General features: G+C 42.2%; 1 protein-coding gene across 3 annotated transcripts; it reads left to right on the forward strand.

The window, feature by feature from the left end:
- Positions 1 to 864: 864 nt before the first annotated feature.
- Positions 865 to 104,499, forward strand: ydjc (YdjC chitooligosaccharide deacetylase homolog). Of its 3 annotated transcripts, XM_084552152.1 has the most exons (9): positions 880 to 993; positions 28,780 to 28,829; positions 29,126 to 29,301; positions 41,740 to 41,899; positions 56,686 to 56,785; positions 84,058 to 84,235; positions 98,969 to 102,116; positions 103,066 to 103,273; positions 103,383 to 104,499. In XM_084552152.1, exons 3-7 carry the CDS (start codon positions 29,138 to 29,140, stop codon positions 99,291 to 99,293), a joined length of 927 nt encoding a protein of 308 aa, XP_084408278.1. In that variant the 5' UTR covers positions 880 to 993; positions 28,780 to 28,829; positions 29,126 to 29,137; the 3' UTR covers positions 99,294 to 102,116; positions 103,066 to 103,273; positions 103,383 to 104,499. The 3 variants fall into 3 exon arrangements, with proteins under 3 accessions (XP_084408277.1, XP_084408278.1, XP_084408276.1); XM_084552150.1 differs by having other exon boundaries at positions 98,969 to 103,273; XM_084552151.1 differs by lacking the exon at positions 28,780 to 28,829 and having other exon boundaries at positions 865 to 993; positions 98,969 to 103,273.
- The last annotated feature ends 39,680 nt before the right edge of the window (positions 104,500 to 144,179 follow it).

Here is a 144,179-nt window from a genome sequence, read left to right on the forward strand (position 1 = left end):
AGGCTATTGGTGGCAGCTCCGGCTCTGGCTCCGTGCTTCAGCTCCAGGCAGCAGAATTTATAAGTGTGTCAGGGTGCAGTCATGCTCGTGCTGGGACGTAAACATTAGCTAAGGTCAGTCCAGACGGTGTGTGTGTAATGTCAGTTAAGGTTTGTTTGTTACAGTTTGTAGACACAACATTCAAACTGAGCGAGCGCTTCTTCTCGGGCTCAGTACATGCCCGCTGCTCCAGACAGGTCATAACTGACCCAGTAGAGAAAGGGAAATACAGTCCGAGTGAAGTGCTGGAGCAGCGGGCCAGTCCACGTGGTAAGCTCGGAAGTTGAGCGCTGCCGTCGTGCTTTTCTAAAATATCATGTTATCATAGCCGCCACAACCGTACATTACACTCAAAAATGTTTACAATTATTTATAACGACAGTATTTTGATAAATGCTTATGACTGGCACAGATTAGTGACTTAACCCAGTTTGGTTTATTTCATGCAGGTGGTATGAGACCCTAAATACTAAAACCAACACAGCAGAAAGGAGACAGGTGGGTACTGCTTTCATTTAGACATTAAAATGCAGGTCAGATTAATTAGTGATGCTTATCCTTAAGTAATACATTTTGTCTGAATAGGGAGTTTTTCATAGACACTGCTGTCTGTTTTAATACACTAATCTGTAAACAGTATTAATCAGTTCATCATTTAGTCTTGCTTAGATATGAAGGACATGAGAATGTGGTAACACATGACTGTTAAAATTGTACTGATTTAACACATTTTTTTTATGTTTATTTTTTTCCATATAGCCTACCTTAGGTGGTGTCTGTGAAAGTGAAGTTGGTGGCAGTTAGAAAAGAGGTACCCTCGGTCACCAAGACTGTATTGACCAACCGACAGTTATCTGGTACCGCAGCTTTTCGTCCCACTACACCTCCTCCCTCACTGCTGCTTCGTTGATAAGAAGCTTTCTCAGTAGACTGGACCAAAATCCTTCTGAGACGGTATTGTCACTCTTAGTAAATTTTATTTCATGTTTATTTTTCTGTCTTAGTTTGATTCACCATTAAAAACCTTTGTAAAGAAAATGATGATAAATGTGACAAATGTATTTTGGTATTGTCTTATAGAATATAGACAACTGTTTGGTGTTTCCAAAACAGATTCAGACTGTACAAAAAGATTTAAAGACAATATAGGTGACTAAACAGTCTTAATATAATACATTTTACACTTGTTTGTATTTCTATCACTGGATTTAAATATAAAATATGACGAATAATAACAATGATAAATAATTAGTAACATCTCAATGGGCAGGTTGCTAATCCCAAATACTTCAACATTAGACATTACAATAGGTGGTCACTGTCTCTTTTAGTCTAATTTATGGTTCTCCTGTATTTTTTTAAATGTCTACTGGAAGAGGGATGCAGTGGACGTGTAAGTTCTGCACTTTTGTCTCGAGGCCAGCTATTAAAGCATCATAGATTCGTGGCTTCAAAAGAACCTCCCCAATACCATGTCTTCATCAGCAGTGTATTTGCACATTCAAATTTGGTAAACCCCATTTAAAAACTAAGTATATGTGGTGCTAAAGAGATATTCTGACCTTTTATTTATCTACAAAAAAAAAAACAACAATAACAAATGGCAATTGTGGCAATTGTTCAACCAAACTCGACCTTTGATGTTCTCTTTCTAGACAAGTTTTCGAATGAACAGCATGTTGATTATTATTGTTGTTGTTTACAGATACTGACATAAAAAAACATGTTTGTAATGCCATTTTGGGAATTCTTATTTTTAACTTAGCTAAACTAAGGTATGTTAAGTGCATTTATTTAAAATTAAATACTGCTCACTTACTTTGGAACAGTATATTAAGTTAATGTGACTTATCTTTATTGAGTTTCGGTCAAGTTGAGTTTACTCAAAGAAATTTAGGAAACCGATTACCTTTGGAAAAGTAAGTAAACAAAATTGTGTGAAGTAGTGAGAAATTATTATATTTAAGTGAGCTGTACTTGTTTTTGAAGTTGTAAGAACTTAATGTACCTCAGTACAGTTAAATTCAAATCAAGTTTTTGCAACTCAAATACTTGGTGCCACATCAGCCAGGAAGTTGAAGCTTGGGCGCAAATGGATCTTCCAAATGGACAGTGACCCTAAGCATACTGCCAAAGTAGTTACAAAGTGGCTTAAAGACAACAAAATCAATGTTTTGGAGTGGCCATCACAAAGCCCCGATTTCAATCCCATTGAAAAAAAGCAGACTATTGCGGGAAGCTTGTGGAAGGATACCCAAAACCCAAGTCAACAACAACTCTTCTGAGCTCATCAGAAAGCTCCTTTGTCCATGCCGTCATACACTTTCACAAACATGCATTGTGTCGCTCAGACTCTGACAAATAGCTGTTTATTTATTTGTTAAACAAATTTGGTCAACGTATGACTCCCATGAACAAGTCTCATACATTGTTTTAGAGCCGGCTCTATCCCTTTTGGTGTTCTAGGTGAGATTATAGTTTATACTTGATGTTGACTTGCGCAGCTGGTTTGAAGTTTGCCTGTAGTGTTGTTTTCAACAGCCCCACTGAGTTACTGATGAAAGCTCTGTCAGCCCTGTTGATGTTGTACAGCTTCGAGTCATAGGCTTTCTTGTAGTCAGTCCAGGCAGTGCACAGGTTGGTTTATCTGCTTTACGTACCATTTGTTCCTTGTACATAAATAACTGCTGAATTTTGTATTTTATACTGTGAATGTAATTTGATTATGTACATAAAATTCAACTGATTGCATGGGAGTTTGTAGGAATGTGCATGTATGGCTGCTGCTCAAACAGCTAAACAACTGCTATACCCTGTCGTCACCTCAGCCTATCTAGTAGCTTCCTTTAGTTATTTGTTACTTGTTTTTAAATCAGATTTGCTTTAAATCATTCATTCATTCATCTTCTGCTTGTCCTGTGAAGGGTCGCAGTAAACTTCGCAGTTATAATTATTATTATTAGGGATTCAACGATACCACTTTTTTTGAAACCGATACGATACCGATACTTGGATCTGAGTACTTGCCGATACCGAATACCGATGCCTATACTTCTACCACAAAAAATATGCAATGAATTGGAAGACAGGTTTTATTTTATTCTCTGCTTGTTACAACAAATGATGATGAATTAGATCAAAAATAAAATATTAATAAAAATGACTATAAAACTAAAATTTCAAGTGAAAAATAAACATTTTCTGTGAAATTATTGCAGAGTTTCCACATTTTAATCAAACAAAATATCAATGAACTATTTGGCACTGTCTCCACCTTTCAGATTGACAAAACATTAATGAACCTATTGCAGAGTGTCCACATTTGAATCAAACAAAATATCAAACTTCAGTCAGCATTCAATGGTGTGGTCTCTTTCCTTGAAGCGGCTCTAAGCTTTTTTTGGGAAAGTGAGCGGCAGGTTCTTTTTGATGAAAAGAATCATCTCTGCATGATCAGCTGCGAGCCTGTTTCTTCTTTCACTCACAATGTGTGACACTGAGCTGAACAGCCTTTCACTGTCAACACTAGTGCAAGGTGCTGAAAGGTATCTGCCCGCCAGTTTAGCCAGAGTTGGGAACCGCACTTTATTAACCATCCAGTATTGTAGTGGTTTGTCTTCTCGTGAAATTGCGGCTTCTCCAAGATATGTCTCTAACTGTACACTAGAACCTACTGCAGCTCTGCCCACTGATGCTGATGCAATTTCATCAAATATGCTGTCTAGACTACTAGTGGGCTGGTCACTGCGTGGTTTTCTTAAAGGTGGTTCATTCAGGTCATCATTCTCCTGCTTGTCCGCTTCTCCAGGCAACCTTAGCAGCTCAAGTTTCAGCATCTCTTTGGCATTTGCAGCAGTGGTGGTGCTGGAGAAAAAAAAAAGATTTTTATACCCAAAACAGAGAAAGAAAAAATGTAGCTGACAATAGGCATGCTTGCCATTTTAACACAGTCACACACAATCACACACACAGTCAGTCACACACAGTTACAGTCACACATAGCCACACAGTTACAGTCACACACAGTCACACAGTTACAGTCACACAGTTACAGTCACACAGTTACAGTCACACACAGCCACACAGTTACAGTCACACACTCACCTGGGATCGAGTAGTGTGGCGATGCTGTAGAGTGGGTTTTCCTCCACATCAGTGAATCGCTTCCTGACAGCTGCAGCCAAGGTTCCCTTCATTGCTTTGATCCCATGGTCCTCATCAGTCTCCCTTGTTAGAAATCTGTGCAGCACAGTGAACTGGAATGACGTCTGCGGCCATGGCATCTGAAGAGCTAACTTTTCGAGTTAACTCCTCGAACGGACCCAAAACAGATAGCACCTTCTCCAGCAGTATCCACTGGTGAGGCGTGAGAGTATCAGCGAGTCCATATTTAGACACGAATATTCCCAGAGGCCGTTTCTGCTCAATCAATGACTGTATCATATAAAAGGTGCTATTCCAGCGGGTCTGTATGTCTTGCTGAAGCCGCTTCGCAGGCTGGTTGATCTCTAATTGAATGTCCTCGAGGCGGGAGTTGGCCAGAGCAGAATGTTTAAAATGCCCAACTATTTTGCGGTTGACTGCCACCACATCCGCAACACTCCTCTGTGACAGAAGGCCCTCGTGAACCACCAGCTGGAGAGAGTGAGCAGTACAAGGTAGGCTGGGCAGCTCAGCATCACTCATGGCCTTTATCATATTTCTTGCGTTGTCTCGGAGCACTACGTGGACGGACGTCTTCGGTATGTTCCAGGTCTGGAGCATGCTATTGAAAGCACCTGCGATGGTTTGGCTGGTGTGCGAGCCCCGGAACGACTTTGCATGTAGTGTGACTTGATGACGAACGAACTCCTCATCAGTCCACTGCGCCGTTAAACTGAGCAGTGACATCGGGCACACACTGCTTGTCCAAATGTCCGTAGTGAAACTTAAGGCTGAAACCTCATTCACCAGGTTTCGCACGTGTTTTTCTACCTCGTCAAAAAGTTCTGGCACCATAACGTCCGTGATGTAGGGGCGGCTGGGAATCTCATATCGCGGCTCGAGTGTGCTGAGAAGATGGCGAAATCCTACATTTTCCACAACCAACAGTGGCTGGTCATCCAGAGCAATAAAATGAGTCAGAGCCTCTGTTATTTTAACTGCCCGTGGATTTTCTCTTGACATTTTTTCTCGCTTTTCCAAAACCTGAGTTAAAGTTGGCTGTTGTGGTTTTGCATTAGCCTTAGTGAACTCGGTGTACTCAGGGTTATGATGTGTCCTCAGGCGTTTTATCAAATTGCTCGTATTGAACGACGTACTCTCCTTCCCTCCCCTGGACACCTTACCAGTACAGAGTTTGCACTCTGCCTTGCTTCTGTCATCGTCGCATATTTTGAAGTGAGTCCACACTGCTGACATGCTGTTTAGCCTACTGCAGCCGCCAGATGTTTTTTTTTTTTTTTTTTTGGAACCGCCAGTCTCACTCGCACTGTTCCTGATTAGCTCGACATCTCCCCTAGCCACCAATCTAAGAAAATACAACAAAAATGACAAGCCACCCTCTGATCGCGGTCTTCATGCAAAGCAATTGCATGCAATAAATTCATTCATGGTATTCGGTTCATGGTATCGATTAACTTTAATGAGTACGAGTATATTAGAACAGTATCGGCCCGACACCCGATACCAGTATCGGTATCGGTGCATCCCTAATTATTATTATTATTAGTAGTATTGCGATTTTTGTTATTCTTCTTCTCCCAAAAAGTGTCTGCCCAGGACAAACTCAGGGCTTAAAGTAAAAAAAAAATCTTGAGCCTGAAATTTTTTCCGGAGGGCGGGGGCGCAGTGGGTCTGACACATACACTAGGCAATTTTGCAGACAACTTTTTGGTATTGTGCTAAACAATACAAGATATGATTTTTAGAAATTGAAGGTCTGTGTAAATGGAGAGAAGAGCTTTAACCAGCTTACACAGGGTGGGATACCTCACACCTCTCTCTGGATTTTTCAGAGATGCAACATGGCTCCACCAGTGATCTTAATGATTTTTAGAGAGCATGTGAAACTCATCATCATCTTCTATACCTGTTTAGTCCTGTTAAGGCTTATCCCAGCTGTCATTGGGCGAGAGGCAGGGGTACACCCTGGACAGGTCGCCAGTCCACCGCAGGGCTAACACACAGAGACAGACAACCATTCACACTCACGCACACCTTTGGCCAATTTAGAGTCACCAATTAACGTAATGAGCATGTCTTTGGATGGTGGGAGGAAGCCGGAGTACCTGGAGAGAACCCACGTAGACACAGGGAGAACATGCAAACTCCACACAGAAAGGCCAGCCGGCCCATGGATTCGAACCGGTGACCTTCTTGCTGTGAGGCATCAGTGCTAACCACCTCGCCGCTGTGCCGCCCCCATGTGAAACTCTGTCAGGCTAATTAATCTGAGGAATTAATCAAGTAGCAACCATGTAAATCAGTAAAGGACAATTTATATAAAAACAATTTATAATCAGTTACAACAGTGAACTGTAGATAATATTGTAATTCTAAATTGCAACATTTCCATCAGTTTTTTGTTCAAAACAAATAATGACCTCTGACTGCACAATTGTCCAGTAGAATACTGGTTACTCACGACCATAACACTGCAGGACATCTTTGAGTTCCAGCATAAGTGCTGAAGCATTGCTGATATTAACTTTCCTGCTTGCAAGATGTTGTTATCACTCTGGCCACATCATCATCAAAAAAGATGTCATTAAGAAAACATACACTTCTTGAGCTTCTCAGACAGACGTTTCTTACTCTAGTCTAGTAATATACTATAAGTGTTCATTTAACTGGCATGCTGATTTGAAACGGACAGTTTTGTCAATGCATTTTTACACAGATCTACAAGCGGTTGAGCGATCGTCAATGATCAATCGTGTTCTGCAAGGAACAAGCACACAGCATTTTCAAGTCACAAACACGATCAGTCATTGAAGCCAGTATGTCAGCTGTGGATGTTGCTCCCGGCAAACGACTTGGGTGTTGGAGAGCGCAAACAGCTGTTCTGTGACCAGGGTCTCCTTCGTGACGCCGTACAACTTTTTGCCGCTAGTAGCGTAAATTAGCTTCTTCGAGCACATCACACAGAAACAAGCACTTTGCTCTCTTAATTTTTGACACCAGCTACCAAAAGGTTTGCTGTCTCTGCCCCTTTCTTCTATCCACGCCTATTCACAGGTTAACTGTGAGGAGAAAAAATAAGTTTGAGATACTGTCACTATTTGCTGAACACTAAAAACATATGCAGCAGCAATTTATTCTTATTTTGGATGAAGACGGATGCGTGTAATTTCCGACCTGTAATTTCTGAGTTTGACGCTGTTCAATTCATTTTTCACAACTCAGAGCTCGTTTTATCCCCAAGTCATGAACGCAGCATCAACTGCTGCTGGATCTCAATTAAGATTTTACTGGACCCGCCCGCACCCTACTTATGATTGCCTAGTAATATTAGTTTGGCTAGGAGCGAAAGCTGGTTTTCTCTCATTCCCTTGGTCAGTGAACTCAGTTGACTCGAACCTGACAATAATCCACATCCACAAGTTGTTTTTTTTTTGTTTGTTTGTTTTAAATTGCAGTCAAACGTCTCAGGCCGGAGATCTGGCTCAATGCTGGAATACTTTAAGCCCTGCAAATTGCAAGGGCGAAAGGCATCAAACCTGGTAACTTGGTAGAGGTCCTAGCATTTCACTTTGACAAGGTGTCAATACACATGCCTACAGCTAGGTGGTGCTGTAATAAGCCAAATTAGGTTTTGGCTGAAATTTGACAATAATAATCTGTGGATGACTCCTCACATGCCCTCCAAGATTCATGCAATACAGTCTATAGGGGGCGCTACAGGTGACTTATGCCTCTGTGTCCCGCTCGGGGATGACTTCACCACGGCATGGACCCCTTTACGATCACTTGCAATCATCTAGTTTTTATTGTTTTTAACTCTTAAACGCAGTGTATTTTGTATCCATGGTTGCAGAACTTTAATGGATAACAATGTTGGTAGTAGCACGTACGAGGGAGCAGCTGTTGGCACTACGAACAAACACGAGCACCAGCCACCTACCTTACATACCTGAGGTAAGGCGGTCGTATCGCAGCTGCACAGCTGGCGCCAAGCTGAAGGCTATGCGTTTAGCAAAGAGATGAAGATGCAAGCTCTGTGTTCCATCAGTGATTATGGGGAATGTGAACTCACTGGCCAACAAGACGGACAAACTGGCTGGACTAGTGATGAACAGTAGAATCTACAGGGATCCCCGATGCTAACGTGGATTTACTGGGCTTCATCACAGTCACAGCGAACAGAGACACCAAGGCAAGTGGGAAAAGGAAAGGGGGGGGGGGGGGGTCTATGGTGGCCGAGATTTTACAAAATGTGAAATGTACAAAAACACTTTTACAAAGCTTGAGACAGATTTACATTTTAGAAAACATTTTTACATATCATTAAACAAAATTACATTGCTATAACACATTTACAAGTCCCGAAACAAATTTACATTTCAGCAAACAAATTAACAAGACACGAAACACTTTTACAAACGCCGAAACAAATTTACAAGTGGCGGAACACTTTTACAAGTGGCAAAGCACTTTTACAAATGATGAAACACTTTCACAGCTGGCAAAACACCTTTACAAGTACTGAAACAAATTTATATTTCAGAAAGCAAATTAACAAGACACGAAACACTTTTACAAACGCTAAAACAAACAAACAAACAAAAAAAACAGTCCTGGCTCATGGCTCAGCTTTAAACACTGGGAACACCTCTCACCCTGAGTGCGACTTCCATATAAGGGAAATTACGTCACACAACAAGTGATGGCAACTCCCCTCACCGAAGCTACCAATAGACTCAACAAATGGTGACCCAAGATGGACAGCGATCGAGTGATGTTTTGGCCATTTTATGGCAAACAAATGAGCCGCGTAACACGGAATTTTTTAGAGTTTGGACTCTAAGAATGTTGTTTGTTCTTTTGTTGCTTTTTTTGCTGTTGTCATTGGTGCACCTAAATATGCAGTTGGTTTTGTTTAAGAGGTTTCTATAATTTTAAAGTATGTGAACATCTGTTTTCTCAGTTATTTTAGATCCACGATTCTCAAACTGGTCTGTTTATGAATCATGAAAAAAACAAACATTTCAAGAGGTTTTGTACTCTATAATACAAAAATGTAATAAATACTCATTACTTGCTTTATTTTTTATTCATATATTTCCCAATTTGAATTAATGAAGCTGTGGGTGACAAATTCAGCGTAGGGTGGTACATTCCCTTTCCGGTTGATGGTTGAGATTTGTAAATTTGTTTCAGCGTTTGTAAGTGTTTTGTGTCTTGTTAATTTGTTTTCTGAAATGTAAATTTGTTTCAGAACTTATAAATGTGTTATGGCAATGTAATTTTGTTTTATGATATGTAAAATGTTTTCTAAAATATAAATTTGTCTCAAGCTTTGTAAAAGTGTTTCACACCTCTCGGCCACCGTAGTGATCAGACTGTTTATTAACATTCAGTGGTGTAACCCTGGGCATGTAACGGTGAAGATGACCATCTGCTGCCATGATATTGAACTTTTAGCCTTGTGTCTCCGGCCATACTACATACCCAGGGAGTTCTCACACGCCATCGCTGTGTGTGTTTACATCCCCCACGAGCGGATGCCAATGTTGCCTGAGACGTCATCCACTCAACCAACAAGCCCTCCAACTTATACGACCATATAGGTCGTTTGCATATGCTCTCGAATACGACCCATGGGAGCGTTTCTTGCAATAGCGCTCCTACCGGTAACAGGAGAGTATTGCGGATTGCAGGGATTAATCCGCGACATCGGTATGTCATAGTTGGACGAATTAAGGTAAGTACAGCAAATGTGTTTAATTGACTTTTAAGAACAATATAACATGCTGTCAGCTCGTTTTAATGTACCCGGAGGGAACCCACGCAGAAACAGGGAGAACATGCAAACTCCACACAGAAAGGCCAGCCGGCCCATGGATTCGAACCGGTGACCGGTGCTAACCACCTCGCCACTGTGCCGCCCAAGTAGTTAAGTAATATATTAATTTATAACTGCCCTATGCCTGAAATCAGGCATAGGGCAGTTGAGAACTTGAGGCCCTCTTGACAGGTCAGAATGATCATTAGATCATTTAAAAGTGTGTCATCAGTAATTTTATTATCACTATATGAATACCTGTCAAACTGTTTCAGTGAGAACAGTCTCATTCTAGCCTTCTCTTAACCCATAGCCTGCATCATTGTTTGATTGGCCATGATTTCTACAAAGGAACATAACATGCATATAATAGTAAGCTATTGACTGGAAAATAAGGGGTAAACATGAAGTTAAACAGACAGGTAGCTCCTTGATTAGACAGTTTTGCTGATGTCATCCAGCATCAAAAGGACTTGTCAAATCTACTTTTATTTATATAGCCGAAATCAAATCAATTAAATTTGTCCCAGGGGGTTTACAATCTATATAGTATGTGACATCCTCTGTCCTTAGACCCTCAATTTCGCTTAGGAACAACTACTATGATTTGTGTTGAGAAACCAAATACTGCCATAAGTTTCTGCAGTACATTATATTTCTGATGTTAGAAGCATTATGAGTAATGTTATACTGCAAATTGAAAACATGACATGTTTGTACCTTGTAGGTGCCTGACTACATAGTATGTACGTTGTGTACTATATGCATACTGTGTTACATAATGCACTTTTTTATCTAACTTGGCTACACTAATTTATCACGTCATCTTCAAATATAGGCTGTTGCATACATATACAGAATGTGGATCATTTTACCAGGTATTACAAAAGGCCTGAATAACTGAGGAATCAATGTGTCATTGGAAATTGTACATTTTCCAATAATTTTCAAACAATTTAACAGTAATACTTAATGCTGTCTATCTATCTGTCTTGCAGTGGGACACAGTGGAAAAACTCCTTGGAGCCAAAAGACAACATTCAAAGCTAACATCCTGAAATAGCCAATAAATTGTTTGTTACTGTGTCATATTAATTTTGTTATTGTTGCTGTGTTGTATTACAGTTATGGAGACAGACAGGGGATTATGCCATATTGTAGAAATCAAAAATGTTCAAATATAGACATGTTTCTTTTTTAATAATTATTTTTTATTGTTTGATTCAGACTGGTATTTCATTGATGACAAGAGTGAAAATCAGTTATTATATATTCTTTGATATAACTGCTTTATGATCTGTTTTGCTTGATCTTTGAGGAGGCAGGCTACATGAATGATAAATATTAATGTCTGGTAATGTTTTGAAATAAAATACCTGCCACCTGTCTCTGTCTGTGTTCATTTCCATTCAGTTCAGTTTCATGATTGTTTACGGTTAAATTAACAGCCTGAATAGGTTTGTCTTCACTAAAAAAGGGTAAGGGGTTAACAGACAACTTCATCCAGTCACACCCATTACAGTAGCTTAGCCTGCATAAAAGACAAGCCCATGTCATCGAGAAGTACATTCTTACCCATCAGCTGAATTTTTGTGCTTATGTTGCTTGTTAATCACCCAGAATTGATTTAATTTTGATTAACATTTATTGTTAAAGGCATAAGCCGTGAATCGTAAGTTAGACTATAGGTGAGATTAGAAGTCACAATATTCTGAAATCAAGGAATGCCCCTGTCGCATATCCTCATTAGTGTTTTGTTGAGATGCTGTTTTTTCATTGAAATACACAAATGAACCACAGATGTCAGAAATTACCTGTTGGACATCATAACAACGGTATGTGTAACTGATTTACTCAAAGTCCCTTGACAAATAGCTGTTGTGATGTTAGTTTTCACACAGGTTCAAGATGTCTGGTGGAATGAATTAATTGGCAAAAACAAATGAGTAGATACAATATAAATTACTAATTCAGTTGTAAATCTGTCAGATATGTTTACCTTGCAGGCAGCACAGTGTCGAGATGGTTAACACTGATGCCTCACAGCAAGAAGGTCACCGGTTCGAATCCATGGGGCAGCTGGCCTTTCTGTGTGGAGTCAGCTGGGATAGGCTCCAGCAGACCCCCACGACCCTTAACAGGGTATAGAAAATGGGGTATAGAAAATGAATGAATGAATGAATGATTACCTTGCATGATTTTTCTCATTGTTATTTAAAAAAAAAAAAAAAAAATCCTTATTTCATGGGCTGAGCCCGCAAAAGGCTCTCTGAATCTAAGCCTGCGCACAGCTGTGTCCATGAAATGTGAAAATCCATACTTTGTTGTAGGACTATAATAAAGATATCATTGGAAAGGTCTCAACCTGGGGAATAACATATGTCAGTTAGGGGATTGTAAATGGCTCCCTCTTTGAACTATTGACCTTTGAACCCTGACTTCTAAGAAGTTCTGAAGGGCTGTAATTCTGAATCAAAAGGGGCTATAGACATAGGACAAAGAGAAATCCCTTGAGCTGTGACATGTAGCTTGATACAAAGTCACATGATATTTGTAGTTTTTCGGTTTTCAAACACATATGTTAAAATAGGGTTGTAAAAAGATATATATACTGATTACATCAAATATCTAGTATTGCCGAACTAGCGATGACATTGCTTTAAGTTGATATATGTTAAGAAAAAGTAAAAATAGCTTAAGATGTGTTTACAACCGCCCAATATAGATTTACGCCAAAAAGCAATGCATTTATTTGCAAAAGCAATAGTTTATTTGAAAATATTATGAAGCTTTGCTGTAGCTTGGTTGAGCGGCACAAGCCGAACACAGCCAATCCACGGCGGACAGCTATAGACAGGAATCGAATGCGTCCAACTATGTCACTAGGCTTTCTGCCGATCTCATAAGCCTTATTTTAATAATACAGTTCAAAATGCACATGTGTACCAGGTTTAACGAATGCATTGAGTAACACGGCATTAGTAGCATTCACTTTCAGGGTGTGGGTGGTATTTTCACACTAATCGACTTGTTTTCTACCCCGGGATGACGACGGAGGTTGAACGGCCGATCACCTCAGGAGGCCAGCTGCTCACCTCTGAGATGACACGCTGCTCCCGGTCGGCTGGTTCCACAGGTGGTGCTTCACTTTTCCGAAAACGTTCGATAAACTTCCAAACAGGCGTTATTTGAATAAACTGATCACATATTCGGGATCTACACGGTTACTTTCTAGCATGAAAAAATATTAAAACTTAAGTAAGTGACGTATTAACAGCTCTAGAGGGGGAATTAAAACAGCTTTTAGCCCGCTTATTACGATGCCGCTAGAGATCACTAGCGCGGCTAGTCACCCTCAAACGCAACACTGAGTCGTAATTTGGGTGCATGCAAAACGACAACTGTGACCGGAGTGTCGATATTTACTCGACTGCTAGAAGTCACTTAACTTTGAAACGTAACATGAGGTCGTAATACGCCGCTTGTACATACGACTCATGTGGTTGTTTTTTCGAGGAGGACAACTGTCACACAACTGTCGCCAGATGTCAGACGCAGCACCCCTATGCCTTCATGCTGATTTCTGGAGACTTCAACCACTTGTCATTGGACTCACAATATCTGCTTTCGCCCAGTGTGTGGATTGTCCTACCAGGGCAAATAGGACTATTGATCTTCTGTATGCAAACGTGAATTATGCATACATGTACCTTTACCACTGCTAGGGAAATCAGACCACAATCTATTCCTGCTCCAACCTCATTGCAGGCCACTGGTTTCAAGGCAACCCACCACCAAATGCTCCTTCAGGAAATGGTCGCCTGAGACAGAGGAAGCTCTGAAAAACTGCTTTCAGTCCACAGACAAGGGAAGGCCGGCAGACTATCTCGCTGGGAGACCTCAGTATGTTAGATTGGGGAATTGCACGTCCAGGACTAACATCAGCAGCACTGGAGCACCACAGAGGACTGTGCTCTCCCCTGTCCTATTCACTCTGTACACCTCAGACTAAGTACAACACAGAGTTATGTCATATGCAGAAGTTCTCAGATGATACTGCAATTGTGGAGTGTATCAGGGATGGACAAGAACAGGAGTACAAGAATCTAGTGAACAACTTTGTCTCATGGTGCGAAGCGAACCACGTTCGGCTCAATACAGTTAAAACCAAAGAGATGGTTATTCTGTCCTGGCCGCCAGATAGCGAACAAAATGAGAAACCCAGTAGATTTGACTGAGGTTGCTTTACTGACTTTACTGACTGTTATTTTTTGTAAAACTGTAATACAGATGAATTACACAACATGTTACAGTACAACAGAAATGTGTTTAACACTCATTACACTGCAGTAAACACACACCATTATAACATTGTTGGGCCTGGTACTAAGGCACTCAGTATTGGGGTTTGGCTATCATGAATAATTAATAATTATCAAAAATAATTATTTATTATTAAATAATTGGATCTGAATTACTAGATCACCTCGGGGCACCACCCTTCTAGGAAGGGAAAAGATAGCCAATTAATCAAAACAGTCTCATAAATTATACTAAATTGTCAATTTGGAGTTCGGATTAATAATTAACTTAATAACTATAACCAAAATTACCACGTTAACAAGTAGTTACAGTTGAAGGAATTTGGAGTTCTTGGCAGTGTAGAGGTTGGCAATATTCACTCTTGTGCAACATTAAACAGACAGGTATGTTTAAAAGACATTTATTAACAAGAATAAAAGTAAACATACAAGCTAACTACAGTGTACTCAATACAGGTGTGTGTGTGTGTGTGTGTGAGCCAAAATGGCCGCTGGTTGTGTGTGAGCCAAAATGGCCGCCGGTTGTGGGCGTGCCAAGATGGCCGCCGGTTGTGGGTGTGTCAAGATGGCCGCTGGGCCTTGAGGTCTTGAACACAAAGGAAACAATGGCTGCTGAGTGGGGACACTCAGACCATGTGCTGGCCAGTAGATATGTGGAATGTGATAAGGGTTTTATGAGGTGCCAGGTTAGAGGAAGAGAGGTTAGTTAAGCATGCAAGACCCTGAGTCTATGTGTTGCACATTTTAAACTAACATCAAACCACTATACTATAAACAACTCAAACACAAATATCACATTCAATCAAAGTTCTATGCGTAGCTTAGCTTAGCTTGACTAGGCCCAGGTCATACTACCAGTTGGTGGAAAGTCCATTTCTGGTGTGTTGCTCCTTAAGCTGGCTGATGGAAGGGCCGAGCTGGGAAAAGTTGAAGTCCTTGCTGTGTTTTCCTGATAGCAAACGTTGGAGGGAAACCGGCCGCTCCTTGAAGTCCTTTGAAGTGGTTGGTTAGCAGCTCGGTGCTAACTAGCCGTGTGGCTCCTGTCCTTTGAGAGTTTAGCCTGCAAAACCTTTGGTTTGTTGGCTAAAGAGCTGGTGTAGATTCCTCAGCAGGAACTCGCTTCGCTGCTGTATGGAGAACAGGCCTGCAAGTAGTTGCTCTTTGTTAGCAGACTACCTGGCGCCCAGCTGCAGCTTAGCAGCTGGGGGTCTCCACCGGGGAGGTGTGGAGTGGTAGAGGGTAGGAGGATAAGAGAATAAGAGAGACAGAAGACAGGCCAAACAGCGCATTTTATATGACCTGATGACCTCAGAGGTCACATGCCACTGTCAGCCAGTGAACTGCTGAGTCTGTTTTCACACCTAGAGGATTGTGGGATACTGGGGTTTTTCCAGGGCTCCTTTGTTCCCAAGACAAAAGCAGCCATGTGGTTACCTGATTATGCACCACCAGGTTCAGATCCCAACAACATAAATGCACCCATATGAAAGCAATCATAATACAGAAGGCAGCGATAAAGATGCAAATTAACCCATGCAAAACAAATGAAGCTCAACAATGAATTAAATTAGCCATAGCAGCCTAAGTAGCCTCTTGCTAATGGTTAGCTTTGTGATTAACATTAGCATATTTAGAATGGTTTTCGTAATTTAAAATAAATGCCTCAGACACCACATTGAAGATCACAGTGCCGTCAAATAAATAAACCAAGTGCATTCATACTCACTGTTGGTTCCACTTCAAGGCTCAGACAGCTAACTCTGTGGTGGAGCACTTAACCGATGCTTCGACAATGGAAGAGTCTGGTACTTAAAACTGCAGAAACTCAAAACCACCACCAGGGGGAAACTTGTGGAACAATTGTGGATTTCCAAAGCTCACCTGCAGCCTGTAACCATCAACAGGGAGTGTGTAGAGGTGGTTCAGATCTGTTAGTACCTGTTGTAATATTTCTATCTTGCCCACTGGCTAAACCGAATAATAAACTGTAATGGACACTGGCATCTGCTCGTATTGTTTATTCCGCCATCTTGATATACACACTTCAATCTCGCGGGAGTCCATCACGTTGCAGGAGACTATGGTGCCCCTTAGAGGACCCTTCAAAATGTTACATCTCTCTTCTTAATAAAAAACAGAATGATATTCATTTACTGAACACGACACTTGTGCTTACACTTGGTCACATCAACAAACTTCATATTATTATGCCTTGACAAAACGAATCAAGGGTCATGAGTGAACTTTGGTCTCTCATAAAGACATGAATCACACATTAGGGGTAAGTTAACAGATACGTGGAATGTAAGAGGTAAGAGCAATTATCAATACACTAGCATTTTCAAGGGTAACAGGTGAGTATACTTCTTATATTTTCTTTAACATTTCCTAACAGGTATGCAACAAGTATGTAAAGTTAAGTCTGACTTACAACAGTAAGTAAGTTGACCCCGCCTACCCAGGACACTCTTTTCACCAGCCTTCCCTCTGTCAGACTCAGAGTCATGCAAGCCCGCACAAACAGACTTAAACACAGCTTCTTCCCCATGGCTGTGAAAAGACTGCTGCAGGAACCATGACCCACCCACCCCAACCAACCAACCAACCAACCAACCAAACACACATGCACTACCTCCCACACCAAATAAACAGACTTCTGCGTTTTACAGCTGTTCTTTGCACAAGTTTAATACAGACGATATATAATATTTTTACTGCACCTTAACATTTATTACTTACACTGCCTGGCCAAAAAAAAAGTCTACCTGGATTTAACGAAGCAATCAGGTACGAGCCTCCTATTGGATAATTACTGCATGGGTGATTATCGTTCACCTGTCAACAAGTTATTTAACCCCAACTGATGCAATGAGTAGCTTCTCATTTCTTAAACAACCATGTCGAAAGACACATCCTGTGGTCGTGGAAAAGATCTAAGGAGATTGCAGAAACTGCTAAAATTGGGTTAAGAACTGTCCAATGCATTATTCAAAACTGGAAGGATAGTGGGGAACCACCGGCTTCGAGAAAGAAATGTGGTCAGAAAAAAAATCCTGATTGTGATCGGTGATTACTTAAACGTTTGATGAAATCATTCATTCATTCATTCATTCATCTTCTGTAACTGCTTATTCCTGTGAAGGGTCGTGGGGTCTGCTGGAGGCTATCCCAGCTGTCATTGGGCAAGTACACCCTGGATAGGTCTATCGCAGGGCTAACTCAGAGAGACAGACAACCATTCACATTCACATGCAGCCAATTTAGAATCACCAATTAACCTAATGAGCATGTCTTTGGACAGTGGGAGGAACCCGGAGTTCCCGGAGAGAACCCACGCAGACACAGGGAGAACATGCAAACTCCACACAGAACCCGGGACCTTCTCGCTGTGAGGCATCAGTGCTAACCACCTCGCCACTGTGCCGGCCTGATGAAATGAAATCGAAGAAAAACAACAGTACAACTCAGGGCTATATTTAATTTAATAGTGAAAGTAAGAGCATTTCCACATGTACAATCCGAATGAAACTCAAGGGACTGGGACTGAACACATGTGAAGCCTTAAGAAACCACTGATCACTGAGGCTAACTGGAAAAAAGGCTTCGATTTGCTAGGTAGCATAAAGATTGGACTCTAGAGCAATGGAAGAAGTTCCTGTGGTTTGATGAATCCAGATTTCCCCTTTTCCAAAATGATGGGTGCATCAGGGTAAGAAGAGAGACAGATGAAGTGATGCACCCATCATGCCTGGTGCCTACTGTACAAGCTTGTGGGGGCAGTGCTATGATCTGGGGTTGCTGCAGTTGCTCAGGTCTAGGCTCAGCAACATTATGTGCCCAAAGAATGAGGTCAGCTGACTACCTGAATATACTGAATGACCAGGTGTATATTATTCCTATGTAATATAGGCATATTCCAAGGTGACAATGCAAGGATTCATCAGGCTCAAATTGTGAAAGAGTGGTTCAGGGAACATGAGACATCATTTCACACATGGATTGGCCACCACCAGACCAGACCTTAACCCACTGAGAATCTTTTGGATGTGCTGGAGAAGGCTTTGCACAGTGGTCAGACTCTCCAATCATCAATACAAGATCTTGGTGGAAAATTAATGCAGCACTGGATGGAAATAAATCTTGTGACATTGCAAAAGCTTATCGATACAATGCTACAGAGAATGTGTGCTGTAATCAAAGCTAAAGGCGGTCCAATGAGTGGCAACTTTTTTTTTTGGAGTGTATATTACTTTTATTGTTTCTATGCATTGTGACATGTAGCTGCTACAAGACGAGATGCTGCCAAACGGAATTTCATTGTATTCTTGTTCAATGTCAATAAAGCTTCTTCTTCTTCTGCAAATGGTAAGTGAAGTTATAAAAAAAAACAAAGAAACAAACAAACGTCCCTCTCATCCTCTTGGGGTGGTATCTGTGTTAACCCCCATCTTGGGTCATCCTCAAGCTCGGGTCCTCTACCAGGGATCTGTTCTGTGCAGTATCTTAGCTGTTCTTAGGACTGCGCTCTTCTGAACTGAGGCTTCTGATGTTGTTCCTGGGATCTGTTGGAGCCACTCCCCCAGTTTGAGGGTCACTATGAGTGCTCCTACTACCACGGGGACCACGCTCACTTTGACCTTCCACATCTGTTCCAGCTGTTCTTTCAACCCTTGGTACTTTTCAACCTTTTCGTGTTCCTTCTTTCTGATGTTGGCGTCTGCTGGTATCGCCACATCTATCACCACCGCCTTCTTCTGCTCTTTGTCTTCTGCTCTTTGTCTTCTACTACTCTGTCTGGTTGGTTAGCCAGGACGTGTTTATCAGTGTGGAAACTGAAGTCCCACAGCACCTTGGCCCTGTTGTTCTCACTTCTATTCCATACTGGGTACAGATGTTCCTGTACACTATTCCAGCCACTTGGTTGTGTCTCTCCATGTACGCTGACCCGGCTAGCATCTTACACCTTGCTACTATTTGCTGGACCGTCTCAGGGGCATCTTTGCATAGTCTGCATTTTGGGTCTGATCTACTCTTGTAGATCTTGGCCTATATGGCTCTTGTACCTAGGGCCTGTTCTTGTGCTGCCATGATCAGTGCCTCTGTGCTGTCTCTGAGTCCAGCCTTTTCCAGCCATTGGTAGGTCTTCTCGATATCAGCCACTTCTTCAATGTGGCGGTGGTACATGCCATGTAGGGGCTTGTCCCTCCAGGTGTCTGCTCCTCTTCCTCTGCACTCTTATCAGGTTTCTGTTGCCTGAGACATTCACTTAGCAGTTCATCCTTTGTGGCCATTTTTCTGATGTACTCTTGGATTTTTGATGTTTCATCCTAGATATTGGCCTTGATGCTCACTAGTCCTCGGCCTCCCTATTTCCACTTTGTGTACAGATCTTATGAAGGTACAAGTCAGCTTTGGTATTCACGGGGGGTTCCACGTTTCTAGTTGTGTACAGTTCCTTTTCAATCTGCACTTAGTTTTCTTCAGTGCTGTTGAGTGACTTGGATGCATATGCAATTGGCCATCCATCCTGAAGCATGACACCAAGTGGATTTCAAAGCATCCACTTGGAATCTCAGCTCTTTCTGCACTTTACAGTTACAGACGCATCTACCCATTCGCTCACACAAGCACACACACATTCATGCACCCAGTTTCTCCTAGTGTCATGCACTGTGCTTCCATGCTTTCTTTCAGGCTGCTGTCCTGGTGCTTGATGGACTTGCAGGGCAGGGTGTCAACCACTGGTATGTCTTTCCCCGGGCGGTGGATGATGTGAATGTTGTACTTTTGGAGCTGCAGAATCATCCTCTGGAACCAATCCACAGAAAAACTGGTTACAAAGGTTTGTGATCAGATTCTACAGTAACTATGCGCAAATACATGTACTCATGAAACTCTTGCACCCGAAAAGTACTGTGTACAGTTCCTTTTCATTTTATTTTTGTTAGGAGTCAACAATGTTATATACAAAAATCCTCATCACATTGTTACTTATTTTGACCCTGTGCTCCAAATAACTTTTAACATAGTATTTTCAGACAAAACACGTGTACAGTTCCTTTTCAATCTGCACGCAGTGCCGTTGAGTGACTTGGTTCGTGGGCAACCCGCTCTACCTACTGAGCCACAGCCACCCCCGGATTTGGGTGGCTGCATTTCCTGGATTGCCTTAACCTTTTGTGGGTCTGGTTTGACGCCTTCACCTGAGAGCGTGTGTCCAAAGTAGCTGACCTCTGACACACGTGTTTGGCATTTGTCAGGATTTAACGTCACCCTTCTGGTGCTTCTCAGCATGGTCTTTCGGTCCCGCGCTTTGATCTCCCGAAGACCAGGACGTCATCGACTATGGCAGCTAGGTCACTGAGGCCTTCATATGTCTCGTCAATCCGCCTCTGGAACACATCCTGGGCTGGATTGATTTCAAAAGGCAGCCTTAGGAACCTATATCTGCCAAAAGGGGTGTTAATCATTGTTAACAGGGATGACTCAGTGTTCAATTTTATGGCCCAATAGCCAGACCTGGCATCGAGTACCCTGAAGTAGCGTGCTCCAGCCAGCTTGGTGGTGACGTCTTCTAAGGTGGGTAAGGGGTAGTGTGATCTTTGGATTGCCTTTTTGAGGTCTCTGGAGTCCAGGCAGACTCTCAGCTTTCCTGTCTGGGGCTTTTCCATGGCTACAAGAGCATTGACCCATTTTGTGGGCTAAGTCACTCTACAGATGATCAGAATCAGAATCAGGACTTAAGGACTTTATTGCCAAGCATGTTTGTACATACAAGGAATTTGCTTTGGCTCCAGGTTGTAGCGGCTGCACCAAGTCATCAGGCGGTCAGTCTCTAGTCCAGGGGTCGGCAACCTATGGCTAGCGAGCCAGATGTGGCTCTTTTGATGACTGCATCTGGCTTGCAGATAAATCTTAGCTGACATTTCTTAACATGATATGTAATAAATAATTCCGTTGACAGTGTAAAACTGCGGTCAAGTGAGCCGTCGTTCGCAGAAAGCAAGTCAAGCTGGGTTTTTATTGCGTGTCTATTTGTTTACTTACCGTGTCGGGACAGGCCAAAGTGTGAAATGCAAAATGCGAAATGCGAAATGCAAAATGCAACAAAAAAAAATCTTTATATTAATCTTTATTCAGTGGTTTTTGATTCAAACAATAAAACTTCGGTTTTCGTCCCTCTTTATTATTGTACAACATTTCAAGTGATTTTACTGTGAAGAAAAATAGTGACAAACACGAAAATCCGACTGCGGCTGGCTTGACTCGCTTTCTGTGAATGATGGCTCACTTGACCGCAGTATTTTAAAGTAAAAAAATAAAAATAAATCAGTGTTAAAAAGGTTCAAAATATTAAACATTCTCATACATTTTAATCCATCCATTTATTTTATTTCTGGTAGCCTACACGGGTCGTTGTGAGGTCAAGAAGTAAACTTCCCTTCTTTTAATTAAATAGTCAGCTAGCTAATTTATACAGAGCAAACCATTTTGACAAAGAAGATGGCGAAAAGAAAAAAAGCTGAGGAGTACCGTACATTTCAGCACGAATGGACAGAAGAATTCGCCTTTGTGGAGAGAGTAGGTTCAGCGGTGTGTCTAATATGCAATGATAAAATTTAATCGATGAAACGGTCAAATATAAAGCGGCACTTCGACACACGCCATGCTACACCTGCATCGAAATATCCAGCGGAGGACAGCAGGAAGAAGGCATGCCAAGAGCTACTGTGCAGAGTGCAAGCTAGTCAGCAGCAACTCCGTGTATGGACCAGACAAGGTGACTGAAATTCGGCTAGCTTTGCTGGTTCCTCAGCAATAGTGAGGAATGGAAAGCCATTCACAGATGGCGAGTATGCCAAAACATTCATGCTTGATGTGGCCAATGAACTTTTTGACGACTTTTCGGACAAAGACAAGATAATCAAATGAACAAAAGACATGCCTCTGTCAGCAAAAACTGTTCACAATCGTACCATAATGATGGCAAATCAAATGGAGGAGACACAAGTGAAGGACATAAATGCAGCGCCATACTTTTCCCTCGCTTTGGATGAGTCAACAGACGTAAGCCATTTATCCCACTTCAGTGTGATTGCAAGGTATGCTGCCGGTGACACACTGCGTGAGGAAAGTCTTGCTGTTTTGCCAATGAAAGGGTCAACAATAGGGGAGGATTTATTCAAGTCTTTCATTGAGTTCACTAAAGAAAAAAATCTACCAATGGATAAGCTTATTTCGGTGTGTACTGATTGTGCTCCGTGTATGGTGGGGAAAAACATAGGATTTGTAGCGCTTCTTCATCAACATGAAAATAGACCCATGCTAAGTTTTCATTGCATTCTACATCAGGAAGCGCTTTGTGTTTGAATGTGTGGCAAGCAGCTTGGTAAGGTGATGTCGCTGGTCATTCAGGTGGTCAACTTCATTGTTGCCTGAGCTTTAAATGATCGCCAAATGACACTGTTGGATGACGTTGGGAATAATTATTCTGGTCAGGTTTTGCTGAGCAATGTGCGTTGGTTGTCAAGAGGGAAGGTTCTCAGCCCTTTTGTGGCTTGCCTGAGCGAAATCTGGACTTTTCTTGAAATGAAAGAGCATCCTGAGCTAGCTAACACTGAGTGGCTCCTGAAGTTTTACAATCTCGTGGACATGACTGAACATCTGAACCAGCTCAATGTGAAAATGCAAGGCACTGGAAATACAGTCGTATCCCTTCAACAAGCAGTGTTTGCATTGAAAACAAGTTGGAACTCTTTATCGTGGATATTGAAACAGGTCGCTTACTACACTTTGAAAAACAGAGAATTTAAAGATGCGTGCACAGCAAGTGGAGAGCTGGTGAGCAAACACAGGTGGACAGAAATGAAAAAACTTCAACACGCAGACTAGCTGATTGTCAAAACTTGGAACAAGCTTCCTGTCACATACCACACACTGCAGTGTGTGAGTATTGCTGTATTGACCATGTTTGGCTCTATGTATGCATGTGAGCAGTCGTTCTCACATCTAAAAAACATCAAGACCAACCTATAATCAGATGGAAGAATCGGCGCCTGCATGAAGCTTAACCTCACCACGTATCAACCAGACTACAAAGCCCTCAGCAAAACCAAGCAGCACCAGAAGTCGCATTAATGGTAATAGGTATTTTATTATCGATAAGCTTCAGTATAACGTTTTTAAAAAGAAAGAGACTTATTATACTCTAAAATTGTTGGTCAAAAAATACACGCATTTAGTTGTATTCAGTGCTCTCTCAGCCAAAAAGCTTGCTGACCCCTGCTCTAGTCTGTAGGCACTCTCGTCTCCATCTCAGATGAGCCCGATGAGGGTGGTGTAATCTGCAAATTTCGGGAGCTTGACAGACTCGTGACTGGAGGTGCAGCTGTTTGTGTACAGGAAGAAGAGCAGAGGTGAAAGGACACAGCCTTGAGGGAAAACCGTGCTGATGGTATGGGAGTCTGAGATGTGTTTTTCCTCACATGCTGCCTCCTGTCAGACAGGAAGTCTGTGATCCACCTGCAGATGGAGTCAGGCACGGTCAGCTGGAAGAGTTTGTCCTGTAGTAGAGACAGAACAACCGTGTTGAAGGCCGAGCTGAAATCCACAAACAGGACCCTGGCATATGATCTGGGGGAGTCCAGGTGCTGGAGGATGAGGTGGAGGGACAGGTTGACGGCGTCATCCACAGATCTGTTTGATCTGTAGGGGAACTGCAGGGGGTCCAGGAATGAGTCTGTTAAATCCTTAAAGTGTGAAAGCACAAGGCGCTCAAAAGACTTCATCACAACCGATGTCAGGGCAACAGGGCAGTAGTCATGGAGTCCAGTGGTCCTTGGCTTTTTGGGGACTGGGATGATGGTGGAGGCCTTGAAGCAAGCAGGCACGTGACATGACTTCAGTGAGATGTTAAAGATATCCGTGAACACTGAAGAGAGCTGTTCAGCACAGTGCTTCAAGGTGGATGGAGTCACAGCATCTGGTCAATTAAATTTTATTTATATAGCGTCAATAACAATACAAATCGTCTCCAGACGCTTTACAAAACCCGGCCTGAAACCCCCAGGGCAAGCCTGAAGGCGACGGTGGCAAGTAAAAACTCCCTTTTAACAGGAAGAAACCTTGAGCAGAACCTAGCTCATATGGAGGGACCCATCTGCCTAAGGCCAGCCGGGTACAGACAGTAAAGAGATAGAAGAGAGCAGCAGGAGAAACGAGATAAACATATATCTGTCATAGATACATACATCTAACTAAAGCGGACATGTGGAATCTTATGATACAAACTTATGATGTTACATGACAGTTTGAAAATGTAAGAGGAATCATAGACAGGTTGGAAAATTGTTCATTCAGGTAGGAGTGGATAACTGCAGGAGGCCATGAAGACTTGGAAAGCTGATGAGACCACGACAACAGATGTAGTATGGAGCTCCACAGGAAACACACAACTCCAGTCCAGCAGCCTTGCGAGGGTTCTGCCTCGCAAATAGCCTCTTCACGTCCTTCTCCAGGATGGTGAGAGGTGAGATGGAGGAGGAAGGCTCTGAGTTCAACGGCTGTGAGGAAGCCTTGGCCATTGTTGTTGTCGGGGAGGAGGGGGCACTGGTGTGAGGGCCTGTGAGGTTTCACATCACCAGTGCTGGTGGGAGGGGTGGTGGTCGTTACACTGTCCCATTGTCTTTCAAAACGGGGGGGGGGGGCTTGTAGTTTGTGATGTTCTTGAAGCCCCTCCAGACAGAGCTCGAGTCGTTAGCTGCAAACTGTCGTTTAGCTTCCCTCACTGCTTTGTTAAACTTGTACTTTGACACTTTGAATTTCTCTCTGTCTCCACTCCTGAATGCCTTCTCCTTCTCCAATCTGAGGTGCCTGAGTTTGGCTGTGAACCACAGTTTGTCATTGTTATAACTCACCCTGGTGTGTGTTGGAATAAAGCAGTCCTCACAGAAGCTGATGTATGATGTCACTGCTTCTGTGTACTCATCCAAACAGTTTGTTGCCGCCTTGAAAGTGTCCCAGTCAGTACAGTCCAAACATGTCCTTAAGCCAGATCTCGGTGAAGCAGAGGACTGAAGATGTAGAAAGGTCTGTTTTTCCCCATCTGTAGCTGTAGTTCTTCTAGCTTGTTGCACAGTGAGCGCACATTAGAGAGGAAAAGTGCGATGTCTGCACTGACAGAGGCGCACTAGTGCACCAGCACGTTTTCCTCTCCTGCGTCATCACCTGTGTATTGCGTTGGCAAAGGTGAGCGCACCTTTGACCAGTATGTCCAAAATATCACCAGATGGAGCAATTAAATCAGGGAATTTAATTGCATGTGTTCCTCACACAACAAAAAACAGGATTAACAAACAAAAAAACAAAACAAAGTAGAGCGCACCAAAACACAGTGGCTACTATCTTCGGCGCCATCTAGTTTATGATGTTGCTTGCCTCCATCCTGTCGAGTTCCCGTTTCAGTATGTCTCATAGTGCAATGGGAACTCTGTGTGGTGGATATTGGTGTGGTGCTTGGGTCGACATGGAGGTTGCACTCCCTTGGGAACTCTCCTATGCCCTGGAAAACATCAGCGTATTCCTTAAGAAGGCTCCCAGACTGGGGTCTCATTCCTAAAATGCTTTGGTGTCAACTATGTGGAATTTGAGCATCATGGAATAATCTATGTGTTTACATAACAGGCTGCAGGTGCCCTTGATTTCAGCAGTTCCCTTCTATAGGCAGTGAGCCACTGGATGGCTGGTTTCTCTGTGACATCTTTCAACAGTCTTTTGAACATGAATTCTGGGATGGCATTAATCTGTGTGCCAGTGTCTATTTTGAATTTCATAGTCCATGTTCCAATTCCAGTTTCAGCATACTCTTGTTCATTGCTTTCTCCTGTGTATTCGGTTGTGAGCCCATCAATAAACACTTCTGCCTGCTTATCTGTGGCATCTTCATCCAGCGTGTGTATAGCTTTTGTGTTTTTGTGTGTGTGAGTCTTTGTGTGCATGTATTGTGTTGGGCTTGTGTACTAAGGGCACTAAATATTGGGGTTTGGCTATCATAAATAATTAATAATTATCCAAAGTAGTTATTTATTATTAAATAATTAGATCTAAAGACATTAGATCACCTCGGGGCACCACCCTTCTGAGAAGGGAAAAGATAGCAAATTCATCAATTCAGTCTCATAATATTTACTAAATTGTCACTTTGGTACTCTAATGAATAATTAATAACTATAACCAAAATTAACAACTAGTTAAGGTTTTTAGGAATTTGGAGTTCTTGACAGTGTAGAGGTTGGCAAAATTGATTCTTGTGCTTAAACAGACAACAGGTATGTGTAAAAGATATTTATTACAAGAATAAAAGTAAAAACAGACAATCAACTACAGAGCACTTTATACATTGGTGTGTGTGTGTGTGTGTGTCAAAATGGCTGCTGAGGCTTTGAGGCCTTGAACAAAGATGGCTATCCAAGTAGGAACACTCAGACCACGTGCTTGCTGAGTGTATGTGTGGAATGTGACAAGAATGTTTTATGAGGTGCCAGGTTAGAGGAAGAATGGTTTAGCTTAGCATACAATAGACCCTGAGTCTGTGTGTTGCATAACCTAAACTAACATCATCTCCAGAGAAGAGGTGCCATGCTTCTGGCAGTTTCGAAGAATCCCAGTCAATGCTGGGTGCTGGAACGCCGTAAGTATCCATTTTATGATCGGAAGGTGATTATTTGAGCCTCTACTCTGACATCATGTAATATTTCTATCTTGCCCACTGGCTAAACTAAACTTTTAATAATCTGTAATGGACACTGGCATGTGCTTGTATTGTTTATTCGGTCATCTTGATATACACACTCCAATCTCGCGGGAGTCCATGATGTTGCATGAGACTGCGATGTCCCTTAGGGCAGTGGCCCCCAACCTTTTTTGCGCCACGGACCGGTTTAATGTCAGACAATATTTTCACGGACCGGAAGGTGTAGCAGATAAAAACAAAATAAAATGATAAGGCCGGCATAAAAACTGTAGTATTTTCTCTATAAAATAATAATAATAATAAACGTAAATCCACTGTGTATTCATGTGCAACTTTATTAGCAGCGTCCTAATAACGTCACACCAACAACCGAACATGACATGAGTAACATCGTCTCTGCCCCAACGCTCTCTGGTCGCTATGGTAATGTTAAAACATGCCTTCAAAATAAGACACACCACAAAAACAAAAAGTGCATGAAAATACTAGCTACTCACAATGGCACTGAATCAGTGGGAGCCCTGCGCTTGTTTTGATGCAACACGATGGTCCCATCTTGGGGTAATGGGAAACAATGAAACCCGAAGTGTGTTACTTATGTCCAGTCTGCTTCGTAATTTTGTTTTGGTTGCTGTCACTGCAGAAAACCCTGCTTCACACAGACAAGATGTCGAAAATGGCAACAGCGTTTTCAATGCTGTTGTGGCGATCTCGGGGTATTCTGCCATGACTTTAATCCAGAACACCGGCAGAGTTGTTGTCTCGAACGGACGTTTAAGGCCCCCGGTACCGGTACCGGTACCGGTCCGCGGCCCGGGGTTGGGGATCACTGCCTTAGGGACCCTTCAATATGTTACACCTGGGTCTACAGCTAGATTACAAACTGGACTGTCAACTAACATAGACTCAGTATACAAAGAAGGTCAGAGCCGTCTCTTGGCAGAGCCAAGGACCTTGAACAAATCATAAATAATTAATAATTATCCATCATGAACAATGTCCACCACCCTCTACACCACACCATAGTCAGGCAGAGAAGCTCGTTCAGTGACAGGCTGCTGTCTCTGTCCTGCACCACGGACAGGTTGAGGAGGTCGTTTGTCCCTAAGGCCTTAACACTATACAATGCCACCCTAGGGGTGTGGGTTTGGTACAATGAGAAAAAAGCAACAAAAAATTTGTATAAACACGTATAAAACTAGCTTTTGTCATTTATTTTGAACAGACACCAATAGACTGTTATAAAAGTAAAAATAACAAACCATTCATTCATTTTGTTCATACAGAGGAAAAGAAAAAGCAGAATTTCTTGTAGGGATAAACTGAGGTAGTCAGGTAGCAACTAGGCTAACTTCATTATAAGAAACTAACCAAACAAACTTGTTACACACACGTTTTTTTTTTTCCTTGCACCTGTGACAGACGTACCGGGGTACGTCTTATGTGAGTTAGTATGTTTGATGTGTTTACAGCAACTTACCGCACCTCCGCAAAACATCGTTGGCAGACAGTCTTTGTCCGGTCCACCACTCACTTTGGTTTCACTTGCACCGGGAAACCAAAGTGTTCCTACACTGATGATTTAAATGAAGCTGGCAGCTCTTCTAATGGCACACTTCTCTTAGTACATCCATGCTCCACACTCTCAATTACTTTTCTTCTTTGTTTTAATTCTTCTGTAGGCTAATGACAGCTGCCAGCTTTCAGGCTCATTACCGCCACCTGGATTGAAGTGAGGACTCGACTTTTTTTTTTTTTTAAATAGGCTACTCACTCAGTTGTATTCGCCGTATGACTGCGTGCACCGAACCGTGATACCGCGGGACAAATACAAATACTGTTACACCCCTAATATATACACACACACACACACACACATATATATTATATAGTTTTATTATTTAGTTTAGTTTAATTATTATTCCAGATCTGTTTTATGTGATGAAGCTACTGGACGCTGAATTTCCATCTATCTATTCCTGAATTTCTGCCTAATGAGTGTTAATTTCTCCTCTGTATCCACCACAGACAACAGCAATAATGCCACCACCCAGAATGATGCTAGTTGTGACGGGAGATGATTTTGGCTACTGCCCTAGGAGGAACCAGGGTATTGTGGATTGCTTCCAGGCTGGAGGCATTTCAAATGTGTCACTACTGGTTAATGCCTCTGCTGCCAAACAGGCAGCACATCTGGCCAAAAGGTAGGGTAGTGTAAAATTGTTGTTTTAAGTAGATTTAAGATCTACTTAAAACAAAAAAGCAAGTGATAATATACTGTAGATTTGCTTGTTTGGTGGTATATTTATATTACTTCATCACATAACTACTAACATCTATTGCATAATGTGACACTGAGACAACTCCTGGGTAGCTGTTGGGGCTCTCGGTGCAGGTGAAACAGACCATACTTTAGGAGCCAAAACAATTCTGTCATTAGAAAGAAAAAGTAAGAGCAGCCGAATAAACAGTTCCATTACACCCCAAGGAAAAAAAAGTTTGTTTAGCAGTATAGACCAACATAGATGACCACAGGAAACAAGATCATCGCAGGATCCTTTCCATGGTAAAGAAAAACTCCTTTACCATGTCCAGTCAATTGAAGACAACTCTCCGTGAGGTAGACATTATCCAAACTTTCCATAAAATAAAGACTACACCTCCATACACCACATCTTTGGATGGATGAAATTAAGATCAACCTAATACACACAAGAAAAATATAAGCAAAATGTATAAAGCCCTGGAAAGGCTCATGATCTGAAGCTCATAATAACTGACAATGTCAATTTCCCTGCGGGAACCTCCCAAAGGATCAATAAAGTTGTGTATCTATATCATCTATTTTGACTGACAGGGTCATAAAAATCCTGTCATAATCTATTTTTACCTGTCACTTTAATTTTTTAAAATGATAATAATGACTTATTCAATAACATTTAAATTTCAATAACTTTAAGTTCTTTTTCAGAACAGTATTGACTTTAAATGGTTAAAAAAAAAAAGAAGTTTGGGCTGCCGACACATCTTGTCCGTACTCGGACCTGGACTGCTAGGCTAACAGCTCTTAGATGACACCGTAGGGTTGAAGTGCTTCGGTGGTATGCAAACTTTTTTCTTTTGCACAATTTGTACAAACGCCCGCTTTTATCAAGGCTTCCATCAGGTAATTTTTTTAAATAAAATTTGCTTTCCATCAGTCCTAGCAACGTGCTTTCATCCGATTTCTCGATTCTGGTAGCCGTAGGCGCATAAATATAAATATGTACATATATATTGTATATATGTCTATGGTTAGCCGCACAGACATATATACATAGACGCCTCATTGAGCGGGTTGGCCCGTTGTTGCGTTACGTCAACGTCGCCGCCATATTGGAGGAGGCAGCTCTGTTCCGTGGACCAATAATTCAATTCAATTCAATTCAATTTTATTTATATAGCGTCAAAAACAATACAAATCGTCTCAAGACGCTTTACAAAAACCCGGCCTGAAACCCCCAGAGCAAGCCTGAAGGCGACGGTGTCAAGGAAAAACTCCCTTTTAACAGGAAGAAACCTCGAGCAGAACCCAGCTCATATGGAGGGACCCATCTGCCTAAGGCCAGCCGGGTACAGACAGAAGAAAGAGAGAAGAGAACAGCAAAGAGAGAAGAGAACAGCAAGATAAACATACATCTGTCATAGATACACATATCTGACTAAAGTGTACATGTGGAATCTTATGATACAAACTGATGATGTTACATGACAGTTTGAAAATGTAAGAGGAATCATAGGCAGGTTGGAGAATTGTTCATTCAGGTAGGAGTGGATAACTGCAGGATTCCATGAAGACTGGGCAGGCTGATGAGACCGCGACAACAGATGTAGTATAGAGCTCCACAGGAAACACACCACTCCAGGCCAGAGATACTCACAAGAAGAGGGGGGAAGGGGGGGGAAGGGGGGGGGGGGAAGGGGGGTGGGACACACACAGCAGTAAACATTCTACATAGTAATAGCACAGAATTGTATGACTAGTAGTAGATAGGAAATTAGAGGGCAAGAGCTCTGTGCCAGAGAAAAGAAAGTGGAGGATGCGAGAGAGGAGAGAGAAGAAAGAAGGAGGACATGTGTTTGGTGCATCGTCCCCCAGCAGCCTAGGCCTATAGCAGCATAACTAAGGGATGGTTTAGTCCAGCCCTAACTATAAGACTGATCAAAAAGGAAAGTCTTAAGCCTGACCTTAAAAATAGAGAGGGAGCTGGTTCCACAGGAGAGGAGCCTGATAGCTGAAAGCTCTACCTCCCATTCTACTTTTTGAAATTCTAGGAACCACAAGTAGGCCTGCACTTTCAGACCGAAGTGATCTGCTGGGATGATATGGTACAATAAGGTCTTTAAGATACGATGGAGCTAGGCCTTTAAGGGCCAATGGAGTGAACTTTATTATGCGTTTTCTACAAAGTGCTGTAAACTAATGCCTCTCATTTACGCATTCACACACGAATGTATATATTCAGGAAACCGATAGGAACCAAAAACAATGTCTGTAATATTCTGAGTAGTTAATGTCACAGACGCTCTTTTTGGTTCCTATCAGTTCCCTGAATTTATACGTTTGTGTGTGAATGTGTAAATGCTTATAGTACTTTATAGAAGATGCTTAATAAAGTCCATTCCATTGACTCGTATTGGTTTGCGGGACAGAGCTGCCTCCTCCAATATGGCGGCGACATTGGCGGTCGGTCCAGTGCTCAGTGAGGCGTCTATGTATATATGTATATGGTTAGCCGAACTCTGACGTGTGCGTCAGTGTAATCGGTGTACCAGGAAATCGTGCATTGACAAAAGTTCTGCGATGTTTGGAACAAAAACTGCGATTAGAGACAAGAGCCAATTAATAACCTCACTCGCCACCAAGTGGTCAGGGGTGTGAATTGCAATCTGTCAAAATGACGGATGGCCTTCAGATTTTTCCGTCACAGTTTAAAAAAAAAACAGTCAATGACGGAAAATATTCGGTTAACGTGACCCCTGATTGGTAGATAACAAACTACCCCAATCTACTTTTAAGTTGTATGCTGCAGCTGGCTAAGCCCCCTTTGTAAGAAATCATTTGGCAATTAAGTTGGATTCTCAACATGTTTCTAAAAATAGCAGTTCTCATGCCCTTATCTGAGCGACTAACCTATGCATGTTGTCCCGCCATCTTGTCTTACAATCAGGGAAGACAAGAGTACAGTGCATCCGGAAAGTGTGACAAAGTGGGTGAGAACACACCATTTGTCCCTTTACATTTTATTTTCATTTGAGTTAGCATGCTTGTGTAGCATTTGTTTGATCCAGTATTCCATCTGGCTTCTGTAATATGCAGGCACATTCTATCCCGGGTTTGTTTGAGTTTGCATTTTACAAGTTTATAGATTATTTACATCAATTTTGCTGGATAAAATCATACACAGACAAGTATTGTTAAAGTTAAATTTAGTATTAGTTCAAGTCAACTTCATACTGACCTTGTGGTCAAGTGGCAAAAGGAGGAAGTGCTGTACTACCTGCTTTTATAACCTTGATGACCTCATCAGTGATGTCAGAAGGTAATACCATTTACAGGGAGAGTATTGGTATTATGGAGTGGGAAATGTTTAAGTGTTAAGATTGTCTTGAGTATCTGATATCAAAGATGTGTGTGAAAAGGATGAGTTCATTGCCTAATGTTTGATGAGTGAAAATGATTAATGTGAATTCTTACCTTTTCCCAGAGGAAAGGGGGATCTTCCCTGCTGTTTGGTTGAATCCAGGTGGATTCGGTCTTCTTCTCCCAGTTGGCAAGGAGAAGCTCAGTTCAGTTTAGGTGGCAGAGAGAGAAGATGCTACAAGTGCAGGAGAGGGCACATTGTGTTCTTTTACTTTGTTGAGTTTATTTTTTTTTTCAGTTAAGATGAGTTAACTGTTTCCTTTGATACTCTTGTAAATACCTTCTTTTTGGTTCGATGCACATTTTGGTGACACTCTTTTGTAAAAATAAAAGCACTATTTTGATACCGAGACCTTGCGTTTTGAGTCTGCCTCCTAAAACTCTGTCACTCTGGCCAGACTCCCCACAGAAAGTAATCACAGCTTTCCTCTCAAAAAAACTTTTTTAACTTTGTCATTGTGGGGTGTTGTGTGTAGAACAATGAGGAAAAAATTAATTGAATCCATTTTGGAATAATGCTGTAACATAACAAAATGTGGAAAAAGTGAAGCCCTGTGAATACTTTCTGGGTGCACTGTTTGACTATTTTGGCAGTAGACCAGTAAGTAGGAGCAATTCTTGTCAGAGATGAGGGCTCTGCAAGTCTACTGCAAGACCTAAAGGCTCCCACTAACAACAATCTGTTGCAAGACACAACAGGACACCCTCGGAAGGTCCATGTCCATTCTCTGATGAGTCAGAACTGTTTTGGAGGCACAAGGCAGACCTACAATATTAGGCAATTATGCCTGATCGGTGTATTTGGTGGTTATTTAGGGCTCAAGCAGGCCACATATGGGCAGTAATATAGTGGTTCGTCAGTGGTTTTGTTTTTTCCAGCTGTTGTTGGCAATTTATTACCTTTGTCTTGTGACCACTGGTAGGATCTCACCTCTCTGTCTAATAGTCACTGAGAAAGCTGGTCATGGTAATTCACTTTGTTTGGCATCTTCATTATCAGCCAATTCCTTGTTTTACTGGATGGTGAAGCTGGATGTCTGTGCTGAGTTGTTCCGCCTTTGTATCTGCCAAAGTTTTCTTCGTGTGGGCTATGTTGTGTCATCTTTTTAACAGCTTTTATATAAAACTTTCTTTTTATTAAGTTACCGGTTCTTTTTCCAACAGTAAAGAACAGAAAAAGGACAAAAAATGGACAGAATATAAGCGACCAGACAGGTTGACAGCATTGACACAGGCCATTTGTTTGCGTAAATTGGAGTGATCAATCACATAGGCAACGAGTTACACATCCAAAAAAGGTTCAAAAAAGGCAACTGGACTTGTAGAGTTTTTTGAGAAGACGTTTCACCACTGGTTTCTGGTTGTTAACATAACAGGCAAGTTTCAGGAGGAGTTCCTATTTAAACCTCAGACTTCCCACCAGTCCCCTAGAACTGAAGAAGCCATTCGGATGAGCGGTGAAACGTCTTCTCAAAAAACTCTACAAGTCAAGTTGCCTTTTTTGAATCTTTTTTGGATATACCATGACCTGGATGACTGAGAACCTTCACAGACATAACGAGTTACACATCAACAAATATGAAGTCCACTTTTCCGGGTATTTTGTATACTGTTCCGCCCTTAGTCAGTTTTTTCATGCATTGCATTTCATTAACAATGGTGATCCAGTCCTTCCTTGAAGGTAGATTTGTCTGCAGCCATTTCCGTGTGATGGCCTTCTTGCTCGCTACCAAGAGTATTTAATAAAGATAATTGTCCTGGTCCATAAGTCCAACTGGGATTTTACCCAAATACAGTGTAAGAAAGGAAAAATCAATTTGTGATATTAAATGCTTACTGTCTTTAGCCTTATATGCAACTGTAAATATACTAATCAGATTGGAATCCCTGTTGTCTGTTTGTTTGATTTCCTTGCTGAATAGTCTCTCACCTGAAAGTACCTGAACATATCCTCTCTTCCCAGTCTGTGTGATTTAGAGATTTGGGTAAAGGGTTGTAGGCCATCATTGTCCGTTATAGTGCAGTAGGCTGTCATACCATTGCGTGTCCGTTGCCTGAATCGCTTATCTAAAACTGATGGTACAAACTCTGAGTCATATGCCATCCATTTCAATATTTTTCAATAAGTTTAAGTTTTTTACAGGTGCTAGACCACACCCCAAGGGAAACCCTGGTCCAGCGGTTTATTTGATCCAGATGAGGATTGTGGTGTTGGCAGTTACCTAATAAAGACTGTAATGGTGCTTCAGATTGCATTAACTCCAAATCTTTCCATTTGGCGAGGTAACTTGGATTACACCAGCAAACTAGGGGTCTTAGTTGGGCAGCAATATAATAGTCCTCCACACATGGTAGAGAGAGTCCGCCCTCATCCTTGGGTAGCTGCAGGATCTTATATTTAATTCGGGGCCTCTTACTGTTCCAGGCAAATCTTGATATCATTCTGTTCCATTCCCTAAAATCCTTTGGTGGGACCTCTGCAGGAAGTGACTGGAATAAGTACAGAAGCTGGGGAAGGATTTTTATCGTTTCAATTCTATTAGACATGCCTAGGGGCAGTGTTGTCCAACTATCTAGATCTGCTTTGAAAGTCTTCATAACTGGATCGTAATTCGTCTTATATATTTTGGAGACGTCTTTAGGGATCCAAATTCCCAGATATTTAATAGCGGGGGTGTCCCATTTAAAGTCAAATCTGCCTTTCAAGTCAGCATTTGGCGTAAAGTTATAAGAGAGTATCTGGGTCTTATGTGTATTAAATTTATACCCAGAATATGAACCAAACTGTATCAGAAGAGACATCAGTTTAGGTGCACTTCTCTGTAAGTCAGTCAAAGTGAGCAATATGTCATCGGCAAACAGGCTAATCTTGTATTCATTATCTCCAATTGAAATCCCCTTAATCTCTGGGTCCTCCCTTATTGCCTGAGCTAAGGGCTCTATAAAGAGCGCAAAGAGGGCGGGGCTCAGCGGGCAGCCCTGGCGGCATCCTCTCTCTAGCCTGATGGACTGTGTTAGGTGACCATTGATTCTTATTCTAGCAGTGGGGTTTGAATAAAGTGATCTAATACACTGAACAGGTTTTTCGTTAAAACCAAAACGTTGCAGTACTTGGTAAAGATAGCTCCATCCAACCGAATCAAACGCTTTCTCCACATCTAAACTGATCAGCGTTGCACTAACATTTTCCTTGATCTGTCTGTGAAGGTTCTCAGTCATCCAGGTCATGGTATATCCAACAAAGGTTCAAAAAAAGGCAACTGGACTGTGAGAGTTTTTTGAAAAGACGTTTCAAACCCTGTTTGGTCTAGGTCTGTCATTTCCGAGACAACATGCTCTATCCTTTTGGCCATAATTGAGGCAAATAATTTATAGTCTGTATTCAAAATGGATATTTGCCTATATGAACTACATTCTCCCTTGTCCTTACCTTCCTTAGGAATTATTGATATTACTGGCTTGCTCCAAGACTGGGACATCTGGCCTGCCTCAAGGGTGTGATTAAAGCATCTGAGAAGAAGTGGCATCAACTCTGGCTTAAATGTTTTATACCGTTCACTAACAAATCCATCTGACCCAGGTGTTCTGTTGGTCTTTAGTCAAGAAACAGCGCTACCCAATTCAGCGGCTGTTATTTCAGCAGTCAGTACGATATTCTGTTGTTCTCTTATTGAGGGAAGATCCAGATGTTTTAAGAACTAAACAATTACAGAGTCATCAGCTTTGTCAGGTTGGGTATATAAATCCTTATAGTAGACTTCAAATGCTTCCTGAATTTCTCCTAGCTTATGGCAGACTTTGTTGTTTTTGGGGTTTCTTATTTTATGAACAGTTCTTACTGCTTGTTGCTTATGTAGTCTCCAAGACAGAAGCTTCATAGCCTTTGGGCCAGTTTCATAATATTTTTGTTTAGTAAACCTCATTTTTTTCTCATTGTCTTCATCATAGATCTGATTTAATTCTTGTTTTATACATTTTAGTTGGGCATATTTGTGGGTCTCTTTGAGTCGAATGTTGAGTTTCCAGGTTCTTCACTTTTTAACTGCAGTTCTTAAGTGTTTATGTTTCCCCTTTTTCCTATGAGCTGCAAAGGCTATGAGTTTACGCCTAAGTACCGCCTTCCAGGCATCCCACAGGACATTTGGTGATACTGTTCCATTATCATTATTTAGCAAGTATTCTTTTGGCACTTCTTTTATATATTCTTTACAAACTCTATTGTTCAGTAAGCTAGTATTGAGCCTCCATAGAGTATTCTTCCTTTTATTATCTAGATGCAGTGAGAGGTATACTCCTGAGTGGTCTGAGACATCTCTAACACCTATCTTGCATTCACTTACTCTGTGTATATCTGCAGCTGAGATAAAAAAAAAAAAAAAAAATCCAGTCTGGAATATTCTCTGTGGCAAGGGGAACAGTAAGTAAATTGCTTGTTTGTGGGGTGTAGCTCCCTCGATAGATCTATCCTACCAAATTCCTTTAGCATTTTTCGCATGAATATTGAATTTTGATTTCTCCTCTTGTGTAGATTTGTTGAGTCAAGTCTAGGTTGTAATTGGATATTCAAGTCACCCCCACAGATTAAAGTTCCTGATGACTCAAGGGCTAATAAATCAAATATTTTTTTAATAAATAATCGGTCATGCCCTGGTGGCATATATACATTTAACAGGGTAACCTCTTTGTGGTCAATCTTGCCTTTGACTAAGATATAGCGACCCTCCTTATCCTTAATTTGATCAGTTAATTAGGGCCCGAGCAACGAAGTGCAGGGGCCCAACGGGGCCATGCAACGGAGTTGCAAGGACCCTATTGTTTTCGTACTTTCTGCGGCTTTCCTCCAATGAAATCATGCCTGAACATGCACGAAAAGTCCTGAAAATTTGCAGATGCCTTTGTTCGGCCGAAAATTTTAATGTATAAGGACCTTGAGCACGGGGCGTGGCAAAATGGCTCTGTAGCGCCATCTTCAGACCACCTCCTGAAGCCCGTTGCATCTAAAAATCTGGAAATATGTCACATATATGTAACATCCCAGGACGCACAAAAAAGTCAGTTGGAGCCATATTCTAAACCCAACAGGAAGTCTGTTATTTTGATAAAACTGTGAAAGTTGGACAAAACTTTGGTTGTGTCTTGGTTGCCCTCAGGCTTTATCAGATTGACTTCAAAATTTGGAAATAGGTTGTCGAAAGATAGGCGAAGGAACCTGACATAAGTTTTTGACTTTTCGTCGAAGTGGCGTGGGTGTTCTGGCCCCTCAAAGTTTCATGACTCGTCATGAAACAGGAAGTTGCATTAAACGTGCTGTAATTCAGTCCAAACTGCATTAAACTTTACAGTATTGTTAATGGTCCCTAACTGCACACATCCATATGTCAATATTCATACAACTATTGTAGCGCCACCTATTATGAACAGGAAATGTCTGATTTTGGAGCATATTTGTAGGGTGACCTGCTGTTACTGTCAGGGTGATTGGATTCTCTTCAAATTTTATCAGGACAGACTAATGGCCATCGTGATGACTTACTGTGAAAATTGTGAGTTTTCATTAAACTTTGGGCCTGTTCTGGTTGTCAAAGTGAAGTGAACTGTCTTACCAATTCCATCATCATTTCAAGTAGTGTGCTACTTTGTCCAGCAGATGGAGCCATAGCATTTTCCCACTGGTGGCTATGTGTAAGTAACCTGTAATAGTAGGTGAAGCTGTTTTAACATACTTTGATGCCACAGACAGAATAATTATACAATTATTGTAGTGCCACCTATTGAGAACAGGAAATGTCTTATTTTGTAAGTGTGACCTGCTGTTACTGTCAGGGTGATGGGATTCACTTCAAATGTTGACAGTCAAGCAGATAGAGCCATTACATTTCTCTCTGGTGGGTTGTCTCTCTGTGAGTGTGTGTGTGTGTGTGTGTGTGTGTGTGTGTGTGTGAAGCTGTTTTAACATACTTTGATGTCACAGAGAGAATACATTCAAAACAGCCAAGACTTACAGCTGTCACAGATGATTTGCTCTGAAAAATATCGAATTGCACAGACTGTGCATCGTGCCACGGTGCATTGTTATTTCAGTGTATCCCCTGAGAACTGCAGTGACCCCGTCCTTGCCGGTCCCCGACGGACGTGGGGTGCGAGGGCCCGTTCAACGCTGCTTGCAGCTTTAATTGGAACTGTAACTTGTTTGAGAGTAGAATTGCCACTCCCCTCTTACGCACAGATTTGTGTGAGGAATAAAATGTGTTCTTAAACCCCATCTTTTTTAATTTTGAGATGTGTCTCTTGCCAAAAAGCCACTTGAATATTTCCCCTGTTAATTTCACCGAATTGGGTAACCCATTCACGTTAAGTGTTATTATCTTATATTCCTGGTAGTCCATTTGCTTTGTTTCTTCGTGTCAATGATGGCCTGTTGCAACCTGTAACACATTACCCCTGAACTTGGGTGTAAAAAACTGTGTACAAATGAACAATACAAAACACCATGAGCATACAAGAAATTGACTTCCGCAACTAAAGAACTTACATGCTCTTTAAAACTGAGGGGAAAGCCTGGTTTAACAAGAGGGCCCCTGTTTGAAGTTGCAAAAGTTACTTCAATTGACATTGTGCTCTAACATGGCAGTCTTTCGACCGGTCCACTCTCCCAGTATTAACAAACCCGTTTTTGTCAAGCTAAAAGTCAGTGGTTAAATCAGAGTAAAATGAGAGAAGGGAGGGGATAACAGTTGTTATGTGTGATTTGCTAATTAGCAGTTCACCTGACGGAGCTGGGGAGGATCAGACACATTCAGACCCTGGCGTTGGGGTCGGGGCTCCTGGATTGTGGCGAAAAGCGCGCATCTTCTTTCGTACCTGCTCCGGGAGTGATGCTCGTTGACGGCACTTGTCTCCCATGCTGTGGTGTGAGGTCCTGGAGCTGGGTCGGGATCATTTTGGTCGATGGGGAATCCCCTTTTCCGCAGGTCTTCCACACATTCTCTTGCGTTGTTGTGAATCCTGAGACCACCGTCCAAAAACACTTTAAGCTTGGCGGGCGGGGGGGTCTGGAACCTCACACCTTTCTCCTGAAGCACTCTCCTTATTCCTGCATACTCTCTTCTTTCCTTTACTATCTCTGTCGGGTAGTCATGGTCAAAATAAACTCTCATATCTTTATAAAAGACCTCCTTCTTCTTCCAAGCAGACGACAGGATCAACTCATTAGTTTTATACTCCTTAAAGTTAATTACTATGGATCTTGGTGGAACTTCCTGTGGTGGTCGCGGAGCCAAAGCTCTGTGGCAGCGCTGTATTTTCAGATTGAGCTTGCTGGGGGTAGCCAGCTCCGACTTCAGTAATTTGACCACAAAGTCCATCATATTGTTATCTTCCGCACCTTCAGGTATTCCATAAATACAGATATTATTCCGCCGTGACTGAACCTCCAAATCTGCAATTTTTGTTTGCATGGATTCCTGCTTCTGTTGCATTTGTCGGAGCAAGTCCTCGAGATCGAGGTTGCGCTCCTCCAGCTCGGCCACCCGCTGTTCAGCTTCCTCCACTCACGTTGTTGTGTTTTTCAGGTACCCTCTGATATCTCCCAGGGCCTGATTAATCTCATCTCGGAATTCAGTCAGCTCCTTTTTCACGTCCTCTCTCAACACTGACCGGAATGAGCGCAACTCACTCTTTACATTGGAGCGCATTGCCATAATCTCTGTGTGAATACTAGCTAGCTTCAGCGGTGTCAAGTCTGGCCGGGCTAGGTGAGCTATCATTAGCATCGTCGTCATTCTCTGCGGTTACTTTATCGTATTTTCCAGATCTTGTGTTCATTTTACTTTTAGCTTTGCTGGTTTTGTCCCCTTCCATCATGTAACAGCTATATTACCGATTTAAGACACTTGAATCTGGTGAAATAATCCATGTACAGGGGAGAGCGTTCAGTCAGCCTGCCATCTTGTGTGCCAACCGGAAGTCTCCTTTGCAACAGCTTTTAGAGTACGTAGCCTATACAAAATAGATAAGTGGGTACATACTATTGCTGTAGCCCCCTAAACTTAAAGTTACTTAAAGAAAACCAATACTGAACCAATAATACAGATTATTCCTTCTCTAATTATTATTATTATTCTCTTATTATGTTGTCCTGTGAAGGGTCGCGGGGGCTCTGGGGGCCCAGCTGTCATTGGGTGAGAGACGGGGTACACAGAAGACAGGTAGCCAGTCTATTACAAGGCTAGCACAGAGAGACAGACCAACCATTCACACTCACATGCACACCTACGGCCAAATTAGAAACACCAATTAACCTAACGAGCATGTCTTTGGACTGTGGGAGGAAGCTGGAGTACCCGGAGAGAACTTGACACAGACACAGGGAGAACATGCAAATTCCACACAGAAAGGCCCCAGTCGGCCCATGGATTCGAACCCGGAGCCTTCTTGCTGTGAGGCATCAGTGCTAACCACCACTCCACTGTTCCGCCCTAATCATTATTCATTTACATTTATTTCTGAACACATTGTTACTCAACAATACTAACCAGCAATGTCATTATTTTGGTTTGATGTTAACAGGTTAAAGGAAAGGGGATTCAAAGAGCATACACATTAAGTATATTCTGCTTTGAGTTAAACATTGAAGAGAATGGATTTAGATAATGCTTCTAGCAGCAATCCACCACAAAATTGTAGTCTGACTAAATATAAATGCACCAAAAATGATAAGAATTGTATAACAATGAATCATTTTAAACTAATACTGATTTAATATGATATATTTTTTCCCCTACCAAAAAGTTTGCTGTTTATTTTGCATTCATCTATATCCTAATGCCAAGGTATCTATAAATATCAGCAAATTAATTTAATAACTCAGTTATTTAACAGGCAAAACAACTCAAGTAAGGAGCTTTAAACATTGCAGCCAGCATCACATAATGTGACAGGTATTTCTCTTTCTTGTTAGACACAACATCCCCATTGGCCTCCATGCAAACCTGTCAGAGGGCATTCCAGTGTGTCAGAGCCTACAGCAGGATTCAACACTTATAAACCAGCATGGTTTCTTCCTTGGGAAGATGGGCTTTCGTCATGCTTTGGAGAGAGGTCAACTCAGCATGAAACAGGTATATTCGATTCACTTCCATTCAGTTGTATTTATATAACAGCAATGACAATCCAGATTGTGTCGAGATGCTTTACAGAGCCTGAAATCCCCAGAGGGGACCTATCTGCTTGGAACTGGCTGAGTGGAGACAGATAAAGAGAAGGGAGAGAAGGGAGTAGGGGAAGAGAAGAGAGTAGCTTGAAGAACTACATAAATTTATACAGACAGTACTAGTCAACTGTCACAACTTGTCGTGTTTTTCCTTTTTTTCTGTTATTTTCTGCATTGTAGATAATCCCGAAGACACCAAACTAAGGAATCAAGGAACACATATGAAATTATGTGGTAAACAAATAAGTGTCTAGTCTTTTATATTTTAGATTTAGATGCAGCTTTTGGTTAGACATCACCTATTCACACTCTTGGCATTCAGTACCTTGTTTAAATTGAATTTTTTAAGTTTCTTGCTTTCTTTATGTGTTCGACACTATCAGCTGTGCTATGCAGATGTAGGCTTTGCCCAGACTGTTATTTTACAATACAGAAAATTGAAAACCACCTTCTTACATTTGACTGGTACTGTATATATGAATAAAGCATACATGCAGCAAACTTAATACAAACTAGATGATCGCAAGCAATCATAAAGTCACCAGTACCGCCTCCTGTAGACCATATTGCATGACACTTGGTGGGATTGTAAGGAGTCATCCACAGATTATTATTGTCAAATGTCAAGCAGTTTACTGTGGTGGTTTGTGAGATATAAACATGTAGTTGTTGTAGCGCCCCCTACAACCCGAATGTCACGAAACTTGCCATGATTGTGCGCAAGCATATTATAATGACGGTTTCTAAGTTTCATAAGGATTGGGTGAATACTTCAAAGGTTATAGGCCTTAAAGTCATATGAAATGTTTCCGTGTCACCTGTAGTGCCCCCTGTTGATGTAATGTCACGCAACCTGATGGGCATCTACGCAATATTTTACAGATTGTGTATGCCAAATGAAGTTAGCTATTGCATTGTCCATTACAACTGGGGCTATGTCAGGAATCAGAAGGAGAATGAATTTTGTTTCAAGGACACACGGTTCTCGAGATATGAGCCAAAACGTAAATTGGATTATTATAGCCCCACCTAGATGCACACATGTGTATTTACACCTTGGCAAAGTGACATGCTGGGACTTCTACCAAGTTACCAACTTTGATGCCTTTGGCCTTTGCAGTTTGCCCTGAGCAGACACTTTTAGGGAAAAAGAAAAAAAAACGAAGGCGAAGAAGAAGAATAAAATTCGCAACAAAATCAAATGGGATCCTGCAACTTCGTTTGCATGGACCCCTAACAAGAGTACATGGACCTAGGTGATGCATGTTATATGGGAGATAATTGGGAGCTTTTTCCATAGGACAAGCTGAAAGCTCTGCTTCCTTTTCTACTCTCTGCATTTTTTTCAATTATTTATTTTTATTTATTTTTAACATTTCAACATTCATTAATACACAGGATTAAATGTTACAATCCCTTGTGGCAAGATCCCAGGCAAAACACATTTAGAGGCCCTGTCCAACTGAGAAACCCTAACAAACCTACGGTCATGTGATATGACGATTAACCTACAATCTAGAATAGAATAGAATAGGAAGCCTTTATTGTCATTATACACAGTACAATGAGATTTAAGCAGCTCCTTAAAAGTGCACCTAAATGAACTAAGTAAATGCTGCTGGCTTGTAGGCCCACAGAACAGCAGAGGATAATTCAAACCTTGTGAAATACAAGCTAACCAGATGCCTCTGGCTTGTATGGTCCATACAAGCCAGAGGCATCTGGTTAGCATCTGGTTAGCTCAGCAGCTAACCAAACAAAGAAATATTGCTACCAACCAACATGAAGACATCAGATACCTGGCCTAGTCAACATTTATTTCAATAATTTAGCGTAGTCCTTTTATGAATCACGACCCAAACAAACAAATCTATCGTGGTTCGCCCCGTTGATTCGGACTGAACCACAAACCAAACAAACAAATCTACCGTGGTTCGCCCTGTCGATGCAGACTGAACCACGAACCAATCGACCAAATCTATCATGATTTGCAAACACACGCAACCATCCTTACCTTTAGCAAGCTCCCCAGTTAGCATGCTTCCTTGGTGCCCAAAGCCACTCGCCCACTCGGGACATGTTGCATACCGCAGTCCTCTGGCTTTTTCCCCGTATGCCCAGCTCGCTCAGAAGAGCAATCGCCGATTTTGCCACGAGACCACGGCAGCCCACTTCTACCGGGCGGACATGAGCCCTCCAGCCATTCTGCTCTGCGTCTGCTGCTAACTCTGCATACTTAGCTCTCTTACGCTCGTTAGCCTCCTCAACTCTATCTTCCCACGGGACAGTAAGTTCTATGAAACAGACTACTTTCTCTGGCTCAGACCACAACAGCAGATCTGGCTGTAGTCGGGTGCTAGCTATCTCGGTTGTACTAACCAGCTGCTCATTTAAGTCTGCCCTCATCTCCCAGGCTCCTCCTACTCTTAGCTGTCCTGTGTTGTGCCTGATGCTTGCTAGTCTAGCCTTTTCTCACTCCCATACAAACTTGATGAGTCTATTCTCGCGGTTAACGGCCATGGAATTTACATTCACCCGTTTTTCCTCAATTGCAGCTGCTAAACATTTCAGTACCTGGTTGTGACACTAGGTGTAACGTCCTTGGGAAAGACTAATCTTACAACCTTTTGGGTTCCACTTCCTCCCTGTCTTAACCGTGGGCGCTGCACTCCTAACCACTGGATAACTCGACTGAGTGAGAGTCATTTCCAGTCTAACTTTAGCACACTTCCACTCCTCTGTTAGGCTGGTAAATGGGAGCTCCAATATGGCTTTCCCATACAAGGCTGTGCTGCTTAAGCAGCGTGGGAGACCGAGCCATTTTCTGATAGATGAATTAATCATCCTTTCTAACTTTTCTACATTTGAAAGGGCAACCTCATACACAGTCAGTGGCCACATTAGCCGGGGCAGTAAAACAAATTGCAGGCATCATATTATAATAACAATATCATAACTTCCGGGTTGCTGCTCGTGCGGCCGACCGGTGGTCTACTGAGCAGATTTTTCTCTTGTTTTTATTGTTCTTTTTTTGTCCATACGGGTCTTTCACCCTCCCTGTCTTGGACAAGTGCATGTCTGCCTGCCTTAACCTTTCCAGTGCTAACTTACCACGGAGTAGCGACTTTTATCCTGTTTCCCAATACGCACCTGGGGCGCACTCGACCCTTAGCCCTTAGCCTAGTGTACTTAGCAGTTAGCTTTTTGTTGTACCGCACGGCAACAACTGGACCTCCTACACTTTCTTCTTTTCTTTCTCTGGATTATTCTCTGCATGGATATCCGCGGACTTATCTGGATGGCGATATGCTTGCAGTGGCTGCTTTTCTGCGAGTTTGCCGCAAACAACGTATACACCAGAGACTTCCTTATAGAGCTCGGACTACAGTCACAGCACACCATCATTACGGATAACTTTCCAGAGGAAATACTCACAAACTCATCCAACCTACGTGACTCCACCAACAACAGAAAGGTAACCAAAAGGGGAAGAAAGAAGGGTGGTGTTAAAGCCAGGCTCAAACGGGAGACATGTAAACAACGAGCGCTCCCGTCCATCATTTTAGCCAATGTGCACTCCCTCCGCAACAAGATCGACGAGCTGCAGGCCAGCGTCAACCACCTGCATGAATACAGAACTGCTTCTATTCTTGCACTATCTGAAACGACACTGATGACACGCTGCACATCGATGGCTTTGCCCCACCACTCCGGCTGGATCGGGACAGCAAACGCACCGGGAAACAACATGGCGGCGGTGTGTGTCTGTATGTAAACAACAGCTGGTGCTCCATGTTTGTGGAGAGAGAGAGACTGTGCACCGCAGACATCGAGCTCCTGGCTGTTTCCCTGAGACCGTTCTACCTGCCCAGAGAATTCCCACAACTTTTTTTCATTCTGATTTACATCCACCCCAGAGCCAATCCAGCTACAGCGACTGAGCATATCACCAGCACGCTCAATAAAATAGAACAGATATCACTGGACTCCCCTAAGTTCATCCTGGGAGACTTCAACCACTGATCTCCAGACAAGTCTCTCAAAGGTTTTCAGCAATACATAACATGCACCACGCATCAGGGGAAGACTTTGGACAAATGTTATGGCTCTGTGCCAGACGCAAACAGCGCTCTCCCCCTCCCCCCTCTCGGGTCTGTTGATCACCACACAATCCTGCTTGCTCCAGCATATACACCAGTCATCAGGAGGTCGAAGAAGATTGTCAAGAACATCAAACAGTGGACAGTGGAAAGCATTCAAACTCTACAAGGATGCTTTGAAACTACAGACTGGGACAGTCTTCTCTCCCCTTCCAACAACGACATCAACGAACAATTAGACACTGTTTCATCATACATCTCCTTCTGTGTCGACAACATCATCCCATCAAAAACAGTCACCATCTACCCCAACAACAAACCCTGGATCACCAAAGAGCTCAAGCAGATCCTGAACAAAAAGAAGAGGGTTTTCTTCACGGGCTCTGAACTGGAAAAGAAGGAGGTCAAAAAGGAGGTCAAGCGGGCCATTAAGGCTGCCAAGCTGAAGTACAAGAACAAAGTGGAGCAGAAATTTATCGGAGGGAACCTAGCTTGGCAGGGCCTCAAAACCATGGCCTCCTCTAACACTGCTGCTACCATCCCCAGAACCATCCAGGTGGAAGGCTGCAGCTCCACATCCCTCCCTGACGACCTCAACTCCTTCTACACCAGATTCAAAACAGACAACACCATCCAGCTTGAGAGTGAAACATCTACACTCAACCCTGGCGGCTCTGCGTTCATCTTCAACACACAGGACGTGGTGAGAGCCCTCAGGGGAACCAGAGAGAGAGCTCATCTGGCTCAGACAACATCAGTGGCCGGGTCCTGAGGCACTGCTCTCAGCAACTAGTTGAGGTGTTCCAGACCCTGTTCCACTGTTCAGCCTCCACAACAGAAACCAATTGCAGAGCACTGTTTCGGTCTGCTCTAAGATCATTGGCCTGCCTGTAAGAACTCTTACTCATATTCATGACCAACAGACACTCAACTTGGCAGTTAAAATCACCAAAGACCCCTCACACGTCCTCCACTCAGCATTCCAGTGGCTTACAGTCCGGGGGGGGGGGGGGGGGTTCAGTGTCAGACAGTGCTTATGAAATACTATAGTGGAAATTCATTCATTCATTTATTCTTCTTCTGTACCTGCTTATTCCTGTTAAAGCAACACTAAAGAGTTTTTAGTACCTTAAAATAATGTTTCAAAAATAGTTTCAGTGATTTATCACCTCATAACCGGGTGAAAGCCAATTCTGTATTCGCTTTGCAGCCCTCTATTGGCTGTAACCGCACTATGTAACTTTGCTTCGTCGGGTAGCGTTTTTGTAGTTCTAAAAAGACTACAAATTTGACCTGCTTTACGGCAACGCGGCTACAAAATCCGGTAGGTTGAGGCTCAAATCAGTGAGAGAGTGAATCAGATCAGTGAGAGAACACTCAGCAGGTGTGTGGAAGATACCAGCTAGATAGTTTTTAAATTGTCGTCATGACAGAGCCTGCAAAGAAAAGGAGGAGTGTAGCCTACTGTCCGATGAGGCGAAGAAAAGAAAACGAGAGCATGATAAAGAAAGAGCTAAAACGAGAGTGAATATCGGCGGCTCATACTCGTTGGCGACTTGGCTTTGCTGCTGCTGGACTTGTAAGTAATACCGGTAATATTTTTTTCAAAGTGTGCATCGGTGTACAATACATTGTCAATTATTTTTTCGGCTCATCTTAGCTAAGGTGTTAGCTATTGTGCTAATATGTAACTATCGCTATGGCTCATGTTAGCTAAGGTGTTCGCTATTGTACGTAACTATCGCTAAGCTAAATATCGCTGTAACTATCACTGCAAGCTAAGACAATAACTGCCAAAATAACCCCAAATGTTTGATCGTTCCCAAAGTTGTTGATTCTTAGTTCACAACGGTCTCTGAAACTTTTTTCAACAACATTCACAAGATTTTCACAGACAATGCAAATGGCTATTACATGCTAAACTGTTAGGCAATACGTTTCTTTATTTTTCATCCTTATGTAAACCTATCTGGCTATTGCTAATCTGCCGTTTCAAATTTACAGTTAAACACAGAAATAAAAATAGCAAGCAATGTCATTATTTTGTTTTACTTCATTCTAATGTTGCAATACATCATACTTTCGTAAAATCATGCAACATACTCTACCTTGTCACTGGACATCCTTCGATATCGTTGATTGTTTCCAAAGCCGGTTCTGCATAAACAAATAACGTGCCTGCGACAGTAGGATGCAGTCGGCTTACTTATTTACGACGGAAGTAATGGACAATTACACTTCCAACCAGTAGGGGGACCGAATAGGAAAACTTCTTTAGTGCTGCTTTAAGGGTCATGGGGGTCTGCTGAAGCCTATCCCAGCTGTCATTGGGCGAGAGGCGGGGGTACACCCTGGACAAGTTGCCAGTCTATAGTGGAAATTTCTGTTGGAAAATAAGAAATCAGAACACAATGGTTTTTCTTTGCGCTCAATTGAACATCTGCAGATGGGCTCACAGCACAGACAAAGCATCAAGCATTGAGAGTGGCAAATGAGCAATGAGACGTTATACTACTATAGCTACATTTATGCTGCAAAATCAATTTCATCATCCTGGATGAACCCTTATAGTATGGAATAGATCAGAAAACTAATTTTTTTGGAACATGTAAGTATTGTACCATGAGTTAATTATTGCATTGGTCATGACTCAGACCTAAAAAAAAAGAACTTTCATCAGCTCTTTAACCACCACCTTCACCCTTTAGAAGTTTGAGTCTCTGCTTTTATCTACATGCAACAGATCATTCAGACATGTTGTTCTATAATTCTTCAGTTGATACATCAATCTGTATCATACTGAGCATTGTTAATAACTCATTCAGTCATCCTCTACATGCAACAGATCATTCAGACATGTTGTTCTATAATTCTACAGTTGATGCATCAATCTGTATCATACTGAGCATTGTTAATAATATAAAATAAAAATTATCTTATCTTCCTGCTACACCGAGCTCTCTCTCATCTGGAAAAGCCCGGCAGCACTGTGAGAATCACCTTTTTTGATTTCTCCAGTGCGTTCAACACCATCCAGCCGGTGATTCTGAGGGACAAACTGGAGAGGATGGGTGTGGACCACCAGCTGTCTACATGGATCCTGGACTACCTCACAGACCGACCACAGTTTGTGAGAAACAGGAACTGTGTGTCTGAACTGCTCACCACAGCAGGGGAATGGACACTGAGCAAGTGGACTCTTATAAGCACCTGGGTGTTCACCTCAACACCAAACTGGACTGGACTCACCACACTGACGCACTACAGGAAGGGACAGAGCACGCTCTACCTTCTGAGGAGACTGAGGTCTTTTGGAGTGAAAGGGTCACTCCTGAAGACCTTCTATGACTCTGTAGTGGCATCAGCCATCCTGTACGGAGTGGTCTGCTGGAACAGTGGCATCACAGAGAGAGAGAGGAAGAAGCTGGATAAGATCATCAGGAAGTCCAGCTCTGTCCTGGGCTGCCCTTTGGACTCAGTGAGGGAGATGGGTGACAGGAGAGTCCTGGCAAAAGTGTCATCCATGCTGAACAATGAGTCCCACCCCCTGCATGGTGACCTGACAGGACTGAGGAGCACCTTTAGTGACAGACTGCTTCACCCTTGATGTGTGAAGGAAAGATATAGAAGGTCTTTCCTTCCTGCTGCTGTCAGGCTCCACAACGAACATTCTTAATATGTGCAATATTACTCCACCACAAGTGTAAAAAACTTCTCACATATGTGCAATAGTATTACACCACAAGGTGTAAAAACTCCAAAACAGCAGTTTGACACCAGTCTATGCAATATTTTATAATTCAATCCGTGCAATATTTTTATCCTACTCTATTTCATTATTTATCTTTTATAAGCTACTCTTTTTGCTCTTGTTATTTTTTATTCTGCCTTTTCTGTAAGCTGTTGTAAACTGCAATTTCCCCATTGCGGGACTAATAAAGGTTTTTCTTATTCTTATTCTTATATACATAGTGTAATAATATGCATATATAGGTTAGACAACATAGTGAATGAAGCAAACAATTTAGCAAGTAAAAAGTACCAACTCATCCCTTCCTCTCTCCTCCTAGCGTCACGTGAGTAAGCGTATTGCGTCATTTCCTGCTTCTGCACCGTGTGGTATTGCTGTGTACAGAGTGTTAGCTTCGCTCAAACTCCAAAAAACGTTCTGTTTATTGCGAGGAATTCTTACGTATCTTCAACCACCTGTCCTCTATAGCTACTTTTTGAACCACACACACTCTCTCTTCTAACCAACTTTGTCTGCTAACGTTAGCGATTTAACCATGGCTTCTCCCTCTGCTTCCCCTTCTCTCTCCTGCATCTCGTGCCACATGTTTAGTTACTCCTCTGCCTCCTTTAGTGGTAATGGTATGTGTAACAAATGTAGTTTATTCGTAGCACTGGAGGCGAGGCTTTCCGAATTGGAAGCACGGTTCCGCACCATTGAAAAACAACCAGCAGCTAGCTAGGGCCCTGTAGCCGGTGCGGACCGACCAAGAGTAGCTCCTGTTAGCATAGCTCCAGTTAGCTGTCCCCCGACAACTCCCGAGCAGCCGGGAAACCAGGGCGGCTGGGTGACGGTTCGAAGGAAGCATAGTCCCACTAGGCCCGTGGATCACCACCAAACCCTTCACGTCTCCAACCGGTTTTCTCCACTCAGCGACACACCCGCTGAGAAACCAACTCTGGTGATTGGCGACTCTATTTTGCGGAACATGAAGATAGAGAAACCAGCGACCATAGTTAAATGCATTCCAGGGGCCAGAGCGGGCGACACTAAATCTTACCTCAAACTGCTGGCTAAAGCTAAGGTTAAATACAGTAAAATTGTTATTCACGTCGGCAGTAATGACACCCGGTTACGTCAATCGGAATCGGTGTGTAAGTTTGCTAAAACTATGTCGGACTCCGTAGTTTTCTCTGGTCCCCTGCCCAACCTGACCAATGATGACATGTTTAGTCGCACATCGTCATTCCACCGCTGGTTATCTAGGTGGTGTCCAGTAAATAACGTGGCCTTCATTGACAATTGGCACACTTTCTGGGGAAAGCCTGGTCTGATTAGGCGAGATGGCATCCACCCCACTTTAGCGGGTGCTGCTCTCATCTCTAGGAATATGGCCGATTTTATTAACCCCCCGAAACCATGACAACCCAGAGTTCAGACCAGGAGGCGGAGTTGTAGTCTTACACACTTCTCTGCCGCTTCTCAAGGACTGTCTCACACCCTAAACTCTCTAAACTCTATAGATGTTCTGTCTGCTCCCAGATTATTTAAACCAAAAAATAATAAAAGAGGAGTTTCTCATAGGAACCTTATTCAAATCAGAACAAGTTCATTGGTAGAACAGAAGAATAGGAAAATTAAATGTGGTCTTTTAAATGTCAGATCTCTCTCATCCAAATCTCTTTTAGTGAATGATCTGATAACTGATCATCAGATTGATCTATTTAGTTTGACTGAAACATGGCTACAGGATGATGAATATGTTAGTTTAAATGAGTCTACGCCACCCAGTCATAGTAATTATCATATTCCTAGAAGCACAGGTAGAGGAGGAGGAGTGGCAGCAATCTTCCACTCTGATTTATCTATTAATCCTAGACCTAAGGAGAGCTTTAATTCATTTGAAAGTCTTACTCTTAGTCTTCCCCATCCAGACCAGAAAATACAAAAAACAATTCTTTTTGTTGTGGTGTATCGCCCACCTGCTGAGTTTTTAGCTGAATTCTCTGAGTTTTTATGTGGTTTAGTTCTTAGAACAGATAAAGTCATTATAGTAGGTGACTTTAACATCCATGTTGATGTTGTCAGTGACAGCCTTAGCTCCTCATTTACATTATTATTAGATTCAATTGGCTTTTCTCAGAATGTAAATGGATCAACTCACAGTTTTAATCACACCTTAGATCTTGTCCTAACATATGGCATAGAAAGTGAAGGTTTAACAGTATTTACTCATAACCCTCTTTTGTCTGATCATTTCCTCATAACTTTTGAATTTACAATAATGGATTACACAGGAACTGAAAAGACATTTCATTACAGTAGATGTTTATCTGATGATGCTGTAACTAGATATAAAGAACTAATTCCTTCTTTATTTACCCCAGTGCCATGTGCCAATGATGTGGACGACAGCAACCACAATTTAACCCCTGCACTAATAGATTATTTTGTCGATGGCACTGCAGCATCGCTTAGTTCAACTTTAAACTTAGTTGCTCCTCTGAAAAAGAAGGTCATAAATAGGAGGAGGCTAGCTCCATGGTATAATTCACAGTTGTGCTGTTTAAAACAGGCAGTCCGAAAGCTAGAAAGAATTTGGCATTCCACTAATTCTGAAGAAGCTCGCATAGCCTGGAAAGATAGTTTAACAACTTATAAAAAAGCTCTCAGTAGTATTAGAACAGCATATTATTCATCATTAATAGAAGAAAACAAGAACAACCCCAGATTTCTTTTCAGCACTGTAGCCAGGCTGACAAAGAGCCACAGCTCTGTTGAGCCATCTATTCCTTTAGCCCTCAGTAGTAATGACTTCATGAGCTTTTTTACAAATAAAATTGTTGGCATTAGAGAAAATATTCAAGGCATCCTTCCAACAGCTGTTAAAGATGTAAGTACAGTGACATTAGAAACTTTTGTAAGACCTTATCAATATCTGGAATCCTTCTCCCCAGTAGATCTTCTTGAGCTCTCTTCAACAATTACAGCATCTAAACCATCAACCTGTCTTCTAGATCCAATCCCAACTAAATTGCTCAAAGAAGTTTTTCCATTAATTAACACCTCCATATTGAACCAGATAAATTTATCTTTATTAACGGGATATGTGCCTCAGTCTTTTAAGATTGCTGTAATTAAGCCCTTACTCAAGAAAGCCACTCTAGATCCAGATGTTTTAGCCAACTATAGACCAATCTCCAACCTTCCTTTTATTTCCAAAATTCTAGAAAAAGTTGTTGCTAATCAGTTGTGTGACCACTTAAACAAGAATGGTCTGTTTGAAGAGTTTCAGTCAGGTTTTAGAGTTCATCATAGTACAGAAACAGCTTTGGTTAAAGTTACCAATGATCTCCTCATGGCTTCAGACAGTGGACTTGTCTCTATACTTGTTCTGCTAGATCTTAGTGCTGCATTTGACACTATTGATCATAATATTTTACTACAGAGACTTGAAAGTGAGGTCAAGATTAAAGGAACTGCATCAGACTGGTTTGAATCCTATCTATCTGACAGATTCCAGTTTGTTCATGTCAATAATGATTCCTCTACTTATACAAAAGTAAGTTACGGAGTTCCTCAGGGTTCTGTGCTAGGACCAATACTCTTCACGTTATACATGTTGCCATTAGGCAAGATTATTAGAAAACCATAAGCTCTCTGGGCCCACTCCCCCTCCCCTCCCCACAGGTTTCCTTGAAGTGGCTCAGCATGTCCCCTCCTGTGGTGCCCCAGTGATTGCCTCGTTTACATAGCAAAAGGAGGGTTCACAGGTGATTAGGATATTAGCTAAAAGCCTTCCAGCCGATCGGCTGCCCTCTGGGTTTTATAGGTACAGCAAAAAATGCTGGGACTTCTAGTATTAAATGTCACATAAAGCAAGTGACCAGGACTGCGTTCTTTCACCTGCGTAATATCGTCAAAATTAGGAACATCCTGTCTCAGAGTGATGCTGAAAAACTAGTTCATGCATTTGTGTCGTCCAGACTGGATTACTGTAATTCATTACTGTCTGGCTGTCCAAATAGCTCTTTAAAAAGCCTCCAATTGATTCAAAATGCCGCAGCAAGAGCATTGACAGGAATTAGCAAGAGAGATCATATTACTCCAGTTTTAGCTTCTCTTCACTGGCTCCCTTTAAAGTCTAGAATAGAATTTAAAATCCTCTTCCTTACATACAAGGCCCTTAAAGGCCTAGCTCCATCGTATCTTAAATACCTTATTGTACCATATCATCCCAACAGATCACTTCGGTCTGAAAGTGCAGGCCTACTTGTGGTTCCTAGAATTTCAAAAAGTAGAATGGGAGGCAGAGCGTTCAGCTATCAGGCTCCTCTCCTGTGGAACCAGCTCCCAGTTTGGGTTCGGGAGGCAGACACTCTCTCTATTTTTAAGGTCAGGCTTAAGACTTTGCTTTTTGATCAAGCTTATAGTTAGGGCTGGACTAAACAATCCCTTAGTTATGCTGCTATAGGCCTAGGCTGCTGGGGGACGATGCACCAAACACATGTCCTCCTTCTTTCTTCTCTCTCCTCTCGCGCATCCTCCACTTTCTTTTCTCTGGCACAGAGCTCTTGCCCTCTAATTTCCTATCTACTACTAGTCATGCAATTCTGTGCTATTACTATGTAGAATGTTTACTGCTGTGTGTGTGTCCCCTCCCTTCCCCCCTCTTCCGCCCTCTTCTTGTGAGTATCTCTGGCCTTGAGTTGTGCGTTTCCTGTAGAGCTCCATACTACATCTGTTGTCGTGGTCTCATCAGCCTGCCCAGTCTTCATGGAATCCTGAAGTTATCCACTCCTACCTGAATGAACAATTCTCCAACCTGCTTATGATTCCTCTTACATTTTCGAACTGTCATGTAACATCATCCGTTTGTATCATAAGATTCCACATGTACGCTTTAGTCAGATATGTGTATCTATGACAGATGTATGTTTATCTTGCTGTTCTCTTCTCTCTTTCTTCTGTCTGTACCCGGCTGGCCTTAGGCAGATGGGTCCCTCCATATGAGCTGGGTTCTGCTCAAGGTTTCTTCCTGTTAAAAGGGAGTTTTTCCTTGCCACCGTTGCCTTCAGGCTTGCTCTGGGGGTTTCAGGCCGGGTTTTTGTAAAGCATCTTGAGACAATTTGTATTGTTATTGACGCTATATAAATAAAATTGAATCGAATTGAAAAATTGAATCCCTAAAGGGTTTGTCCATGCGTTTTTGGTGTAGACTCAGAGTTCCAGTCAGATTATTTTCTTCTAGTTGGATTTGTCATCCCCACGAGTTGATGAACTATTTCTGGTTCATTATTGAATATACTCTCCAGAATCTAGCATAACCCTCAAAAGATTACTATTAATGTTTAGTAAATGAAGTTCCCCTGTCAGGTCTGTTATACAATGATAAACCCTGAATAAAGATTTCAAAGTTGTTTGGAAGTGCTCTTTCCACTCTCTGTTTGACTTCTGTGTAACTAATTTGTGCAAATATATAAGATGAGTGGGTTAAAGGAATGTCTTGAACTTTCCACGCTTGAGCCACAGAAGTCTGCTCCTCGCCATCACCTGTCCTTCACCAGTCTTGGTGTATGTTGGAGCTTGGAGTGCAGGCAGAGCCCTATCAGTACTCCTCCCCCCTCACCGAGGTGTTGAATGGTATGGAGAGAATGAGAACTGTCTCTAGCCTGGTGGTGACACCAGTCTTCATCTCAGATGTCAATTTGTTGAAGCTTGGCAAGTTTGGTTGTCATGTCAACAGGTTCAGGAGCACGTCTGCAGAAACCTTTCACGGCTGTCTTTGTGGTCAGCAGTGTCATCTGGATTCAGATTATGCGATTTAATTTTTGTGGTCTTTGGCAGAGTATCCTTCACCTGTCTGTGAGTATCAGAAAGCAGAGAGGACAGATTTGCACAGTAACGCAACATTTTATCTTCACAATGACTAGGTGATGGAGTTTCCTTTTACTAGGTCCAGCTCCTGTTGCAATTTTTTTTTCTTTTTTTTATAGGAACAGAGACTCCTCACCCCACCTTTTGACACATGGTTTGAATGTGTGTCAACTTAGCATAGTTAGCTTTTGAATTTAAACCCTACCCAACTTCCTCAGTAACTGAACAGTGTGCTTTTTTTTGTGCTGTAGTTCCAGTTTCTGGGATCACCTCAACATTTTCTCTCTGAGATGATTTCAGAATGGACTGCGTATGCTCTAGTCTAGTGGTTTCCATGTTTTTGCTTGCCCATTCAATCCAGTTGGCTCTTATCATTTCAACGATTCAGGAACCCTGTACGGTAGAACAGGTACTGTGACAGATGCTGGAACAGGTAGTTATGCTTGTTGCCTGGGTGGAGCAGAATCCAAATCCAGCAGCAAGGTGTAAGGTACAGCTTGTTGATTATTCACTTGCTTTGCTCTTAATACACAGTGTCAATGCACACACAGTTAATGATGGCAATAACGTAACTGAATTATCATAAAGAAAAAAACAACTTTTTACTATATCCGGTTTGTGTAGCACAAGATGAAACGATGCCAACTGTAACAAAATCTTAAGGTAGACCTACTCATTGTGGAATACTGTGTCATCTGAAAGATGCAGGCTGTCCTCAACCTTCAAGAAGTACTGGCACCTGAACAAGGGATTTTTGGGGTTTAAACCATGCCCATGCCCGAAGTTTCTGCTAATGTATGTTGTACCCAAGGAAATTTCTTGCAATTTGTCATAAAATGTTAATACCAGTGTAGAGAGATGTTTATAGTTATTCAGAAATGTCACAATTGCATATTTTAGTAAAGTTGCATTTGCCATTGTAGTAAGTCATTTTTTGCCTTCTCAGTAATTTCCAGGTGTTTTTTTTTTTTTTTTTTTTTTCGTCAGGTGGAGCTGGAATTGAAGGCCCAGGTCACACTGTTTGTGGAACTGACAGGCCACCTTCCCCACCACATGGATGGACACCAACACATTCATGTACTGCCAGGTAATGCAAAGCAGATCATAGAAAAGGGAAAACAAAGCTACCTATTTTTTTTTATTATTCTGTTGTTTTATTGTTTATTGTTGATCCAGTGATACCCAATACTTGGCATAAATGTCAAAATAAGTCACAACAATGTTTGAGAACTAAGATTTATTTGCTCATTTTAAGAAGACATTTTTCAGGTAACATTTTTACGAAAGGTGTTGTCCTAGTCTGCAAGATTACATATCAAGTTTTTATGTCTAAGGCATTGTGAACATTAAGCCCCATTTAACCCTAACACATGGCATGGAGTTTACACAAAAACACAGGGCAAAACTGAGTTAACTCAAATAACTCAAACCCTAGACACTAGTGGAAGTCCTAATGCCAGCAATTTGCAGTTTTAGTTAGAGCCATACAGTAAAGTAATTATTTTATTTCATCTATAAACACAAAAGTACAAAAAAAATACACAGAACAGAGACTCCTCACCCCACCTTTTGACACATGGTTTGAATGTGTGTCAACTTAGCATAGTTAGCTTTTGAATTTAAACCCTACCCAACTTCCTCAGTAACTGAACAGTGTGCTTTTTTTGTGCTGTAGTTCCAGTTTCTGGGATCTCCTCAACATTTTCTCTCTGAGATGATTTCAGAATGAACTGCATATGCTCTAGTCTAGTGGTTAACTCAAATAACTCAAACCCTATACAGTAGTGGAAGTCCTAATGCCAGCAATTTGCAGTTTTAGTTAGAGCCATACAGTAAAGTAATTATTTTATTTCATCTATAAACACAAAAGTACAAAAAATAATACACAGTACATTCAGTCTTGTGCAGGGGTTTTAATTATATATATATATATTTTAAAGCCTTCACAACATCACAACTTCATACAAAAGAGAAAAAAATTCACTATTGCAGCAGCAGTGTTGAGTGCCTTTACATTGCTGCTGCAGTGGTGAAATTTCCCAGTTTGGGATTAATAAAGCATCTGTCTATCTATCTTAATGTTTGCTGTCAGAACCCTTTGCCTTTAAAACATCACTAGTTCACTTCAGTAAATCTGCACACATTTTTTCAAGGTGACTGGGAGTTTCATTTTAGAGAGCTTGCCACTGTTCTGTGGATTTAGGTGACCTCACCATCCTCAGACCATCTGTTGTGGGCAGGGGTGTAGCACCAAATTCTGGGCCTTGTACACTCTTAAAGTCAGTGGGCCCCTATCCATTCCAGAGGCATTTATTTATAAATAAACAAGCATAAATCGGGTTTTAAGCTAAAATTAGATCAGATTATATTGATAACTGGTTCTTTCAATCACCACCTGAATTGATGCATTTGGCCTACTTGTGCTCAAACACCTATAAACATTAGACTACATCTGGTTTGTGTACTAACGTTTTGATCCATGACACATTTTGATTTAAAAACATTTATTCTTGAACAGGAGCCAACAGCTGTACACAGAGAATCAAATCAAATAAACTATCTAATTTTTCAATAAAATTGTTCTTCAGCTTGCAGAAAAAGAAATAAAGGACTCTGACTGCATGTTAAGCCTTGTTGGCGTGTTGCAGAATGGATTTAAGATTTATCACCTACACCCACACCATGGTATTGTATGATGAGTAATATTCTAAACATCTAAACTTTTAGCCTGAAACAGTATTGTACAATTAGGTCCACATATGTTAACATTCTGGCATGTTTTTATTATTTCTTGTTGTTTTATTTTTTTTATTTAAAATAACTTGTGAAACCTTGAGCAGAACCCAGCTCATATGGGGGGACCCATCTGCTTGGGGCCAGCCAGATAGAGGCAGAAAATGAGAAAGGACAGGAGAAGAAGAGAGCAGCAGGATGAATGAGATAAGCATTCTTCTGGCTAAAGAATACATATAGAATCTAATCGTGATACAAGTAACACTCCCAAAGTGTTAAAATTGACTCTTATTAGAGTTAATCAGAGTTAAAACCAGCATTGGTTTCTCTTAACACTATATATGTGTATAGTGTTAGATATCAACTTTCTCATAGTGTCAGTTGTTGACTACTACAAGTGTTTACTCCATATTTACACTGTATGGTGTAAACATTGTTTTCAGTTACATATTACAAAACTTAAGGATCGTGGGGGTCTGCTGGAGCCTATCCCAGCTGTCACTGGGCGAGAGGCGGGTACACCCTGGACAGGTCGCCAGTCCATCGCAGGGCTAACACAGAGACAGACAACCATTCACACTCACACCTACGGCCAATTTAGAATCACCAATTAACCTAATGAGCATGTCTTTGGATGGTGGGAGGAGGTACCCGCAGAGAGCCCACGCAGACACAGGGAGAGTATGCAAACTTCAAACAGAGGGGCCCAGCCGGCCCATGGATTCGAACCGGTGACCTTCTCGCTGTGAGGCATCAGTGCTAACCACCCTACCACTGTGCCGCCCAAGCTTAAAACATTTATTTTAAAATGCATGGAACAACACATTAAATGCCACTTCACATCACTTTCCAGATATGTTCCCAAACATCAGGGAAAATGAGAGAGAATTAGTCCTGTAGCTCCTACAGCAGGTGTTGAACTGTCTCCAGTTTCCACGCAAGACTGGCCACAGGGTCATAGTAGAGTTCCTGGTTAAAGAAACGCATACAAACACAAACAAACACAAACAAGTTGAATTAAAAGAGAAATATACTCAAATGACTAATAGATTTTTTGGACTTCATGTGAACCACCAAACAGGCAGCGAGTGGTGCCACAGTAGTACCGGGATACAGCAGCCTGCCGGGGGGCAGCTAACTTTACTACCACTCGCTGTCTCGTTGGTCTCTATCAACTTTACCAGTATTTTATTGGGAAAGACTGTAAGCTCTCAAATAATGCATCTACATTTCCCTGTAGGACATTTGGAACTCTTGCTCTTCATTAGCATATAACGGCACTGATTGTGATGGGCCCGCTAACCTAATATGGTTTGTCTAGCATCAAACTTAATGCTAACCGACAAGCATGTTAACACCAACGCAGTTATAGTCTTTGTCTACTTGGAAACAGCATACGTAATAATCGTGTAATTGTACATGAATTAGTATTTACTGACTTTAGCATACGTGTAAATTCGAATGTTAGTGTTAGCTTGTTGTTCGGACACAAAGCTGTACGGGGCATACCGCATGCGACATTAACAGTCAATATTTACGTCAAACATAACATTATACACAAAGTGAAGCACATTTACTCACCAAACAATCTTTTCTCATCAGTGAAAATCAGTCGGTAGTTGTCGGGATGACTGTCCAGGTGCAGGTATAATAAATGGGCGGAGTTTATAAATGAACACCTCAGGTGTTATGTCCTGGTTCAGAGCTTGTTGTAGAAATGAAGAGAGTTAAATGTGTTGCACTGACACTTACAGAGGTAATTCACAAACACTCCATTCTGACACTCAGTTTTAACACCAACTATATGCCCCCAGAGAGTTATACATAATACATTTAACTCTACCAGACCCGGTAGAGTGGCAGGCGGCATTTGTGGACTGTGTGAAACCTTCTTAAAACACTGCCCTTCCACTTCATTCCTAAATTTTCCAGTCAAGTCCTTCTCAAATGCCAGCTGGATCAGATTGGCCTTGCGTTGATGAAGCATAGTTGCTTCATGCTCTGTGAAGACATTTTTAAGAGTGGAAAATGAATTTTGCTGGCTCCGAAAGTCAGGCCATGTTTAAATGCTGTCAGGACGGTAGGCACTGCTTATAGCGGCCTCTGGAACTGTTTCAAAATCTGTAAGGATGGAGAAATAAGTTTGAAATCAATATCATTACAACCATAATGATTCCCCAGATAACAATATAAATTGTATGCAACATCATGTTAAACAATCAAATAACTTCTCATCTCATTGAACCAACTCATGTTAGGTGTGATGATGTTTGACTGCCTGATGAAGGCTTGATACTGAAAAATATCAGTTTGTTTTAAAGGTCCCATATGACCATGCCATGACAATAAAGGCTATTTAATCATTTTAAAGTAAACTTGTAGCTTTTTGAGATTTTTGAATACAATAAAAACAATATTGAACTTTTCTCTAGCCTTAATCACCTGTTTCATTGTCCACTTCTCCTCATCTGGTGGAGAAGACTCCTTCACTTGTGTCCTGAGGAAGTTGCGGGCCACCTCGAATTCAGAGTCCACAGCAGGTGTCTTGGTGAGGTCAAGTAAAGGCTTCACCTTGCTGACATCCAAGAATGTGGCTTGCACAGGATCCAGGGCATTGAGTGCCTCCATCGGGTCACAATTATGTTTCCTGAAGCGATTTTTCATTTCCACACATACTGAGTCAATTCAACTATAATAAATCCTGCGTAGTTCTGTTTCATCATTACCATCTACGTCTGTGCTGATTTCCTCAGCAACATAGTCAGCAAAGGCAGAGTTTTGTGAGTGTCTTCTCTTTGATGGCCTTGTTGTGACACTGTCACAATGCGCTAGGATTGCCTGGAATTGTATCTCAGTGCGGATATTCTCAAGGCAGGTGCATGCACTGCTGATAAGCTGCAAACCTAGAAGAAAATACAAACCACCTTGTTGTTACTGTACACAATACAACAAAATTTAAAATGCAGCATTGCATGAAAAGAACAAAACAAACAAATCCAGCGAAAAGTTCTAAAATATTGTGTAACATACATATCAAAACAATTGTTCCTGTGGAGACGCCCACGACAATTTAAAGGTGAATAATTTTTAAAAGATACTATAAGTGATTCATTTTGTGATTTTGAAAGATCATTTAAAGTTCATTGAATTTCGGGGGGCGCTAGTGAGATGAGAGCAGTGTAGACGTGTTTTTTGGAGCTCCTCACAGCATGCCAAATCTTACTACTCAAAACTGCTTTCTCAAACACGTGACTAGCTTTTTTTGCTGTCCTGTATTTCTTTTTTACACCACCATTGAGTGGAACGTAAAAATGTCTCATAAAACTGCACGAGGTGGAAAGGGAGCTGGCCGTCTTCTAGCCGATACCGCGGCTAATGCTAGCCGCGACCAGGCTAGCAAGAAGTCAGTTGTCACTTGTCGGTTTGACAAGTTCGAGCAGAGTTTTCAGAACATTTTTTCCGCCCAGCAGGAGCTCACTGAGAGACTGATGACCACCGAGCATCAGGTTGCAGACCATGAGCAACGTATTCACACGGTGGAAACTTCAGTCGCTGAACTGCGGCAAGAAAATAAAAAGCTGCGGGCCAAACTTTCGGATATTGAAGGGAGATCCAGGTGCAACAATATAAGAATTGTTGGCATCCCGGAAGGTGAGGAGAAAGGGAGGCCAACTGAATTTGTGTCTAACCTGATCCCTAAGCTGCTGGGGGACGACAACTTCACCAAACCGGTCGTCATTGACAGAGCGCACCGTATTCAACAGCCCAAACCACCAGAAGGATCCAGACCCCGTATGATAATCGCACGGGTGCATCTAACAAAGGAGAAGGAAAAGATTCTGCAGCTCGGAAGGCAGAGTTCAATGGAATATGGAGGAAATCGAATCTTAATCTTCCCCGACTACACTGCGGAGGTGATGGAGCAACGGCGGGGTTTCTGTGAGGTGCTGCAGCTGCTGAGAGAGAAGGAAGTTCCTCAAGACTTCCCGGCAAGACTCCACGTCCACTACCAAGGGCAAGTAAAAACATTCAATCATCCGGACAAGGCTAAGACTTTTGTAAATCAAAAACTCCGAAAGCTCACATTTCTAAACCTGTTCTGAGCTGACCTTTACCTTAGCGGTTTTTGTTTTCAATGCTAAATTCACTCTGCGTGCTGATGAGGGGCGGTTAGATGGAGGTGTTCTTTTTTTTTGACCGGCGATCCCAGATGTGGATGAGGGTAACTATGCTTCGTTTGGGGAAGCTTTGGGTGGGAGGGCTGTTGGTGTATTTGTTAATTGTTCGTGTTATTGTTTTTTGTTTGAGACTGGCTGCCAGACTGAATGTTAAGTTTGTATCTCGCTCTAATGCAAAAGGTATCACATATGAATAATGCTCTGGATTTCATGTCCCTGGTCTCTTGGAATGTACGCGGTTTAGGTCAGACTTAGACTTAGACAAACTTTATTCATCCACAAGGGAAATTGCTTGGTCACAGTAGCTTAGTTGTATATACAAACACTCTTAAGAACCTCAGATAAAAGAAGATTAAATAAAATAGAAATAAGTAAAATAAAATCTAATAAAATAAAATAAAAATAGTATAAGCAAAAATGTACAAATTAGCATATTAGCATATGTACAAGAAATAGATACGGAAAAATATATATTATATATACAGGATAAGGTGTAAGGTGCAATAGTGTCCATTAACATTAATAACATGGAGTTATCTGTTACAGAAAGGTGAGTTGTTGTAGAGCTGGACAGAGAATGGTATGAAAGTAGTCCTGTAGCGTACAGTGTGGGAGCGGAGTTGGATCAGTCTGTTGGAGAATGAGCTCCGCTGCCCCTCTATTGTCTGGTGTAGAGGATGTGACGGATTGTCCATGATGGAGAGCAGTTTGTCCAGTGTCCTGCTGTCCCTCACTGAGACAAACGTCTCCAACTCACTGCCAATCACATGACCAGCCTTTCGGATCAATTTGTCGATCCTACTTATGTCCTTTTTGCTGGTGCTGCTCCCCCAACAAACCACAGCAAAGTACAGGGCAATTGCAACAACAGACTGGTAGAAAATCTCCAGCAACTTGCTGCATACATTGAAAGACCTAAGCTTCCTCAGGAAGTAGAGTCTACTCAGTCCCTTCTTGTACACAGCATCACTGTTGTCTCTCCAGTCCAGTCTGCTGTTCATGTGGACTCCCAGGTACTTATATTGGTCCACAACTTCCACCTCCAGACCCTGGATGGTGATGGGCTCTGCTGGTGTCCTCTTCCTCCTGAAGTCAATGACCAGCTCCTTGGTCTTGTCCACATTCAGGAGTAGCTGGTTTGCCTGGGACCACTCCACAAAGTCCGCGATCAGTGTCTTGTACTCCACCTCCTGTCCATCTCTAATACACCCAACCACTGCAGAGTCATCAGAGAACTTCTGCAGGTGGCAGGACCCAGAGCTGTATTGAAAATCAGAGGTGTAAAGAGTGAACAGAAATGGAGACAGGAGTCCCTTGTGTTGCCCCCACATTACTGACAACAGTATCAGACAGGGAGCCCCCCAGCCGCACAAACTGGGGCCTGTCCGACAAGTAGTCAGTAATCCAAGAGACAATGGAGGAGCTGACACCCATCCTGAGCAGCTTCTCACTCATCAGAAAGGGCTGAATGGTGTTAAAAGCACTGGAGAAATCAAAGAACATGATCCTCACAGAGCCCTTCCCACCATCCAGTTGAGAGTGAGCACGGTGCAGCAGGTAGATGACAGCAACATCCACACCAACATGAGGCCAGTAGCGGTTTTAGGCACGGGCGAACCGGGCAGCCGCCCGGGGCGGCATTTTTTCATGACACAAGGGGGGCGGCACGAGCACTTAGAAAAAAAAATAAAATAAACAAATAAATCTGCGCCGCTACGTGGTTTTCTATTATCTGTCATATCTGTGTAGGGAATTGGCAAATTGGCGCCCCCTGCAGCTGCAGGCGCCCCTACTGCTGAGAAGGTGCCGTACACAGAAGCTGTGTGTGAGAAAAGGAAAGGGGAGGGGGGCGCGGGGGACAGTTCACCTCTGGGTCTCTCCCAAATTGAACGGACGGGAGGGGGGGGGGGGGTCCACTGTATAAAAGTTAGTAACACCTTCACTTTCTTCCATGTAAGGCACATTTCATTCATAATATAATAAATACAGGCCTATAATTCATGCTCGGAGGTGGTCTCGCCCGGGGCGCAATTCAATGTAGAACCGCCACTGCATGAGGCTGATACGCAAACTGAAGAGGTTCCAAGACAGGGGTCACCAGAGGTCTCAGCTGAGCCAGGACAAGTCTCTCCAGGACCTTCATGACATGTGACGTCAGTGCAACCGGTCTGAAGTTGTTGAGGCCAGATGGGATGGGCTTCACTACGCAGGATGTTTTCCATAGCACTGGTATCCTTTCCAGCTTCAGACTCAGGTTGAAGATGAAGTGCAGGATGCCAGACAGCTGTGAAACGCAAGTCCTCAGGACCCGGGGGTTGACACAATCGGGGCTTGCTGTCTTGCCTTGCTTGACTCTCTCCAGCTGTCTTCTCACCTGGCCAGGTGTCACAGTCATAGGGCTGAGGTGATAGGCAGGAAGGGATCAGTGGTGAGTTGTTGACTGGCCGTCTGGGGGGGTGTAAAAACTGGAGTGGTGGGGGGTGGAGGGCCAGCGGGGGGTCCAGTGGTGAATCTATTGAAGAAGACATTAAGCTCGTTGGCTCTGTCTGGGCCGCCGTCCTGTTGCTTGGCTTTGATGTTGAAGCCAGTGATCAGCTTCATGCCCCTCCACACGTCCCGGATGTTGTTCTGCTGGAGCTTGGCCTCCAGCTTCCTCCTGTAGGCGTCCTTACACTCCTTCAGCTGGACCTTGAGTTGCCATTGTATCCTCTTTAACTCGTCCTTGTCTCCAGATCTGAAGGCCTGCTTCTTCTTGTTCAGCAGATCCTTCAGCTGGCTGGTGATCCAGGGCTTGTTGTTAGGATAACAGCGGACAGTCCTTGTAGGGATTACTGTATCCTCACAGAAGTTTATATAGTCCGTGATGCAGTCCGTCATGCTGTCAATGTCATTCCCGTGAGGCTGGCAGAGCACGTCCCAGTTGGTGGCATCAAAGCAGTCCTGCAGAGCGTCGCTAGCCTCCACACTCCACCTCCTAAATGTCCTCGTAGAGACGGGCTGTCTCTTCGCTGCAGGGACATACTCAGGTGTTAACAACACCAAGTTGTGATCAGACCGTCCCAGTGGGGGCAGGGCAGTGGCACTGTATGCATCCTTTGAATTAGCATACAGTAGGTCCAGAGTTCTATTTTCCCGGGTCGCACAATGAACAAACTGGTGGAAAGTGGGTAAAACAGTGTCCATGGTGATATGATTAAAACCCCCAGAAATGACAACAAGGGCCTCCGGGTGTTTAGACTGTTGCCTGGCAACAGTGGCGTGGATGTTGTCACACGCTGCTGCCTTGTCCGCTGAGGGAGGGATGTAAACTCCCACAAAGATGACAGACGTGAATTCCCTCGGTAAATAATATGGATGCATTCCCACAGCTAAAAGTTCAGTGTCCGGTATACAGACACGCTCCTTCACAGTCAAATGAGCGGGGTTGCACCATCTCTCATTCACACAAACAGCAATCCCGCCGCCGTTCTTCTTACTGCTCAGGACCGTGTCTCTATCCGCCCGTAGAGTCTTGAAGCCGGGTATAGACGCACTGTGGTCCGGGAAGTTCGCGTGCAGCCAGGTCTCCATAAAACACAAAATACTGCTCATGGCGTACTCCCTCTGGGTCCTAACAAGCGCACACAGTGCGTCCATCTTATTTACCAGAGATCTCACGTTCCCCATAAGGATAGATGGTACCGCTGCTTTGAATTTCCGTCTCCGCTCTTTCACTTTCGCTCCAGCACGGCATCTCCAGCGCTTCTTTCTTAGTTCTTCGGGAATCTCAGGCCTCGCTCCGGACAGCGCAGGGGGTGTGGACAGTTGCTCTCGTGTACATACGAAAGGATGGTCACTCTGCTGAGCGCTACAGCTCAACACTAAAAGTCCAGAAAAAACAAAAAAAAGCAGCTCAAAAAGACAAAAGCGGCCAAAAAACATGGTGATTGTTTTTTGGCATAAGATTCAAAGATAAGTTAGGAAAAAAAAAAAAGATCGAAGGAACACACAAGAATAGCTTAAAAAGTAGGCTAAGTGTCACGGAGCTACTGTGACCTGCTGCCACTCTTTCAGGAGCTCAGGTCACCCAGTTAAACGAGGCAAGGTTTTTTCACATTTGAAATCACTGAAATCTGACATTATATTTTTACAAGAAACTCATGTTAAAGCCACTCAGCACAGGAAACTCAGGGCTAATTGGATCTCACAGGTCTATCAGTCACCATTCACATCAAAGGCCTGAGGCCGGGGCGTTGCTATTCTCTTCCGGAAGACTGTGCCTTTTCGATTTCAATCGTCTATAACCAGTGGTGGACAGTAACGAAGTAAATTTTCTTGTATCTGTACTTTACTTGAGTATTATTTTTGGGGGATACTTTTACTTTCACTCCACTACATTTGAAGGACAAATATTGTACTTTTTACTCCACTACATTCCTGATGATGCTCTTGTTACTCGCTACTTTTTAGCTTACGTCAGCTGATTATTTTTTTATTAAGAAAATAAACTGTTTCTGCTGATTCGCATATGGTTTGTTTATGGTTTGTTGGTTTTTTCAAGCAAATACTTTAGTACTTTACTTAAGTAATATTTTGACTAAGCTACTTTTACTTGTATTAGAGTAATATTTGACAAGGAGTATCTGTACTTTTACTCAAGTAGTGAAGGTGTGTACTCTGTCCACCTCTGTCTATAACTGACCCAAACGGCAGATTCTTAATTGTAACTGGCCATCAGTGTTGGGAGTAACGCGCTACAAAAGTAATGTAATTACTGTAATGTATTGCTTTTTGCTGTAACGCGGTAATGTAAGGCATTCCAAACAAAAAAATTGGGTAATATTTTACTCGGTACAAAGGTCAGTAACGCCAGTGCATTTTAACCCAATATTAAGTGGTGTTTTGTTTTTATACTGTCGCCAATAACACCACGAAATCAGCAGAGGAGAAAAATTCAGCGGAACTTTTAAACTGACGAAAAGCCCTAGGCATCTCTTCAAGTTTAACTTTACAGAATCTATAGAAAAACTCAAAACAACTATTGAGTCTTGGAGAACACTGCCCCTATCTATGATTGGTCAGGTAAATGCAATCAAAATGGTGAGCCTACCCAGGTTTCTGTACCTTTTCCAGAACCTGCCCATATACTTAAATGCATCTTTTTTCAAGCTTGACTCTATCATGTTGCCCTTTGTGTGGGGTTACAAATCTCACAGGATATCCAAGGCTCACCTTCAAAAACCATCCAAAAAGGGTGGCCTGGGACTGCCTGTTTTTAAACACTACTACTGGGCAGCCAACTCCAGGGCTCTTACCTACTGGAAGTGTGGAAGTGTTGAGGTTGGGGAGAGCCCTTTGCGGCTACAGCTGATAGCTGCTGCAATTAAAATGTCCTCACTTCCTTCTCTTTTGTTTTCTGACTCCACCCCAGTAGCTAAATTAATTCAAAATTTCACCGTGAAGAACTCCTTGCGAATCTTAAATCAGATAAAAGCGGCTTGCCGGTTTCCCAGTGTCTCCATACATGCACCCATACGTCATAATCATACATTCTTGCCTGCCCGGTTGGATGGGGTGTTTGCAGTCTGGAGAGAAAGGGGTATTAGTACATTTTCAGATCTGTACATTAACAGCCAATTGGCATCATTTACTCAGCTAAGCAACAAATTCAGTCTTCCAAATTCTCACTTTTTTCGCTACCTCCAAGTCAGACACTATGTCAAGGAGAATTGGCCACACCTCAATTCTACCTCCATCACCCATCCTTTCCTTGAGACCCTCCTGCTCCCGCCGGACTCCAAGCAGTTAATATCAAAATTTGTGGGTTCTTTTACTAATTCAGTTTCCTCCGATTTTATTAGGGAAGCTTGGGCCACGGACTTGAGCTCTGACATATCGGCAGAGCTTTGGGAGGAGGCACTGTCTCAGGTCCATTGTTGCTCTATTAACTCACGTTACAGGTTAATTCAGTACAAGGTGTTGCACAGATTGCATTACTCGAAAACAAAGCTAAATCGTATTTTCCCATCTGTGTCCCCTGTATGTGATAAGTGTCATATTGCTCAGGGTTCACTAGCGCATCTTTTCTGGTTCTGTCCTAAGTTGCAGGAGTTTTGGTCAGCTATATTTGAGCAGTTGTCTAAAGCCTACTCTGGAGTTATTCAGCCTAATCATGACCTGGCCATTCTTGGATGCTCTGCCGAGACTTCTGATTTTCCACATGACACCCAGGTCGCGCTGCAACTAGGGATGGTAGAGGCTAAGAAACTTATTCTCTTAACCTGGAAGTCTACCACTCGACCCACCTGTGCGGCTGTGGCTCAGTAGGTAGAGCGGGTTGTCCACGAACCAGTGGGTTAGCGGTTCGATCCCCGGAATGTGCCACATGCCGAAGCGTCCTTGAGCAAGACACTGAACCCCCAGTTGCTCCCAGTGCGTGGCACTGGTGTGTGAATGTGTGTGTGTGTTTGTGTGAACGAATGGGTAGATGTGTCTATGACTGTAAAGCGCTTTGAGTACCAATAGGTAGAAAAGCGCTATATAAAAGCAAGGCCATTTACCATTTACCTTTGCTCATTGGCTCAGTGAGATGTTAACGGTTATTCAAATGGAAAGACTGCGTCTGCACAAACCTAATGAACGGAACAGATTTGAGAGAATTTAGGGACCCTTCCTGGCCCAGTGTCGGGTGTGATGCCTTTTCACATGGTACTTGCTTTACTGTAACTACTGCAACTACATTTTTTCTTTAATTCTATTTATGTAAATTTACAACTGTCTGGTAGCCCCCTTTTGTTTTTTTGTTTTTTTGTTTTTTTTTCAGGTTTAACTGTTTCTTTGTTGTGGAAAGTTAAAAACTGTAAATAAAGTATTAAAATGTGTTCTATTTTTACTCCATTTTGTTATTTTCATTCATCTCTTTTTTAACATGTTTTTATATTCATTGTGAAGCACTTGGTGCATGTAACTCCCTGTGTCTGCATAGGTTCTCTCCGGGTACTACGGCTTCCTCCCACCATCCAAAGACATGCTCATTAGGTTAATTGGTGATTCTAAATTGGCCGTAGGTGTGCATGTGAGTGTGAATGGTTGTCTGTCTCTCTGTGTTAGCCCTGCGATAGACTGGCGACCTGTCCAGGGTGTACCCCGCTTCTTGCCCGATGACAGCTGGGATAGGCTCCAGCAGACCCCGCGACCCTTAATAGGAACAAGCGGTTACGGAAGATGAATGAATGAATGAACTCTTGTATGAAAGGTTCTGTACAAATTGTTTATCATTATTATTATTATTATTATTATTGTAAATACTATGTAATTTTGCTCAGAAGTAGGTATACTTTTTGCACTGTCTACATTAAAATGAATATAATCTTCTTTCACCTATAAGCAGATCCATGTCTTCGGACTGCAACATCTTGTTTGGGGGGTCAAGATATGCAAGGATCTTATGCACCATCTCAGCAATGAAATTAAAGCTGGGCTCAGACATGCTCTGCCACAATCCTGTTGCTTCAATGCGCAGATCTGCTCCAAATGCCTGGTTGCTGGTGATCGCTCGGAGCAGTGTGGATAGGTCATCAAATGATTTCAGAATGACAGAGACTGTAGAATAAGAAAGGAAAACTTATATCTTCAGGTGGTGGAGTCATTCACACAATACAGCATCATCATTATCAGCTTAATCAGTCGAAATTAACATACCTGTAGCAAAATGTTCACTCCAACGTGGTCCAATAGCCGCTTGAGTGTCTCTCCTCTGTAGAGAATGGCAACAGTTGGTTTTCTGCAGAACTTGTACAGCATGTTACACACACTGAAAAAGTCCATCACAGATTTTTCAACTGCCAGGGCATGGGTGACCACCAAATGCAGCTGATGATTATAACAGTGGACATATGGTATCTCTCTGTCCAGTTTTTGCTGCAGCAGTTTCTGTGCCCCTCCATGTTTACCCGACATGAGTGAGGCACCATCATACACCTGACTGAGGATTTTCTCAGGGCCCAGGCCAGCTGTGGTCAGTTCTCCTATGATGGTGTCAGTCAATGTAACTGCATATCCCTGGTCAGCAGTGGCTATTGTTAGGAGGCGCTCAGTTGGTCCGCACAGTTCATTCAAAAAGCAGAGAACTATGGAAATATTCTTTCTCCCTGTTGGGTCTCTGGTTCCATCCACTTTTAATGTGTAGAATGATTCACCAACTTCTTTCACTATGGGCTCTCTTACTAACGCTCTCATCACGTCTATTAAGTTATTTTGGATGCCATGACTTGTGTATGTTGCATTGCGAGGAATAGTTTTTGCTATCTTTGCTAATTCAGCAGCTTTCCTTAATGCAAACTGAAATAAAGAAAATATATATATATCTATATATATATATATATATATATAGATATATATATAGATATATACAAAAATAGCCCACAACCATCCTCATGCATGTCACTGTATGCATCTTGGTCATCTCTAAAGGAAAGTTGGTTCACAGCAAGGAACTCCACAACATCAATAACAGCAGACAGATAATATCTGTTGCGCTGCAGTTGATCGGTGTTAATTAATGTTGAGATTTCCTTGTTTGTGTGAATTCGTCTTTCCTTGTCCCTCCACAAGGCCTCACAAGTCAGGTGCTCTTTAGATGCAGCGTGCTTGTTTAGTCTCTTTCCAGTTTCCACTGCATGCTTCCAGTCGTGGAAACCGGTTACACTGAAAGCTGGATCACTGCGTCTGGGTCCCGGCCCCTGAAACATTGTGCATAGGTAGCAGTATGCAGCATCTGCTTGAACTGAATACTCCAACTAGCATCCATACCAGGAACTGCACAATGACCTTTTTTTCCCAGAGAAAAAAGCTCTGCATAAGTGGTCTTTGGGGCTTTTCTGTGCCAAGGTCACTAGGCTGCCATGGCCTGTTCCTGTTCCTTGCAGCTGTAATGTTACCCTGAACCTCAGTGTTGTTGTTATTGTTGTTGACGTCATCACTCACGTGTCTTCTATGCAGATGACTTACACTGCTCAGTACTGCTCCTTGTTCTCCCTATCTGCCGTAGCTAACCCTCCTAGTATGAAACAGTGTTACTGGTTCCAATAGAAGTGAGTGGCGCTGCTTCTTGCTCGCTCCCGTTCGCGTCGTCATTTCTTGTCGTTCTATTTTTTTGGAAATAATTCTGGATATCCATAATAACGTTAACGCATCAGCGACGGTGACTATGGATGAATTACTCCATGAACGCCTCCCCTCTATCTGTAATTGGCTAGCACGTTGCCTTCATTCGTTGGTTGGATTGGTTGAATTGACCTTTCGCAAAAGCCCCGCCCCCTTTACTTACTGTTGCTAGCCCGTCAAGCTTCTTGACCTGATGGAGTATCAGTAGTAACGGTTGCTAGGACTTATGATTGGACAATGACCAACTGGTTGGCGGGATTATGATCAACAAATCGAGATAGGAATAATAGAGAGATGGCCACTCCTGGGTAAAAAACACCCCCCCCCAAAAAAAAAAAAACTGCTTCCAGTCCAGGGTGGGCACGGCTGACTCTGTGGGCAGGCACAGCCCCCCAATGCCCACCCATGCCTCCGGGCCTGAACTCTACAAAGAGTAGAATTAACTCTACTCTTGCTAAAATTTTGCCAACACCAGAATTTTAACCAGAGCATAGGGGCGTAACACTGTTAGCGACAGCAGTAGTTCTATCACAGGTGAGCTAGCTACTATAATGAATGAATCTAAAAGGCATCATGGGCAGGTTCGAGAATGATGCATTCACTTAGGAGTGGATAAGTGCAGATAGGCTGATGAGACCAGGACCACAAATGTGTAGTATGGAGATCCACAGGTCCAAAACACACTGCTCAGTGGCGGCTCCAGAGATTTTCTGTTGCAGGTGCTATGGGGATGCTCAACACTTAAGAGAAGGTGCTTTGAATTTTGGTGCGTTTCATTATGGAGGTCGCATCGGACCACCCTTGGTATATATACACACACGTACACGCCTGCATTAACTATACTCGTTCTGCGAATATATGTGAAAGTATTCAACACAAGTGGGTTGCCAACTCCCTGAAAAATAAATAAGGGCCGTCCAACCCGGTTGCCTTCACCCATGCTGGTATGGTGAAAATTTTAGCCCTTATTTGTGTGTGTGAAATTATATTTTAACTATTTGACTCGAACCTGAATTGAATTAGATTCATATTTTTGAGTGATATGAACACATGGAAAACAAATTATTATTCAACAATTTATTTTTAAAATAAAATAAAATAAAATAAATATGTTTCTTAAACAGAAACCTGTCCTGCTTAACTTAAAACTGTATAAATTAATATAAAACAATAGAAAGCAGAACATTCCTCTTGTAATAGTGCAATAAGGAAAGTGCAAATGGAAAGTGTGAGGAAAAGTTGTTGCTTTGTTGTCTTCCGGTATCTTCTTCTCAAACAGTACCTCGACCAATGAGATGAGCGGGATTCCTGCTGTTATCTCATTGGTCACAGAGCAGGAGGCGGCCTGGGAATAAGTTTACCATAAATGTTCATATAAAGCACCCTGTTATTCATTCATTCCATTGACATTTTACACACTATTTTGGATTCTCACAGTAATACGGGACAAAGTGCATCCTGTTTCAGCTCAATACGGGACACGTACTTTTGTTTGTAAATACAGGACAATTCCGTGTTTCAAGGGACAGCAACCCTAAACACAGGCCTATAGATACAACATACATACGCCTGCCAATGTAAACCTCTGAAAATAGTATTTCACACAATTCTGTCACAGTCGAGCCCTGAATACAACGGAGCAGCAAACAGCAGCAACAGAAGGCAACAGACCCTGTGCACGCTTCGGCCTAAAATGCTGCGATCACGAACTCACACAGCCAGTTACCAACACTAGTCTAATGATGAATAATTGCTAATATCACCTGCAGCACAAACCGTAACGTTAGCATCCTCAATGGAAAGGTTCACAGCGCGCTGCGCCCATTGGCCAAAGAAGATCACCTGTTTGGGCCTCGTGTTTTTTTCAGACTAAAGTTTTTATTATTATTATTATTATTTAATTCACAATATTTTTAAACTACACGAAAAAGACTATTCAAATATGACATTAAAATATAAATATGAAAAAACACCCGCCCTGCACATCTTGGGGGTGCTGGGCGGGTGCTGGGCGGGTGCTATGGCTATTATAGGGGGAGCTACAGCACCACCTAGCTCCTCCCTGGTGCCGCCACTGACACAGCTCCAGACCAGAGACACTCACAAGGAGATGGAGGAGGGGGGATAGACAGCTATTAACAAATACAGTAATTGCACATGCATGAGTTGTAAGAGAGAAGAAATTGGAAAAGAAATTAGAGGATAGATGCTCTGAGCGTCATTAGCAGCTTAGACCTATAGCAGCATGACTAAGGGATGGTTCAGTGTCACCTGAGCCAGCCCTAACTATAGGTTTTATCAAAAAGGAAAGTCCTAAGACTAACTTCAAAAGTAGAGAGGGTGTCTGCCTCCCTAACCTAATGTGGTAGCTGGATCCACAGGGGAGGGTCCTGCTGCAAACTAGCAGCTGTTCAACATACTTGTTCGACATACTTGTTGAACAGCTGTATGGAAATACTTCACTAAAGATAAAGCCCACTCTACCGTGACATGCAGAATATGTAAGTCAGTCCTGGAATACAACAAAGTACTACTGCAATGCTCACTCATCTGAAAAGCAGAGGAACTGTCCAAAACCTCTCAGCGGCAGTCAGTTAACAACTTCACCAAACGTCCTGCAGTAACAGAGAGAAGGAGGCTGCAAATCAACAGTTGTGATTTGCTGGGGAATTTCATTGTCTAAAGTTATTAGACCTTTAGCTACTATACGTGGAAAATGCTTTGGAAAAGGTACTTCTATCCAGAGTTTCCTTATAATAAGGTAAGCATATGTAATGTGAAGAGTATTGGCACAGAACCCTGTAGCACAGAACCCTGAGGAACTCCATACTTTTGTATAAAAGTAACCATCCAGAATATTACAGTCCAAAGCAGGCATAAATTTAACAATGGCATTTTATGATACTGGTGTGTGGGGTCTCAGGCATGGTCGCTCATTCTCTTCCAATGTCTTATGTTGTTACAGTGCCAGAACTAGTAAAAAGGGATTTCTGAAACTTCAGCATTCAAAAAACACAAAAACAGCATTCTTACTGAAAGTGGCATAATAATAATTTGGTAGCATACAATCTATGTAAGATTTTAAATGAAATTTCTCTGTATTTATTGGTCAACAGATATTTACACTGATCAGGCATAACATTATTATTATTCAAATATTTTTATTGATTTTCACATTATACACTCACAGTAGAACTCAATACCCCAGACAAAAGGGAAAGCAAAAATAAGTAAATACATGAAATAAAGTATATAAATGACAATAATGCAATATTCATAGTAATACTGATAGTCGAAAATAAATGAAAAATCAGGAGAATAAACATCCGTTACTCAGTATCAACAAAGTAGTCAAATAAACACGCATATATATTTATTTTCTTTTAACATAAAAAAAAAAAAAAAAAAAAAGGGGGGGGGGGGGGGGGGGGGGTTGCTACACTATGTTAAGGGGAATTCATCTTCAAAGTACGATAGGAATGGTTGCCAGACTTTATAATATCTTTGTGTAGTGCCCCGGGCAGTGTATTTAAGTTGTTCAAGTTTGAGGTGGGACATCACGTCCTCCACCCAACGCCTATGAGAGGGGGGCATGACCTTCTTCCAACTAAGGAGTATCAGACGTCGAGCTAGCAGAGTGGAGAACGCTATAGCCTCAGCCTGGTGCCTAGATATTGGTGTCTCCTGAGGAACGACCCCAAATAATGCAGTCAATGGGTTGGGACTGATAACTTTATTACACATGTATGAAAATGTATCAAATATATTTGTCCAAAATATCTCTAGTTTCGGGCAAAACCAAAACATATGACTGAGGCTAGCTGGGTCTTGCCTGCATCTGATGCAAGTTGGGTCTAAGCCAGGGTAGAGTTTGGCTAGTTTACTCGCAGATAAATGCAGCCTGTGTAGAACCTTAAATTGCAGCAGCCCATGCCGGATACAAATTGAGGAAGAGTGTATCAATGAAATTGCTGTCTGCCAATTTACGTCTGAAATGGTGGTTCTTAATTCCACCTCCCACTGCCTTGCTAAACGGTTAAGTGATACGACTGCAACCCTCTGGATATTATCGTACAACCCAGACACCAGACCTCTGTCAACTGGATCTATGGTCAAACATTCATCTATCCATGTCCTCTGAGGGGTTGTCAAAGAGAAGTGTTTTTTAACATAACTCCGCACCTGTAGATATCTAAAGAAATGTGACTGAGGGATGCTGAAGTCTTTCTTTAACTGTTCAAAGGAAATGAAGTGCCCTTCCTTAAAAAGGTCCATCACACATTTAATCCCTCTCCTATGCCACAATTGAAAAGATGGATCTGTGAGAGATGGGGCAAAATTGATGTTCGCTAGAATAGGGGAAGTGACAAGAGCTTGTTTATGCTTAAAATGAATCCTAAACTGCGACCATATCTTCAGGCAGCCAGAAATTATTGGGTTGTTCGTCCAACAACGTTTACTTAAAGGTAGTGGGGAACAAATTAAAGAGCGGAGCGAAACTGGATTGCTCGAATGCTGTTCCATCTGACACCATACTGGAGACTCATCCTCTGATGCATCAGAGACCCAGAATATAAGTTTGTGGATATTGGCTGCCCAGTAATAATACAGAAAATTGGGTAGGGACAGCCCACCATCTCCCTTCTGTCTTTCCAAATATTCCTTCCGTATTCTGGGTACTTTTTTATTCCAAATAAAAGTTGATATGAGCTTATTTAAGTCCTTAAAAAAGGATTTAGGTATAAAGACTGGTATTGCTTGGAACAGAAATAAAAATCTGGGCATGATAGTCATTTTAACTGAGTTAATCCTTCCGGCAAGTGACAAAGGGAGGGTTGACCATCTCTCCATGTCCTGTTTAGCTTTGTTAAACGCTGTTTTAAAATTGCTGTCAAATAGATCCCTATACTTTTGAGTGACACAAACCCCCAGGTAAGTAAAACTATCGTTATTGACAGAGAAAGGGAAGTCCTGGAATGACATCTGGCGTGCTTTGTCATTTATGGGAAATAAAACGCTTTTAGATAAATTTAATTTATAACCTGAAATTTGACCAAATATTGTGATAAGCTCCAGAGCAATAGGGATAGTAGTACATGGGTCCGAGAGAAAGAGGATAAGGTCATCTGCATAAAGAGATACTTTATGTGAATACCCTGACCTTTGTATTCCAACCAGGTTAGTGGTCTTCCTTAACATTATTGCCAGGGGCTCGATGGCAATATCAAATATCTGGGGGCTCAAGGGACACCCTTGTCTTGTCCCTCGGGAGAGAGGGAAATAGTCGGATATTATCTTGTTCGTTCTCACGGAGGCGTGAGGTGCCATATAGAGAATTTTAATCCATGTACAGAAAATAGGACCAAAGCCAAATCTATCTAGCGCGGTGAACAGGTAGTTATATTCCATCCTGTCAAACGCTTTCTGCGCATCTAAGGAGAGTATTATCTCTGGCTCAACATTATTAGGTTGGTATATAATGTTGAATACTCGGCGAAGGTTGCTTGATAGTTGTCTGCCTGCGATAAAACCCGTCTGATCAGGGTGGATCAGTTTAGGCATAATTTTCTCAAGTCTACCAGCCAATACCTTGGTTAGAATTTTATAATCGCAACACAATAAGCTGACTGGACGGTAGGATTCACATAATAGTGGGTCTTTATTCTTTTTTAATAATAAAGAGATAGAAGCTTGGGTCATAGTTGGGGGAAGAGTTTTTTTAACCAGGACCTCTTTAAATACATTTGATAGCAATGGTATTAATTTAGGGCCAAATGTTTTAAAAAATTCTATTGGAAACCCGTCGGGTCCGGGTGCTTTTCCGGGTTTCATTTTTTTAATTGCACTATTGATCTCCATTTGGGTTATACTTCTTTCCAATTCTGATTTGTCTGATTCATCCAAGGAGGGCATTTCCAGTTTACTGAAGAAATTCTCTACTAACTCCCCGTCCCCTGCCTCTGAGGCATACAGATTTTCATAAAAAGACTTGAATTGGGCATTAATGTCCCTTTGGTCTGTAACGATATTACCTTCCCCGTCCTTTATCGCAGATATAAAACCAGCCGTTGCTGACTGTTTGAGTTGATGGCTCAACAGTTTACTGGCGCGCTCCCCGTATTCATATAGATTATGACGAGCTTTTAAATAAAGATCCACCGCATTATCGTTGGTCAGTGAGTCAAATTCCGTCTGGAGTAAAATTCTCTCTCTGTAAAGGTTCTCGGAGGGTGATGTTGAATGTAATTGATCCACTACTTTAATCCTGTCGACCAACTCTGTAACCCTTTTAGATTTCTTTTTATTTTCACCAGCAGTGTAAGATATCACTTGTCCCCTTACATATGCTTTCATGGTTTCCCACAGTGTGCAGTAACTTATCTCGGGGGATTCATTAGTTTCTAGGAATATGTCTATTTGTGTGTTTATGAAATCAACAAATTTTTTATCAGCAAGTAGTCGTGAATTAAAACGCCATGTACGTTTAGGAAGAATGTTTTCTGGAAACCGAAGCTTCAAAAGTACTGGACAATGGTCCGAAATGACTATACTGTCGTATTCTACTTGAGTAATCATGGGTAGTAATTTTTGGTCTATCAAAAAATAATCAATTCTGGAGTAGGTTTGATGTACTGGGGAGAAAAAGGAGAACTGTTTGGATGTTGGATATTTGAATCTCCAAGGGTCAATGATTCCATATGCTTGAAGAAAAGTATTTATGCATCGCGCCGATTTGCTAAGTGAAGTAACCTTAGTACAGGAGCGGTCCTGTTTCGGATCCAAAACGCAGTTGAGATCTCCCCCCAGTATCAAGTCATGTGAATCTAGACCCGGTAAAAGTGAAAAGAGATTACTAAAGAAGCCAACATTATCCCAATTGGGAGCATAGACATTTGCCAGCACCACCGGCCTGTTGAACAGTTTCCCTTGAATGATTACATAGCGACCATTTTTGTCCTTTATGATGCTAGACTCTTCAAACTGCACACTTTGGTGCAGGAGAATAGCCGCCCCCCTACTTTTGTGATCGAATTCAGAGTGGAAAATTTGCGTGAATCCTCCTCTGCGGAGTTTTGCTTGGTCCTTATTTAACAGGTTGGTTTCCTGCAGATACACTATTTCGGCTTTTAATTTGTTTAAGTGAGAGAATACCCTACTTCGTTTAGCCGGTTGATTCAATCCCCTTACATTCCAACTCACCAACATGGTGTCAGCCCTGTCTGTATCTTTATCCCACGCCATCAAGTTGACCTTTCACATAATGCCACTGCCTCATTCCTGTGACCAGCTGTTGGTGGTTCTGAAGAAACTGCAGTTGGGGTTCCCTGAGCTTGATGATAGATAGCCAAAGAAAAAGAGAAAGAAGAAGGTGGAGAGGAGAGAAAAAAAAAACAAAAAAAAAACAAAAAAAAAAAAAACGGGGAAATGGGGGGGGGGGGGGGGGGGGTACCTGAACACACATTCTAAACAGCACACATCCATGAAACATTAGGCAATATGTAACTCTAACACTCTTACACATTGCAAACAAAAACATGAACATGAACACGGCATCGCTTGTCTCTTGCATAGAGACTGCCTGCTCTTCCAGTTACCCTCTTCTCCTAAGGTTGCTTACCATGTGAGCTCCCCACAGGAACAAATATAGAATTCAATAGATTACTTAACTCTTTCAATATATTGCTGATAATGTAGTGAGTCGACAAAACAAAAGTTGACCCATTCCTCTTGACACATATTGTCCTTGGTGTAGCACAAAATTATTCTTTTCCTATTCAAGGTATCAAAATACTTCAAGTAGGAAGTTAAACAGACCTAAACAAAAAGTCCCATGAAATAAAAAATGATGTCCCACATAACTGAATCCTCATGAGAGATTCAAACTTGTCTCCACATTTTGACTCTTTTGAGCTCGAGTGGACAGAATTAAACAGTCCTGAATGTGGAGCAACATAATAGAAGCCTTAGCTCTCCTCCACACGAGTGTGCACATTCAATTGCTGACAGCGGGGACACCAAGACCGCTTCGAGTGGGACAAAAAGGCACCCCGGGATTTTCCAAAGTAAAAGTAAACTGTCTTTAATGTGTCTCGCCTTCATCCCCCAGCTTAATAAAGCGGGTACTTCAGTCAGTGTCCACTTATCCAAACACAAACATTATGAAGCCTTGTGCATCACCCTCTTTAACACAAACTCCTTGGCCAGCTTCGGATCTTTGAAACTTGCCTCTTGACCATCCGCCGTGGTTATTCTCAATATCGCGGGGTATCTAAGGCCGTAGCGGACTCCCTCACAGCCCCGAAGCAGCCCCCGCACCTCGGTGAAGGCTGCCCGCTGTTTACTCACGGTCTGGGTGAAATCCGGCAAGATTCGGATGTGGTCGCCGTCTGCGGTAGTCACTGACTTCATTTCGATGGCTTTCTTCAGAAGCGACTCTTTTTCGGAGAAGTAATGGCATTTCACCACAAACGCCCGGGGTGGGATGTTATCCTGCGTCGGTTTACTACGGAGGGTGCGGTGTGCCCGGTCTATGGTCGGGGGCTTCTCAAGATTCAGAGCTTCTTTTAGCATGTCAGCTACAAACTGAGACGGATGTTTCCCATGTTCACGGCCTTCCTTCACCCCCGTTATGCGTACATTGCAGCGCCGCGATCTGGCCTCCAAATCCTCACAGCGGTCTCTCAGTGTGGCCAGTTCTTTTTTCATACCGCTGACATCTGCTTCCATCGCAGCAAACGAGTCCGCGTGCCCGCTGACTTCCTCCTCCAGCTCCGACACTCGGCTCTCGGTCGCCTCAACTCGCTTATCAACTTTTTCCACCGCACCTAGTAGTTCAGTCTTAATCTGGTCGATCTGGCTCTGGAGTAATGCCATCTGAGCTGTCGCCTTTTCTTCTATTTTCGCCATCACATCTTGTCTTAAGGACTGAATAGCCAGCAGCACCACCTGTTGGCTGTCCTCATTTGCGTCGTCTTCGCTAGCACCAGCATTAGCATTAGCGTTAGCCTCCGACTCCGTCTTGTTTCCTTGGCGATTTCTTGGCATTTTCCTCTTCGCAGTTGAAAAATCCTGTTAACTTAACTGGTTTATAGGTGCGCGTAAGGTCGTAGATAGTGGTTTAAAACGAAAGAAAACGAAAGAGAGATTGTTTTGTAGTCCCGTGAGGAGCCCAACAAAACCACGTCTTTACATGGCGCTGCCCATACCGGAAGTCATCAGGCATAACATTATGACCACTGACAGGTGAAGTGAATAACTGGGAAACCTTTGGACCTGGCATTCATGCGGATGTTACTTAGATGTACAGTGTTGTGGAGTAACAGATTATATGTAACTGTGTTATTTAGAATACAAATTATGGGTAACTGTATTCCGTTACAGTTACATTGTTGAAATAAATGTAACCCACACACACACAGACCCACCAGAGTCTAATTTACTCTGCCATGGTCTTATGACGAATAGGAAATATGTTCAAACACTTCAAGCAATGTTGTGCTTGCGTTGTTTTTTCTATTGCTCCTGAAAGCATCTCTCCCTCCGTGCAACATAAATATTGTAAGCAATTTGTTTGCAAATTCATAAATCTGATCGTCCAACTTTACAAAGCTCACACAGATCCACACAGATCCATAAGTGTGTGGTGCGTTTCTGTGTCACTGACAAACTGGGAAATCTTGGTTTTGGGTTGAATGATACATATCATTCATTCTAATCCCTGTGCCCAAAACCTCCTCCATCGCGGGGCTGAATGAGTACCAGCCTGTTGCCTTGACACTGGTCATCATGAAATGTATGGAAAGATTGGTGTTGCAACATATCAAGGTCCAGATTTCACCTGACCTTGACCAACATCAGTTTGCCTACAAGCCCAACAGATCAACACGCCATTTTCATCACCCTCCACACTGCCTCAGTCACTTGAACACCTCAAATACATACACTAGGATGCTCTTTGTTGACTTCAGCTTGGCATTCAACTTCATCAGCTCCAGTCGACTGGTCAACAAACTGCACAAACTGCAGCTCGCTTGGTGGATAATGGACTTCCTGACAGACAGACCTCAGCACATCAGGATGGGCACCTCCACATCCTCCACCATCGTCCTCACCGGAGTGCCACAGGGCTGTGTCCCGCCCTCTTCACGCTTTACACCCACAACTTCGTCGCCACCCGCAGTACTAATACTGTCATCAAATTTGGTGAGGACACGACCATCGTGGGATTGATCAGGGAGGAGGTCCAGAGGCTAGTGGTCTGCTGCAGTGACAACCACCTCATTCTCAATACCAGGAAAACCAAAGAAATCATCATTAATTTCTGGAGGATGAAGACAACGCCGCACACAGGTCTCAGCATCAATGGAGAGGTGGTGGAGCAGGTCACAGACTTCAAGTTCCTTGGTCGGCACATCTCAGAGGACCTGGGCTGGACGGTGACCACCACACACATTCTCAAATAAGCCCAGCAGCGGGCTCTTTTTTCTGAGAATGCTAAGGAAGAACAAACTCCCTCCACCACTCCTGAAAAACTTTTACCGTTGCACCATAGAGAGTGTGCTAACCTACGGATGTACAGTATGGTACGCCAACTGCACTGCTTCAGAGAAAAAAACAGCTGCAGCGGGTCATCAAGATGGCTGAGTGGATTGTAGGCTTTCCACTTCCACATCTGGACAAGATCTACTCGAGCCATATCCTTTGATGGGCCACAAAGTTCCGTAGGGGCACCACTCACCCAGGACACTTTCTGTTCAGCAGCCTCCCCTCTGGCAGACTCAGAGTCATGCCGGCCTGCACTAACAGACTCAAGCACAGCCTTTTCCCTATGGCTGTGAATAGGCTGCTGTTCACTCTGGAACAGGGTAAATCTGGACTCATCAGACCACATGACCTTCTTCCATTGCTCCAAAGCCCAATCTTTATGCTCTCTAGCAAATTGAAGCCTTTTTTCCAGTTATCCTCACTGATTAGTGGTTTTCTTAAGGCTACACAGCTGTTCAGTCTCAATCCCTTGAGTTCCCTTCACATTGTATGTGTGGAAATGCTCTTACTTTCACTATTAAACATAGCCCTGAGTTCTACTGTTGTTTTTCTTCCATTTGATTTCACCAAACGTTTGAGTGATCACTGATCTCGATCAATCAGGATTTCTTTCTGACCACATTTCTTCTTGGAAGACGATGGTTCCCCACTGTCCTTCCAATATTTAATAATGTGTTGGACAGTTCTTAACCCAATTTTAGTAGTTTCTACTATCTCCTTAGTCTGTTTAAGAATCAAATCATTGGCATGCATCAAGCAGAGAAAATATCTAACATCTTTCCCACGACCACAGGATGTGTCTTTAGACATTGTTGTTTAAGAAATGAGAAGCTACTCATTCCATCAGTTGGGGTTAAATAATTTGTTGCCAGCTGAAAGATAATCACCCATGCAGTAATTATCGAATTACCTATTTGCTTAGTTAAATCCAGGGGGCGACTTTTTTTTTTGGTGAGGTGGTTTAATTTGTAGATTTCATAGACACTTAGAGAGATTTTATTACTCTGTTTTATATTTATGTATATATTTTTTTGAATATATTTATTACTTTCATAAACACCTGACCTGCCAAACAAAATTTCATTGTAACTTGCGTGCAATGACAATAAAGTTCTTCTTCTTCTTCTATCACAATGTCATAACCTCCACGATGACGGTATGGATGGATGATGGTATCACATTTGTAGGCATTCGTGAATATGACGTTTCACTTGTGGATCATGGAACAAGCATTTGTGACAATTTTGAGACTAATTTCACTCCATTAAAATAGAAGGTGGACATCAGGAGTTACTTTAAAAGAAGGCAAAGTTACTGTTGAACAGTTGTAATACCTACACCGTTTTCTCCAACTAGGATGTAAATACTCTCAAATTAAATTTGAAAGTCACTTTATTTCATTATTGGGTGATTAAAGTATGTTTAGGGAAACCGCTTAAGTAACAAAAAATGTGTGTCCGTGTCAAAAAGGTATGTACCTAATTGTAATTACTTGTCCATGTCTTTGAGACAGAGAAAGAAAGAGAAAGGTTGAGGACTTGGGCTGGAAGAGAAGAATGTTTTGAATTTATTAGAATTATCAACTGATTATCAAAACAATGTTGTTGTCCAGAGTTGTCCATAAATTAGACCCTTATTTTTAAAATTTAGGACATAGCAATTAAAATTTATGACTACATTTTCATTAAACCTTGGTCATAATGACTATGCTTGATGGATGTGATGCTGATGTTATTGTACTGTGTTGTATACTCTGCAGAGGTGTGCAAGGTGTTTGCACAAGTCCTGTCAGATCTCAGGATTCCATATACTCGTCTTCCAGTGGAGCCAGGTTTACACAGCTGCCCCTGGTTGCCAGCACATCTACAAAGCTTCTACACACAGGTGGAGAAGGATGCTATGGGTGCTATCCCTATCTTCAAACACTATGGAATCAGGTCTGTTTGGATGTGTGTGTGCATTTGAAAAAAACAATGAGGTTAATCTTGACTAGCCTGCCAGCATGCATATGTAATTCTCGCTAAGACAGAGTGTGTGGGGAGCATGTGACTTCCCACATATTACGTAGTGTACACATGTTACTGACTGGCAGACACCGATATACATAATAAACAGAGGCATTAATCATTGGCTTGCTCCTACATACATGTCAGTATGTAAGCCTTAACAGGAAAAATAGCACTTTAATGGCGGGGAACACTGAGGGTACCATGGAAGAAATTTAGAAGGAGCTGAGGACTAAATCATAGTACAAGATCAGGTTTGAAAGGGAACTGTTACAGAAAGGAATAGAAAGGAGAATGGGACCTGCTAATAAGTTTAACCAGTTTTTCAACAGGTTTGACTCACCAGTCATGGCCCAACATCCACCTACCTCGACATTCATACCTCAGCAACACTCGGCATGACTTGCTGTAGCACCTGGAGCTTGGCAACCACCCGTTCATACAATTCACACCAAACTTGGCATGTATCATTTATGGACAAAGATAATGAAAATTCTTCAAAAGCACTTTAGCAGGGTTATTAATTACAAAGTAAAGGGCTAATTAATTTTTACGGCGTTGCACAAGCTAATATTTTGTGTGAAGTAGATAATAGATAGATAGTTTCTTTATTAATCCCAAACTAGGAAATTTCACTGTTGCAGCAGCAATGTACAGGCACTCGCCACCATACATAAAATATAACAAAAAGCTAAAATCAACAATAAAAAAGAGAACTACCAAAAAAAATAATAATGATAGAGCCAGCCTTCCTGATCAGTTTATTCAGTCTGTTGGCCTCACTGGCTGTAATGCTGTTCCCCCAGCAGAACACAGCAGAGAAAAGTGTGCTGGCCACAACAGACTGGTAGAAAATTTCCAGCATCTTGCTACAAGTATATACCCAACCTTAATCAAACTTAATATAATTGGTAATAATATGATTCTGTACAAGCACCCCAACCTTTGTGACTCTTGGTCTCTAGGGAGCGCTACACAAGCAACATTTCAATATCTCAAAAACTGCAATAGGCAACTTCATAAAATTTGGCATACACAATCTGTATCATATTGTGTAGACGCCCATCAAGTTGCGTGACATTACGTCTACAGGGGGCACTACAGGTGACAATTTTCATATAACTTTAGGGCCTATAACTTTTCAAGTATTCACCCAATCCTTATGAAACTCCGTCACTGAAACGACCATCATTGTAATATGCTTGCGTACAATCATGCCAAATTTCGGCTGTAGCGGGCGCTACAACGACTACATGTTTATATCTCACAAACCAAACTGCTTGAAATTTGACAATAATAATTTATGGATGACTCCTTACAAGCCAACCAAGTTTCGTGCAATACGGTGTGTAGGGGGCGCTACTGGTGACTTATGCCTCTGTGTCCCGCTCGGGGACGACTTTGCCACGACATGGACCCCTTTATGATCGCTTGCGATCATCTAGTTATTATTATTATTTTATTATAACATAAATCTGTAGAATATTATTTTGACTAGTCTATTATTTATTTGATTATTTTTTCATTAAATGTATCAGTTTCGATTAAACTTTTAGTTAACTACTACAATATAACGGAACGTTTCCTAATAAATTTTAATTCATTCATTCATTCATCTTCTATACCCGTTTAGTCCTGTTAAGGGTCACGGGGGTCTGCTGGAGCCTATCCCAGCTGTCATCGGGCGAGAGGCAGGGGCTAATAAATTTTCTTCAAACATAATGATGACTTTTTTGAACATGATATCTATAAATGAAAATCCCATTTCAATCCAGATGTTACTATTCAACAAGAGTTCAGATTTATTGAGTGTAATAAGGATAATGTTTTTCCTACTGTATGTCCTGTCATTAATTAGCTTATACTGAGTATTATTATCATAGGTGCTGACTGTAAATGCATCTCTATCCTGTAGAGTGTCACTATTCTCTTCCTTATATTTTTTACATCTCATATTTGTACATTTTGTGTTTAGTTGCTGCACCGTAGGCCTTTGAGGAAAGTAATTTCAATCCTGTGTATGTGTTGCACATGTCAGAATTGACAATAAAGCTGACTTTGGCTTTTGACATTCACTATTCATACTCACAGGCCAGACTTCGTTGCATGGACCCCTAACTAGATGATCACAAGTGATCATAAAGGGGTCCATGCAGTGGCGAAGTCATCCCTGAGCAGGATGCAGAGGCATAAGCGGGTCGGACACGGCATGAAAGGAGGCAAAGTATCTGCAGAGAAATCCTTTGGCTGACAAGTGAGTGAGAGTCAGATGGGTTGGAAGCAATGAAATTTTGTGGGCTTGTAAACAGTCTTCCACAGATGCCATTGCCTCAGTCTGAGTAGGACATAGGACTCAAATATTTACACGTCACCAGTAGCGCCCCCTATCAAGCGTATTGCACAATACTTGGTGGGCTTGTAAGGAGTCATCCAGAGATTATTATTGTCAAATTTCAAGCAGTTTACTGTGGTGGTTTGTGAGATATAAACATGTAGTGGTTGTAGCGCCCCCCACAGTCCAATTTCACGAAACTTGGCATGATTATATGCAAGCATTTTATAATGAAGGTTGCTAATTTCATAAGGATTGGGTGAATACCTCAAAGGTTATAGGCCTTAAAGTCATGTGAAATGTTTCCGTGTCACCTGTAGCACCCCCTGTTGATGTAATGTCACGCAACTTGATGGGCGTGTACACAATATTTTATGGACTGTGTATGCCAAATTTCATGAAGTTACCTATTGCAGTTTTTGAGATATTGAAATGTTGCTTGTGTAGCGCCCTCTAGAGACCAAGGGTGGCAAAAGTTGGGATGCTTGGTCTCAGTGATATGAAGTTTGATTAAAGGTGCGGTAGGCAAGTCTTATAATACTAACTTTCTGTCATATTTGCTGAAACTGACCCTATGTTCAAGTATAATTGCATGAAGCAGGTCATTTTAAAAAAAATTCGGCTCCTCTGGCCCCACCTAGAGCCTGTAGCGCGATTTGCAAGACATCCAACACTTCACATTCAGATGCACCAATCAAGACCAGGGGTGTATCTAACAGAGTGTCAATCACTGCTCATGGACACGCATTTCATAGCGCCCTCCCCTCCCCTCCCTCCACCACCTCGACCTCGCCGTGGGCGTGTAGAAGGAGCCGGGATGTAATCCTCGTCTGAGGCCTGTGCCTCAGCTTCACTCTCAAACGTCTAACCACATCAACAGGTAGCGGTCATATATCTACCACATAGCAAATTGATAAATCTAAACTGTGGAATAAAATGTCTGCCACGCCATAAAAATTATTTTGCCATTAACTTTGTAATCAGTAACCCTGCTAAAGATCTTTTGAGAATTTTTCATTATGTTTGTCCATAAATGATACATGGCAAGTTTGGTGAGAATCTGATGAACGGGCTAGGAGGAGTTGATTTAGATTTGAGGTGTATTTTTTTCAAAATGGCGGAAAAAATGGCATGCGGAAATGGGCGTGGCCTAGTCCATTAAAACCAGGGCTATATAAGGAATCAAAGGAAGAAAGAATTTTGTTTCAAGGGCACACTGTTCTCAAGATATGAGGCAACATGTAAATTGGCCACCTAGCTGCAGACATGTGTATTGACACCTTGGCAAAGTGACATGCTAGGACTTCTACCAAGTTACCAACTTTGATGCCTTTCGCCCTTGCAGTTTGTCCTGGGCAGACAGTTTAGCTACAGCTACGCAGAAAAAGATAAATTATGATAATAATAATAAGAAGAAGAATAAGAAGAAAAATCGCAATAAAATCAATAGGGATCCTGCAACTGAGGTGTATTTTTTTCAAAATGGCGGAAAAAATGGCATGCAGAAATGGGCGTGGCCTACTCCATTGGAACTAGGGCTATGTAAGGAATCAGAGGGAGAAAGAATTTTGTTTCCAGGGCACACGGTTCTTGAGATAGGAGGAGATAGGAGGCAAACGTGTGTGTATAAAAAAAAACAAAACCTCCCTCTCACTCTCTTGGGGTGGTATCTCTGTCATCCTCAAGCTTGGGTCCTCTACCAATTCAATTCAATTCAATTCAATTTTATTTATATAGCGTCAATAACAATACAAATCGTCTCAAGACACTTTACAAAACCTGGCCTGAAACCCCCAGAGTAAGCCTGAAGGCGACAGTGGCAAGGAAAAACTCCCTTTTAACAAGAAGAAACCTTGAGCAGAACCCAGCTCATATGGAGGGACCCATCTGCCTAAGGCCAGCCGGGTACAGACAGAAGAAAGAGAGAAGAGAACAGCAAGATAAACATACATCTGTCATAGATACACATATCTGACTAAAGCGTACATGTGGAATCTTATACAAACTGATGAGGGACACACAGCAGTAAACATTCTATACAGTAATAGCACAGAATTGCATGACTAGTAGTAGATAGGAAATTAGAGGGCAAGAGCTCTGTGCCAGAGAAAAGAAAGTGGAGGATGCGAGAGAGGAGAGAGAAGAAAGAAGGAGGACATGTGTTTGGTGCATCGTCCCCCAGCAGCCTAGGCCTATAGCAGCGTAACTAAGGGATGGGCCAGAGGCCTGGGAGTTTGAGGGGTCTGCGCAGTATCTTAACTGTTCCTAGGACTGCGCTCTTCTGGACTGAGGCTTCTGATGTTGTTCCTGGGATCTGTTGGAGCCACTCCCCCAGTTTGGGGGTTACTGCTCCGAGTGCTCCTACCACCACAGGGACCATGCTCGCCTTGACCTTCCACATCTGCTCCAGCTGTTCTTTCAATCCTTGGTATTTTTCTACCTTTTTGTGTTCTTTCTTTCTGATGTTGGCGTCTGCTGGTATCGCCACATCTATCACCACCGCCTTCTTCTGCTCTTTGTCTACCACCACTATGTCCAGTTGGTTAGCTGGGACCTGTTTGTCAGTCTGGAAGCTGAAGTCCCACAGCACCTTGACCCTGTTGTTCCCAGCCACATTCTGTGGTGCGGTCTATTGGGATTTGGGTACTTCTATTCCATCCTGGGTACAGATGTTCCTGTACACTATTCCAGCCACCACTTGGTTGTGTCTCTTCATGTACGCTGACCCGGCTAGCATCTTACACCCTGCTACTATGTGCTGGACTGTCTCAGGGATATCTTTGCATAGTCTGCACCTTGGGTCTGATCTACTCTTGTAGATCTTGGTCTATATGGCTCTTGTACCAAAGGCCTGTTCTTGATGCCTCTGTGCTGTATCTGAGTCCAGCCTTTTCCAGCCATTGATAGGTCTTCTCAATATCAGCCACTTGTCCCTCCAGGTGATCTGCTCCTCTTCCTCTGCACTCTCGGGTTTCGGGTTTCTGTTGCCTGAGACATTCACTTGGCAGTTCATCCTTCGTGGCCATTTTTCTGATGTACTCTTGGATTTTTGATATTTCATCCTGGATAGTGGCCTTGATGCTCACTAGTCCTCGGCCTCCCTCTTTCCGCTTAGTGTACAGTGGATTTGGAGTGAAACCCTCCTTGAACCGTCACCTTATCGTGGTGGAGGAGTTTGAGTGTCCTAATGACCCTAGGAGCTATGCTGTCCGGGGCAATTTGCCCCTGGTAGGGTCTCCCAAGGCAGATTGGTCTTAGGCGAAGGGCCAGACTAAGAACGGTTCAGAAGACCCTTGATGAAGAATAAGAGCAAGAGAAAGTGTACCTGGCCCGGAGGGCTACCGGGGCCCCACCCTGGAGCCAGGCCTGGGGTTGGGGCTCGTGGGCGAGCGCCTGGTGGCCGGGCCTTTATCCATGGGGTCCGGCCGGGCCCAGCCCGAACTGGTGACATGGACTCGCCTCCCTGTAGGCCCACCACCCGCAGGAGGTTCATGAAGGGTCCGGTGCTTTGTGGATTGGGCAGCAGACCAAGGCGGGGGCCTTGGCGGTCTGATCCTCGGTTACGGAAGCTGGCTTTTGGGACATGGAATGTCACCTCTCTGGCGGGGAAGGAGCCGGAGCTTGTGGAAGAGGTGGAGCGCTATCGACTAGATATAGTCGGCCTCACCTCGACACATAGCGTCGGATCTGGAACCCAAGTCCTTGAGAGGGGTTGGACTCTCTTCTTTGCTGGAGTTGCTCCGGGTGAGAGGCGGAAGGCCGGGGTGGGCATTTTGCTTGCCCCTGGACTATCTGCCTGTACGTTGGGGTTCTCCCAGATGGACGAAAGGGTTGCTTCCCTACGCCTTCGGGTGGGGGAACGGGTCCTGACTGTTGTCTGCGCATATGCGCCGAACAGCAGTTCAGAGTACCCACCCTTTTTGGAGGCCCTGGGACGGACACTGGATGGTGCCCCGACTGGGGACTCCATTGTCCTGCTGGGAGACTTCAACGCTCATGTGGGCAACGACAGCGTGACCTGGAGGGGCGTGATTGGGAGGAACGGCCTGCCTGATCTGAACCCGAGCGGTGTTCAGTTATTGGACTTCTGCGCGAGTCGCAGTTTGTCCATAACTAACACCATGTTCGAACATAAGGTTGTTCATCGGTGCTCTTGGCACCATGACGGCCTAGGTCGTAGGTCGATGATTGACTTTATAGTTGTATCATCTGACCTGCGACCGTATGTTCTGGACACTCGGGTAAAGAGAGGAGCAGAGCTGTCAACTGATCACCACCTGGTGGTGAGTTGGATCAGATGGCAGGGGAAGACACCACGTAGACCTGGTAGACCCAAACGAGTAGTGAGGGTCTGCTGGGAACGCCAGGTGGAAGAACCTGTCAGGATGGTCTTCAACTCCCACCTCCGGCAGAGCTTCAACCGCGTCCCGGGGGTGGTGGGGGACATTGAGTCCGAATGGGCCATGTTCCGCTCCGCCATTGTTGAGGCGGCTGTTTCAAGTTGCGGTCGCAGGGTCGCTGGTGCTGGTCGCGGCGGTAACCCCCAAACCTGCTGGTGGACACCGGAGGTGAAGGGAGCCGTCAGGCTGAAGAAGGAGGCCTACAGGGCATGGTTGGTCTGTGGGTCTCCTGAAGCAGCAGAACGGTACCGGATGGCCAGGCGATCCGCGGCAAGGGCAGTCGCTGAGGCAAAAACTCGGGCGTGGGAGGAGTTCGGTGAGGCTATGGAAGAAGACTATCGATCGGCTCCAAAGAGGTTCTGGCAAACCGTCCGGCGCCTCAGGGGTGGTAGGCGGCAACACGCCCACACTGTTTTCAGTGTGGGTGGTGAGCTGCTGACATCAACTGGGGATATTGTCCGGCGGTGGAAGGAATACTTTGAGGAGCTCCTCAATCCCACCAACACGTATTCCATAGAGGAAACAGAGCCGGAGGGCCTGGGGTTGGGTGGTCCAATCTCTGGGGCAGAAGTCGCCGAGGTAGTGAAACAACTCCGCGGCGGTGGAGCTCCGGGAGAGGATGAGATCCGCCCCGGGTACCTCAAGGCTCTGGATGTTGTAGGGCTGTCTTGGCTGACACGTCTCTGCAACATTGCGTGGACATCGGGGGCAGTACCCCTGGAGTGGCAGGCCGGGGTGGTGGTCCCCATTTTTAAAAAGGGGGACCAGAGGGTGTGTTCCAACTACAGGGGGATCACACTCCTCAGCCTCCCCGGCAAAGTCTACGCCAGGGTGCTGGAAAAGAGGGTCCGGTCGATTGTTGAACCTCAGATCGAGGAGGAACAATGCGGTTTTCGTCCCGGACGTGGAACCATGGACCAGCTCTTTACCCTCACTAGGGTGCTGGAGGGGAGATGGGAGTTTGCCCAACCAGTCCACATGTGTTTTGTGGATCTGGAGAAGGCTTACGACCGTGTCCCCAGGAGCATCCTGTGGGGGGTGCTCCGGGAGTATGGGGTGGATGGCTCCTTACTAAGGGCCATTCAGTCCCTGTACCAAAGGAGTGTGAGTTTGGTCCGTGTAGCCGGTAGTAAGTCGGACCTGTTCCCAGTGAGGGTTGGACTCCGCCAGGGCTGCCCTTTGTCACCGGTTCTGTTCATAGTTTTTATGGACAGAATTTCTAGGCGTAGCCGGGTGGGGGAGGGTATCGGGTTCGGTGGGCGGAGAATCTCGTCTCTGCTGTTTGCAGATGACGTGGTCCTCTTAGCTTCATCGAACAGCGACCTTCAGCTCTTGCTGGGGCAGTTCGCAGCCGAGTGTGAAGCGGCTGGGATGAAGATCAGCACCTCCAAGTCTGAGGCCATGGTCCTCAGTCGGAAAAGGGTGGACTGCCTACTCCGGGTCGGGGAGGAGGTCCTGCCTCAAGTGGAGGAGTTCAAGTATCTCGGGGTCTTGTTCATGAGTGAGGGTAGGAGGGAGCGGGAGATTGACAGGCGGATCGGGGCGGCATCTGCAGTGATGCGGATGCTTAACCGGTCTGTCGTGGTGAAGAGAGAGCTAAGCCGAAAGGCGAAGCTCTCAATTTACCGGTCGATCTACGTCCCAATCCTCACCTATGGTCATGAACTTTGGGTAATGACCGAAAGAATAAGATCGCGAATACAAGCGGCCGAAATGAGTTTCCTTCGCAGGGTGGCCGGGCTCAGCCTTAGAGATAGGGTAAGGAGCTCGGACATACGGGAGGAGCTCAGAGTAGAGCCGCTGCTCCTCCACGTCGAGAGGAGCCAGTTGAGATGGCTAGGGCATCTGGTAAGGATGCCTCCCGGACGCCTCCCTGGAGAGGTGTTTCGGGCATGTCCCACCGGAAGGAGACCTCGGGGCCGACCTAGGACACGATGGAGGGATTATATCTCTCGTCTGGCCTGGGAACGCCTGGGGGTTCCTCCGGAGGAGCTGGCTGAAGTGGCTGGGGAGAGGGCTGTCTGGGTTTCCCTGCTGAAGCTGCTGCCCCCGCGACCCGGACCCGGATAAGTGGGAGAAGACGAGACGAGACCCTCCGTGCGTGGTGAGGAGCTTTCATGTCTGTAGCTTCTATCTCCTCCTTTGGCCAGCATATGATCCCAGCGGGGTATCTGATGACTGGTATTGCGTACATGTTTGATGGCTTGGATCTTGTTTCTGCCATTCAGCTGACTTTTCAGGACCTGCCTTACTCTCTGGAAGTATTTGGTTGTGGCTGACGTCCTTGCAGCTTCCTCGTGGTTTTCATTAGCTTATGGGATACCAAGGTACTTGTAGCTGTCTTGTTTATCACCTATGTTGCCCTCTTGTAGGTCAACCCCTTCAGTTTTGATCATCTTGCCTCTCTTTGAGACCATCCGGCCACACTTGTCCAATCCACTACACCCTGCACCACCTAGACTCTGCGGGGACCTACGCACGGGTCCTATTTGTGGACTTCAGCTCTGCGTTCAACACCATCGTCCCGGAGCTCCTCCACCAAAAACTGTCCCAGCTCACCGTGCCCCCCTCCACCTGTCAGTGGATTACCAGTTTCCTGACTGACAGGAGGCAGCAGGTGAAACTGGGGAACTTCACATCCAGCACCCGGTCCCTCAGCACTGGTGCCCCCTAGGGATGCGTTCTCTCCCCACTGCTCTTCTCCCTTTACACCACTGACTGCACCTCAAGGGACCCTTCTGTGAAACTCCTGAAGTTTGCAGACGACACCACCGTCATTGGACTCATCCGGGACGGCGACGAGTCTGCATACAGAAGGGAAGTGGAACAGCTGGTCCTCTGGTGCAGTCAGAACCACCTGGAGCTAAACCCGCTCAAAACTGTGGAGATGACAGTGGACTTCAGGAAGAGACCCCCATCAACATCTCCTCTCACCATACTCAACAGGACAGTCCCAACAGTAGACTCATTCAGGTTCCTCGGGTCCACAATTTCACGAGACCTGAAGTGGACCTCCCACATAGACTCCATAAGGAAGAAGGCCCAGCAGAGGCTGTACTTTCTGCGTCAGCTCAGGAAGTTCAACCTGCCTCAGGAGCTGCTGATCATGTTCTACACTGCAGTAGTCCAGTCTGTCCTGACCACATCCATCACTGTCTGGTTTGGATCCGCCACCAGGCATGACAAGGTCAGACTGCAGAGAACAGTCAGGTCTGCAGAGAGGATCATTGGTACCGATCTTCCCTCCATCCAGGACCTGTACCGGTCCCGGGTCGGGAAGGGGGCCAGGAAAATCACCACAGACCCCTCACACCCTGGTCACAACCTGTTTAGACTCCTCCCCTCAGGCCGGCGTTACAGAGCGCTGTACGCCAAAACCAGCCGTCACAAGGACAGTTTCTTCCCCCGGGCTGTCGCTCTGTTGAACTCTGAGCAGTCACAGAGTGTCAGACCATCCACATGAACATTAAACAATAACTCTGCACTGTTGTATATACTCACTGTACAATAATCCTAGTTTGGTGTATATATTATCCTATTTTTTATGTGTACAGATTCAGATATATTTGTATTTCTATCTTATTTTATTTTATTTTATTTAATTTTATTTCACTTATTTAAGCTGCTTCTGTACCAGAGAGAAAAGTTGCCGGAGTCAAATTCCTTGTATGTGTCATACTTGGCCATTAAGGCTGATTCTGATTCTGATTCTGATTCTGATCCGAATGACATCCCTATGTCGTTGCTGTAGATCCTGGTGGTGTGGATCAGTGAGTCGATTTCTCGCTCATTCCTGGCGTACAGCTTGATGTCACCCATGTAGAGCAGGTGGCTAATTGCTGCTCCACTTTGGAATTGGTACCTGTAATCACTCTTTGTGATGATCTGACTGAGGGGGTTCAGGCCTATGCAGAACAGCAGTGGTGATAGCGCATCTCCTTGGTATATGCCGCATTTGATGTTGACTTGGGCAATTGGCTTTGAGTCGTCTCTAGGGTTGTCTTCCACATTCTCATCGAGTTCTGGATGAAGGCCCTTAGGTTCCTGTTCCTTAGGTTCCACCCAACGGACACATCTGCACAGATTGCAGTTTGTTTTGCACTGTCACTTTAACTCCATTTGCACACTACCTCAATTCATTGCAGTTTATTCTATGTTAGTTAATTTTAAATTCTGTTGAAACTTTTTAACGCCTATATTTATACACACCTGCTATTTTGTACAATACTTGGAAAGCTAATTTTATTCTATATTCTATATTTATACTTTTGTTTTTTTGTTTTTTTACTTATGGCTTGAATCAGGACCAGAGTAACCAATTCCGTTCCTTCCCATGTACCAACATGTGTCGTAATGACAATAAAGAATCCTTGAATCCTTGAATCTTGAATCAGTTCCAGACATTCCAGTATGCACGTGTGGGACATTGATTTGTAAGGTTTCGTGTAGTCGATCCAGGCAGTGCACAGGTTGGTCTGTCTGCTCTTACAGTCTCGGGTGACTGCTCTGTTGACCAGTAGCTGGTGCTTGGCTCCTCTGGTGTTACTACCAATTCCCTACGTGCTTTCTCATCTTAGCCGTGATGATGCCTGACAGGGCCTTCCATGTTGTGGAGAGACAGGTTATTGGCCGGTAGTTGGATGGGATGGGTCCCTTCTGAGGGTCCTTACGGATTAGGACCTGGCTATTCAGGTATCTCCATACCTGAAGCCGCATTGGTATATGCCTGGTGTACTACCTGGGTGCCCCTTTATTCACCATGTTGCCTTTCTGTAGCTCTGCTAGCTGACTAACATCTCTCCGCGTTGCCCTTATCTTGGCCTCTAACCGTATTCTCCATGGTGGATGCTGCCTGTTATGGTTTGAGCCCATCTTGTATCCAAGCATTTCTAGGTTACTGTTGCTGTACTGCGCATCAGCTTATGGTCTCAGTGATGGTTCCTTTAGGGATTGTTGTTAGTGCTGCATTCACATCCACTAGCAGATCTTCTGAGGGTACTTTACAAGTCAGCTTCGGTATTTGTCGGGGGTTCCAGGTTTGCACTTGTCATCAATGAAGAAAAAATACATTGATGGAATAACCTAGTCATTCAGTATATTCAGGTAGTCAGCTGACCTCATTTTGGGCACCTAATGTTGCTGAACCTAGACCTGACCAACTGCAGTAACCCCCACTCTACAAAGTGCTGTAAGTTAATCACCTCTCATTTACACATTCACACACGAACGTATATATTCAGGGAACTGATAGGAATCAAAAACAACGTCTGTAACATTAACTACTCAGAATGTTACAGATGTTGTTTTTGGTTCCTATTGGTTTCCTGAATATATACGCTGGTGTGTGAATGTGTAAATGTTTATTGTAGTTTGTAGAAGACGCTTAATAAAGTTCATTCCATTCCCTCGTATTGGTTCGCGGGATAGAGCTGCCTCTTCCAATATGGCGGCGACGTTGACGTACGGTCCAGCGCTCAATGAGGCATCTATGTATATATGTCTATGGTTTTTCCAACCCTTTATGTTTCTGTGGTTTATGTGTAACATCCTGGGTAATGGCAGCTACTACCCAAATCATGACCGAGTTGACGGGTTGTTTTTCCGACATGACGGAGTATTTTAATGATTTTTTTCAGCCAGAATGTTGTTTTTCCGATTATACCGATGCCACTTGAACACAGCATTCACTTCAGGCCATTCAGATCGCACGTGGGAGTTGGAGCGATTGATTAAAACAACCACTCACACCGCAGTACTGAAAAAAAAAATAATAATTATATATTATCGGGGCCATTCGTTATGATATCGGACTTATCGGAATGACGTCATAATTTCCAGATATCGGGCTGATAATTATCGGACCGATAATTATCGTGCACCCCTAGTTGGAACCATGCATGTAGAGACCATCCATTCATGGCAATTGGAAACAAATATCTCAAACTTGGACTCATCAGAACAAAGCACAGATTTCCACTGGTTTAATGTCCATTCCTTGTGTTTCTTGGCCCAAACAAATCTTTTCTGCTTGTTGCTTTTCCTTAGTAATGGTTTTCCAGCAGCTATTTGACCATAAAGGCCTGATTGGGGCAGTCTCCTCTGAACAGTTGATGTAGAGAAGTGTCTGCTACTAGAACTCTGTGTGGCACTGATCTGGGCTCTAATCTGAGGTGCTGTTAGCTTGCGATTTCTGAGGCTGGTGACTTGGATGTATTTGTCCTCAGCAGCAGAGGTGACTCTTGGTCTTCATTTCCTGGGGCAGTCCTCTTTTTTATTTTTTGCGACTGCACTTGTGGACACATTCAAAGTTTTTGCAATTTTCTAGACTGAGTGACCCTTCAGTTCTTGCAGTAATGATGGACTGTTGTTTCTCTTTACTTAGCTGATAAGCTAAGTAAATATCAATTCTGACAGTTGTCAAATAGGGCTGTCAGCTGTGTACCAACCTGACTTCTGCACAACACAACTGATGGTCCCAACCCCATTAAGAAGGCAAGAAATTCCACAAATGAACCCTGACAAGGTACACCTGTGAAGTGAAAACCATTTCAGGTGACTACATCATGAAGTTCATTGAGAGAAGTCCAAGGGTTTGCAGTGCTGTCAACTAAGCAAAGGGTGGCTACTTCAAGGACTTTAAAATATGAATCATATTTAGAGTTATTTCACACGTTTTTGTCTACTACATAATTCCATATGTGTTCATTCATAGTTGTGATGTCTTTAATGAGAATCTACAATGTAAATAGCCATGAAAATAAAAACCATTAAATGAGTGGGTGTGTCGAAACTTTTGACTGGTAGTGTAAAGGCTTGAATGACCTGTAATTTTCTACTCTTAAACTCTTAGAAAAAATTGAAGTCATTGTATTTGGCCCCAAATATCTCATAGATTCATTATCTGTCTATCTGTCACTTAGTTTCTTTGGATGGCATTACACTGGCCCCCAGTACTACTGTGAAAAATCTTGTGTTGTGTTATATTGGATGAGGATATGTCCTTTAATTCGCACATAAAGCAAGTAACAAGGACTGCCTTCTTTTACCTGCATCATATCGTCAAACTTAGGAACAATGCACTGAGCGTGTCTCCTCTCTCTCGCACCAAGCTCCTATCCTCTCATTTCTTTTGTCTGGCACCGAGCTCCTGTCCTCTAATTTCTTATCTAATTTATTCTCTATTACTAGTCATGCTACTCTGTGCTACTACTGTAGACTGCATGGCCTGCAGTTATCCACTCCTATCCGAATTAACAATTCTCCAACCTCCCTATGATTCCTCTTACATTCTCGCACTGACATGTAACATCATCAGCTATATGTTGTATTTGTATCATCAAATTCTACATGTACGCTTTATTCAGATGTATGTATATATGACAGATGTATGTTTATCTCATTCCTCCTGCTGTTCTCTTCTCTCTTTTCTATCTCTACCTGGCTGGCCTTAGGCAGATGGGTCCCTCCATATGAGCTGGGTTTTGCTCAAGGTTTCTTCCTGTTAAAAGGGAGTTTTCCTTGCCACCGTCGCCTGCAGGCTTGCTCTGGGGGTTTCAGGCCGGGTTTTGTAAAGCGTCTTGAGACTATTTGTATTGTTACTGATGCTATATAAATGAAATTGAATTGAACTGAATTGAAAATGAATAGCTATTACCCAAATACACTGTTGCCCATAAAGTTGGAATACGTTTGTTTTCAGACACAGTCCTTGATTTATTCATATTTATACAAATTACATTATCACAATAATTTCATGTGAAAAGTATGTATGTATACTTGTCAATGTTGGTATGTGTTATGTGAAAGATCATTTATTATGGTGCCAGTCAGTCATCCCCTGTAGTTTATAGATGGATTGATTCTCTGCAGAGCCCCCCATGGTCTGTGGCTGAGAAACATCAGCCACCATCTAAACATTTTCAATTTCCACAGGTGGCCAGACGTATGTCTGGGACTTACCACCATGGGCCAGGACATGTCTGTCTCCAGGTTGCAAATGGCCCTCAGCCACGCTTTTGCTTCATTTCCTATGGCCGTTACCTGCAGCAGTGCAAGGAATCAGCCTGTGGTCACAGCAGAACTCATGGTTCATCCTGGGTATCCTAGCCACCCCCTGGAAGGAGGCTGTGGAGAAGGCCCTGATGATTTCTCCCAATCAGCTGACCGACGGCATGAGTTGAACGTGCTCAGAGATCCATCTTTGCTGGCCCACTACAGCCAAGAGAGAGTACAGCTGTGCGCCTTCAAGGACCTATGACTACTGCTTTCTCAAAACATGTACTGCTGTATAGCTACCATGGAGAGCTCATGTGAAGTTCAGTTTTCCACAATCTGTTGTAGGATGACAAAAAACAGAGTCACATTATAATAACACACAGACTACTATATACTGACCTAGATAATTACTTCTATTAACAATATGTGTTTTGAGTCATTGGAAGAGCTGTTACACTTTTAACACCAAAACAATGTAAGATTGAAGTTTTTTTAATGATTCAGTGTTGGTGGGAGATGTTATTAAATAGAAACATAATTTTCCATAAGCCCATGCCAGTCACAATTCAAGTTTGCAATTTAACAGAAGCCATATAATCTGTGTGGAGTTGTCTTCTTTCTCAGTCAAAGGTGTTCACTGCCACATCAACAACGTTTATCAAAACTGTATTTGTTGAAATTATAACTAATAAATCATTCATTAATTCATCTTCTGTAACCGCTTGCCCTGTGAGGGGTCACGGGGGGCTGGAGCCTATGCCAGCTTTAGGGGTACACCTTGGACAGGTCACCAGTCTATCGCAGAGCTAACACAGAGAGACAGACAGCCATTCACACTCACAGGGAGAACATGCAAACTCCACACAGAAAGGCCCAGTCAGCCCATGAATTTGAACCCGGAACCTTTTTGCTGTGAGGCATCAGTGCTAACCACCACGCCACTGTGCTGCCCCAACTAATAAATCTTTATTGCTATAATCAAGAAGGATTGAAACAAACATATTTCTAAATAATGAAAGAACCTTTTTCTTGTAAATTATCTTTTATTTATATGGCACTTTTCTACATATTAAAAGGTTTGCACTTGAGTACCAGTAGTACTCCACTCGGGGTTCAGTGTCTTGCTCAAGGACACCTTGGCATGTGGCAATGAAATGCTATACAAAAACTATAACATAAAAACTGCTGATGTTCTAGTTTGTGGAGAAAGAACTCGGTAACACTTTATAATAACTATCCGTTATAACTAGTTAATAGGTCATTAGTGAACTGTTAATTAATGAGTTATTAATGACCTGTTGAGTGTTCGTTAACAGTTTGTTAAGGATTTATAATGATGCCTTAATTAGTTAATAGATCATTAATAAACTGTTAGTTAATGAGTTATAAATGACTTGTTAACTGTATGTTAATGTTTATAACTATACCATATAAATTAGTAATAGATCATGAACAAGCTATTAGTAAATCACTTATTAATAACTTGTTAAGTTAATGGTTTATATATGTTATTGGGACGTTATTCTTAAGTTGAAACTGTTTCTCATTTATTAACTGTTAGTAAATTAGGAATAGTTGCAACTTTAGAATAACGTCCCAATAACATACATAAGCTAATAACGAATACTTAACTATTATATTAACTCACACTTTACAGATCAGTTGTTAACAGTTTAACCATCTACTAATACCAGTGAAACTTTGTAGAACAGCAAATGGGTGGAACAAGTTCAAAGTACAGAAATTTGATGTGATATTTAAAATATCAAATTTTTGTACCTCAACCTTGTTCCACCCATAGGCTTTTCTGTGTACTGTATTTTACCAAAGAAACACCACAGATGAAATGTTGAACATTGTTTTTAATGTATAGAAACACACATACTGAGCCATCACATGGCAGAACAGCAGTATACAACAGTATACAAACCCATGAGGTTTGGGCACTTTTTGTGCAGGACATGAAAACAAATTAAATCAAAATCAAGCCATTGGCATTATTGATATGAACATGTCTTAGCACAACTTGGACCCCCTATACTTAGCGAACCAGACCCGAGCTACAACCGAACTGCTCTAGGGTACCATCCCACAGTGACACAACACCTAAGCTTTCTTAGAGGAATCAGTTTCCCCTTTTTCTTTTGATGTTCAACATAGCCTCAAAAGGTTTGGATCATTAATCAACACTTCCAGACATTTTTTTGCAAAGTCCTGAAGTCGTTGCTGTGGTGTATGAGCAACCAGCAACTCCTTGTATTTCTTCGGGGCCACAACAGCCAGCTCACAGATCGGGGCATTGGCGATGACGGTGTTTCGGTCGACACCGACCTTTTGATATGCCACACACATTAGGTTTTGTATGAGATCGCTTAGTGAACTACATCTCTCGTCTCGAACAATGTACGTCACTAGAGAACTATGGCTGTCTCCTTGTTGAGCTTTACCGTCTTCTTCCAGGACGAAGGCAGAAGCATCAAACGAGGTGAAAATCATTATAAATCGTGTCATGTCGAGAGCTGTAGGTACACGAAGGAAGTTTTGGTCGGTTCTGTCCGTGCCTGCATGCGGGACTTGTAGTTCGTTTAATTACGTATTGTCCATAGCGTTTTACTTAACTATCTTGCGACAAACTGTGACATTCTTGACATGTAAAATCATTTTTATTCTGAAAAACAATATATGTATAATCCAAGGCACAAGTCGATCGGGACCAGAAAATAGGTCCCATGGAGGCAATCGGAAGGGGCGGGACTTCGGCTCTCTATAATACAATTCAAACGTAATCTGGCGGGAGCTAGTCACAGAGACTCGGGAAGCTTGTGTGATGTGTGTGGAAAGAACCGAGGATAAGACAATAGGTAGGCCCTAATCAAGTCATATTGTAATATCGTAGCCAAATAATGCCTGGTTTAGCCACTGAGCTAAGAGAGCTTATTGAAGGCAGAACTAAATCTAAAGAAGAAACAGAGAAATAATCAAATGTATGCAGAAGAAAAGGCTTCTAAGAAGACGGATGAAATGCCAAAAATGCAAACACAAAGAGGGAATTCAAGGAATCAGTTTGTGTGGACAACTATGCATGGTAAGTTTATTTTTATTGCATGAAATGACAACATATATGGGTATTTTGGTCCAGAATTCGAGTGAAAATGAAATCTATTTAATTGTGAGCTGATAAGAGTGCCCAATATATCTTAGTCAAAACGTTGTGAGCTTTTGAAACATATTAACACACATTTTATGGGGGTTCCTGGCACAAAATATTTTCAGATGGGGTCCATGGCCAAATACACATTAATTTGGGGGTCGTTGACATGAAAATGTTTGAGAATCACTGCTCCAGCCACTACCCTGGCCTGTGTCATTCTTATTTAGCCATTCAAAGGTCTCCCTCTTCACCTGGATGCGCTTTGTGTACAGATACACTATGGCATAGGTATATGATTTTAGTCTGTCTGTCCATGATGAAAAGTGTTTATTTCAATAGAAATACTGTATAACTATGCTGTCATAAACAATAACTGGAGACTATGTAGTAAAGCTTGTGATTATTATGTTATGGAGCATCTCTAGACTCATGTTGATAACAGGTGCTTGGAGTTGTTTCACTTTTGTGATTTATTTTGCTAAAAGGTGTAATTTACAGCTTGAATTCTTAACAGTTTAATTATGGAAATATGTTTAATTGCTGTTACTTATGGGATGCTGTGTTGGTCAGCATTAGGCCTGGAACAACATGAGTGTCTGACCCTGCCTCTTGAAGCTCAATGGCAATTGGCATCTATAGGCTCTGGCAATTAATATTAGAAATAGGATTTTACAAATATCCTACAGTATTATTAGTCCCAAATGTATTGACAGAGCTCTGTAGAAAATACCACAAAACATAATTTCCATTATTATTGCTGTTTTTGTCTACACAGTAGTGGACAATTTTCATTTCCTGGGGTGCAGTAGATGCAAACTTTGTGTATCAAACCAAAAAGATCAAAAGAACTGTGGTATAATAATTATTTGCCTTGTTCTATCAGATTTTCACAAGGCCTGCGTCTACGTCAAGTGGACATGATCAATGATGACATTTCCCGAAGCTCAGCAACCCTGTCCAAGATGGCTCAAAAGCTGCGAGATGTGTGCACTATTGCGATGGACAGATATCAGCTAGCAAGAGGCCAGTACATTGGGGGTCGGCAGCAGTTTGTCACCGTTGATGAGAGCCATTTCAGACACAAAAGAAAGGCAAGCAGCAAGCACTATTATCAAGATAGTAATGCAAATTAACATTGAATGACAGATTATTCATTTTGTTTAAAGAAGAATAATTCCTAATATTTTATGTTTTCAACAGTACGGACGGGGACGAATGGCTGGTGGCTGGAAGAGGAAGAAGTGGGTGTTTGGGATGCTAGGTGTGAACCGGAGAGGGAGAAGACATGCAAAGCCTGTTCTTCGCTTAGTCAAGAGAAGAAGAAGGAGAGATCTGGTGCCACTTATAGCTCACCATGTTAAAGTGGGATCTACAATAATAAGTGATGAGTGGTGGGCTTATCGCAATGCTTTACCTCAGCTAGGTTACACCCATTTCACTGTCAATCACAGTGTGTCATATGTCGATGCCCAAACAGGTGCACATACTCAACACATAGAGAGGGCCTGGAGAACGGTTAAGGAAAATGTGTGGCGACTCAGGGGGAATCGTACAGATGAGTTACTGGTAGGCCATCTCAGAGTTATTGAATGGCATGAGTGGCTTGCCCGTAAGCATCGCAAAGGGCCGCTAGGACGGATAATACATGACATTGCTGTGATGTATGGACATTAAATGTCCCTCTGAAATTCTGTTTATCCAGTGTTTAGCCCAAAAAGTGCCCAAACCTCATGGGTTTGTATACTGCTGTTCTGCCATGTGATGGCTCAGTATGTGTGTTTCTGTACATTAAACACAATGTTCAACATTTCATCTGTGGTGTTTCTTTGGTAAAATACAGTACACAGAGAGCCTATGGGTGGAACAAGGTTGAGGTACAAAAATTTGATATTTTAAATATCACATCAAATTTCCGTACCTTGAACTTGTTCCACCCATTTGCTGTTCTACAAAGTTTCACTGGTATTAGTAGATGGTTAGCAAACTGTTAACAACTGATCTGTAAATTGTGAGTTAATATAATAGTTAAGTATTAGTTATTAGCTTATGTATGTTAATGGTACGTTATTCTAAAGTTGCAACTATTCCTAATTTACTAACAGTTAATAAATGAAGAATAGTTGCAACTTTAGAATAACGTCCCAATAACATATATAAACTATTAACTGATACTTAACAAGTCATTCATAAGTGATTTACTATTAGCTTGTTCATGATCTATTACTAATTTATAAGGTATAGTTATAAACCATTAACATACAGTTAACAAGTCATTTATAACTCATTAACTAACAGTGATCTATCTAAGGCATCATTATAAATCCTTAAACTGTTAACAAACACTCAACAAGTCATTAATAACTCATTAATTAACAGTTTACTAATGATCTATTAACTAGTTATAACGGATAGTTATTATAAAGTGTTACCAAGAACTCTTTAAGTTTAGAGATGTTTAAGCCAAAGTTTATGTAAGCCATTTGGCTGCAACTGTGTGGTTCTCTGAAACCAATTATTGTATTGCCCTATCTGCATCTCCTACATTACAAGTGTAAAATTATCAGCATCCATCTGAATTTACAGCCACCCTTTGTCCCAGATTTGACCTATGGTGGCAGTAGGGGTGTGCACAGTGTTTTCCTGTGCAGCGAGAATGTATGAAGAAGGTTCTTATATTATCCAGATGTACTTTTGGTCTGTTTTCACCCTGACTGATTATCTGACTTCCCTTTGCAGTGATGTTACTTATTACCAATGTCACTGATGAATTCAATTTCAATTTTCAATTTTATTTATATAGCGTCAATAACAATACAAATCGTCTCAAGACGCTTTACAAAAACCCGGCCTGAAACCCCCAGAGCAAGCCTGAAGGCAACGGTGGCAAGGAAAAACTCCCTTTTAACAGGAAGAAACCTCGAGCAGAACCCAGCTCATATGGAGGGACCCATCTGCCTAAGGCCAGCCGGGTACAGACAGAAGAAAGAGAGAAGAGAACAGCAAAGAGAGAAGAGAAGAGAACAGCAGGAATGAAACCACACAGAAGAAAATGTTCTTTTAAGATGAGTTATTGCGTGATCTTGAGAGTCCCTTCTTAGTGGAATCTAGACCTTAATTATTTTCACTTGATGCATGTTTAATCTTACCTAATCTGGAGATCTAGTACCATCTCGTAAATTTTACCTGAGTGAATGTACTTGTTAGCTAGCCAGCTAAAATAATTTCATCCATCCAGTGATGGAGTAAACATTTACACTGGTGGGAAAACATAGGAACAAAACTAACTGAAAGACATAAGGTACGGTATACTTTTAAAAAGTATACCGTAAAAAGAAAAAAACTCTGTATGATTAGAATAGCATATTATTCATCATTAATAGAAGAAAACATGAACAACCCCAGATTTCTTTTCAGCACTGTAGCCAGGCCACAGTTCGGTTGTGCCATCTATTCTTTTAGCCCTCAGTAGTAATGACTTCAAGAGCTTCCTTACAAATAAAATTGTAAGCATTAGAGAAAAAATTCAAGGCATCCTTCCGACTGCTGTCAAAGATGTAAGTACAGTGGCATTAGAAACTTCTGTAAGACCTAATCAATATCTGGAATCCTTCTCTCCAGTAGATCTTTCTGAGCTCACTTCAAGAATAACAACATCTAAACCATCAACTTGTCTTCTAGATCCCATCCCAACTAAATTGCTCAAGGAGGGTTTTCCATTAATTAACACCTCCATATCAAACCAGATAAATTTATCTTTATTAACAGGATATATGCCTCAGTCTTTTAAGATTGCTGCAATTCAACCCTTACGTAAGAAACCCAATCTAGACCCAGTTGTTTTAGCCAACTATAAACCAATTTCCAACCTTCCTTTTATTTCAAAAATGCTAGAAAAAGTTCAGTTGTGTGACCATTTAAAAAGGAATGGTTTGTCTGAAGAGTTTCAGTCAGGTTTTGGAGTTCATCATAGTACAGAAATAGCTCTGGTCAAAGTTACCAACAATCTCCTCATGGCTTTAGACAATGGGCTCATCTCTATACTTGTTCTGCTTGATCTTAGTGCCGTATTTGACACTGCTGATCACAATATTTTACTTGAAAGACTTGAAAGTGTGATCAAGATTAAAGGAACCACATTAGACTGGTTACTCCCTACATTTGTACACAAACATCTGTACTTTCAATTCCTTACATTTGAAAAACAGGCTCGTTACTTTTTTAACCTCCACAGATGACATGACGAAAAGACGTGACATAATCGGACATGACTAGAGCAAGACCTTCCGCATCTATGGCCTTATTTGAGAGAACTGGTTGATGTTGTCGGCTCCAACAATGATTCATGGCGAATGCGTTGTGTCTCGTGCCAACCTAAAATCCACCAGCTTCTGGCATTCAAGAATTCTCCGTCTAATCCAGTGGTTCTCAATTATTTTCTGTCTAATCTACTGGTCTAATCTGAAAAAAAATTCAGCTAGTGTGGTTTCTGTTGTCATCATCAGCCTTTTGAGGATTTTTTGGAAACCAGTTATTGGGTTCCTCAGTGTTCTGTGCTAGGACCAATACTCTTCACATTATAGATCTTTCCCTTAGGCAATATTATTAGAAAACTCGGCATAAATTTAGGAACATCCTGTCTCAGTGTGATGCTGAAAAATTAGTTCATAAAATTGTGTCTTCCAGGCTGGATTACTGTAATTCATTACTGCCTGGCTGTCCAAATAGCTCTTTAAAAAGTCTCCAATTGATTCAAAATGCCACAGCAAGAGCAATAACAGGAATTAGCAGTCTTAGCTTCTCTTCATTGGCTTCCTTTAACCCCTTGTCGCCGAGTGTCGCAAATTCGCGACACACTGTTTCTGCTCAGTTTTTTATAAAAGATAATATTATTCATCATTCATAACCGCTTGTACTGTGAAGGGTCATGGGAAGGCTAAAGACCATCCCAACTGTCACTGGGTGGTACACCCTGAACAGTTCGCCAGTGTGTCGCAGGGCTAACACAGAGAGACAGACAACCATTTACACTTACATGCACACCTACGACCAATTTAGAATCACCAATTAACCCAGTGGGAGGAAGCTGGAGTACCTGAAAAGAACCCCCACAGTCACAGGGAGAACATGCAAACTCCACACAGAAAGGCCCCAGGTGGCCTGGATTCGAACCCGGAACCTTCTTGCTGTGAGGCATCAGTGCTAACCACCATGCCTAAGAGAATAGTATAAACCTTATTAAAAGTGTAACAAGAAACTGGTAGAGGAGGACTCAAATGCATGACTTAAACAGGTTATGGATTGAACATCTTAATTTTAAAAAAAGCAGACGAGGACAAAGTCCAAAAATCACAAGGAACAAAAGCAACTAGATGATCGCAAGCGATCATAACGGGGTCCATGCCGTGGTAAAATCAGCCCCGAGCGGGACGCAGAGGGATAAGCGGGTCGGACACGGCTAGAAAGGAGGCAAAGTGTCAGTGGAGGAATCCTTTGGCTGACAAGTCGTGAGAGTAAGGCAGGTCGGAAGCAACGAAATTTGGTGGGTTTGTATGCAGTCTTCCACCGATGCTATTGCCTCAGTCTGCCACTGGAGGGAGTCATAGGCTAAAGCAGGTGGGAAAAGACCTGACAGGAGTAGGAGGTAAGACTCAAATATTTACACGTCACCAGTAGCGCTCTCTATACACTGTATTGCACGAAACTTGGTGGGCTTGTAAGGAGTTATCCACAGATTAATATTGTCAAATTGCAAGCAGTTTACTCTGGTGGTTTGTGAGATATAAACATGTTGTCGTTGTAGGACCCCCTACAGCCCGAATTTCACGAAACTTGGCATGATTGTACGCAAGGATATTATAATGAGGTTGCTGCTTCATAAGGATTGGGTGAATACTTCAAAAGTTATAGGCCTTAAAGTCCTTAAAGACATAACGTCATGCAATTTGATGGGCATCTACACAATATGTTAAAGATTGTGTATGCCAAATTTCATGAAGGCAGCTATTGAAGTTTTTGAGATATTGAAATGTTGCTTTTGCAGCGCCCCCTAAAGACCAAGGGTCACAAAAGTTGGGGTGCTTGTACAGAATCACGTTATTATCAATCATATGAAGTTTGATTAAGTTTGGGTATATACTTCACAAAATATTAGCTTTGGAGTTATACTGTGCCACACCATAAAAAATTATTAGCCATTAACTTTGTAATCAATAACCCTGCTAAAGTTCTTTTGAGAACATAAATGATCCATAAATGATACATGCCAAGTTTGGTGAGAATTGGATGAACGGGCTAGGAGGAGTTGATTTTGCTTTGAGGTGCAATTTTTTTTCAAACTGGCGGAAAAAAATGGCTAGCAGAAATGGGCGTGGCCTAGTCCATTAGAACCAGGGCTATGTAGAGAATCAAAGGGAGAAAGAATTTTGTATCTAGGGCACACGGTTCTCGAGATATGAGGCAAAATGTAAATTGGCTTATTATAGTGCCACCTAACTGCAGGCATGTGTATTTATTGTACTGGTTTGATGCATTTTGCCCTTGCAGTTGGTCCTGGGCAAACACTTTTAGCTAAGCAACGGAGAATAATGATAAGAAGAAGAATAAAAATCGCAACAAAATCAATAGGGATCCTGCAACTTCTTTGCATGGACCCCTAATAATCAGTTGATTAAGTACATTTTAATGGTTGAAAAATACAATAATGTTACATAATTAGCCCAGTGCTGATGAACATAATATCTTCATTTGCCATACAATATTACGGTAAGAACCAACCTAGTGGCGCCAAAACATTTATGGACTAAATGGTTGGCTGCTGGCATGTACAAACACCCAGCAATATTTAAATGATTTTAAAAAATTCGCTAAGCACATAAAATTTGTATATTAAAACAAAGTAGCTTTCTGCTCTGCATGTCCAAACTACAGCCTCTGAGCTCAGTTGTGTACCAACCTGACTTCTGCACAACACAACTGATGGTCCCAACCCCATTAAGAAGGCAAGAAATTTAACAAATGAACCCTGACAAGGCACACCTGTGAAGTGAAAACCATTTCAGGTGACTAAATCATGAAGCTCATTGAGAGAAGTCCAAGGGTTTGCAGCACTGGCAACAAAGCAAAGGGTGGCTACTTTGAGGACTCTAAAATATGAATCATATTTGGAGTTATTTCACACTTTTTTGTTTACGACATAATTCCATATGTGTTCATTCATGGTGTTGATGTCTTCAGTGAGAATCTACAATGTAAATAGTCATGAAAATAAAGAAAAAACATTAAATGAGAGGGTGTGTCCAAACTTTTGACTGGTAATGCAAGTGCATTTGTTGTTCTCCTGTAAAGTGTCAATGCCTAAAGTTTTGAAGGTCTTACATTAGCTTTTAAATACTAACAATGGTAAGTCAAAATTACAGAGGAATAAATACCAGCAATGGTATATTTATTCTAAGCAGCAATAAAGTGCAGTGCATAACCAGCAGTAACAACCCAAGAATACGTAAAAAACAGTCACGACAAGAAAGACTATTTAGACAGTCCTATATGTACAGCAGACAGTAATCCAAGACAGCGTCACCTAATGTTAAATCAGTGCTGACAGCATTGACTACCCAGAAGCCATTTTTTAGTGACAAGACAGAAGTTGTTATAGTTTGTATTGTTTTTCATGTCACTAGGGAGTCTATTCCATTCTTTGCTGGCCTTCAAGGAAAAGGCAGATTGAGCAAAAGTAGATTCGTTGTGGAACACTGCAGTCCCCTCTCCACACAGATCTAAGAGCTCTCATTCTCAGCTCAGAACAGGGTCAAGTTTTTCAGTGGAGGGGGAGCAGCGTTGCGGATTATTTTATAGACTATATGAATGTATGAAAAAAAAATTCAGTCATCAAAACTTTACACAGTACATTATATTTAGGGAGAATATTACAGTCGTGGTACTGTCTTGGCTTCTTGTCCAGTATTTTTAAGGCTTGCCCATATAGCGATCTAATCGGATTTAAAGTAGTTTGTTGTGCCTGACTCCAACATGGCATACAGTATCTCATATAGGAAAGGATCAAGGAACATTTTAGCAACTTCTGTCGTTTATGAGTTTCTGATGCAGTGAAAATTTAATATATTAAAATTTAGTACACAAGACATATTTTTTAATATGTTTCTTAAAAGTCAAATTTGGGTCAGGAATAACTCCTAGATATTTAAATTGCTCAACATTTTTTATCATTTGTCCTTTGGCAAATATGTTGGGGTACGCACTTTTCTTACCTTGTTTGTTTAAATACATAGTCACCGTCATATTCGTGTTCAATGTTAAGCGATAATTTCTTTCCATGGGTGATTAAAACAGTGTCATCAGCATATAATATTGTTTCTACTTCACCACAAACTGTGGGGAGATCATTAATGTATGCAGAAAACAAAAGAGGACAGAGAATCGATCCTTGTGGCACCCCCATACAGCACGTTTGCGGAGGAAAATATTTGTTTTCAACCCTCACAAACTGGGGTTCTTTTTCTGACTGTGTGCACAATCAAATTAACAAAACCAACATATGAAGAGACAAAATACAAAGTACTTTTTTTTGATTTAGCAGTACTGACAATATTTGGCATGTGTAGATTTTGTAAATTGGAATCTATTCAAAACATGGCTGTGAACTTTAAAATGCATTATCAGTAATCAGTATTTATGAATTGTTGCATAACAGTCCAATACTGTTTATTTTCTTGTCTAGTAAAAGACAGATTTTATTATGTATGGTCAATCCCTAAGAACCTTTCTACTAATCTTATATTTTGTGTCTGCAATTTTACTATATAAGCAATAAGTAACTATAGTGGGCTATAAAATACACTGCCTGGCCAAAAAAAAAGTCACCACCAAAAAAAAAAAAAAAAATAAAAAAAAATCCACAACATCCAGTGTTGCATTCATTTTTCACCAAGATCTTGTATTGTATTGTACACAAAGCCTCCTTCAGCACATCTCAAAGATTCTCAATGGGGTTAAAGTCTGGACTCTGTGGTGGCCAATGTGTGAAAATGATGTCTTATGCTCCCTGAACCACTCTTTCACAATTTGAACCCCATGAATCCTGGCATTATCATCTTGGAATATGCCCGTGCCATCAGGGAAGAATAAATCCATTGATGAAATAACCTGGTCATTCAGTATATTCAGGTAGCTGACCTCATTCTTTGGGCACATAATGTTACTGAACCTAGACCTGACCAACTACAGCAACCCCAGATTATAGCACTGCCCCCACAGGCTTGTACAGTAGGAACTAGGCATGATGGGTGCATCACTCCATCTACCTCTCTTCTTACCGTGATCCGCCCATCTCTTTGGAACAGGGTAAATCTGGACTCATCAGACCACACGACCTTCTTCCATTGCTCCAGATTCCAATCTTTATGCTCCCTAGCAAACAGAAGCGTTTTTTCCCGGTTAGCCTCACTGATTAATGGTTTTCTTAAGGCTACACAGCTGTTTAGTCTCAGTCCCTTGAGTTCCCTTCACATTGTACGCGTGGAAATGCTCTTACTTTCACTATTAAACATAGCCCAGAGTTCTACTGTTGTTTTTTCTGCGATTTGATTTCACCAAACGTTTAAGTGATCGTCGATCATGATCAATCAGGATTTTCTTCCGTCCACATTTCTTCCTGGAAGACGATGGTTCCCCACTATCCTTCCAGTTTTGAATAACGCGTTGGACAGTTCTCAAACGAATTTTAGTAGTTTCTTCAATCTCCTTAGATGTTTTCTCTGCTTGATGCAAGCCAATGATGTGACCCTTCTCAAACAGACTAACATTTTTTCTACGACCACGGGATGTGTCTTTAGACATGGTTGTTTAAGAAATGAGAAGCTACTCATTGCATCAGTTGGGGTTAAATAACTTGTTGCCAGCTGAAAGATGATCATCCATGCAGTAATTATGCAATAGGAGGCTCGTACCTATTTGCTTAGTTAAATCCAGGTGGTGACTTTTTTTTTGACCAGGCAGTGTATAATGAAATAATGTTTGTTTTAAATGTGGCAAAATTATATAAAAGTATGCATATAATTACTGAACTTCAGTAGGCCAACAGGTACATCAAAATGATAGTGTAAACTGTTTAAGCAAAGAATGAAGTGCAATAATACAGTAGTTGATTTCAGCATTTTTTTAAATTAAATTATCTTTTATTAGCTTTCTCTCACACATCTCTACACACATTAAAACATTCTTAAGCATCAACAGAACACCTGATGTGTCTATTAAAACAATCTGGGAAGCTATGAAAGCGTACTTAAGAGGAGAAATTATATCATTCTCAGCATATAAAAATAAATGCTCCAAGCAGAAACAGACTGATATTGCAAATCAGATTTTAAACATAGATAAGCAATATGCAAATTCACCTTCACCCGAACTGTACAAGGAGCGCTTGAAACTTCAAGCTGAATTTAACCTCCTTTCCTCTCGTGAAGTTGAAAGTCAGGGAGACAGGACTTGACTTCATGTGTCTGACAGAAACCTGGCACCAACCCGAGGTTTACTCTGCCCTAAATGAAGCCTGTCCCCCCGGCTACAGTTACTTGGAGGCAGCTCGCAGCACTGGCCGCGGTGGTGGCCTAGCTGTCATTTACCGACAGGACCTGGAGTTATCCCCCATCTCGCTGCCTACAACATCTTCCTGTGAATGTCTTGCATTTAAATGTAAGCCCCCCTTTCCCATGACTGTTCTCCTTATCTATCGACCCCCAAAACCAAATTCTGCCTTCATCCCAGAAATGTCTGATCTCCTCACAACACTCTGTACTACCTCTGCCAATACCATAATCCTGGGTGATGTAAACATTCATGTCGACACCCCCTCATGTCGTCCAGCTGCTGATTTTCTTCAATTGCTAGACTCCATCAACCTACAACAACATGTTGATGTCCCCACACATTGCAGGGGACACACACTTGATCTGGTCATCTCTAACTCCGCCCCCATCAGCAACCTACAGGTCTACGATCTTGGGGTTTCAGATCACAAAGTCGTGTCAATGGAGCTGCCTTTCCCCCCCACCCACACCAAACCAAAGCGACAGATCCATTTCAGAAAAATGAAAAACATTAATGCGGATGCCCTGGCCCTGGACCTTCAACTTTTCTCCTCTGGCTCTACTGACTTCCTTTCTGTTGATGACTCTGTGGACTTCTACGACCAGTCCCTGAGTAATCTCCTGGACCTCCACGCCCCCTTAACATCCAGGACAGTCTCATTCTCGCGCTCAGCACCCTGGTACACCTGCGAGCTGCGAAAGATGAAGGCGGCTGGGCGTGTCCTTGAGCGACGGCTCAAGGCCTCTGGATTGACTGTCCACAAACAGGCATACAGGGAACATAGGAGGGCGTATGCAGAAGCTCTGAGGGATGCACGTTCCAGGTTCTATTCCAACATCATCAACAACAGCCCCGGTGACTCCAAAGAACTTTTTTCAACAATAAATCACCTTCTTAAACCCCCCTCACCTTCCCACTCAGAGACCACCGAAGAGAGGTGCAACATGCACATCACTTTCTTTAAACAAAAAGTTAACACCATCCGCTCTCACCTCTCCACCACTGCGGCCCTGCCCCTCCCAACTGCTGAACCACCGCTTGAGATTGTCCAGCCGCTCTGCACTTTCTCTGATGCCACACAGGAGGAAGTAGAGGACATCATGAAAAAAATGAAGCCGTCCACCTGTGCCCTTGACCCTTTCCCTTCAGCCATGCTGAAGGCAAATATCTCTGCCATCTCTCCATTCATCACCAAGATCATTAACTACTCCCTCCTGGCCGGCCATATCCCATCTGCATTAAAAACTGCGGTCATCAGACCTCTACTGAAAAAACCCACCCTAGATCCAGAAGTTCTCTCCAACTACAGGCCCATTTCCAATCTTCCATTCCTATCAAAGGTTCTGGAAAAAATAGTTGCAGCACAACTCCATGATCACCTCAGACTCAATAACCTGTATGAGAAGTTTCAGTCTGGTTTTCGCCCTGGCCATAGCACAGAAACAGCCTTGGTCAGGGTCACCAACGACCTCCTGATGGCAGCAGATACTGGTTCCCCATCACTACTCATCCTCCTGGACCTCACAGCTGCCTTTGATGCAGTAGACCACAATATCCTTCTCCACTGCCTGCAATGCACCATTGGACTCTCAGAAAATGTTCACAACTGGTTCACCTCTTACCTGACCGACAGAACTGAGTATGTCGCCCTGGGCAAAGCCAAGTCACACACCCACAACGTCACCTGCGGTGTTCCTCAGGGCTCTGTGCTGGGCCCCACCCTCTTTTCTCTCTACATGCTTCCCCTTGGCAATATCATTAGCAGACATGGCATAACATTTCACTGCTATGCGGACGACACGCAGCTCTACCTCAGGACAACCCCCACTTCTTCTGCTCCCCTACCAACTTCCACATTGACCACCTGCCTGGAGGAGATAGAGGCATGGATGAGGTTCAATTTTCTTCAGCTAAACAGTTCCAAAACGGAGGCCATCCTGGTTGGCACACCACATCTGCTCCGCTCTTCTACCATCACCAATATCACTTTCTCTGGCCAAACCATCTCCCTCTCCACATCTGTCACCAACTTGGGTGTTAAAATGGACCCACAACTCACCTTTGACACCCACATCAAACACCTCTGTAAGACAGCTTTTTACCACCTCAAGAACATCGCCAAACTCCGTCCAACACTCACCCTAGCAGATGCAGAGAAGCTCGTCCATGCCTTTGTCTCCTCCAGGCTGGACTACTGTAATGCACTCCTCATTGGGATCTCTGGCAAGAGCATCCAGAGACTCCAGTACATTCAGAACAGCGCTGCCAGGATCCTGATGAGGGTACGCAAGCATGACCACATCACCCCCATTCTGAAATCCCTTCACTGGCTCCCTGTCCCACTCAGGATTGAGTACAAGGTCTCCCTCCTCACTCACCAGTGCATTCATGGACATGCCCCCCCAGAACCAAGCTCTGCAGCACGGGTGATAGGGCCTTTGCTTCTGCTGCCCCCAGGCTGTGGAACGCCCTCCCTGACCACCTGAGGGCCCCACAGACTACAGATACTTTTAAAAAGGACTTAAAAACATATCTTTTTAAAAAAGCCTACAACTAAATTGTATTTTTTTCTTTCTTCTATTTTTATTTTTTAACCTTAATTTTAAATTTTTGACCCTGGATTATTTAACTTACATTATTTTTAAACTGTTTGCCCTGTAGCACTTTGAGATTGCTTTAAATGTAAAGTGCAATACAAATAAAATTGATTATTATTATTATTATTATTACTTACTCAGGAGTAAGAGTAACTATTATGAGCACGGTGGAAAAACTGGCAAGCTCCTTGCTACTCAGCTGCGTGGGTTGAGAGCGTAACAACTCATTGCCGGAGTACGGTCTGATAACGGATGTATAACATCTCACCAGAAAGAGATTAATGACAAGTTTAGAATCTTCTACTCAAATTTATACTCCTCAGATCGCACAGCTGACTGTAATATTATGGAAAACTTCTTTAATAACCTCGATTTACCGTCCCTCTCTCAAGACCTTAGAAATAATCTTGATGCACCCATCACTCAGGAGGAAATTTCAGCAGCTATATCGTCCATGCAATCAGGTAAATCCCCTGGCCCAGATGGGCTTCCCTCAGAATTTTTTAAAAAATTCACTGCTGATCTAACCCCCGTTCTGTGCTCAGTGTTCTTTGATTCCTTAAACTCAGGTACGCTCCCCCCCTCCTTCAATCAGGCCTGTATTTCCCTGTTGTTGAAGAAAGACAAAGACCCACTAGACTGTGCTTCATATAGACCAATTTCACTACTAAACACAGATGTAAAGATCCTTGCTAAAGTTCTGGCCCACAGACTGGAGGATATCCTTCCTTCTGTAATATCGCCAGATCAAACTGGATTTATTAAAAGACGTCATTCGTTTTACAATATTCGTCGACTTCTTAACATGCTGTACTCCCCCAAGCATGTGGATTCAGAGTGCCTTGTCTCTATGGATGCCGAGAAGGCATTTGATAGAGTAGAATGGAACTATCTCTTTTTTACCCTAGAAAAGTTTGGTTTTGGTTCTGTCTTTCTATCCTGGATCAAAACACTGTATAATTGTCCTTCAGCCTCTGTTCTGACCAATAGGTGTTACTCAGATTACTTTGATTTACATCGTGGGACCCGGCAGGGTTGCCCACTGAGCCCACTTCTTTTCGCAATTGCCATTGAGCCTCTTGCAATCGCCTTGCGAAGCAATGGGCAGGTACAGGGAATATGGAGGGGAGGGGTCGAACATAAAGTCTCATTGTATGCAGATGACCTGCTTCTGTTTGTTTCGAAACCAACCGCTTCTCTACCAGAGGCCCTCATTATCTTATACAATTTCAGTCAGTTCTCAGGCTATAAACTCAACTTAAACAAAAGCGAATTATTCCCAATAAATAAAGAAGCTCTTAAACTTAATTACACTGATTACCCATTTAAGGTGGTGAAAGATCACTTCAACTACCTCGGAGTTTGTATCACTAGAGAATTTAAAAACCTATTTAAATCAAACTTCCTCACTTTATTTGACCAAACAAAACAGGTTCTATCAAAATGGTCTCCTTTGTCTCTGTCCCTCATTGGAAGAATAAACTCGATTAAAATGATATTGCTTCCAAAGTTCCTCTACTTATTTCAGTGTCTTCCCATTCTCATCCCCAAATCTTTTTTTAGAGCTCTCGACTCATTAATTACCTCTTATATTTGGAATGGTAAACACCCTCGGCTGCGGAAAGCATTCCTTCAAAGGCCCAAGCAGGCAGGGGGAATGGCTCTCCCTAATTTCCAGTACTACTACTGGGCAGCAAATATTAGGTGTTTGTTATTCTGGAGGCATTTTCATCTTGAACCCTCCTCCCCAGTTTGGGTGACAGTGGAGGTCTGTGATAGTAACCCTGTTTCCTTACCTGCCCTCTTAGGCGCTGCACTTCCACTTATTTCGGAAATTCCCAAGAACAACTTAGTAGTTAAACATTCCTTGCAAATCTGGGGCCAATTTAGGAAAAGCTTTGGACTACAGCTTTTCTCACTTAAAAGCCCAATTGCTGCTAACCATTTATTTACTCCTTCAATGGCTGATGGCGCATTTAATAATTGGCACAGAAAAGGGTTGAAATACCTTGAAGATCTATACATTGACAATTGTTTTGCCAGCTTTTCCCAGTTAACAGAAACTTTCGGCATTCCCAAGTCCCACTTTTTTAGATTTTTACAAATTAGGCATTATTTACAACGTTTAACAACCCAATTTCCGCATAAACCCCCAGCCAACCCTGTTGATATGTTTCTCTCTGCTAACCCCACTTCCAAAGGTATCTTGTCTAATCTATACAGCATTATTACCAAACTACAATGTTCTTCAATGGCAGCTATAAAAACTGCTTGGGAACAAGACCTAAATTATACCTTCACAGAGAACACATGGGACTCGGTGCTTGATCGGATACACTCCTCTTCTATGTGTTCTCGGCATGCACTTTTGCAATTTAAAGTAGTACATCGTACCCATATATCAAAAACCAAATTAGCCCGAATGTACCCTGGGGTCGATCCTGTATGTGATAAATGTAAAACCGCACCCGCCTCACTTTACCACATGTATTGGACATGTCCCTCTTTAGATAACTTTTGGAAATCAGTTTTTCATGCACTATAAGGAATACTCTGTCATCAGATTGAGCCCAACCCCTTGTCTGGTATTTTTGGCATAGCTCCAGATTTGAATCTACCCAAAACTACGCTTAACTTTCTGGCCTTTGCCACTTTACTTGCCCGACGAGCTATTTCATGTAAGTGGAAGGACCCAAATCCTCCTCCTTATTCACACTGGCTCAGAGACATGATATCCTGCATGAATCTAGAGAAGATTAAATACACTATTCAGGGTTCGGAGAGCAAATTCTACAAAATATGGCACCCCTTCTTGGTTTTTTATGAGAAACCCTCAACGACAATTTCTGAGTAGCTCCCCCCCATTTTATTTATATTTATTCTTATTGTTATCTTTTAATTTTTTAATTTATCTTTTAATTTTTAATTTTATTAATTTTTTTTAGTTTAAACTTTAGGTATTTTTTATTTATTCACTTATGTATCTATTTATTTGTTTGTTTGTTTTTTTTTTGTTTTTGTTTGTGCCTTCTTTATGTATTTCACCCTTTCAGGTGTTGTTTGTGTCCTCTGCCTCTGCTCAGTGTTTATGTTTGCTCATGTTTCAATGTTTGGACAGGGGGTTGTGTTATGCCTGGGGTGGTTGTTGTATAAAAAAGTGAAAATTTTCTTTCCTGTACAGTGATTGTTTTATGTACACTTTGAGATCAATAAAAAGACCACTGAGAAAAAAAATTATCTTTTATTAAGAACTGTTGTTTAGGGTTGTTTGCTGCGTTTGTCTGTCCAAAGACATCCTCGTTAGGTTAACTGGTGATTCTAAATTGGCCGTAGGTGTCCATGTGAGTGTGAATGGTTGTCTCTCTTTCTGTGTTAGCCCTGCGATAGACTGGCGACCTGTCCAGGGTGTACCTCGCCTCTCGCTAGACAGGCTCCAGCCCCCCCGCCCCCCGCGACCCTTCACAGGACAAGCGGTTACAGAAGATGAATGAATGAATGTTCAGGGTTTCCCATTCTACAGTACACTGTATTTGTCGACTAAAATGTAAACTGTAACTGTGAGTTCTTATCCATGAAATATTATAGAGTGACATGTCAGAGACAGATCTGACCTGGCTCTGTGGGTCACAGCCCTTCTTCTCCTCCAATACACCTAACTAGCAGGAACAAAAGAGCAGGCATGGCAGAGGCACAGTATGCCAGTAGTCAGTGGCTTTCGGGGCCGCCTGCACCCCCAGGACATTTTATTTGGGGCAGACTGAGCCTCTAGGACTTTATTGACACACAAAATATCGACACACTGTGGGCTCCAAACCCTGCACAATTGATTGGAGCTTAAACTTCATCACGGCTGGACCGTGCCTAAGACTGCTCGATAGAATTTGTGTGATTAATTAAAAAGAAAATGGTTTTTATCATGGCTGGCTGCATGGGGAGAGGCAGGAGGACGAGATGGAGACACATTCACATGCATAGACACAGATAAGCTGATTGGTACTCTGCAGTGTCTACAGGGTAAGGGGAGATGTATAAAAACATTAACCCACAATCCAGTACTGAGTTTTGACAGATTCCTGCCCTAGGGCTGCTGCATTTATGAGCGATTACTCATACTGGGCCAGGATCAGTTGGTGCATTATGTTCCATGTCATGTGCCATAAGTGGTGCAGTGACTGACATCCAATGAGAAAGCCAGAGCTCTCTGACACTGGCAAGCACAGGGGCAGTGTGGTGTATTTGGCCCAAGAGGAAGTCACATTGTTGTTTTGTTTCCTGGCTTCCATCCAGTTGAGTTCATGCCTGCAGTAATCAGGGGACAATACTTCAACCTCCAGACCTCACAGCAGCTATTGTGCTCTATAGTAAGCTCCAGCTGGCATGTTTCCATTTTTTAGGACACACTAATCTTATCTCCATGGGAAGGATTTACTGTTTGCATTGACTGTCATGTTTAAAGAGTAATTGTAATAGAGTAAAAGTACTGCAGATTTATTATATTTAATTGTTACATTAAATGTTAAACATTAAATGTTATGTTATAGATTTATTTAGAAATTCGTGAAAAAATATTCACATACAAAGTACATGCATGGTACACAAAATGTGCATGGTACATGCTATGAAATAATGTATAATGTGTAAGGCTTTACAATTAACATTAATGTTCTGGAGCAGTAGCACAGGCTTCCACATGAAAATGACAATAGTGTGCATATCTGAATCTGCCTTTGTTGAATGGTAACATTTAGTAAATAAATGTTTTTCATATTTACTACAACACAGCAACAGTTTAGGAATTAATCAGCAACCACCCCATTGCCCACATAAGTGACTAGTCTAAATAGTTCTTAAATGTGATGACAGAGGTTTATAACAGCATCCAGTCTGTTGTCGTTTACACACTTCTTGGGGAAGGTCGCTATATTGACCTATGTGGACATGGGGGCATGCATGACAAAACACTGACACATATTCCGTGTGGCCTTGATGTTCCATTAAATGATCGATTCTGTTGGTTTAGGGGCTGGGATGGTTGGGGAGTAGGGAATGCTCAGGGACTATGAAAAGGTCAGTAACTGTTTGTTCAATGGTGGAGTGATTAATAAATCAATAAAAGCAAGAGAGAGCTCTGGTGAATCAAACACTTAAACAGTTTAATGGTGATAAACTATGGTACATATTTAATTACATTTCTATGTGTTGTGTTTGATATTACAATAGCCGCTTTGTTTGTAGACAATTTGGAGTTAAATTTCTTATCTGTAGAGGATAAGTTTTAATCGGCAATGCCCTTTCTAGCCAGTTTAATTTTTATTCTAGCATAACACTTCATTATTTCATGCTGTTTTTGTTCAGTGAATTGAGCAGTTTTAATTGTTACACATTTTCTGTTTTTATTCATATTGTTGTAATTTAATGTAATGTAATTTAACATTCAACATTCTAGTAGTCGATTTGTTCACCTGTTGTTTTGCGTATTTAATGATTGAGTCATGGGAAGAACAGCCACACCTGTGGGTTGAGGCTGTGGGCGGTGCTGTGATAGATCCTTCAATTTCAACGTTGTAGTTAACAAGCCTATGAATTTTAAAGGTGATCCTTTTGACACACATGCTGTTTATGAGTGGGACCTGGTAATTGTGTGTCCACAGTATATGAGCTAGTCAAGTAAGCTAGTGAACATTAGTGACACTATACTCTATGTACATGTGTCTTACGTTGTGTTCAGCCCCAACACACTACATCTTCTGTTTTCTGTTCCTGTACTGAGGGATTTATAGATCAAATTTAAATGAAATATGTGACAGCAATACATGTCCCTATGGGATGTAGTCTGGCCAGCTTCTTCTCACCTGGTCAGAACGATTTTCTTCTTCCTTTACTGAGCAGCAAGTGGAATTTAACAGAGAGGAGTGTGTAGTTTGTTGTTTATGATTCTACTTCAAGTAAGTGTCATACGCTGATACATGCTGCTTCTACACAAGATAACATCTGAAAGTTTCTACATACTATCATAATATTCCTCTGTGTCTGTACTATGCTGATGATATTCTTTCCATCACGAAAAATCTGCCAATCAATAATCAGGTACGCCCTGATTTCTTGCAGATGTGTGAATGCAGTTCTGAGTGCTGCATTATGTCCATATATTACCTGATGTTATCAGTGTGTGTGCTTGGAGAAGGAACACAAAGCTTGTTATAGGACTTGGTGCCAATTAACCTTCTGTGTGTCATTCTGTTTCAAGTACAGTACTTGGGCTGTCAACAGAACTATTCTTCATTAACACACACTTCATGAAATGAAATGAAAATACACAAACATTAAATAAAACTGGTGAACTAAGCTGTTACAATGACTTCACAATTTTATGTAAAAATATGTAAAAAAAAAAGACATAGAAAGGGTGTGGTGTTCATGATTTCATGAAAACAAATATATGGATGTCAACAACAAACAAAATCTAAACATACTTAGATAGAAAAATAACCATAGTACATATTTATTATGAAAATTTCAATGGCACAGTTTCAACAGACACACCTTAGACACATTCATTCATTCATCTTCTGTAACTGCTTGTTCCTGTGAAGGGTCGCGGGGTCTTCTGGAACCTAATCCCAGCTGTCATCGGGCCAGGTACACCCTGGACAGTCTATCGTAGGGCTCACACAGAGAGACAGACAACCATTCACACTCACATACACACCTATGGCCAATTTAGAATCACCAATTAACCTAACTAGCATGTCTTTGGACGGTGGGAGGCATCAGTGCTAACCACCTCGCCACTGTGCCGCCCCCTTAGACACAATTAAACTTTAAAAATACTCTTACACCTGAACATACTTTGGTCCCTTATTACTAAGCCCAGATGCTCATTGATTATTCATTTAATGGAGTTTGTGTTTTATGATTGAGATTGGCCTTCCTTGACATCTCCTGCTGTTGATGAGGCTTTCAGGTGAGATGAAGCGAGAAAACTAATAAATAGTAATTAGGGAAGAGGTAAGACTCTCATGTGTATGTGGAAGCTGCAATATGTGATCAACCGGTTTGTTCGCTTGATCATCCTTGCAGGACGTGCTGCACTTACATCAGCCAAGAGGGGGCAGTAGCACCCCATGGATTAAGAGGCTTGTGTCCCAGTGTACTTTATGTGAGGGATGGTTGCCACATGTTTCTCATCTGATCTATCAGAGCATGTTTCAGTGGAATTCAAAGGGTTTAAATTTAGTATCCTGGTTTTCTGTTGATAGAAAAAGAGCACCTTTTATACTTTTTTTGTGCCAGGTGACCTACTGCCCTTAAGTTAACTCTAAGTCACATAAACTGGACTAAAGTGAGCAGACTATGGGAGTTTCTAGTCTCTCCATTCAGATTTTTGACTGACACATCCAAACTCACTCCGTATCACAGCCTCTTTATCATTCTTTTCATCTCATCATAACTACCAGTGTCTAGACCGAGACACTACTGTTTCTTATACTAATCACTGCCTTACCTTCTGCCCCTCACATCTGATGATGTCACAATTGGGTCCAGTTGCGCAAGGCTTTAACATCTGCAATGAGCTGTGATTCTATCTCCCATACATCTTTATTGTGACATCTTAATTTCATTCTTGAGAGAGAAGCCACTCTCAATCATAAAATGTTTGTTAGAGTAGATAGGATACACCTCTAGCTTTTGTTATACATTTGTCTACATTTTGTATAAGCTTTATTACTTGTCTGCAAATTAAAATAATTGTAAAAATGTAACAAAACTATGTAGCGCTAAATGAAAACCCTGATCTAATTGCTGATTGGTCTGAATAATTGAATAAGAATATTACTTACACAAATGATATGCAGGATTCCACATCTACCATTCATATTAGAATAACAGGTATAACTGCCCTTGATCATCAGGATTCAATCAAAATGTATGTTTTTTAAGAGGATACACATTTTTATATCATGCAGCAAATAAAGACAAAAAATAAACAAACTCTCTCTACAAAAACATAAACAGTGTGTTCTTAATCCTCTGCTGAGTAGGTCCCTGAAAGCAGATCTGTTGCTACACACTATGACCCTTGCTGAGATTTTGTTATCTGGCCCAGTGCCATATGTGGGTGGTGTGTTTGTGTGACCCTATGTGTATGCAGAGTCAAGTTCCATAGGCAGCTGTTAACCGCCCCTCCCCCAATCCCACCAAACCCTAATGCTTAAACTAAATGGCAGGGCTGCTGGTAGATTAGCAGCCTGACATGAAGAGTGAAAGTGTTGAAGTATTTATTCCACTTTCAGCAAGCTCCTCAAAATGAACCCCCAATTCTTCAGTCTCACTGAGGGTTATGAAATAGTCACAATCATTCATTCATTCGTTCATCTTCTGTAACCGCTTATTCCTGCGAAGCCGGAGTACCCGGAGAGAACCCACACAGACACAGGGAGACACACAGAAAGGCCCAGTCGGCCCATGGATTTGAACCCGGGAGCAATCCAACCGCTACCCCAGAAAATCTCCCTCTTTTTCATAGCTCAATGTTGGCAAGTATGTCTTTGTCAAGTACCAGTTTCCAGCTCAGATGGCATATTCTCTCATTCTTTATGCTACTGTGTACAATATGCCCTATAAAATAAAATCAATAAAATTAATCAATCATGTATTTTTATGAATAGACATTTTCATATGTAATCATGTATTACATGTATTAATTTTATGAGTCCTCATCTCCTGTATTTGTATTTTCTTCTTTTCTTTTCTTGAGATGCAACTTCTCTTAATTCTGACTCATTCATTTTTGAAATAATTCAGCACATTAGTGACTGTTTTGTCCCTTGTAAGTGATGCATTTCTGTGGCTATAATAGCAGGGGAAGGGGTGGGGTGTAGAGGGATCTGTGTGACAGTAGATCAGTGTAATTCCACCCTGGCAGATGCAGGCCAGATTGAGCTTGAAGGATAAAATTTTACCCAAGAGCACTGGCCATGGTCTAAATAACAAGTGACTGCCTGTTATGTGCCCCGTGTATGTATGTGTGTGGCTGACACGGAGAGAGAAAGAGATAGTTTGTTCTTTTCTATTTTGACTGTATTATCCGCAGACCACTTTAACGCGGTCCTGCTTAGAGTCCCTGGGGCCTTATAGCTGCTTAAGCTCTGCTATGAGAAGGGAAACAGCTCTGTAATCTGTTGTTCAACAATCATGTGCAGAAAGAATACTTTCACACACAAATATATACAGTAAATACTGTAAGTGCACAACATGTGCCTGTTTATTAGGTGCACCTTAAAACCACAGGAGTTTCTATATTTTTGCCTACTACATTTGTAGCACCATGCACCACATTTATAGCAGTGAGGTCAGGCTCACAATGCTATATCCTCCACTATGATCATGCAGATGAATTAGCACCTCCTTGAAACAGTTTTCTAACTTCTAAGTGTCCTAACATCTTAAATAATTTAATCATGTCATCTGTAACTTCTTGCATAATCTAGACGTTTAGACCCATTTATGATTAAAAAAAAATCTAACTTCAAATTAACCTCCAATATAACCTATTTTTCTGTTAATATTTCAGTGTCTACATATAGTCCCCTTTAAACGTTAAAGGTTTACTATTTTGCTATCATTCTGGTTTTCTGTCATTTCACTCTGACACTGCACACAAAATAATTAATGTGTTAAATACAATCTATGTGTTTAGTCATGTATTAAAACCATGCATAGTCATTGGCTGACATTCTTAATAGTTTATGTCCATTACAAAGCATGCTGAATTTGAAGGGGTTGGAGCAGAGCCACTCATAAATAAATATTATTTTGCTGTCGGAAACAATGGCCCACTTTGCCGACTTCTTTCAGATGGAAAAGAAGGCAATTTCCTAAAAGCACTCAGCTTTATTTGGTCACAGGCGTTGTAGCTCAGCTGGATACAAATTAGATTTCTAGCTGTGAAGAAACAGAAATCAGAGTAAAAACTACCAGCTTCAGCCAATGAACCTGTACCAAGGAGGTCAGAATTGCAGACAATTTTGCTGTGTGAAATCTTCCCCCAAATTGAAACTGTGCAACTGTCATAAAAATGAAAGCTACAATACTCATAATAAAAAAGGATCAAATCCAAAAAGAAGAGGAGATAACATAAGAGAACATTTATACAAAGTGTATCTGGCGTCTGCTATGTGGCTTGATGCAGGGAGTGAAAGGAGATTATGTTAAGGCCTAAATGATGGTTTTATATTATTTTTTTGTATCCCGGAGCATAATCTAATCTTATCCATCTCAATCCAATTTTTAATGCTGGCTACACATGGGATTAAAGTAGTGCAGTTTGCTTTGTAGGCCATTTGACAGTGAAGCACCATCTGGTGCTGATCCCTATAAGATGTGGAGGTCAAAATGGGAGCGCTCAGACGCAGAGGAAGGGTCAAGCTGGGCCTGATGTTTATAGTGGCAGATCTGTAGGGTTCATAGGCATGGAGTCAAAATCATTATCTTAATGTGCTGAGGATTAGGGTATGATGAAGTCAGGTTAACATTTTGAATTAGATAACATTTAAATGATCTTTAAATAGAGCCATGTACTGCATTTATGTAATCTTACATTAGTAAGAAATACTGTATGACCTGTTAAATGGTGAATGTGATACTAGTGTCCCATTGTTAAATACACACACATCAGACACATACAAACAAATTACCAGAACAATTGACGAATTGAATTCAATAACTCTTCATTTTACTGTGTGGAATGTTTCCAGTTTGGAGTAAAATGCTAATCCCCCCTCTTTAAAAATATATATCATATTGAAAATTATTAGATCAATCTGAAAAGAAAAAATGTACGAAAGTAAAAATACATTGGTTAAGTTTTGAAATTAATGGAATCTGTAAGAATTTAAATTTAAGAGGTAAGTGGTGTTTCATCTTTTTTCTTTTTTTAAACATAGGTGTAATCTTATTTTAAGAAACATACAATTTTATCATGTGAAGTGTCATGAGATGAATTATCTTCTGGCCGGTTATGAATAAAATTTAATTGAACTGAACTCCCTTTGCAGTGAGTGAGGATCTCAAGGACCCTGGTCCCTGAAGTCATGACCAGATTATCCATCCCAGGTCAGATTTCTTTAGAACAGATGGCTGCTTTCCCAGCTACAGAGTTCTGATATATAGATACAAGATTAAAGCTATACTGACTTAAAAACATAGCAGGGCAAAATATCCACCACCCAACAGCACGAAAAAAAAAAATAAAAAAAAATAAAAAAATACTGCTGATAGAGACTGCATACATTGTATACATACATATGATGATTCAGGGTCTGTGAGTCACACCAGGAGCTTAATTATTCTGACTGAGTTTCTCTCAGTCCTCAAATTCAAAAGGACTCTCCTTAACTTATGCTGACATACGTCTTTTGTCTCTTCTGGCCTCTACACCAAGATAACATAACTGCATTTATGAAGTCAATATCCTCACATAATAAACAAATAAAATAGACTGATGTTAGCATGACTAATGTCCCTTGGATCTAAATTGCTTTAGATGAATTTGAAGACTGAGACCTCTAAAACTAAGACCGATGCTTTGTCATCTATCAGCAGACTAGCTAACAGTTAATTCGTGCTGGAGTTATAAATTCAATATGGCAAAATAACAAAAATGTTATTATTAAGTGGATAGCACATCTCTCTGCCCAGTAGACGTTGAGACAGTTGTGGACTGAAGTGTTTAATCTGGCCAGCGTAAATGTTGCCATCTAAAGCTAAATGCATTCAGATGAATTATGGGGTGCTTTTTTTGTGTTTGTTTGTTTTGTTTAAATGATGACTTTAAGTGCTGCACAATGAAAGCTCGCTGTTGAGAACTGAGAGAACTGTGGGTCAAAGGAAATAATATTATAATAAATTCTCTATAAATATTTTGACAAACATTTTTCCAAATAACAATTATTAGCGCTGTTGTCACAGATCTTGTTTTCCTTTTCGGTCTCTAACTGTGAATTAACCATAGCCTCGAAGTTGTTCAGTGTGGCATGAACTCTTGGTGCTACCTGACCTGCTCACAGCATGTTCGAAATTCTGGCCTTATTAAGCATCTAAGCCTGGAACAGCTCATTCTTAATGGACCGTTCAGTTTGTGAGTCATGTTAAAGGTGTTTACATAAGCTGTTTGAATAATGATACTGAGACACGATGCCAGATAGTGAGAGTGAACAAATATTTGACAGAGGGCAGACAGCTGTTTGTCAGGATGCCATGAAGCCAGCAGGTTGCATAGCACCTTGAATTAAATTAGTTTGCCCCCTCTGAACAAACTTGACAGAAATGTGAAAAACATGTCAGGAAATAAGCATAATCCTGACAATTTTTTTATCCCTTGCATTCACAAGAAAGCTAATTCAAATTTACATAAACGTGATGCAAACAAGAGTACATCATACCAGGTGATGTAAGATACACAGTAGATAATGAATAAAAAAGAAAAAAAGCTTAGTGGCTATACAATGTTGTCATGAATTTTATTCAATCAATTTGATTTATACAGTGTCAATAACAACACAAGTTTTCTCAAGATGCTTTACATAAACAAGAGACTGAAACCCCCAGAGCAAGCACTAAGGTGATGGTAGCAAGGAAAAACTCCCTTTTAACAGAAAAAAACCCAACTCGTATGTGTAGAACCCATCTGCTTGAAGCCAGCCGGGTAGAGACGGAAAAAGAGAGAGGAGGAACGAGATGATCTCGTCATACATACATCTGATTAAAGCATACATGTAGCATCAGCATGATACAAATAAGAGTAAAAGATACTGCTACGCTAACAGATCAGAATTGGGTGTAAAATTCTGGAAATGTGGAGGACAAGTGATTGAGTAAGATCTGTGTATGAATTCAATGCTACACAGAAAGGTTTTGTGATATTTTAGAGGAGCTAAGACAGTCTGCACACAACACTACTGCAAACAACAACCCCGCACAACTCCTCTCCTCTCCCATAATTGACAAGTTTCTATGTTGTGCGTGAATGCACCTTACATCACATGACATCAAAAACATGGCATTAAACCTGTTGTTTGTGTTTGAACATGTACCATCTAGTCAGCAAAATGTAATGTTAGAAGATAATATCAGAAAAATAATAATACAATACATTACTATTACTACTAACTATACTAAACTACTACTGCCAAGTCCATTGATTAATTTCCAAAACGGAAGCAGGAAGAACCAGGGGCCTCATGTTGGAAGGGTGCGTGCGCACAAAAACGTTCCATACCTATTTGTTCACAAAAGTTCAGATGTATCAAGAGTGAAATGACCACGAACTTTTACGTGCCTCACACCAACGTGCTGGCGCACGCTGGCTTCCACAGCTGTTGATCCTTTGACGACACTTAGAGGTGATGCTGGGAAACTGTCATGAATGTGAAAACAATTAGTCCGACCGATCGGGACTGTGCCGGTTGACCCTGAGAAGACCCATGCCAGCCGTGTGTGACGGAATTATCTGCATGTCAGCCAGGTATATCAAATTCCCATAAGATGCATCTGAACAGGTCAACATTAAAGCGCAATTTGCAGCGAGACACAGTTTTCCGAATGTAATCGGAGCTACTGACTGCACACACATTGCTATAAAAGCACTTTCATATGATGAAACATTTTCATTCGATCAATGTACATTGATGTACATGCTTTCCAGTAGCACACTTAAAACTTACATCATTCTAAACATAACATATTCATGAAAAAACATTCCTAGTCAATTATATATATGCTCTATTGATCTATTACTATACTCTACTATACATTCAAGGGGGAAGTGAAGAATGGGGAGATTTGCTGGGATGTGAGATTGACCAGAGAGACAAATGAAGAGACAAAAAGACCAGGGGCCTCGTGTACAAAGACTTGCGTGGATTTCCTTCTAAAGTGGATCCAGAAGCACATTTCCTTTGTACATCCCAATTGAGCGCACATGTTGTACCCGACCCCTCCCTATCCACGCCCCCTTTTAAATATGCAAATTATATTACATTGACCCTGCACCTGACATTCCCGTCTCTGCACAATCAGAAAATGAAAACATAAGAATGAGTAAGACGGGGAAAAAAAGAAGAACTTCACAGAAAGCGAGTGGAGGTGCACAAAAATGTCCTCTTTGGCACGCTGTCCTCCATGTGCCACAATGTTGGTTAATTGCATTTACGCATCACATATACATTGATCGAATGAAAATGTTTCATCATGTGATGGCACATAATTCAGAAAACCGGCTCTCGCTGCAAATTGCGCTTTAATGTTGACCTGTTTAGATGCATTGTATGGGAATTTGATATACCTGGCTGACATGCGGATAATTCCGTTCCGCATGGCTCTGCTCAGGGTCGACCGGCACAGTCCCGATCGGTCGGACTAATTATTTTCACATTTATGACAGTTTCTCAGCATCACCTCTAAGTGTCGCCAAAGGATCAACAGCTGTAGAAGTCAGCGCACGCCAGCCATGATGTTGGCGAGAGGCACGTACAAGTTCGGAGTCATTTCACTGATACATCTGAACTTTTCCGTGAACGAGTACGGAATGTTTTTGTGCGCACGCACTCTTAGTACACGAGGCCCCTGGATGTTATCTGTGAAGCATAAGCAGTTTCACCACAGTTTTACACCGTGAAAAACTCACATTGCTAAATGCAAGTTTTATTGTGGTATTGTATATTACTGCACGTTGACTGTAGGACATTTGGATTGGAAGCTGAGCACTCTTAAAGGTCTGATCCTAGATTCACCCCTGGCAGACACCCTCTCTACTTATGAAGTTAGGACATGGGCATGTATCAAGCTGAGAAAACATCTAAGGCGATTGCAGAAACTACTAAAATTGTGTTGAGAATTCTCCACTGAAGACTGGAAGGATTGTGGGGAACCATCGTCGTTGAGGAAGAAATGTGGTGGGAAAAATTCCTGATTGATCGTGATTGCAAAGGGAACTCAAGGGATTGGGACTGAACAGTTGAGTAGCCTTAAGAAATCAGTGAGGAAGATTGGACTCTGGAGCAATGGAAGATGGTCATGTGGTCTGATGAGTCCAGATTTACCCTGTTCCAGAGAGATGGGTGCATCAGGGTAGGAAGAAAGGAAGATGAAGTGATGCATCCATCGTGCCTAGTGCCTACTGTACAAGCAGTGTTATGATCTGGGGTTGCTGCAGTTGGTCAGGCAACATTATGTGCCCAAAGAATGAGGTCACCTGACTACCTGAATACACTGAATGACCAGGTTATTCCATCAATGGATTTTTTCTTCCCTGATGACATGGGCATACTCCAAGATGACAATGCCAGGATTCATCGGGTTCATTCATTCATTCATCTTCTGTAACCCCTTGTTCCTGTGAGGGGTTGCGGGGGTGCTGGAGCCTATCCCATGTCATCGGGTGAGAGGCGGGGTACACCCTGGACAGGTCGCCAGTCTATCGCAGGGCTCACACAGAGAGACAGACAACCATTCACACTCACATACACACCTACGGCCAATTTAGAATCACCAATTAACCTAACTAGCATGTCTTTGGACAGTGGGAGTAAGCCGGAGTACCCGGAGAGAACCCACGCAGACACAGGGAGAACATGCAAACTCCACACAGAAATTCCGATTAATCGTGTTCAAATTGTGAAAAAGTGATTCGGGGAGCATGAAACATCATTTTCACACATGGATTGCCCACCACAGAGTCAAGAACTTTACTCCACTGGGAATCTTTGGGATGTGCTGGAGAAGGCTTTCATCAGTTCAAAATCTTGGTAAAAACTTTATGCAACACTGGATGGAAATAAATCCTATGACACTGCAGAAACTTATCGAAACAATGTCACAGCGAATGCGTGCTGTAATCAAAGCCACACAAGTCACCCTGGGCTGGGTCACCAAGGTGAGGGTGTCTGATGTAAGACACACTGTTGAAGGTGCTGCCCAGTGATGTTATGGTGCCATGAAGGGGACGGGACTGGTTTTCCATCAGGGATGACTCCCCACTAACCACCTCCGCTCAAGAGGGCAGCCCAGAACAGGGCCAACCTTCATCACCAGTGTGTTCAGCCTCTTCTTGTCTGCTGCTGAGATGCTCCTGCTGCAGCAGACCACTCCATAGTAAATGGCTGATAACTCCACAGTGTCATAGATAAGTGTTCTTGACTTTGGCCTTTCTTATAAAGTGTATTGTGTGTTTGTGCCTGTGGAAACCACAAGCAGCTCCTTCAGCTGAAGGCACTTTTCCTATCACCAGACTACAAAAGCTCAGATGAGTCATTTGTATTCCTCATCTGTGATGAGACCAACGATTGTAGAGTCCTCTGAGGATTTCTTGAAGGCCGCACTGCAGAGGGAGAAAAGGGAGGGAGCCAGGACAGTTCCTTGAGGACCTCCCGTGTTGCAGACAACCACAACAAACACACAGTCCTGTGTCCTCATATACCGATCTACTGGGCAAGTAGTCCAATATCCAAGATGTGAGGTGGTGGTCCACTTCTTCTTCTTCTTCTTCTTCTTCTTCTTCTTATTCACCGTTGCTTAGCTAAAAGCACCTCAAAGCAAAATCAACTCCTCCTAGCCCATTCATCCAATTCTCATCAAACTTGGCATGTATCATTTATGGACAAACATAATGAAATGTTCTAAAAATAACTTTAGCAGGGTTATTAATTACAAAGTTAATGGCTAATTAATTTTTATGGTGTGGCACAGTATAACTCAAAAACTAATATTTTGTGAAGTATATACCCAAACTTAATCAAACTCCTGATCATTGATAATATATGATTCTGTACAAGCACCCCAAGTTTTGCCCATCAGTTGCGCAACATTACGTCTACGGGGGCGCTACACGTGACACGCAAATATTTTATATGACTTTAAGGCCTATAACTTTTGAAGTATCCCCCAATCCTTATGACATTCGGGCCGTAGGGGCCGCTACAACAACTACATGTTTATATCTCACAAACCACCACAGTAAACGGCTTGAAATTTGACAACAATAATCTGTGGATGACTCCTTACAAGCCCATAAAGTTTCGTGCAATATGGTCTATAGTGGGTGCTACTGGTGGCTTATGCCTCTGCGTCCTGCTCGTGTACGACTTTGCCACGGCATGGGCCCCTTTATGATCGCTTGCAGTCATCTAGTTTTCTTTTATTTCTTTAAATTCCTGGAGGTACAGAACTTCGACAAGAAAAATAGTTTATTGAAACACCCAGTGGATCTGGTGATGAGTAAACCCGAGTGAATTAAATGCCTATTACAGGATGTACAGATTTTTTATTTCCCGCTACAGGCAATTGAAGACAATGGTAAGCTTCTGGAAATGCATGCTATATTTCCTTTCAACTCACAAATGGGTGACCTTTGAAAATTTTAGCCTTTGCCTTTTACAGAAGGTTTTCTGTAAATGTCACATAATGTTATTGGGCTCAGCCAGCACTGGATCATTAATCTTCCCTGTGCAGACTGGCTGTGGGAAATGCAGTCGTTAGAAAAGCCATATCGCTGAGTAGAGACATCAGAGGAGAAGTGTAAACATCATTTAGACACTGCAGTTTTTCTGCTCAAATGGGTTGGATTTGATGAGAGACTTTATTTCCAAAGTGCAGTGATGCACAGTGTTTGATCAATGCTACTAGGAAGGTTAGCAGTTATTCCACCATTGAAAAGGGGTGGAAAGACTGGAATTCTCCTCTTACGTTAAGAAAGCGATCAGAGTTGTCTTACTCCATTTTTCCACTCCAGCAGATAATGGCAATGTGTAAATTGTGGCTGGGGCTTGTACTCCAGCAGAATTTCACATTCTACAAAATGAACTTTACAACAGAATATTTGTTATTTCAAAATTTCTGGCTGCAATTATAGAATTATTTAGAAATAAAATTATCAGTTGTGTGAATGCTGTTGCGAATGCTACAGCATGCTGTTACCTCAACTCTTCTTGAAATTTAATACTCTGTTGTAGTTATCTGCTCTTAAAACTTTAGCAGCAATGTTTAGGTTTATGTGTAATATTTCAAAATATGAGTTTTGATGACAATAAGACTGCTTTATCAGGTTTTAATAACAAAGCATGAAGTGAATTCATGAAAATGTATTCTAACATAAACTGTGTTAAACAGTCATACACGCCCATGGAAAAGACCCTGACGTCAGTGGCCTCCCTCAGCAAAATAATGCACACATCTGAGTATCCATGGGAAGATCACATAAGACAAGCAACTAGTTGGTGAAGGTTCTCATTCATACAGGTCATGGTATATCCAAAAAACAAGTTTGATGGTTTGAAAGAGGAGTAAAGGACGGGACCTACTGACATCATCTGTGCTGACACTGAGAGGCTGTTCAACCAGGGTTAAGGTCTGGAGGCCTCAAAATGAGCATAAAAGCCTTTAGCCTAGGCCACCTCTGTTGCCCTTCTTCTGCTTCTGTGTGCACCACTTCCTCATGCTGATGTGTTCAGCTCCCACTTGACGTCCTGGGTTAGGATGGTTCCCAGCAAGCAGAAGGTGTGTCCATCTGGGAGTCACCCAGACTGATGGGGATGGGTGCATCTGCATTCCTCCTAAAGTCTATCACCATCTCCACTATCTTTACGGCATTAAGCTGTAGGTTGTTTGTATCACTTCAGGACTCCAGACAATCAATTTCCCACCAGAAAAGTCTGATGAGAGTGGTGTTACGCACAAACTTCAGGAGCTTGCCAGACTGGTAACTGGAGATATAGCTGTTAGTGTGCAGGGAAAAGAGCAGAGGAGAAAGACCACAACCTTGAGGGGCACTGATACTGATGGCTCGTGAGTCAGCGAGTTTTCGCTGACTCACGTGCTGCCTCCTCAGACAGGAAGTTTGTCATCCACCGGCAGATGGAGTCAGGCACATTCAGGGAGATGATGGTGTTGGAGGCCGAGCTATGTCCCCAAACAGTAGAGACTCCTGCAGAGTCCAGGTGCTGGAGAGACATGTTTAGTGCATTGTCAGCAGTAATATCCAACTGCAAAGGGAGATCTTCAGATGCAGATCAAGCTTCAAGACCAGGGGGTGATGGTATTGAATGCCAAAGGACATTGTTATTAACTTTAACTGGTGCTGTTTCTGTACTACGACGAACTCTCTAGTTGACTGATAATCTTCAAACTATTCCTGTTTAAATAAATTAGCAACAGCTTTTTCAAGTATACAATAATATTACAGCGACCTTAACAGACTGAGACACGTACCATGTTAATAAAAATACATTAATTAATTCGTTTGGAGGTGTTAATTGATGGAAAAACCTTCTTAAGCTTTGTTAAACTACCTTTCCAGGCAATGTTTGCCTCAATTAGTGAAATGCCACATTGTTTCAAGCTTTTGTGTTATGTTAAACTGCGCAATTGTGAATTATACCAGGTAACAAGCCTCCTCTGATTCATGAGGGGCAATATTTTGTTAAAATATCATCAGATAGCCATGACATTGCTGTGCAATCCATCATTATAAATTCAAATACTATGCGGAAATGGTCAGACAAAGAGAGTTATGAGGAAATACTGTCTAGCTCCCTGGTATATAATCGCACGGTTCAAAGCAGGCAGTCTGAAAGTTTATAGACTTATAGAAAAGCCCTCCATAATGTTAGAACAACATATTATGTATTATTAATAGAAGAAAACAAGAACAATCCCAGATTTCTTTTCAGCACTGTAGCTCTGTTAAGCCATCTATTCCTTTAACAGTTGGTAGTAATGACTTCATGAGATTCTTTACTATAACAAAATTGTAGGCAATAGAGAAAAAAATCAAGGCATCCTGTCAGCAGTTGCCAGAGATACAAGTACTTAGAAATGTCTGTAGGACCTAATCAATATTTGGAATCCTTCTCTCCAATACATCTTTCTGAGCTCACTTCAATAATTACAGCATCTAAACCATCAACTTGTCTTCTAGATCCCATCGACCTACGTATTAAATCAGATAAATGTATATTTTTTAACAGGATATGTCCCTCAGTCTTGTACTTAAACCTTTACTTAAAATAACATCTCTACACCCAAATGTTTAGTTAACTGTAGACCTTTATCTAACTTTCCCTTTATTTCTAAAATTCTCGAAACAAATGTTGCTACTCAGTTTTGTGACAAATAAAACAGGAAGGGTTTGTTTGAAGAGTTTCAGTCAGGTTTTAGAGTTCATTATAGTACAGAAACAAGCTCTGGTTAAGTTACTAGCGATCTCCTCATAAACAAGTATAAATCGGGTTTTAAGCTAAAATCAGATCAGATTATATTGATAACTGGTTCTTTCATTCACCACCTGAATTGATGCATTTGGCCTGCTTACGCTCAAACACCTATAAACATTAGGCTACATCCGGTTCGTGTACTAACGTTTTGATCCATGACACATTTTGATTTAAAAACATTTATTCTTGAACAGGAGCCAACAACTGTACACAGAGAATCAAATCAAATAAACGATATAATTTTTCAATAAAATTGTTCTTCAGCTTGCAGAAAAAGAAATAAAGCCTTGCTAAAGCCTTACATGAGATGTAAGGATGTAATTTACTGACTCTGGACTACGACAACATTAACATTAATTGGATGCAGTTACACAACAAGTAAACTCGGTTCACCTTTCGGAAAGAAAGCAGTTAACAGTTGATTCCCCTCATTCTGCCCTATTTCTTTTTCTTTCCTCTCTTTCTTTTTCTGATACCCCGATTTGTGTTTTTTGGACGGCATGATGACGGTTAACCTCCAGGTCATTCAATCTGCGCTCACTGACGTTCTTGTCGCCAGCCGCTGTCTATAGGCGGACCACCAATTAATTGGAGCACCCAATTCATTTAAAAAAAATAAAAATAAAAATCATGGGCCCTGTTCCTACTCGGGCCCTGGGTAGTCAGGTCCCCTTTTCCCCCCACTACCACGCCCATGGCAAGGAGACATAAACACGACAATCAAAATAAATGGAGTTTGTGTGGGGAAGAAAGAAAAATGCCTTATTGACTAAGAAAAACTACTAAAACAGATAAAATTGTGGAAGAGTGTGGGACGGTGTGGTTGTGCCAAATAAGCCAAAAAAAGCATACAACAAAACTGGTCCTAAACTGAGGCTAGACTCGAAACAGGTGTAGGCAAATTACGTTGATTTTACCTGAGAGCAATGACAAGGAGGAGGGGAAGAGAAGAACAGGAGGGAAAACACATGTACACAAACAATTCCGCCCCTGCCTGATACGTAACACCCCCACCCCCAAGTCCAAACTAAGTTTGGAACTATATCCTACAAGTAATCTCTAACGACTAGATTACATAGCATGGGATAAAGCATCTGCAAGAAAAACCCCTTTTTGTGAGAGATTTATAGATTGAAATTCTGAACAATCAAGGCTCAACGCATAAGACGTTGATTGCTGTTGAACATCCACGAGAGAAACACTAGAGGGTTGTGGTCGGTGAACACCTTAACGGGCTTAGCACTAGATCCAACATAAACCTCAAAATGTTACAGGGCAAACAACAGTGCAAGAGTTTCCTTTACTAGGGTGGAATACTTGAGTTGATGTTTATTAAATTTGCGTGAAAAGTAGCTCACAGGATGATCGATGCCCTGGTCATTCTCCTGTAGAAGGACATGTCCAGCTCTGAGTGCACTGGCATCTACTTCAAGCTTGAATGGCATGGAGAAATCTGGGGTAGAAAGGACAGGAGCACGACACAGCATACCTTTCAGGCTCTCAAATGACTGTGTACTCTCACCAGTCCAGTTAAAGAGCTTCGAAGGACTGGTTAAAGCTGTCAGAGGGGCCGCCACAGTGGAGAAGTTCTTATTGAATCACCGATAGTAATAGAAACGTCTTAGCTCTCTTTTGGTGGTCGGCACAGGAAATGCAGCAGTGGCCTTGAGGACAGTACCTTTTCCAAACTCACATTTGGCAAGATTGAGTGTTAGAGAGGCATTAATAGGCATTCAAAAATTTCCCTCAGTGTAGCTATGTGGCCCAGTCAGCAGAATATGCAATAATATCATCCATATATGCTAGGGGTATGCCAATACATCAATTATTAGATTCATCGAGATGCGACACATGACGATGTTCAAAAATGATTATTAATAATAACTAATAGTTTAAAACCCGGATCTTTTGAGGGATTCAGATCATTCTGAGTCACTCACTGATATGGGCGCAGATGAGAATGGCACTTCACTCACCCACTCACTCGGCAGAGAAACGAAATATATCCCTGCTAACGGTTAAGCAGAGATCCACGAGTAGCGTTTATGAGTCGGTTAAGTTTATTTTCTCTGCCGGCCGAGTGAGTGAGTGACTGCTGAGTCTCGGTTAAGCAGGGATCCACGAGTAGCGGTTATGAGTCAGTTAAGTTTATTTTCTCTGCCGGCCGACTGAGTGAGTGGCTGCTGAGTCTCAGTTAAGCAGGGATGCACGAGTCTCGGTTAATCAGGGCTAGTGGTCAAGTACGTTTTGTTTCTCTGCAGAGTGAGATGTAAGATGTTTGAATGGTGCAGTTTATTGATTGTATATCAATCAAATGTGGTAGGACTCAACGGTGCAGGTTTAGATGTCTAGATCCATGATTCTTGAGTCGTCTTTGATGGCCGGTTATATGAGCCGGATCCGCTAATAATAACTAAATGACAGGAACACAAGTCGCGCATGCTGCCCGGACACCTTGTGGAAGGAATATGGGATTTTTTTCTTTTTCTTTTTCTTTTTTTGTAATAGTGGTTTTTCTGTACTAGCAGTTCTAAGGATTTTGGTGAAAAGAAGTCTTATTTATTTATAAAGGCACTTTATGTTATTTGTTTTCCTGAAAATGTGGAATTCATTTCACTGAATTAAATTTTTTGTACTGTAAATTAAAATAATTTGCAAAAAAATAGAATTCTCTATAGAGAATGAATTAAATTGGAAAAAAAGAGAGATCGAGTAAGAGCTGTTGCAAGCAGCTGCCGGCTTGGACCGGCGCCGCAAAAAAAAAAAAAAAAAAAAAAAAAAGAAAGTGAAAAATAGAAATCCTGAATGGGGAAAAAAAAGATGCATCAAAAATCGTGATAATCGTTGAATAATCGAATCGTAGCACCCCGAGTCGTAATCGAATCGAATCGTGAGGTGCCTTAGATTCGATTAGATTCGACTACTCATTGCATCAGCTGGGGTTAAATAACTTGTTGCCAGCTGAAAGATAATCACCCATGCAGTAATTATCCAATAGGAGACTCGTCTCCTCATCCCTATTAGCTTAGTTAATTTTTTTTAACAAATTTTTTGGCCAGGCAGGAATTGATTGAAATAGGTAAAAGAATTTCGGGAGAGCCGCTAAATTTCTTAAACAACTCGATTAGGAGTCCACCCGGGCCAGGGACCTTATTAGATTGCATTGCTTTAATTGAAGATTTGAATTCTTCAAGGGAAAGACAAGTGTCCAATTCTTTTGCTCTATTGGGCTCAACAGTAGGAATTTGAATATCAGCCAAAAACTCATTCATTTCAGTAGTGTCAGTGGGAAATTGAGATTTGTATAAGTAGGAATAAATGATTTAAATAAGAATAAGAATAACAATAAGAATAACAATGAGAATAAGAAAACCTTTATTTGTCCCACAATGGGGAAATTGCAGTTTGCAACAGCACGCAGAAATGACAGAGATAGAACAGATAATAGACATATTGCCCAGACTGGTGTTATTACACCATAAGGTGTAATAATGTTGCACATATTAGGAGTGATCGTTGTGGAGCCTAACAGCAGCAGGAAGGAAAGACCTTCTATATCTTTCCTTCACACATCGAGGGTGAAGCAGTCTGTCACTGAAGCTGCTCCTCAGCTCCGCCAGGCCACCGTGCAGGGGGCGGGACTCATCGTCCAGCATGGAGGACAGTTCAGCCAGAACTCTTCCGTCACCCACCTCCCCCCCGAGTCCAAGGGGCAGCCCAGGACAGAGCTGGACTTCCTGATGATCTTATCCAGCTTCTTCCTTCCCCTCTCTGCTATGCCACTGCTCCAGCAGACCACTCCACACAGGATGGCCGACGCCACCACAGAGCCTGCAGAGTGCGGCCAGTTTGAACGTCTTATATGGCAGCGATCTCACGTTGCCCATGGTAACGGAGGGGAGAACAGCGCTGAGAAGTGAAGCATCTCCTCTTTTCCCGATGCTGTTTTCCTGCTCTGCATCTATGGCGGGTCCCACGAAGTATCTCCGTGGGGATCTCATGTCTGTCCCCAGGGAACACCACAGCGCTACATCGGGCGATCAGCTGCTCCCTCCTGTAAACAATGCGCATGCTGGCCGCTTCTTGCAACATTTGGCCATGGCGAAACTCCCAATAAAAAACAAAACCAGTGACAATAACATTGGAGTCATTATTAACCTGGGGTATAAGACGTGAGGTGGATTGACGCTTCAACTGCCGAGCTAACAATGGGTTTGGTTTATCACCATGTTCATGGTAAATTCCTCTTGTTTGTAATATATATGCTCTGCATTTCTGGTAGAGATGAGATCGAACTCCGCTGTAAGGTTTAGACACTTTTTAAATAATTCTGGAGAGGGAGTAGAGGAAATCAGAGGAAACAACACATAAATTAAGTTTATTATCTACAAAAAAAGTGGTCCATTCTCGAATATGACTAATGCACAGGGGAAAAGAAAGAGAATGTCTTTCCTAAGGGACTGCGGAATCTCCAAAGGTCAACCAAGCCATTTTAGAGATAAAATCAGAAAAAGATCTGGCCATGGCCAAAAGGTATCTCCATGTGGGTGTTTAAATGGAATATATTGCTGAGTAATCTGTTAGAGAAATTAACATCATCAAAGTTTGGTGTGTAAACATTAACCATCACCACTTATGTTTGCATTAGTGTACTTGCCACTATATCTGCCAACCTTACCAGCAATGATGTCTGTAGATTGAAACTGAATACGCCTATTAAACATAATAACATAATAACATAATAAACTGTAATGATCTTTACGGCTAAGATGGGTCTCCTGCAAAAAAATTATGTAAGAAGTAAGCAGTTTAAGTTGACTTAACATCATAGACCTTTCAGTAGAACTGCAGTGTCTGCAGAGCGGTGAAAGAGGCTAAACACCGCTACGGCCAAAGACTGGAGAAACTCATGCAACAGTCTGATTCCATGGGACTGTGGCAGGGACTACGCACCATCACGGATTACAAAGCAGCACACACACCCCCGGTGAGTGCAGACGCATCTCTGGCTGACGAACTGAACAACTTTTTTGCGCTCTTTGAGTCAGGAAACCGACTGCCCGCCGCACTCCCAGCCGGAGGGGAGGACACACTCGCTGTGAAGGATCATGACATGAGGATGGTATCTGGTGCCTCTGTTTACAGTGATATTAAACCTCTCACTCAGACAGTGTCTAATCCCAACATGCTTTAAAAAGTCCATAATAGTCCCTCTCTGATGGAAATCAAACCCCTGCAGTCCCAACGACTTCAGGCCCATAACCCTCACATCTGTGGTGATGAAACGTTTTGAGAGACTGATCAAGACATTCATCACCTCCACACTGCCCACCACCCTGGATTCATTACAGTTCGCACACCGGCCGGACAGATCCACAGATAACAACCATAACCTCCACAAGACCCTCTCACATGTGGACACTGGCAAGAGAAACTATGTGAGAGTGCTGTTTGTTGACTACAGCTCAGCATTTAATACCATAGTCCCCTCCAGACTGACCTCTAAGCTGCATAACCTGGGTCTGGACTCCTCCCTGTGCAAGTGTGTCTACAGCTTCCTGACCGGCCGACCACAGGTGGTTCGAGTGGGTCACCACACTGAAGCCCCCTACACTCAACACTGGCTGTGTGCTTAGCCCTCTGCTGTACTCGCTGTACACACACGACTGCGAGGCCACGTCAGACTCCAACATCATCATCAAGTTTGCTGTTAGCTGTTTGCTAAGTTTGCTAAGTTTGCTGACAACACCGCTGTTATGGGACTAATCTTGGGGTGGCTGTAGCTCAGTAGGTAGAGTGGGTTAGTGGTTCGATTCCCGGAATGTGTCACATGCCGAAGTGAGCAAGACACTGAACCCCCAGTTGCTCCCAGTGCGTGGCACTGGTGTAAATGGCCTTGCTTTTATAGTGCTTTTCTACCTATTGGTACGCAATGCACTTTACAGTCACAGACACATCTACCCATTCGCTCACACAAGCACTCACACATTCACACACGCACTGGGGGCAACTGGGGGTTCAGTGTCTTGCTCAAGGACACTTCGGCATGTGGCATTCCGGGGATCGAACCGCTAATTCTCTGGTTCGTGGACAACCCGCTCTACCTACTGAGCCACAGCCGCCCCCATGTGAATGTGTGTGTGCTTGTGTGAGCGAATGGATAGATTCGTCTGTGTCTGTGAAAAGCACTTTGAGTACCAATAGGCAGTAAAGCGCTATATAAAAGCAAGGCCATTTATCGACGATGAGACAGCCTACAGGATGGAAGTCTCCCACCTGGAGGACTGGGAGAACCACCTCCTGCTGAACGTCAGCAAAACTAAGGTGCTGATAGTGGACTTCGGCAGGAAACAGCAGAGGGACTTGCTTCCAGTTATTATCAGTGGTTCTGAGGTGGAAAGAGTGGACACTTTCAGATACTTGGACCATCTCACAGGACCTGTCATAGACTCATCACCTGAACACTATCGCGAAGAAGGCCAGACAGCGTCTCTACCTCCTCAGATGCCTCAGAGACTTTAAGCTCCCTCTTAATGTGCTCAGGAACTTTTACACCTGCACCATCGAGAGCATCTTGTGTGGGAGCATCACCACCTGGATGGGAAATTGTACCAGGCAGGACTTTGTGGCCCTCAAAAGGGTAGTCCGTTTAGCGGAGCAGACCATCAGAACCCCTCTCCCCAACCTGCGACATTTACATAAAGCGTTGCAGGTTAAGGGCCAAGAAGATCCTGGAACAGCCCAGTCACCCTGGACATTCTGTCTTCTCCCTACTGCCATCAGGCCGGATGGGACAGAGATCCTCAAAGACTGATGTCTCACCCTTGAGCAGAAAGATCTGTTAGTATGAGCAGCACACAGCAGTTCATAACACTGGCATTTCTGCTGCCTGAGGACAAAGACTGAGAGGCTAAAGAAGAGTTTCAATCCACATGCCATCCGTCTGCTCAACTCTGAGCCTTAACTGGACCTAAATACCACAGCACCACTGCACTTTAGTAACATAGCTGCTTTCAAATACTGTAAATGTGTATATATACGAGCTACCCCCTCTAAGTTTACATTTCAAGTTAACAGTCTATATTGTATTTACAGTCTATATTTTATTTTATTTTATTTTTCCTAGTTTTGTGCAATCATTACTGTTTTACTGTATTACTTTTTTACTACTGGCTGCAGTAGTATAAAAGTATATTTCACTGTGCATCGTACTATGTGTAACTTTGCATGTGACAAATAAAAACCTATCTTATCTTATCTTATCTTGTCTTATGTTATCTTATCTATCATTTGTGTGTAAAGAAATAAGGAATCCCCAGAAACAAAATTTAAAGGAGCCAGAGTGGACTAACCCCCCCCCCACACCCCACCCGACACATATACATAGACACACAACAATGAAAAATGGTGTCTCCAAAAAAGAGAACACAGTGTAAAAGGCGGAACCATTTTTGCCACAGAACCATGACAACAACTCAGGTCACCTCCAAGAATCTCCATGTGGGTGTTTAAATGGAATACTGTATATTGCTGAGTAATCTATTAGAAAAATTAACATCATCAAAGTTTGGTGTGTAAACATTAACCTTCACCACTTTTGTTTGCATTAGCAACAAACAACAAGAAACACCACATACCGTATTGAGCGTCCTACTTAGTGGCAGTCAATTACATAACATTCTCTGACACTGTGTTCAAAGAGTCCAGCTCCACCCCTTCAACATCACTGGCCTTATGCATCAGTTTGTTGAGTGTATTAGCGTCTGCCACTCTCAGCCTGCTGCCCCAGCATGCAAGGCGTACAGGAGCACACTGGCCACCACAGACTTGTAGAACATCCTCAACATTGAATGACCTCAGTCTCCTCAAAAAGTAGTGTCGACTCTGGCCCTTCTTGTAGAGTGCCTCAGTGTTCTTTCACCATTCTAGTTTATTGTCAATGTGCACTCCCAGATATTTGTAATCCTCGACAATATCCACATTGGCCCTCCGGATCATAACAGGGGTCACTTCCGGATGTAATTCTTTGCCTTAGCATTCATCTTCAGGACTCTTGAAGAGGGGATGTCACACAGCTTCAAAGGCCAAATGACTCCAGACCTTAAACCTGCCAGGTAGTGGGCTTTGGTTGATCTTCTTTAGACCAGCTGTGAGCTGTGCAGAGACAGAGACAGCCATGTTTTTAACTGACAGGTCAGCTGTGTATAGCCTTCCCAGGCTTTTCACCGGCTGTTCTGCCAGGCGTGGAATCTTCTTGCCAAACACTCAGAAGGAGATGTCGTCTCTAGCTTCGGATCGCTGGAAGTCGCTACCCTGCTGGGGATCTGACTCCTTTAACCATTTGTCTTACTCCAATTAAGATGACCTCAAAGGCTGCTGTGAAGAGAATTGGGGAGACTGAACAACCCATTGCTATTCCCTTCTGCTGTTGGTACCACCCAGTCGTGGCTGTTGATGTGGAGTAGATGGTTATGAGGTTCGGTGGCAAGGAAAACTCCCTTTTAACAGGAATAAACCTTGAGCAGAACCCA

This window comes from Chelon labrosus (genome assembly GCF_963514085.1).
Source record: "Chelon labrosus genome assembly, chromosome: 9".
Lineage (NCBI taxonomy): Eukaryota > Metazoa > Chordata > Actinopteri > Mugiliformes > Mugilidae > Chelon > Chelon labrosus.

Excerpts from the sequence above, each read along its gene's own strand:
- ydjc (XM_084552151.1), top strand. The coding sequence starts at position 29,138 with ATGCCACCACCCAGAATGATGCTAGTTGTGACGGGAGATGATTTTGGC. Across the intron at positions 29,302-41,739 it reads GCAGCACATCTGGCCAAAAG|ACACAACATCCCCATTGGCC; the intron begins GTAGGGTAGTGT and ends CTTTCTTGTTAG. Across the intron at positions 56,786-84,057 it reads ACACATTCATGTACTGCCAG|AGGTGTGCAAGGTGTTTGCA; the intron begins GTAATGCAAAGC and ends TATACTCTGCAG.